The sequence below is a fragment of the Ochotona princeps genome, chromosome 7, assembly GCF_030435755.1.
Source record: "Ochotona princeps isolate mOchPri1 chromosome 7, mOchPri1.hap1, whole genome shotgun sequence".
Lineage (NCBI taxonomy): Eukaryota > Metazoa > Chordata > Mammalia > Lagomorpha > Ochotonidae > Ochotona > Ochotona princeps.
In genome coordinates this window covers 72,808,084-72,914,644 of record NC_080838.1, presented here as the reverse complement: position 1 = coordinate 72,914,644, position 106,561 = coordinate 72,808,084, and the positions used below count along the sequence as shown (strand labels likewise).

The following is a 106,561-nucleotide window of genomic DNA, read 5'->3' as shown; positions in this document are numbered from 1 at the left end:
AACTTCCTTTTATCTATATAAACTGTTTTCTTTCCCTAAATATAAGTGCCAATATAAGATAGAGATTTTAAGCCATTTTGAGGGGGGTTCACATTTGTTTCCCTTTAGAAGATGCCACATATACTTTCGTTTTCTGTGGTAGAAACTAGAATGCATTATATCATGTGTTGTAACAGTTCCAGGTGCCTGGTAAACAAACTCTTTGTACCTCCATGATTGCCATCAATTGCAAGATATTATCAAGCCATTTCTTAAGGACAAAAGTGGGCACATAACAGGATGTTTGGAGACATTGTGGGCTCAATTGTACCATTGTATACTTTAGCTGTGTGTCATAGCCTTACGTCGCTAAAGATGTTTTTATCATAACATGATTGATCAATTTGAGGTGTCATACTAGTTACAGGAATCACTTCCCATTAGCGGAAAAACAACAACAACACCCTCAGGAGAATTCTATGAAACATCAGAGAGGTAATTGAGTGTCCATACAACGGGGTGAGGCAGCAATGAGGTGACCAGAGACATTCCACCGGGCCTTGCCTCGCTGCTAGAAACTCCTCGTAGCCTTGCTAACCAAGGAGCAGTGCTCATCACACACCCATGCCATCCGACCCAACTGCATGGCTCCCCACAAGAAGTGACTGCAATGGATGCTGAGCACCAACCCCCCTCATTTCCTAAAGAAGCATGAAGAGTCTAAAGTGAAGGGTAACAAAATTGGACTTAACATTTGTGCACATTGAGTTTTAAATGGTTAAAGCTGAGTTAATTTTCACTCTACTCCAAAACTTTCACTCTAGCCAAGGATGTTTCGATTAACATTAAATTCATTTCAGTTTCATTTAGAGTTACTATTTTTCTACAGGATTTCAAGCTTGGAAACCAATATTATATATACATTTGGCATCCAAAAACTATGTCAGGATAGGATGACTGTATATATTACAAAAATGGTTTGTAGGGCCTGCCATGGTAACCTAGCGGCTAGAGTCCTTGCACGCTCCAGGATCCCATATGGGAGATGGTTTTGATCCTGGCAGCCCCTCTTCCCATCCTGCTCCCTGCCTGTGGCCTTGGAAAGCAGTCAAGGATGGCCCAAAGCCTTGAGACCTCGCACCTGTGTGAGAGACACAGAAACCCTTGGCTCCTGGCTTCAGATCAGCTCAACTCTGGCCATTGCAGCCGCTTGTGGCGTGAATCACTGGATGGAAGATCTTTCTCTTTGTCTCTCCTGCTCTCTATATATCTAACTCTCCAATAAAAATAGATAAATCTTTAAAAAGTGGTTTGTACCTATAATTTAAAAAAAAAGAAGCATGATAGGAAACAGCCCAGAATAGGCCATGGAAAGTTTCCCACTGGCATACATTCGGCATGGGTGAGGAGCAGACCAGGCTGAATCAGTTCATGTCAACCACTGGCAAATCCGATCGCCAGAACAGAGTGTGGGATGGGCCGGGTTTGGTTGCGACAAAACCAGTACACATTATGGAATGCCAAGGCGTGGCTGCCTGTACTGGATGTGAATGCAGCACCCATCCAGCACACGTGAGATCCAGGAAGGAAGGGGCAGAGCTGGCGGGGGGATTAAGGGGCTGGTCCCCTCGCCGGTCAGCTACTCCCACTGGAGAGCGTGGGCTGGGATAGAGACAGACACGACCAAGCAAGGCTGTAACACCTGTGTACTGCATGTGGACTAGATCAGGGCCACAGCATCAGCTGGCAGAAGCTGGCACTGGGGACTAATTCTGTCGAGTCAAATCTCAGGACCACCTAAAGAGTGCATAAACCGGGACAGAGAGACCTGGGAGGGAAAAAGTGGGTTCCCCCTTCTTGGGTCACTATTCCCGTGGGAGGGCATGAAAACTAGGACGGGGGCTGGGATGGCTAGATAGAGAGGCACTCAACAACATCTGGGAGGGCTGGATGGTTGAGTTGGTTAGATAGAACTAAGCTTTAATACCCATTGACAAGTACCAGAGCCAAATGGGATGGGGGACAGACTGGTCTTCTGCTACACATACTGGCAAACCAGGGTAAGGGGCGGGCCTGGTGGGGGTTATTGTGGGTCGCCCCTACTAGGCTGCAGCTCCCACTGGGTGATGTAAGGGCCGAACCAGACTGGACTGCAACACCCATTGGTTCCAGTGCAACTCGGGACTGAAAACAGAACCAACCCAGCAATTGCAACCACCAGCTAATCGGGGTGATGGACTGTGCCGGGCCCTGTGCTTGCTAGAACATACAAGAAACTAGTCTGGGAATACCTCAAAGTATCTTTGGAGATCTCCCCACTTGAACTGCTGGACTCAGAACTCTAACCAAGAAAAGACAGAAGACAGAATAGGACAATCATTCATCTCAGCTATATGTTGGCAGCGAAATACTGGGCAAACGGAGACTTTATGATGGACCATATCAATTGGTGGACGACCTCATCGAGCGAAACTGGCAGCGATTCATAACTGCAGAACTATTAACACCACTTGAGCACATATCTCAGAGCATGCCCCACATCCGGGACTTAGGGTGGGCGGGAAACCGGGTGGGGCTTCTCCCTCAATATCCCCCTTTACCTCAGATACGTGATGGAAACAATATGGACATAATAGCATTACCCACTTTCCTATCCCCCTAAACCTTTTTTTTTTTCCTTCTTTTTCCTTTAACTGTAATTAACTATGTAAAGATTGTCAACAACAATACAATAAAAAGAAAAAAAATTAATAAAAAAAAAGAAAGAAAACTTGTCATAGGAGTAAATCTTTTGCAACGCTGAACATTGAGTTAGCGAAGTAAACCATACTTTTGAGAGCTACTACTACTTCATTAACATTTATTCCTCACCTTTTTTTTTCTTGGTTCCAAAACATTTTTGAGAGACATTTGCAGTAATTCTCAGCTAGAGAGGGTAGAAAACACCAGGTTGACTATCTTAGAAACGCTGAGGTTGTGGTGATACAACTTGCACTTCTTCTGCTAAAAAAAAAAAAGCTTTTGGTTGAGTATTTGATGTAGCAGTAAGAGAACCAAGTGGTGTCAGAACACATCCAACAGGCTAGCTGGGACAGCAGAGGCTGTGGACTGCTGTTAAGAAGAGGCTCCTGGAGAGAGGAGGTGGAGGAGCCCTCACCCAGAGTGCACTCTTGCCCCCAAAGAGTAGTAGTGCCCCTTACCAATGTCTCACCCCAGTGGCGCTTTCATCCTGGTGCTTGTTAGCTCTGCTGGGAGAACTCCCTGCTTACAGACATGACGCGAGTTGTATATCAAACCTGATCACTGTAACCGATGCCTGAGCTGAACTAACGCTTGAAGTGTTGCTTTGCTGAATATATATAAACTGGAACCCTGGAAGTAGACTTTGTCAGGTGCCCAAGAGAGCACCGCCCGCTTCCCCCCCCCCATTTCTTTTTGGTCTCATCTCCTCCTCAGGAACCCAAAAGGTAAAATTGAAAAGTGGGATGTGTATATCCCTTATGGCAGTTCTGGGTTTAAGTGCTAGTGCTAGTTCTATTCTGATGTCCAGCTTCTTGCTAATGTATACTGTGGGAAGCCACAGGTGTCAGGTGTCAGCTCAGGTACTCTGGGACCCCATCAGCCATGTAGGAGCACCACAATGAGACCCAGGCTCCTGGATTCTGTCTGTCTGGGCTCTGGCTACCATGGGGATCTAGGAAGTGGATCAGCAGACGAAAGCTTTGCCAGTGTGTCTGTCTCTCCTTCTTCCTGCTTTCAAATGAATAAATATTAAGGAAAAAAGAAAGTAATAATTTATTCCACCAAAAGCAATATAAAATTGACTCATAATAAAGACTAGAATATAAGTATTTTTAAAATTAAAATGTGTTCTGCATAGTGGTCAGGTTTGAAGCTGTGTTTTTCAGTTATGGGCTGCAAACATGAATGTGTTCAATTTAAGTATCTTTAAAATCTAGTGCAATGAATTTTAATACCTGTGGCAATACATCAGCAATAATAAATATTAAGTAAAACAAAGGCCGGAAATGGTCTTCCTTGCTTTTTTCTGTAGCTGTTCCTCTCTCTGTTCCATGAATGTTTATGGCTGTGAGATGTTCGTAAGACCAGCGGCTACTGTTCTCCTGTTCCAGCCAGGAACAGTGTCCAGCATCCCATACCCTGCCCCTTCCTTTTCTCATTTTTCACTTCTCATCCTCCTTTCACTTCCTGCTTGTATTTCATCAGCTACGAACCGCTGAGATGGTGGATTAGGTAATTTACCAAATCAGGGTTTTCTATGTCATCCAATTCAATTTCTTGGTACATTGAAACTGAAAAATAAATGGCGATTTTGTCTCAGTCTTGAATTGTTTGGTCAGTAGACACTGGTGATCTCCCGCCAGGGATAATGAGATGCTCCCTGTTTGCAGCTCAAGATTCAGCTTGACCCCAGGCTAGTTGGGAAAAGCATGTGGTCTCCTCTTTAGGGAAAGAGGGGCAGACTGAATATTCCTGCCTTGCTTTGGCAACTCAAAATAGTCTGTGGGCCCAGAGTTATCCTAAATCTAGAATGTTCAGAAATACTAAAATAAAACAGGCAATGGTAGGACCCCTGTAAGACAGCTCAGAATTCCTTCTCCTTTCCCTTCCTCCAGTGTTCCCTGCACTGTGAGGGTCAAATCCATTCTTCAAAGGACCATTTCACAAATGCACCGATTGAGTGAATGCTGGCTACAGGGTGGCTCTGTGATTCTTATTGACAACATGGACACCCCATCTCACCAGTGACCCACTGTGCAAGGCATAAAGTTGGAAATGTTACAGCTTATTCTGTTGGCTACTTCTGCCCAAATAATCACATGCACTTGAAATTTTTTTAAAAAGTTGATGAACAATGTTTAAAAACTCAGATTCCCATTAGTGGGTTTATATTTAGTGAACTATAAAAATGAGCGTGGGAGAAAGGAAGCATTTCTTCTTCTTTTTTCTAGAATTTAAAAAAAGCCTTTAATATGCTTAATCTAGTGCATAGTACTAGTAAGCTTTCCTTATCAAGTTCTTTTTATATCAAATGCAACTTATTCAGGTGATGTCTTCTGAAAAAAAAAAAAACAGCAGTAAATAAACAAAAAAGGGGAGAGAAAGCAAATACGCTTGATGTTTTTAAGCCTACAATCTCCATACCTGTTTCTTTCATCCTTGGATGATGCTAATCTTCTGTTTATTGTGTTATTGTAGATCTAAGTACGGGTCATTTACCCTGAGACTGTCTTCCAACAGGTGTTTTATGCCTGTTCTCTTACCTCACAAAAAGTAAAGGAGAAAAAGTGTGTGTGTGTGTGTGTGTGTGTGTGTGTGTGTCCGTCCTCTTGGTGATAGTGTTGGTGGTTAAAAAGCAAGTTGGGACTTCCTCTTTGAACAGTTGCCTTTTCCTCTTACACAAAGGAGAGTTCGTTTTGTTTGAGACTGGATACAACTAAAGCCGAATCACCTGCAAAAGACAGACTATGTTGGCTAAGAAGCCCCCAAAACCAGCCCCGCGCAAGATCTTCCAGGAAAGGTTAAAGATTACAGCTCTACCCTTGTACTTCGAGGGTTTTTTATTAGTCAAGCGTTCAGCAGACCAGGTAAGTTAAAAAATAACACGAGTACACTTGTCTTACACGAGTACAGCTTTGTCTTATGCATTTTATTTTTTATGTTGACATGATAGGACAAAACCTCCATTATTTTCAAAGGTTTTGTTTAAATGTCACAGAGAACTTTATTTAAGCAGCAAATATTTTTATGTTTTCTGCTGTAACATACTGCTATGCAGGTGTGGCATTAAGATAAAATATTGTGATCAAATTAAATCTTTGCATTATTTGAAGTGTATGATGATTAAATCATAAAATGGTAGACTTTAAAAATTGATACCTTTCAATGTAGGTGTATATATCCTAATGTTCCAATTTTAGTATATGTGCTGCCGAAGCGAGCACAATTCTAATGTTATGTATGTATCGTATTTACAGTGTTATAATGCTGTGTGGGTAAAAGGTATACTAAGCTACATAAATGTTCTCAAAAATCAATAAGAAAAAAAATTTTAAAAATTAAAAAAGAAAAAAATCAATAAGAAAAGTTTAATTTTAACAATTGTTCGAGGATCCAAAATTTCGAGGGGAAATTTTGGTGTATGAACATATCTGTAATGGAACATTTATATTTATTTCATATAAAACTAGATAATCTGCTACTTGAGAGGAAAGGTATAGTATTTGTCTTCTGTTATAAATAGTAGATGTGTATTAGTATTTTTGTCAGCTATATTGTAACTTTTTTTTTTTGCTTTTTCCTATGTGTTTAAAGTAAATACAGGTTAGCTACATTGTACTGTTTCCAGGAAAAAGAAATTTCTAATTTGGTAATTTTCATTGAATATTTCCTAAAGTATTTATAATAATTGTGTCTGATAGCAATTTCCTTTAAAGAAGGTGTGCCAAGGATGTAATTAAACAGCAACAGTACTGAATTCTCAGTAAAACTTGTCTGTACCCAATGTTTTTGCCACTAACAGCTTAGATCTCATGCAAGCTATTCAGTCTCTTTGGCATCCTCAACTTTCTAAGATGCAGAAAATATATTCTCCCTGCATCTGAGATACAATGTCTTAGATAAGTAAATGCTCGATTTATTCATTCTAGTAATGTTTCTTGATTACATAGCAGCCTGTGCTTAGTGGTTACATCAATGAGCAAAATGGGGAGTCAGAAGACAAAAATCTTCACCCAATTCTGGAATTTGGGTAATCCTTTTAAATATTTTAATGTATTTGCATGATGGACCCGCTTGCCGAACTGATTGGGTTACTCTGCCTGCCAATGGACCTGTGATAATGAGTGCATTCCCTCACGTGGCACATGATGGACATCTATGCTCGGCTTCTTATGTGCCATGATTCTAACTCTTCTGTGCAGGAACGGTTTTATTCACCTCACAGACAAGTGGACTGTGGCTCACCAAGTTCAGGCTCCCTCCTCTAAGAAGCCTGGCTTAGGTTTGATGGTAATGCACCTGACGTCACGCTGCCTCCAACTCAAGCCCTACTTCCATTTGGTAACTTCCAATGCTTAGAGATACCTGATCGTTATCTATTTCATTACACTGAGTTCAAGAGTAAGCTAAGTAGACTTTCAAAAGCATTCACTAACTGAATGAAATGTGGAGAGTGACCTTACACTCTCAACACAAAGTCATCTGGTGGTTATGAAGCTGACAATGAATACACAAGCCTGGTTTCAGTCTCCTTTCTTACATCAGTGATTTAATACACATAACTGTTTTGTTTTTATTTTTTTCAAGAACCTTTTTGTTGGGGTTGGTTTTTGGTCTAGATGTTAAGATGCTGGTTAAGACTTTCAAGTCCCATATTAGACTCTGTGAGCTGAAGTCCTGGCTCTGTCTCCTGATTCTGGTTTCCTGCTAATGTAGTCCCTGGGATACAGCAGCTGATGGTAGAAGGGGCTTAGTTCCTGGCACCCACATGGGAGACCTCAGTATCAGCACGACCCAGACAGTTACAAGCAAAGGGGGGGTAAGTCAATGCGTGGGAGCTCTCTGTTTCTCAGTTTTTCAATCACAATAAAATAAACCGAAGATATATCCTTCAAAAAGTAATTATTGCATGCGTAAGTAACTGCAGATAGACATATAGAAATAGGTGTTGCTTATTGGGTCTGTTGTATTTATAAGTGACCCAGGTTATTCCGGTATTTATGAGATCTTATCACAAAATTAATCAACATTGACTTGCAGGTTCCTGCCTGCTAAACACGAGCTTGGTCTCTCCTTAGGCTTGTGGCTCCGGCTGCAGCTCAAAGGGCCTACTGCTATTTGTAACCTTACTTTTTCTGCAAGGCTGCTCTGCTCTCAGCTCAGTGTCTTTCACCTTGCTTCTTCCCCCACTAAATAAATGTTCTTTAAGGCTTTTTGAGAATCTATAGATTTGCCACACTGTAAAACTTTCATTTTTCTCTGATAAATCTTATGCAATTCATAATCTGTGTAATTTTTTTCGGGAACAGAAACATCCTGCAAGTATACACAGAGGGAACTCAATAAATTGCCAGCAGTGACACTAGCTTAGCTCTCTGAAGAAGAGTCAGTATTAATGAACAGACACAAGCTCCAAGAATCATACGGGTTTGGGATTGGACTAGATCTCACTAACTCCACTTTAGTAAAATTACACATCCATGTTTATGTCCCTTAAAGAAGGAATCTACAATGCCATCCCCTCTTGTCCTCTCCTTCACTGAAATCCAATTCCAAAACACAGAGCAAGCATAATTTTTATTTTTTTAAAAAGGATCTATTTTTGTTTGAAAGCCAGAGTTTCACAGAGATAAGGAGAGAGAAAGAGAGAGAGAGAGAGAGAGAGAGAGAGAGAATATCTTTCATCTACTGATTCACTCCCCAAATGGCCTCCAGAACCAGAGCTGGGCCAGTTGGAAGCCAGGAACCAGGAGCTTTTTTCAGATCTTCCAAACGGGAGCAGGAGTCCAAGGACTGGAGCCATCCTCCACCGCTTTCCCAGACCATAAACAGGGGGCTGGATCGGAAGTGGAGCAGCTGGGACAAGTCTGGGATGCTGGCAGCACAGGTGGAGGATAAGCTTGCAAGGCCACAGCTCCGGCCCCAAATTATCAACCTCCACTGTAGCTTATGCTAGAGTAGGGCTCAAAAAGCTTAAAAAGTAATGATACTATAAATAAACAACAACTCTTTAAAAATTGAATTGGTTTTTTAATTTAATAACAGGTCACAATGGAATAAGTTCAATAATTTTTAAACAGGATAAAAGATGAGTCAATCTCATGCTTTTCACCGGACGTGTGACTGATTGTGGTGCTAGTTTGCACTAGCAATCTCTAGAGCAAAATTTCTCAATGCAGCTTTTACAACTATCTTTACTTAAAAATAGCATGAGGGCCTGGTGTGATGGCTCAGTGGCTACTCAACTTGCAAGTGCTGGGATCCCATATGGGTGCAAATTCATATCCAAACTGCTCTACCTCCCTTCCAGCTCCCTGCTTGTAGCCTGGGAAAACAGTCAAGGACAGCCCAAAGCCTCGGGACCCTACATCCATGTGGGAGACCCAGAAGAAGCTCCTGACTCCTATCTTCTGATTGACTCAGCTCTGGCCATTGCAACCACTTAGAAGTGAATCATCGATGGAAGATCTTTCCCTCTGTATTTCCTTCTCTCTGTAAATCTGCTGCTTCGATAAAAATAAATAAATCTTTTTAAAAAATTAGTAATATGAAAGATGATCTTATACAGGAATGACAATAGGCTTGGTCTACAAACTGTCTCTACCTTCTCATAGATAATGCCTCTAAAGAGATGTATTTTTGAGGTTTATAGATTTTACCATTACCTGATATGCATATAAAAAGCACCATTTTTAATATGTGGGGTCAGCATTATGGAGTAATGAATTAAATCACTATCTGTTATTTATTTATCTATTTATTTATTTATTTAATCATTTAAAGTATTTATGATCTATTTATTGCCCATCTCCAAGTCCAGGTTTGGTTCCCAGTGTCAATGCAGTTCCCTGTTAATGTGACTGGGAAGGTAGCAGATGATAGTCCAAGTGCCTGACCCCTTACCAGCTACATGGGACACTCGGATGGAATTCCTGGCTGCTTCTGCCTGACTCAGACTTGGCTGTTGCAGCCATTTAAGCAGTGAACCAGCAGATGGAAGGTCTCTCACCCTGTTGCCCTCTTTCCCTGCCTCTTCCTCTCTCTTGTCACTCTACCTTTTCAATAGATAGATATTTTTAGAAAATATCACATGAATAATGAAGAATGCAAAGTACCTGCCAATAATGCAATGCTCTATTTTTAACTGATCTATATTTATCACATGTTTTCTATGATCTATGTTTTATGTGCTTCACTGACACTATCAGTCCTTTACATTTTTCCAGCGATTCTGTGGCAAGAACAGGAAGCTGGCTTCCATAATTCTATTCTTGGTGCCTTAACATTAACCGCTCATGTAGCAAACAAAATTCTATTGTTCAGCGTCCTTTTAATAAATGCACAACCCTGTACCACCATCAGCACTGTCTGGATCCACTACATGTTTCATTTTCATTTTTCCAATCGGACATTCCATGAGAAGTCACCTGAACGTCTCTGTCTCCTCAAATATGGGAATCACACGATGAAGATACATTATTTTTGTAATTGATACAACACATCAAAATATGTTTAGATTTAAGGCCAGAGCTGTGCTAATATTTTATGACAGATTGAGGTAGCTGTGAACGACCTTGAGTTACTGTTTCAGGTTGACAGCTACAAGCTCACACCTCTTAAAGGTTCTTGTCACGGCAGGGCACAGAGCAGACCCATTCTCTCCTGCAGACAGAGTTGAGAGAGGACAGCAAATGGCTGGGTACATGGCCTTCCCAACTTCTGTGTAGACACCTAGCCCTGCTCCCTGTGGAGCAAGTCATTCATTCCACAGTGCTAAGCAGGACTGATTGGAGAGTGCATGAAGGATGGCAGACAGGTCAGGCAGACAGCATTGCTGAGTCTGCTTTTCTACCTTCTGAATCTGAAATAGGTCATGCAACCTGCTTTGGTTAAATGTGACGAAAGCAGAGCTTAAAATATGCATGCAAGGGGTGGGTGTTCAGCTTAGTGGTTAAGATACCAATTAAGACACCCCAGTTCCATATTGAGGTGCTTCTACCTCCTGGCGCTAGCTTTCTGCATCAGTAACAGAACAAGTAACTGGGTCTCCACAATCCACGTGGAAGACCTGGACAGAATTTCTGGCTCCCAGCTTTAGGTGGAAGTGATGTGAACATAGCAGACGGAAGACTTCTATATCCCTTTCTGTTCCCCACCTCCACCTGTCTCTGTCTCCCCCTTTTCAAATCAAGAGAGGAAGAATTTTAAAAGCAGAAATATAATGAAAAGGAAAAAAGTACACACACACATTGGGGTTTGATCCCTCTTGTTCCTGGCAGCCTTGGACCAGCACAGAAGCAGATATAGACCAACTGACTGCAGGATAAGAGATTCCGTTTTTTCCAGCCTTCTCAGTCTGCCTGAATTCTAAGCTTAGACCCCAAGGAAATGAGCAATTCCTCTTTAGATGTAAAGCTTCAGCTAAGTGTGTTCAGATGAGAAATGGCATCATCTAGTACAAAGTCATAAATTCAAACTTTTTGCTCTTTCAGTCTCCACTGAGTAGAGTGGTTTCTACAAGGAAAATGTTAATTAATGAATAAAACATTTTATTAGCTTTGAAACCGAAGTGAAAAAAAAATAATCGTTCAATCAAGACCGTGAGAAAAGATGGTGGTTGTATTTAGGCTTAAGCTTCCTGGAATACAGGGAAGTAAAAACAAGATTGAGTTACGGAGTTCTTGTTATTTGGAAGATAAGTACATGCATTCTCAAGAAGTGAAAATCGTTTCTCTGTTTGAAAGAAGAAGGGGAGCATGCGTTTGGCTGAGTGGTTAATAAGTGCACAGTCTGCCTTGGAGGTTGGTCTCCAGTTCTAGCTCATGATTCTAGATTCCTGCTAAAAGCATCATGGGTGTCACCAGTGATGCCTCCCATGACTGAGTTGCTGACACCCACTTGAGAGACGTGGAGTGACTTCATAACTCCTGATTTTGGCCTAGTCTAGACAAGGCCTGGCCATTGTGGACATTTGGGGAAGGAACTAGCTAAAGGGAGCTCTGTATATGACTCCCCGAGTGTGTGTGTGTGTGTGTGTGTACGTGTGCGTGCCTCTCAAAAATTTCTTGAAAAAGGGTAATTAATGTGTCAATAATGAAGAGACATAAAATGTCACAATACAAAGCATTTCAGGGAATGGCTCCACGATGCAGTGAGTTAAGATGCTGGCTGTGATGCTGGCATCCCATACTGGAACACTGGTTCAAATCCAGCTCTCCGCTAATGCTCCTGAGAAGCATTGTGGCTACTTAGGGAGTGAACCAGAATATGGAATCTCTCTCTCTATGTCTCTGACATTCTGCTTATGAAAATATATGTCCTTTAAAAAGAAAGTGGGGGCTGGAAGTTAATCTTCCACCTGTGGAACAGGAATCACATATGGGGCTAGTTTTGTGTCCCCTATGCTCCACTTCCAATCCAGTTCCTTGTTAAATTTTGTTCTTGGAAAGCAGCAGAGGATGGCTCAATGCCTTGGGCTTCTGTACCCATGTGGCAGACCTGGAAGAAGCTCCCTTCTCCCAGCTTCGGAGAAAAATTAAATGTTAAGGAAAGCCATCAGAGCCAGTTAATTATCTGGGATAAAATATGAATCTTACATAAAAACTAACAAAACAAACACAGAACTTTTTTTCACACAAGTAATTCAGAAAGTTACAAAGAGAAATATTGATAGGAAAACAATTGAACATATACTAACAAGGTGATCCTTTCCCACAGGAGTATAAACATTACTGGACAGAGCTGAGAGGAACTACACTTTTCTTTTATAGAGACAAAAAAAGTACAACAGTAAGTGTTACACATTTTCAGTTGATTCAATATTTTCCCAAAGTATCCTTGCTGCATAATCTATATTAATTTTGGAATTTCTGCCTTCCAATAATAAAAATGCTCTGGTAAAATCAATTCAAGTCTGACAATTAAATCTATGAGGGCTGTCAGTTATGATGACATGACTAAAGGTAAAAATTTCCTGGAGAATTCAAAAAAAAGTTATTAACTCATGTTTTTCACTTTGTATTATTTTCTTTCTCATCCTAATAATTAAGCTTGTTAAGATATAGAAGTGTTATACACTTGGGTATAAGTTGCTTCACAGAAAATGGCGATATAGGCACTGGCGCTGTGACATAACAAGGTTGTTGCTTGTGACACTGGCATAGCATAGTCAAGGCACAGGTGTGAGCCCCAGCTGCTCTGCTTCTGTTCCAGTCCCCTGCTAATGTGCCTTGGAAGCAGCCACGATGTTGCAACTACGTGTCCGCCTACCCATCTCGGAGGCCAGATGGAGTTCCTAGCTCCTGCCTGGTACAGACCTGACTCTTTGGACTGCTTAGGGAGTGAACCTGTGGAGAAGGACTCTGTGTCTTGCCTTGTCTCTCTGCTTTTGAAATACATAAATAAATATATTTAAATGACAACTGTGATTTTTTCCTGCTGTTACCCTTGTTGTAGTCTGAAGTTATAATCTCAAAGAAACAGGATGGTCTCCAGTTGTTATAACATGATGTCACATGGATGCTATATATGCAAGAGACTTATAGCCAGGAACTTGCAGAAATACAAACATTCTGGACCATGAATATAGCATCCCATGCTTCTTAGAATGTCATTACTGGATACTTAACATCTAATGAAAGGAAAAATATATCTGTGGTGAATGAGTATTCTACTCACTGATATTCAGTAATTTTATTCAGAAATCATTTTAAAACAGGCAAACAATGAATATAAAATGACCACCATTTATCACAGTTCTGGATAGAAAATTATTATACAAAATATTTTAACATATTATAATAAATGTTAAAGACCTAATTTCTGCTGTGCATTCTAATAATATCAGAGAGTATCAAAAACACTGTTCTAATTAAATAAGAGAGCTAACATTTGTTGCTTTCTTACTACCTGGCAAGAGACATTATAGATTAGTGACTGACACTAGGCTTAATATCTGCTAACAGACGTCTGTTTTTATCCTAACCCTACCATTGTGAACTATGAAAGAGTGCTAGTTAGCCTTCTTTGTGTCTCAAAGGGGAACTGGTAGGATACAGTTGACAGCTCAAAGCAGGCAATTGAAAGACAATTCAGTAAAGATTTTAAAATACTCATGGTGAAAATAGGATGTAGCAGTACCATAAATGCTATCCAGTGCCTTTTTACCATACCTAGGAGAGAGAATAGGGATCAGGAAGGTGGTTGGGAGAGTTTTGAGATGTATGAGTGAGCAACTGCACAGGATAATATTCAACCTTGATGTCCTCACTCTGCTGATGTTAGTTTTCCCGTGGTCCAATCCAACAAGAAGCAAAGGACTAGGGCATCCTTTGCTACGGTTCCTATAGATCCTCTTGGTGCAGACAGCTAAATAGTAAGGCAATAAAAGTGAGTCCAGAAGAAAACACAAAAGACCTCCAACACACTCAGACTTCCGATCTGTGAGATGACCCATCCCGTAGGGCTTTCAGAGAATTGGACGGGCTAACAGTGCAGGTAAGGACTTGGAGTAGTTAGCACATGGTAAGTATTCAAGCATTATCCATTTCAATTCTCACAACAATTCTATAATGAGCTCTATTTTAATTCCTGCTTTGTCAATGGGAATAATTCCATTTAAGGATCAAGAAACTGCACAAGATTAGAAAGCTCATAAAAGGGGCACAGTTCAGGCTTTGCTCCTGACACAAACTTCTTAACCACTGTGTCATGGAAACTGTGCAAATACTTCGTAATTTCACATGTACTGATTCTGTTGGGAGGGGATGTAGACCATTTCGAAAGTTTTTAAGGTGGTAGTCTCAAGAAAATAATTTGGGATGGACCAGGTGAAAACTGTTGCCTACTGCAGGGAAGACTTTGAAGCTGCCCTGAAATACTTACAAGGCTGTCAAAAACTCATGTGAAAGGGTCAAAGAGAAAGGAGTAAAAGAATCAGGAGAAAAGGAATTAGGACCAATGGCTCTAAAATGCCTGGTGAAAAATTGGCTTAATACAAGAACAAAGCATGCTTTCAGGCAGAGCTTACTAGAGATGTTCATTGACTGGAGGACCTCGCATAGTGATTAGCAAGGAGGAGAGATGAGCAACCAGGCCAAACGGACGACCTTTAATGTTCTTATAAGTAAAAGCAGAATCATGGGACTTCCTTTTCTGTAATCAATGGATCGGCTTACGCCACTTGTATCTAACTCTGCCACCTCTTCCTCTGTGGCTTCCTCCTTTTGTCAGAGCAAACCCACTGAACCTGGCTAGACAATCTATCAGAAAAAGACAGAAAAGCTTACATTCTCTTCCCTCACTTGCATATTTTCTTCCTCTTTGTTCATGAAAAAATAATTAGGCCAACCCAAACTTACCTTCAGCCTCATTAACATGGACATGATATTGGGAAAAAATTACTTATCTAATTTTTAAGCTCTACCTTTTTCATTAAAATTAAAAAACAGATTCACAGGAATATAATAAAATAAGCATAGGCATAATCAAGAGAAAAATAAAAGGTAAAAAATAAAACTAATTTAGTAAAATACATATCAATCATCTACTATGAATTCTCCACTGTATTTTCAAAAGATGCTTCTTGCTAGTATTAGAGGATAAGTCTGACTCATTGTATGAACACAAATTTCTTAGAAGAAATCTTTTTATTGTACTTGGCTAAGAGAGATTTCTTAATAGGATTCTCACAAATAGTAGTATATACCAAATGCTAATTAATGACTGAAAAAGTACAATTTCTTTATTATAAAGTCTATTAGAAGTATGGCATAACAAAAATTAAAAGAAAAATTTAAGAAGGAAGGCGGGGGAAAGATGACAAGCATCAAATTCTTCATATTGTATATATGAAGTACATGAAATCTGTCCCAAGCAGGTACAGGGTCCCAAAGGCTTTGGGTCGTCCTCCACTGCCTTCCCAGGCCACAAGCAGGGGGCTGGATGGGAAGCAGAGATGCCAGGACTTGAACCAGTGCCCGATAGGGGATCCTGGTGCTTGCAAGGCGAGGACTTTAGTCACTAGGCTAATGTGCCAGGCTCTTTCGTTGGTTTTTGTTGTACTCTTGCCTCAGCAGCCAATTATGATTATAATTCAATCATGATTTGACCAAGATATATTCCGATCCGCTGCATCTTTAATGAACACATTGTTATTAAATGTGATGTTTGGGGTAGGAGAAGGAGATCCCAGTCTTTGAAATTGTATCATAAAATTCAAAAATTGAAAATAAAAATTTAACAAACAAAAAAAACAAACAACAAAAAAGTATGATGTTTGATGTGAGTGTTGACTGACATTTTTCTTTCCATTAATAAATAAAGATAAAGAGATGGCTATACATGTCAGAGCTTCACATATTCATCAATGTCAGCGACATGGGCACCTGTTTAGCTGAACGAAGCAGTGATTTTTGAATTGTGGAAAAAATTTTGTTCCGTGTAGAAGGAAACAGCTTTAGACACAACAACGAACTTAAGGTTCACCTACATTAATGAACAAATATTTTATGCTTGGTTGAGTTTGGACTGCGGGCCAGCAACCTGTGGCTCTCAGCCAAATCTAGCCAGATGTACTAGAGTCTTTGAACTGGTCTGGAATTCCACGTTTTTAAGGTGTTGCAAAGGAAAAACAAAACAAAATAAAATGAGGAGAAGTGTGTAACAGAGACTGAATCGAACTCATAGTATTCGCTACTTGGCTTTTACAGAAAACAAGTGTTGCCCCTTCAACAGCTAATGAAACAATAAATCCTGATGTGTGAGAATTACCAATTTTTGTGATGTAAATAATCCCGTCATGTCTGGTTTCAAACTATTAGTGAAATCTCCCTGAGTAACATATTAGGGGGAAAAAAGGCATAGTAGTTCATCATTACATAGGATATTTTTTCAAACAGAAATTTAACATGACTTCTGCAAATTTATGTGAGGGAGGTCCAGCATGCCACTATGTAATACATTTCCAGTGCTCTCCGACGATGGGAGAACCAAGCTATTATGCAAAGCACAGATCAACTGCAAGGATGTTATTACTTATTTTTCTTCCTGATGGAACTCATCTATATTACCTGTGAAATAATGAGATTTTCTTTTATCTTTTCAGTATGTTGACAAATTAGACTTACTAGAACTCACATGTCTTAGTAACCAGAATTCAACTGAAAAGAACTGTGCAAAATTCACTCTTGTTTTGCCAAAAGAGGAAGTACAGGTAAAGGTGAGTGATGAGCAACAGTGGTCTATACAGAGTGGTAGTTGTAAAATGGTACCAGTGGCTGAAGTAAAGAGGCGATGATGAGGGGGTAAGCCTTATCGTTGCTTCATATTTCTTGTTAACAACTAGAATTTTCTGAATTTGGATTTAAAAGAGTATGTTCACTTGTTTGGTATACAAGCACAATGAAACCATATACCTTTGTCCTGAGACAAAGTCAAGGATCCCACCTGGTGTTTTTTAAAGGTTGTTCTTGAATCAGTATTCAAGGTGAGCCAACGGAAGTCAACAGATACTATAGTAATAACGTAAGTAGAGCAACCTGCAATTCAGTAAAAGGTAATTGGAACTATTCACAGATGTCTGATTGCCCTTGAAAGCATGGTCTGTAAACTTCAGTGTAATAGGAATCTCCCAAATGTAGGAAATCCAGACCCCATCTTGAACTTGGGGCCTTAGAATCTGTGCACTCCTGGTTGATTCACAGATTTGGTGGCTAAGAGAGCAGGACTGAAGTTAGATGCCTAGGTTTGATTTGGGACCATTTACTATCCAAATGGCTTCAGACCAGTTGCTTAATCTCTTTATGGCTTTATTTGTCTACCACCTACAAATTAGTCTTTGCCCATGTGTAGTTGTCTTAGCAAGACCTACCTGGACCCCTTCGTTTAAATACAGTCTTGTCCTTTGCTTTACCCGTCAGTGACACTATCTCTTAACTTGCTCTACATTGTTTTTCCATTTATTAGCTTTAGATGCTACAACTTACTTACTTACTATTATGCTTAACATTGTTTCTTGGTAAACCCTAAACTCCATGAAAACTAGGAGTTTTATTTTGTTCCCTGGTATGAGGCAGGATCCGAAAGAATGTCTAGCATTTAAAAGTGCTCAATAGATATGTCAAACAAATGAATAGTTCAGATAAAAATGGTTTAAAAATACAGTGCCTATCACTGAGTTACATGAAGGATGTGACTATAATTTAAATATCTTAATCGATTTTATTTTCATTTTTAGAATATAACAGTACTTCATTACTTGAAATAAAATGTTCTGCTGCATTGAGCAGAAGTTGGTTTTCACAGAGTAAAATAAATAAATAAATAAATAAATAAGCATGATTATAACACCAAAAAGTATTATAGTCATAGCAACATGATTCTATCATGTCAAAGTTATTTTCTTTGTCAGGCAATGTGTGTGCATGTGTGTGTGGTGGGTGGGAGGAGGAGACTCACTATGGGAAACTATCTGGTTAACACTAGCTTCTTCCTGTAAGCACTGAAACAGAAGGAATGTCGTTGTCATGCCCATTGAAATTGCCCTCTTTGGAAAATTTGACTACTACCTGTCTGCCTCAAATTACACTTTCGTTTTGGTCTGGTGATGTGTAACTTGGGCAGGCGTTACTCCATTTCGAATTTTAGTTCAATCTTTTGGATCCCAGTGAGAAGCTTAGTTTAAAGCAACAGATTTCAACAATGGCTTTGAGCAGTAGTCAACTTTATAGGTGCTCAAAAGATGCGGACGGGTACTGTTAGCTGTAGAGGCATCAATATTTAGAGCTAAGAACGGTCAGTTTCTTATTGGATATCTCAAAATTAAAGCCTTTGACCGGCTTTAAGCCAATTTACATTGCATTAATTTAAACCAAGTAAGGTAGTTAAATATGAACAGAAAAAGCAATAATTAACTAACATACTTCAGGAATAATTTTGCTAAAACTTAGATTTTTTAAATTAACTAAATTTGTACAGTTTTACTGGATTAGTAAGACACATTTCTGTTCTGTCTTAAAAGAATATGGTATTGAAATATTTTGTAAATACATCTTAATAGTTACAAGAGAAATGAATTATTCCTTTTAGCTAATTTTAAGGAGTTAAACATTATTGACTTATTTAAATAAAGTACTTTAATGGAAGAATGTACATTTTACAAATCTTGCAAGCTTTTGATGGATTACACATTTTGGGTCATACACATAAAATAATCATATGACATTCCAAAGCTTTTTGAAGTTAATCAAAGTGTCCGTGTTCAGTGACCTTGTGTTTGACATTTTGTATTTGTGTTTTATCTTCAGACAGAGAACACTGAAAGTGGGGAAGAGTGGAGAGGCTTTATTCTTACAGTAACAGAGGTAGGAAGATCCTTGAGTCTAAGTTTCTTTTCTTTTCTTTTTAAGCATTTGTTTTATAATAAGAGAGAGAGATTCACTCGTGAGATGCCATCAGGCCTGGTCAAGGCAGCTGTGACATCAGTCCAAGTCTGCCACGCAGGTGACAGGAACACAGTTATTTGAGTTGTTCTCACTGCTCTCTAGGGTCTGCAGTAAGGAGGAGGCTGGAGGCAGAAGCCAGAGGAGAGAATCCAGGAACTCTAGCATGCACGAACCTGCTCTCGGAGTTATCAATTTTGATCAAATAACTTATTCAAAAATATCTGCTGAATATCTACAGGATCCATGCAAAAGTATCTTAAGCTGTGTAAAGAGGCTTCAAAAAGTTCATGGAAATTGGTTTTGAAGCCTCTTTGTAACTGAAAAATACATATCTAAACCCTTGCACGTACTAATGGAGATTATATTTTTATCAGGTGGGTTTAAGCGGGAGAAACAAAGTAAGTGAGCAAACAATATCATTTCACGTTGTGACAATTGCTAGGAAGAAAATAAACAGAGCAACGGGATGGGGAATAACGGACAGTCAAGGAGATCAACTGTTTGATCTTAGCCTCTTAGCGGTGGTTCCTGGGGTATCCTAATTTCTGCAACTTACAGTTTCTAAAGATACTTTCCAATTCTTAACCTTTATAATTTACTACATACTGATATGGATTTTTACAAATGACAGAGACAACATGAGAAGGGACAAAAAATTAAAATTAGAATCACTTTGAAGCATTTGTTACATTTGAAACAAAAGAATGCCTGTCTAAACTCTGGCATCTTAGCAGGGGCACACTGTGAGATCTGCTGCTCAGAGATGACTTACGGCAAGATCGCTGTCACCACTTCCTAAGGCCACTGTATCCACTGTCTTGGAAGTGTGAGATAATCCAGAAGTGCACTGAATTCTTCAGTAGCTTCAGAAGATACAGGAATGCTCCATGTTTATGTCAGTCAAATACAGATTCTTTCCAAAGCCGGTTTCCAAGTAAAGACTGTGCTTGCCAAGCTGACAGATGTTAGTTCTTTATCTGAGTTCTAGCAGGTAGAAAAGTGGTGATTTAAAGAGAAGACAAGTTGTCTCAAATTCTGTGCTCTGTAACTGTTGTCTTGTGCCACAGTTCGGGTTACTGTGCATTGTTAGAACTTTTTTAAGAGGTATGAGAAGGAGAGATTGTATTTGAAAGGGCTGAACCACAGCTTTTCAATAAAATAAAACAAGCTTGAGTCTTGCTCCCACTTACTAGCTTTGTGACCTTGAGCCTTTCCCAAAAAAATCTGTCACGTGGGGAAAACAGCATCTGCAGTGTCCTTGTGAGCCTCTGCAATAACATGTACGATGCTTGAGTTATAACAGGCAATTAACAAGGAATAGATGTCTCAATGCTTTGCCCGTTATTTGCTATCTCTGGTTTGGTACATAAGGGTCTAGTTTCCTAGTTTATTTATTTAGATAGAATTGTCTCAAAAATTTTTTTTTTATTTTTTACTACTCATTTGATATGAACAAATGTACAGAACAAACAAATAATTATGGGAATAAATGAAATAGTAACAGAAAGAAAGCAGAATTCTCATCTTCTCTTTCCATACTTCAATGGACTTTCCTGTTCACTCCATGGAAAGCATGTATCCTTCTTTGAAGACAAAGATGGTAACTAGGCATGGATACCCCCAAATATGAATATAGATTGACTAGTGTCACACAGACCTGAATACTCTGCCAGACTATATATTACATGAGCACAGAGCTGGTCCTAATGAAGTTTAAATTGGGGGTGTGAACATAGTTCAGGCAAACAGTGGCCCATTCTAAATACATCTCTAGAAAAGGCAAGGACAAGAATGGTAAGATCAGCAGTAGGGAAGCATCGAAATCCTGTTATGGATGTGAAGGAAAGCCTGGAACGCACACACAGACACACCAGTGCACAGTTTTCATTGCTGTCCCTCCGTCATCTAAGGAAGATGCCCATCTCAATGCCAGGCTGCCATTTGGCTGGTGGAGCCTTTTCTAGGTTACTTGTGAGATAGTATTCTGGAGCTTTTCCTAAAATTGATGAGCTGCTAAGTGTTCTGGCAGTTTCATGATGAGCTACTAAGCTAGCAATGAAAAATGAGAGGTTTGCTGTTGCTTTAACTTATAGTAAAACGTGGTTGATAGCTTATTTGGGGACCAGTTCGAAAGGAAACTTCCTTGGAAGAAGTGTGGGCACTCTCCTGTGGTTTAAAGGCAGTTTTAAGACATTCACCCTAGACCAAGCTCATCTAGACGTGATGCTCCCTAGCCATCACTGTGAGGTACCTGCAGCTCCTTAGAACAGGCTCATTTCTGCTAGCACCAGTGAGCGGTGTGGCTGTCTTTCTTAGTTGCTTACTGTCTTAATTGGTTACAGCTATCAGTTCCTCAACATGTATCACTCCTGCCTGGGCAAGTAATTAGACTGCATGAAGTCCTGGAGAAAGAAAACAGAAGGAGGCTTGAGACAGAGCAGCTGCCGAGTATGTCTGCGCAAAAAGAGAAGGAGCTAATTGATGATTATGACGATGTACTGAACACTATGCCAGCGTAAGTGCACAATGAAATTTATTTATTCAATTAGGGCTAATTTGTAATTATAGAGGAGAGTTAGCCACTTGACTTTATTAAACTGGTAAACATTCATTGGGAATCAGCAGTGTATCTCTCTGAGTTCATACTGCATTTCCTCTTTTATGTCTAGAACAAAATGCAGATTTGAACCAACCCTCTCACCACACAGGAAATCCCCTTCCACCCACACTCTCAAGCCAAATAGAGCTTTCCAGAGCTCAGACCTAAATAAAAACTCTCGTGAAAAAGGAAGGAACACTTTTTTTTCCTTTCACCAAGCAAATCTATGAGTTGACTAATTTTCTATCTAAAATTGTTCCAAACAATTGTAAATATCTGGATATCCCAGTCAATTGATCAGAGTAGTTAGTCAACTTGTACTTCCAGGAGGGCCCTGTGTAAAGTGTATGAGGTGCTGTTGGGTTGTGAAGAGGCTGCAGAATATACTATATTCAGTAACAACTTACTTTCATTGGTGATACCATTAAAAATACTGTGAGCATCCCATTTCTCCTGGAAATTTGGTGCTGTTGTCAATGACCTTTGTCTTAGTACCATCTTTGATGTCAGGTTCTGATGCATATTCTATTTATGCTACAGTACTGTGTATCACTAAAACATGCCAACCATCACCTTTAGCTTTAATATGTTTATTACAGACACACAAAAATATTCAAATCATTTCCATTTCACTTCACATAGATATTTGCAGCTAACATGTTGCTATGTTGCACATACTTCCAGGTATTTTTAAAAAATATTTTCACTTTATTTGAAAGGCAAAGAGACAGAGAGGCGGTGACAGAGAAAGAGATATTGTCCATTCACTGGTTCGTTGCCCCAAATACCTGCTAAAGGACTGGGCCAGGCTCAAGTGACGGGTCTGGAACCTCATTCCTGTCTTCCCTGTGGGCGCTAGGGACAATCATACCTGAGCCGTCAGCCTCTGCCTCCTGGAGTGTGCATTAAAGGGACAGTAAACTTGGAAGCAGGGTGAGCACTTGAAACCGGGCACCCTGAAATGGGCTGCAGCATCCCAAGCCGGGTCATAACTGCTGCATCAATTATTCATCCATCTTTCTTGTCTTAATGACTTCTGTGTTATTTTGTTAAGAAAATACTTTGGAAGATGGAGAAAAGAGAAAACAGAGAGCGAGCGAGAGAGAAAAGATGAGAGTGCCCGTCTTCTAGTTCACTCCCAAATCCCTGCACTGGCTTGCGTCGGGATAGCCGCAGCTGGCAGCCTAGAACTCAATCCAGGTCTTTCCTATCTGCTGCGTGCTAGAGGGCACATCATTAGGAAGTTGGAATTCGGAATACAGCCAGGACTCAAAAACAGGCACTCCTACCTGGAATGTGCAGTAGCCCAACTGCTATCTTAACTGCTAGCCAAATGAATACCCTACCATGGCCATGCACTTCATTGACTGCAATAAAAAAATATAAAAATGGGAAATATTTTACAAAATGTGTGGTAGAAAGAAACATATCAAGACAAGTGAGTTTATAAAAGACCCTGCAGGAGAAGCAATTAAAAAGTTTTGTGTCCCTCAAGGAAACCACACGTATATGTTTATCCCAGATCCTACTTGTAATCTGAGACCAGGGACACATTCTTAATTCTTCAAGGTTTTAAGTGGTGGTAGTTATTGCACACTAATTAGTAAGTATTCTCTTTTCTTTAAACCTTAAAGAATAATATTACCATATTCATAGTGCCATTGATACAATAATTATAGGTATAATAATTAGTGATATAATAATTATAGGGCCTGGTGCGGTAGCTTAGTGGTATAGTTCTCGCTTTGCATGCACCAGGATCCCATACGGGTGCTGGTTTGTATCTCGGCTGCTTTACTTCCCTTCTAGCTCCCTGCTTATGGCCTGGGAAAGCAGTCGAGGATGGCCCAAAGCCTTGGGACCCTGCAGCTGTATGGGAGACCTGGAAGAGACTCCTGGTTCAGCTTCGGCCGTTGTAGCCACTTGGGGAGTAAACCAGTGGATGAAAAATCTTTCTCTCTGTCTCTCTGTAAATCTGACTTTCCAATCAACAAATCTTTCAATAATAAGTACATTTGTTTTAATAAAGCTGGAACTGTAGCTCTCAATGTAATTTTGGGAGGCACTTCATTTTCAAGTAACAGTCATCATTAATCAAAAGTAAATTCTGATTTGTTTTTAATGGCATGTCTTCAGTTGTTTTTACATGGTTTCCCGGAAAGAGGCTACCGAGATGCTGGAGAAGAATCCTTCCTGGGGCAACATGATCCTGAGGCCTGGCAGTGACAGCAGAAACTACTCCATCACCATCCGGCAGGAGCTCGAGTACGTCTCATTTCAAGTGTACTCGCCAGGGAAGCAAGTAACCCAGGTGCAGATCACTGCCGCCCACGTGCTTGGCTGGAGGTCAAAAGAGTGAACATACCAAAATTATGTAATGTCAGCCATGCATATAAACATTCCTTATCTTGTCAGCTGATAGTCATTACAATTTATTACACTTCAAGACTAATTGCCATACGTCCTGTCCCTTTTCATCTTTAGAAAGTAAGTGGGGTGTAGATTCATTAAACTTAAGTCTTCTAATACTATGGGAAAGTTTATACCTGGAAGTGGAAAATAAATTTTTTTTACTGCTATTGTGCAAATTGTTGTTCAAATCAAATACATCTGTAATGTATGTGCTCTTTAATGCATCAAAACTACCCTTTGAGAATGCCCAAATTCAATGTCTTCTTTTTAACAGGTCACTTGATTTTCAAGGATAGCAGTTGTAGAGAGGATTAGAATTTTACTTGTAACAATATAAAGCTTGAGGAATTTGGTGGACACTTACGCTATTAGCCAGCACCTGTGTTATCCATAACACCAGTTCGTTCTGTTCCGGTCTTAGGAGAAGTGTTCAGCCAGGCGAGACAGATGACTGTTTCTGGAAAAGCACGGGTTTTAAAGGGCAGGTTGGTTTACACAGCAGTAGTTGAAAGTCAGCTCATCCTGTCTGTTCTCAGGAATAAACAAACGTCACCCTTTGTGCAGTTGTCAGCTGACTCCTCACTTGGTGTAGAATATCACCTGCCTTTACCTAGTCCAGTGGAGTGTGAATTCGTAAGACACTAATGCTACTCTCAACAAATATTATGCTTTGGTTTCGTGTTCTTGAAATTGTCATGACCTTGAGCTGAGCTGATATTGTAGGCACTTGGGATAGCCATTAGGCTAAGAAAGCAGTGGGAAAAAACTCCCCCAAATTCACTCCTTTGTAAAAACTGGGGTCAGATACTAAGAACAAGTACCTAGAATCATTAAATGCCTGATGTGCACCTAGTTTCTGAGAATACTGAGATCTTTTCTCAGGTCACAATAAGGAAAAAAGTCCACAAGGAGATTGAAGGCCAAAGAACTACAATGGATTTTTTTTTTCTTTTTGGCTGTCACTTTCTGCTTCAGATTGAATCCGATTTGTCCAGCGTTCTAGGAGGCCCTGTTGGTCTTGGCCACCATTCCTTCCACAGCTTTACCTTGAATGATGATGCTAATGATCTTGATGGAGATTACTTACTTCCGTCGTCTGTCCTTCCTTACAGCGTGGCATCTGCGGCCCCAGTGCCGGATGCTGGCAAATATTTCTTTAGGTGCAGCAATGACTTTGAAAGAGGCAATATTTTCCAAAGATGGAGGTTGAGACTTCAAAAATTAGTAAATTAAGGCAAAAATTAAAAAGCAGTAAAAAAATAATTTGTTGAGTGCATAAATGTGCCAAGCACTGTACTGTACTCATGAGATGGGGCAACACTTTTCCTATCAGATAGGTGAATAAGCAGAGGCCTAGAGAGGCCACGGACAGAAAACAGAATTAGAATCATGCTTTCTATTAGTCTCCAAAAGGAACAGAAATTGGTTATTTTACAGGAAAAATGGGAATTCTGATTGAATTTGAGAGTTCTCAAAAGTAACTGTTGGATTGCAAAGCTCATTTTGTGGCATGGAAGAAAATCAAGAGCCAGTCACCTTGAATTAATATTTGTCACTTTTTTTTTTTTTTTACCAAAAATGCTTCCTCCGTCAATCTGGGGCTAATTCCTGAAGTTTCAGGGCTAAGGAATATTTTGTTTTAGCACGGGGCAGGGATGCTGGCTAACTTTAAACCCATGTTTTGTAAGTAAACCACTGTGATTATCAATTAGCTGTTTGCCTTCAAGATATCCAAGTAGGAGGAGATTTGGTACAATATTGAATGATGAGTGTCCCACAGACAGAAATATTCTGAAGTGGAAAAGGAGACAGAAGTGATTTCAAAAAAAGAAAAGGTAGAAAAGTTCTGTAGAGCATAACCTGGTGACCGAATGGCTTTGTATAGGGTCTGTGTGCAGGAGATGTGAATTGATTTGTCATTCAAGCAAGTAGCACATACTAAATGCTGTTAACTTCCAACATTAAGTGTCATCCACTTTCTAGCACTCTAAGCAAAGGAACTGCAGGGAGCAGTTCAAAACTCCGTGCTGTGCAAGGGCGCTGATTTCTGCTTTCATCATAGGTTTGCTTGGTTCCAACAGATAGCAAGAATAGCTGCACGCCAATGCTTGAAAAAAAATTCCATAAAAATTATTGCATATCTAATATTGCTATATAGAGAATGAACGGAATATGTCTTTTGTTCTTAAGTACTTATCAAATAAAATACCAGGTGTTTAGGGTGTTCCTAATTTAGAGTGTTTTTTGACTATAAAGAGAAAGCCATTAGGATTCTTCTAATGTGTTTACATCCTTACCTAGAGGCTCATACAGGACCTAGGACCCATCATTTTCCATAATTCCAAGTCAGCTTCAAAGGACACCAAGGACAGTACATGAACTAGCAGAAATTGCAATCAATGATTGCTTTCTGGTTGAGTGATGAAACATTGTAGAAAGCAATTGGCTTGCAACAATTCTTTCCACTGTTTTTTTTTAAGATATACTTATTTTTATTGCAAAATCAGATATACAGAGAGGAGAAGAGACAGAGAGAAATATTTTCTGTCCATTGATTCACTTCCCAAGTGGCTGCAATGGATAGAGCTGAGCCAATGTGAAGCCAGGAGCCTGGAGCCCCTCAGGGTCTCCCACGCCGGTACAGAGTTCCAAGGCTTCGGGCCACCCTCAACTGCTTTCCCAGGTCACAAGCATACAGAATATATGCTTGAGTTGTACATGCCCATTTAAGACTTTACAGTGGTTTACTTCCTAAGTTACTGAAATTTAGAGAAGTTTTTTTCAATATTTTTGGATTTTATTTTCTCTGTGTTATTCTTTTTCATTCACCCAATATCTGACTGAAATTTCTCATCTCCTGAGTGTATTAACTCTTGAATAGAGACACAGTAAATCAAGTGAACAGAAACACAAACAGCACCAAGACTTTTTACCTAACTATGGACGTGTTCACAGGCTTACTATGAGTGACAATTTTATTCTAGCCTGCACTGTTCTGATCATGTAATCAGATGATGATTAACCATTCGTTTCATTTCAGCATGCCAAAAATCAAGCACTATAAAGTGATGAGCTTAGGAAAAAACTACACTATTGAGCTGGAAAAACCTGTAAGTATTTCTTTATTATTGATGAAATTTCTTGTGACTCCTACTAGGCCCACCTTATAGAATCAAGGAGAGGTGGCAAAAACAAGCCAGCTTTGCCCTAGGGACCTGTTGCTTCCGGACAAAAATAGCCAAGTGAGGGAGCTAGGTAGGAAGTACAGCTCTAGGGTGAGAAAAAGGTGCAAGAAAAAGTGGGTGAGCTAGAACAGAAGGTGGTGGCTTCCTAAAATTATTTCCCCAGAAAGACTATATCAATATAATTGTCTGAGAGAGAAAAAAAATATTTTTATTAAAACCTCTTCTATATGCTTGAATAACAATGAATTCAAGTTAGCAAACCTTCGGGGATTAGGAAGCAGTTCTGTAGGAGGCAGCTGCTGTGCTTCCTGGCTCCCCTGTTCAAGGTCACATTCCAGGAGGACAGCATCTTCTGGCTGGTCCTTATGGTGCAACTGGGAGAAAACAAGGTACCGGGTTGTTGTTCACTGGACTGTGTCCCACTGGAAAAGGGGCAAATGCTTCACGAAAAATGACAGATGATCAGTCAGAAAGGAGAAATACGACAAATGGATAGGTGAAATTATGGTCTTACATTATTAAGTGAGGGATCCAGTTTGGAGCAAACTGTTCAATTTCAGTAGAGCCCAATCTTTAACTTGACCCAGCTAAGTGCACTGAATCGTCTCTCACGTTCTCTTTATGCAGGTAACACTTCCAAACCTTTTCAGTGTCATCGATTACTTTGTGAAGGAGACTCGAGGAAACTTGAGACCGTTTATATACTCAGCTGCTAAGAGCCTTGGTATGTTCTTCCCTTCACTGCTGTGCTGGAACTGCCTCCCCCTCCCCTGCCAATCTAAACAGGTCTCATAATACTATCTAGGTAGGAATAGCAATTTATCTTGTGGATAGACTATGGATCAAAAGCTGAAGCCTGCATTGGGTCTTTTAATTTCACTCCATTAGTCTAGGCATGATAAAAAAAAATTCAGAGATAAATATCATCATTGTCATGTAAATGAAACAGAATTTAAAGGGATGATCTGCCAAAGATGTCAGATGTTTCTGACAGGTAAAAGTTTAAGGATTGAGGAGAGATTATGAAAGTTGTCCATTAGGCTGCACATGCTAGTGTACTATAAGGCAGAAATCAGATTGCAAGGTACCAAGGAGTGAGCAGATAGTGAGGAACTAGATAAAGATTGTAGCTAGGGTCCCTTATTCATAAACGAAGAATCTCAGACAATGAGAGCAGACCATGGAATCAAACAAGGGATGTTGTGCGCACTTCACATGGAGCCCGTTACATGGACCATGGTGCAATCCAGTCTCTACCACAAACCTTGCTCCACATGGTCATTGGAAAACTGTAATTAGGAGCTGTAAAATGTACTTAGCTTGTGGGAATTGGCGTTATTAAAACAAATCCCTGTTCCTACAGAATTTGAAGGAAGCATATGTGAAAATCTCACTAATTGAAAGGACAGCAAGTATAAAAATCTAAGTTCTTAAGCATCACTATGCATTTTGTGGTGCTCAGTAGCAGTACCAGCACATCTTAAAAGCTTGCCAGTCCGAAGGAAGTTTTAGAAAATCGTCAGATACAGTGTCGTGCCATCTCCATACCCAATTCAGGAAATGCATCTTTCAGATGGGGTCATTCGGTTGGTTTGAAATGTTCTGCTGTTGCGGGTTCACTGATTCTTGAAGCACCACAGTTTCTTCACTTCTGAGTTATTAGAGAATTCTTGAGGCTGAAAAGCTCTTTCCTTTAACTTTTGCATATCATTGCATGTTTTTCTGGTTTTGAAATAACATGGGCTCTTCCATAGTTTTAAATATTTAGAAATGGTTCATAATGTCTCTCCTTAGGTCTCTTTTTCCATATCATCTAAATTATTGGTTCCTCACTCTCTCATCTTCGACATCCGTTCACTTTATAATTTCTGAACATAACCACAAGAAACAAACACATGACTGTGAAAGGGAGCAGCCGAGCACATTATCTAGGCTTTATGCAGGAATATACCATCTAATCAAATCTTCTGGATATGAGCTATTGCTATAAGCTCTGACCCAACCTCTTATTTATCCACAATAATTTTTTATAGTACTCTACAATAAAAATTGGAGGGGAGGAAGTGGACAACCCAACATAACTTGCCTCATCGATGGATGAGCTATCATTTATCTAATGCCCTATAACCAACCAACACCAAACATAGTGGTGATATTAACAACCATTTGATTTGCTCATAGCTGTGTGGGTCAGGAATTTGAGATTCATTTGGGTGATTCTCTTATCCTGCTTGGTGTCACTAGACTGTAAGCAACTGGTGGCTTGATTGGGTAGGATGGTCCCATTTAGCTTTGCTCATACAACGCTACCAGTTGCAGGGGAGTGAGTCTGCTCACCTGATCTCTGATCCCTGAGGAGGTTGGTACAGGCTCTTTCAGCTGGGACTTACAGCAGCACTGGGACAGGGGACAACTGCACGGCCGTGGACGAGACAGTCTTAGGGGTGGAGAGAAAACAATGCATTCTTGGAGCTTTTAATTTAGGAGGCATAAGTGAATACATAATTCCAAGCATGATACGTCTTTTATGCAAGGGCTACTTTCCCCCCTTCCTTCTATTTTTTAATGGCTTTAAAAATGTATATACAGTAAAATTAATACAGTCCAATGAATTTTGACATATAACTATCTCAATCAAGAAATTGAAGTTTCCATTATCAAAGGAATGCATTCCCGTTCTTTTGCAGTCAGCCCTCCTTCCCAGCAACAATCACTGGCAATGTAATTTTCCATATCTCAACGTCTTCTCTAGAACGTCTTACAAACGGAATCCCTGTATCAATTCTTTAAAACTGCTTATTCACTGTAATATCTTTGAGATTCATCTATGTGTCTATTGCTGACACATTCTTTTTTATTGCTGAAGAGTATTTCATTACATAAAGGCTTGTTCACTCACCATCAGAATTGTTATTATTATTATAATTTAACAATAGATTACCAAATTATATTCATGTATTAGTTTTTGTTGAACAGAAACCTACATTTGGTAAAATATTTAGGAATGAGATTACGTTTACATGCCTGACCAACTTTTTAAGCAACTGCCAAACTAATTTCAAAATAAGTCCTACATGTTTGCAGAGTCCCAGCTGGCTTATACCTCCACCAGCACTTGATGCAAATCTCTGCAGGCTTGATTTGCATTTCCCGAATGAATAATAATATCATGTTTCTCTTTATGTTCTGTTTGCCATTCATGTAATTTGGCAAATTATTTTCTTAACCCTGTTGCCTATATTTTTATTGGGTTGATTGCTTTGTTCATACTCTGGGTAAAAGTTGTTCACCCAATGATTTACAATATTTCACGCTACAGGTATTTTAAAAAATTAACTAGTTTTTCTCAGAACATTAAAATTCTGATACAAGCAACTTTTTTGTTTCTATACATAGTATTTTTGGGGTTGTATCTGACACCTTTTCATCTAATGTGATGACAAGTATTTTTTTCTTCTTTTAATTTTATATTGTACATCTAAGTTTGTCATCTATTTTGGATTTCTGTTAAAAGTAGGAGTGATGGACATCTTACTTGTATTTAGATTTGTAATTTTTCTTATATAATTATTTTGTTATTTTTCTCCAAGGCAGTTTGTACAAGTCTCCTTTCTTTGCCTTTCATTTTTATATTTTAAAAGTTTCCCCAAGTTTATGCCACAGGGAAATACTCCTGGGATTTTGAAAATATTGTCTTAAATCTGTAGATCAGTTCAGAGAGAAATAAAGTCATAATTTGGAGTCTTTCAATTGAGGAATGCAGCATATTGGCCCATTTACTTGGGTTGTCTTTTTATTTTTTAAAGATTTATTTATTTTTATTGGAAAAGCAAATCAATTTGTGGAGAGAAGCAGAGACAGAGAGCAAGATCCTCTATCCAGTAGTTCACTCTGTAACGGCCACGATGGTTGGAGCTGAGTTGATCTGAAGCCAGGAGCCAGGAGCTTTTTATAGGTCTCCTATGTGGGTGCAGGTTTCCAAGGTTTTGGGCTGTCCTCAATTGCTTTCCCAGGCCACAAGCAGGGAGCTGGATGGGAGTGGAGCAGCCAATTGATGCTCATATGGGATCCCAGTGCCTGCAAGGTGAGAATTTAGCCACTGAAACATCGTGCCGAGCACACTTGGGATGTCTGATGTCTTTCACAGCCTACAAATTCTGTACATCTTTTGTTTGTAACTTATTTTTGGTGCTATTGTAAATGATATTTTCTTCAAATTTGAATTCCAATGTATCACTTGTAATATATAAAATATAATTACTAGTATTTATTGGTTTAGCTTGTATTCCAAGACTTTGTAAAAGTCACTTAGTATTTTCTAAAACTTTTCTTTTGATAGATTCCTTAGAATTTTTAATACAAAAATTATACTTGAAAACAGCTTCAATTCATGTTTCTCTCTCTCTCTTTTTCTACCGTGTTGCTTGATTGTTCTGAGAAGTTCTGCTTAGGAGCTCTGAGAGTGGATCCCTTTCCTTGCTTCCAATTCTGCGAAGTCCTTCCATCTTCCATTAACATGCACAATGCAGCTTTAAGAAAAAAAAGATGCCCTTTCTAAGATGGGGAAGATCCTTTTAGAGCTACTACTATGCGTTGAGGCATTTTTGTTTTATTAAACCATGGATTGGTGTTGAACATTGTCAAACCTTTTCTGCGTCTTTTGAGATAATACAGTTTTTCCTTTAGGTCTGTTAATATGGTACATCACATTCACATTCCACTTTTGATCAAACATCACAGATAGCTACCTCGTTAGAACGTATTATCTGGCTTGTACATTACTAGGTTTGATTAGCTGATATTTTAAGAATTTTTCTTTTTATAAGAGATACTGATCTATAGTTTATTAGATAATTGCTTTTGTTTGTGCTTAGATGATTTTGGCTTCAAAAAAATGAGCTGAGAATATTTCTTCTTCAAGAATGGAGAGAATGTTTTTAGGATTAAGATGATTTCTTCTATCAATACTTCATGGAATTTACTCATGTACCAATGAACTTGAAACTTGTTCTGCTGGGAGGTGTTAGACATGAGTTCAACTTTCCCGTCATCATCGAATATACATGTATAAACTGCGATAACTACGATGTCACTGGAATATATCTTCGGGGACTGATGTTATTCTCACATTTGAAAATCATTGTTGATTTGAAACACTGTTATCCACTGTGTCTGTACAGTTTTTTCATCCACTGATTTGCTGACAGGCTAGTCTCATCTGTGGCTGTTGCCAATAATGCTACAGTGAAACAGGAGTGCAGATTTCTCTTTGAGATAGTGATTTGATTTGGTTTATACCTAGATGTGCAACTGCTGGATCATACAGTAGTTACATATTTAATTTTTAGGAAATACCATACTATTTTTTCTATTATGGCTGTACCAGTTTACCTTCCCAACAACAGTACATTTTCTCTACTTCAGCCAATGCTTGCTATCTTTCATGCTTTTGATAATATCTAATTTTGCAAGTGTGAGGTGATGCTTCATTCTGGCTTTGGTTTGTGTTTTACAGAGTAGTGATGCTGACCGCACGCTTTCCCATGTGCCTGTTGGCTGTTTATGCTTTCATTGTAAAAATGTCCATTCAAATTCTTTGTCCAGTTTGACACAAGATACTTTGTAGTTTTGCTATTGGGGTCTATAAGTTTATGTATTTTGAAGATTAATTTTATGGAGATTCTTAAGGTAACTTTGTTAATGGATTATAGTTAATTATGAATTCAAATCATAATTCATGTAATTTAAATTACTGCAAACCTGTCAATTTATGAATCAGAACATGGTCTTTGTAAGATGTCCGATATAAACACTGTGAAAGTATGTACTGTATTGTTGGCTGATGTGTTAAAAAGTTGGTATGTTGTTCATACTTGCTGATTTTCTTTTCCTTTTTGAATATTTTGTACAGAAGATGATGTAAATATTGAAAGAACTCAGAGGAAGTCAGGGACAGATAGATTTATCTTTTCTCTCTTGGAGACAGAGACAGGCATGCACATACCCCATGGGGTGGGGAAGAAAGAGGTCTTCATCCACTACAGTTCACTACCCAAACAACTGCAGCAGCTAGGGCTGGGCTAGGCTGAAGCCCCGGACCTGGAACTCCACTCATGTTTCCCAGTTGGGTGGAAGCGCCCACGTTCTTGGACATCTTCTGCGGCTTCTTCAGATGCGTAGGCAGGAAGCTGGCTAGGAGGTGGAAGAGTGGGAACCTTACGCAGCACTCCAATTGGAGCTGTTAGCAGCACAAGCAGCAGCTGAGCCCACTCTGCAATACTCATGTGCTTTTTAAAATTGTACATATTTATGGTGTATTATGTAATTTTGATAAATGCATAATGTCCAACTAGGGTAAATTTATTAATCTTTTAGCTGTTTGTTTACAGTGAAAACATTAAAAAAATCCTATCTGATTTTTTTCAAATAAATTACAATGAGTTAGCACTCTATCTTCATTGTGCCACCAAACCCCAGAATTTCTTTCTTCTGCCTAATCATAACCTAGCACCCGTAAACCAACCATTTCAATCCCTCCTTTTCCAGCCTTTGGTAACAAAATATTAACTTCCATGAGGTCACCCCCCTTTAAGACTCCATGTATGCCTTATTTCACTTGACATAATGATCTCCAGTTCTACCCATTTTTTGCAAATGATTCTTTGTTCCTGTTGTGCCAAAATAATATCCATTGTGTGTACTCACCACCTTTTATCTATACATCAGTTGATGGGCACTTTGGTTGTTTTCATTTCCTGGCTATAGTGAATTATCCTGAAAACACAGAAGTCCAGCTGGCTGTTTGACAGGTGGATTTCATTTCCCTTATATTTACACACAGAAATGAGAATGCTGAAAAATATGGTAGCTTTTTTTTTATACTTTTTTAGAAACCATCACAACACTCTCCACAATAATTATTATTTTTGCTCAATGTTTTCTGGAGCTCTGTTATTAGGGTAGATTTCAGTTACATAGTGGTTTAGAGCATATACTTACTATCTCGGTTTAGGAGTCGAGACCAGACATAACTGGTTCTTCTTTAAGGTTGCAATGTAAGTATTGTTGTCAGTGCTGGGCTCACATTTAAGAGATGACTGAAGGAGGATTCATTTGCAAAGTTACTCAGATTGTTGGTAGGACTTATTTCCTTGCATCTGTAGACACCAGCTGGCTTCTTCAAGATAAGGCAGCATCTCTCAGATTTGAAAACGTTGGTCTACTAAGCAAATATGCAGCAGGATTTTATATATACCATACTCATAGCTCTAACCTTTGGCACACACATTACATGATCATGGTGTTAAAATTATTGCATCATCTTTGTCTATTGTATATTGATTAAGGACAAGTTATAGGTGAGACTTATACAATGCATGAATATCAATAAATGGAAATCATGTGGGTCCCTTTAAATTCTGTCCACCATGAAGAAAGCAAGATGAAAAACTAGCAAGACATCTGAAAACTGTAGAGTAACAAGTTTGCATGTTTGCAATTAGAAACCTGAGAATTAAAAATCAAGATAAGTAAGATACAGGAAAAGCAGCAGAGGATGGCTCAAGGCCTTACCTCCCCTTTTCCCTGTGGGACACATGCAAGAAGCAGCCATTTGGGGAGTGAACCAACATATGGAAGACCTCTTTCTCCTCCCATTCTGTAATAAATGCATTCTTTTTTAAAGGAATAAAAATCCAGAGACAGACACATGAATAAACTCCAGTGCATTACAAAAAGGGGAAAAAGACTTCTCAATAAATGGTAATGAGGTACCCATCAACATACACAAAATTTATTATTCATTAATTAAACTTTAATGTGTAGGGCAAAACTAAAGTTTTCAGAACACAACAGTTGAGTATCTTCATGACGAGAACGTAGGGAATGATTTTTTAAGCACTTTGAACACTTTTAAGCATCTAACAATTAAACTCTGTTATTAGAAGATTAAAAAGAGCGAAAAGTTGTAAGATATTTTTAACTACATAGACAACAAAACATAAGATTTATAAGGATTTTTTCAACCAATGAGGAAGCAACCAACCAACGCAACCAAAATATGGGTAACAGATTTGACAAAACATTCAACTTTGCTGGTAACTAGGGAAATGCAGAGTGAAATAATTTTTATTCTTTTAAAATTTTTGATATTTACATAGTTGATCAGGGTGGGAAGTATTGAGGGTTAGGGGAAAGTGGGTGTGACCACTGCCTCCAATCTCTTTCCTCTTCCTGTTTCTGGGGAAAGTGGTGAGAAAAGGGGAGAATCAGCACCCAGCCTGCCAATCGCCTCAGTACCTGGAGAGGGGGAATGGCCACCCGCTGTTATCCCAGAGTCCCCAATGTGCAGCTTGATTTGAGGATTCTGCTTATGTAATTTCATTAGTTCTGAAATGCTCTCTCTCTCTCTGATCCAAGAATGAGGAAACCCTTCCAAGGCCCATTGGCTGACATAGTACACCGTAGTGTCGCCATTCAGTCAGATATTTGCCATCAATGCTTGGCTGGGGTAGTTAATCGTTTTGTCTTGTCCCCCTTCCTCTGCTATTGTACCAGATGCCCTCTGCAGGCCCTAATGGGCTGCCACATCTTCCATGTGCATTTGGGCATGCTATCCACTGCTCTGTCTTCTCCACAAGAGGGCCCATGTCTGACACATGCACTCTACAGTCAGTCCACTAATTCTACAATTCCCCCATGGTTTGATTTCTGAGTCTAGCAATTCAGTTGGGATCCCCATAGAGACCTCACCTGAGGTGATCCCAGACCTGACTCCTGTGTGTGCTTGCCAGTACAAGGTCTGCCTCAATCCCTTACCCACATCAGCCTATGCACACATTGGTAATTGCAACTGTTGGGTCAGCTCTGTCTCCAGCCCCATTTCTTACGCAAACCAATGGATGCCACAGCCCAAATTAACCCAGCCCACTACACACTCGGCCTTCACATACACCTGCGGGAATTGCAGCCTAGTCAGAGCAACCTCCAATACCCTACACCCAGACCCGGTTCTCCGGCTCACCATAAGATAGTAGCCCAGCAAAGGAGCCCACACTGCCCCCCTACCAGGTTTGCAACCCTCCCCATAGATTTCACCTGTGCTGGTGGGTGTTGCAGTCTAGTCTGGCAAGGCCCACCTCACCTCAGAATTTACTGGTGGTTTCTGTAACCTGGTTGGCTTAGTCTATGCCCAATTCCAGCTCATGCTGGTGGGTGCGTGCAGAGTGAAATTTCAATAAGACACACCAGATTTGGAAAAATTGTAAAAATCTATTAATACCACAAAACAGAGAAACAGACCATCTGTAATTCTTGGGAAAAATTTTCTAATTATCTAATCAAATTTAATATATAAATAGCTTGACACAAATCAATTTAACTGCTATATTATTTGCCCTAAGGGACAAATAAAATCATTTTCATTATGATTGCAATTATTCTACATTAAAATAATCTCAAATTGTGCATAGTCAATACAAAGAATAAAGAAACTGGAATGTATTAAACTGAGGTCAATCATACATCAAGGATGATGAATGAAGTACAACTATAAGCAACACAGATGGACCACACGTTGCAGCAAGCAGCAGCCACAAAACAATGTGGCCTATGCATATATAGTTGGCAACGAGATAAAAACAAGGAGCTAGCTATCATAAAAGGTAGGTCAGTTGTTATTACTCAGTGTGTGGTGGGAGGCTTGCAATGGGAAGGGACTGTGGCAGGGTTTTCTGGCCTGCTGTCAATATTCGTCTGTTACCGTGAGTGCTGGTTACTTAAGAAGCTACTTAAAAAAAATAAACCTTCAATCAGATGTTTTTATGTACTTTTGAATGTATACATTCCTCAAAATTAAAGACAGAAAGAGAAAATGACCACAAGTTATTTATAGACACTTTGATTCCCAAGAAGATCTCAACTTCCTGATTATGGTTTTTAAATTTTTGGAAAATAAAATAGTTATACTTAGTTTATACAAAGTGAATAGATGCTGGAGTCATAATGAATTCATGGTTATAATTACCATGGTTGAAAGAGTTAGGGAAAGAAGACATTTTTTCCCCTTAGAATATCAAGCTAGGGCCTGACGGCGTGGCCTAGCGGCTCAAGTCCTCACCTTGAATGCACCGGAATCCCATATGGGCGCTGGTTCTAATCCCGGCAGCTCCACTTCCCATCCAGCTCCCTGCTTGTGGCCTGGGAAAGCAGTTGAGGACGGCCCAAAGCCTTGGGACCCTGCACCCCTGTGTGGGAGACCTGGAAGAAGTTCCTGGTTCCCGGCTTCGGATCGGCACAGCACCGGCCATTGCGCTCACTTGGGGAGTGAATCATCGGATGGAAGATCTTCCTCTCTGTCTCTCCTCCTCTCTGTATATCTTTGTAATAAAATAAATAAATCTTTAAAAAAAAAAGAATATCAAGCTTGTCTTTGTTTTCACTTTACTAATTATAAAATAGGACTCCAAACACAAAACTTCTGGAAAAACGAATTAAAAAGATATGCTTATTTTTGTGCATTAAATTTTGGAAGCCATAGTTTTTTCATACTATGCAATTACCATGAACTTTCTGAAGACCCTGCATATGCATGGGATTGCAAAGTTTCTTTCTGTATGAATATAAACTTATAATTCTGATTCTTGAAGTATTTGTATATAATCATTTTTGCCCTGTCACAGCCCTAGAATGTGCTAGTTGGTAAAAATAAAAAGATTCACATACTTGCCTCCAGGTTGTACCACTGAGACAATTTATGAGGAACTCATTTAAAATACATATCTGCTTTAAACTGCAAAAGGGAATAGACTGTGAAATCACCTATTAGTAGTCTGGCACAATACTTCTGAGTACTTCTGACCTGTTTTAACAGTTTCCAGGAGCCAAAAGCATTTACAGTAATGTCCCTCTATACCCAGCGATAGGTATCCTTGACTGTAAAAAGAGGAAAATTAGAAAACACCACAGTATAACTACTCACAAAATGAAGAACAGAATCAGAACTTTTCATAATAACTATGAAACATGATTTAAAACAACAGCCTCAAAAATCCTAATTTATTTTAAGTAATGAAAAAATTACTTTGCACAAAAATCAATTTTTTTTGTATTGGTATTTCAGTGACTGCATGGAATAGAAATAAAGAACTACATTCATTAACTTCACTGTGGATTTCCTGCTAAGTAAAACTAAATGGATGAGGGAATGACAAAACGGTTGTAGAATTATTCACAAACTTTCTGATGTTGTCAGTATTTGCTAAAGCACAGATGCCTATAGATAAGAAAGCATGGTCTAAATTTACTTCAAAAACGTGTGGAGTCTTACACAAAATTAAGGTATTAGATCAGACTTGAAGACTGTTGAATGGCTACCTTGAAAATGTCAGTTTATTGTAAAACAGCACAAAACAAAGGGAAATGGAAAAATCCTACCCTCTGAAGCCTTGATATTCCTAGATTCAATTTAATGTAACTTTAATTACTAACTTCAGATATGCACAATAGTAGAGGGTAGAACATTGTGAACCAAAGCTAATGGCTGATTTCACAGGCAGCAATTTCATTCTGATTTTCCACACACCTGCTAAACATAGAACACCTTTTAATTTTTTAAATTAACCCTTCCCTTCCAAGTGTATTTTCCCTACTGGATGATAAATTAAAAACAAACAACTAAAAACAGTTTATTTAAACTATTTTTAAATGGAAAGCATACAGTATAAAAAGACACCAAACTGGACTAACAGTGATGTGAATCTATTTTTTAATCAAATAATCTAAATACAGTGTGAACAATAGAGGAGAAAGAGGGAAATGACTCCCTGAGGGTATAAAATGTAAACTACTTTAGAATGCACAACAGACTTATTAACAAAAGAATCAATTGTTGTTTTCACTGAGTTTATACTGTTATGTATTCTTTAGATCATTTTTAAACAAATGCACTTTTATGAACACGTGCAATAGCTTGTATCAGAAGACTCTCAGTGAAGACCTACAAAACAAATTGTAATCTTTGTAAACTCCCTTTCTGGGAATGGGGAATAAAATAACATGCTCCCTTTAAAATGAAAATATTAAATCAGCCTTTTCTGTCCATTAGGCTGCTGGAAAAAAAAAATCACTCTATCAGATTCTGGATGAGTTTTTAGTTGCCATTTTTCATCTCCTTCTAAGGATATTCTCTTTATAAAACTTTTTGGAATCTTATCAGGTATGACGCTCAGGCTTAGGTTTAAGGTTCCAAATAAACCAAGCTGCCACATTAGAAGGCATGTGGAACCACAAGATTAGCCATGGTCATCTACTCACAGTAATAGATTCTTCAGGAGGGCTGTTCAGTCTGTATAATACTGTTACTGCTTAGTCCAAATTAATGTGTGCCATTTGACCAATTGCAGGGTCATTACACTGCTACTCTCAACAAAAAATTTTGATTTCTTGGAGATGGTGACATTACCAACTCCCATTAAATTAGCAGAGGTAACAGGATAGAAAACCGTAAATACAATTTTAAATGTCAACTCTTCATTGACCACTATCATCCCTCCTCTTCCGACCACTATTAAGCACTCAAAGCTTAATTGGATGAGAGGCACAGGGTGCCACACTGTTAGGATAGAAAAATGGTATGAAATATGAACAAAAAAGAAATTCATAAAATGAGACTTTTTGGATGGTTGCATACATTACTTTCAACTTCTTGATCCTTATCACTTCTGGTCATAAATAAATATTTTTCCTTTTATCTGTAGAAGTTATAATACAAAGTTGCTTGCAATCATTAAAAAATGGTATTCCAGTTCAGAGTTGCTTGTGATCACAGTCATTTGTGAGGCATCAGTAAAGTGTCCATTAATGCTTCAAATGTTTAACCAGTTCTTTATAACAGCTTGCTATTGATGTTCTCCTTGAATTAAGGCTTCATGAAAAAGAAAGCCATAGCATCAGAGCTGACTGTTCTGTTGTGAGTCTCTGAATTAAGCATATTGTCTCCAAAATCAAGTAGTCCAGGAATAACTTTAAGACAACCATTAATCAGTGTCATGACCGAAGTAGTATCTAACTGGAGGTCCTGGCAAATCTTCATCTCCATCAGTGTCTGGGGCAAATGACACTGTAAGATCCACATATTTCTTCTCAGTAGAAGGTTTCACAAGTTTATGCATTCTAGAGAAAACAAGCATTGATTATTATTTTGGCAAATTCTGTAAAATGAAGATTTTCTGAGAAATGACTTTCACATGATTTTTTTTTAAAGATTTGTTTTTATTAGAAATGCAGAAATACAGAGAAAAGGAGATACAGAAGGATCTTCCATCCACTGATTCACTCCCCAAGTGGCTACAACAGCCAGACCCAAGCTGATTTGAAGTCAGAAGTCAGGAACGACTTCCGGGTCTCTCACGTGTAAGGCTTTGGGCTGTCCTCGACTGCTTTCCCAGGCCACAAGCAGGAAGCTGAATGGGAAGTGGAGTAGCCAGGACATGATCTGATTCCCATATGGGATCCTGGCACATGAAAGGTAAGGATTTAGGTACTAGGCTATTGTGCCAGGCCTTTAGATAATCTTTACTAACAGTTGCACTGTATTATCGTGCTTTCACACACTCATTTTTCTTTACTAAAAGCTCTGACTTCAAGCTATTCATTTACCTCACAGTGAATCAGTCTGAACTGACAGTAGCGATAAAGGATTAAAGATCACCACTCTGACAAAATATTTTATCAAAATATGAAATGATTAAGAAATAATTCTTTTATAATCCCTGAAATGTTCAGAGGCGTCATAAATTCTAAGCAGTTATCAGTAAAGCAAGCTAGATGAGCAAATCTTAAAAAAAATATATGCTACAAAGAGACCTGCATGATGGTTCAACTGCAAGTACTAGCACCTCCACTAGCCACTGGTTTGTATCGCAGCTGTTCCACTTCCCATCCAGCTCCCTGATTATAGCCTGGGAATGCAGTGGAGAAAGGCCTAAAGCCTGGGACCCTAACCCATGTGGGCAGTTTGGAAGAGGCTCTGGGCTCCTTGCTTCGGACTGGCTCAGCCTTGGCCATTACAGCCACATGGAAAATAAACCAGTAGATGGAAGATCTTCTCTGTTTCTCTTTCTTCTTGTAGATCTGCCTTTCCAGAAAAAATATATAGGCTATATATGTGTGTATATAAAAATAATACATTGTGACAAATTCTGTAACTCTTTACATATTACAGATATTTTATTCCATATGTATTTATTCATTCTTTATTATTCAGTCTTTACATTATCTATAAGTGATTTCTAATTTTGACTTCCCAAATAGACCACATATGCTCTTCAACTGCTTGTTAGAAATTCCTTTTGCCTTCAGTAATCCATCTTCAAAGGTAATTCAAGTGAAATCTATTCTGAAGTACACATTTGAGTTAGTATACCAAAAGCGTTCTACAAAATTTCTTGTTTTAACAATATTTATTTAATATTTTAATGATTAACATGTAAACTCTCCTTCACAGAGCATGACACTGGTGAGAGCAGTACCACTGGAAAATGAAATACTAGGTACCATCACACTGCTAGTTTGATAGTGTTATTTTCGTGCTCAACAATCATGGGAACAATCACACTATTTGTGGACAGGAAATAAATTTCACAAAGTACTCTAGACAACAATAGAAGAACGTGTGAATGGAACAAAATCAGTTCTTCCTACTACTAAATCTAGGGGCAATTCACTGCCACCTCGCTAACAAAAATGCTTAGTTACTGAATAGGTAGTCAGTAAGAATGCACTCAATTTACTAAAAAATATCATTCACAAACATATCATTCTGGAGGTTTTCAATATTGGTTACCCTCTCCAAAGAGCTTTTGATAATCATCTACACTAAATTTAAACTCTACTTATCAATATACTTTTCAACTGCACATTCCTCTTATCCAGGTAGCACACAACAAAGAGTCTAAAAACTACTAAATTTATCCAAAACATACTTAAGGATACTAATCAAACAACTTATGGAAGCCACTAAGGGGTGACAAGCAGAAAAAGATTTGAGAGGAGTAATTGGAACCATATCATTATCATTAATGTCTTGAAGAACAATGTAACCTTTTTTTTTTACTTTCTTTCTTCAAATACCACCTTACCTGGTAGGACTGTGAAGGGCAGAGGGAACACCAAGACTACCAACACAAGATAACAACTCAACAGCCTCAACTCTCACATCTTCATTTCCATTTGTTCATTTCTCTACAATATTTAATCACTATCTGCTGTACTAGCACATTGTTGTATAAACTCTTAAAGGAGGAAAGTTTGGGCCCGGTGGCTAAAGTCCTCGTCTTGAACACACCAGGATCCCATAAGGGCGCCAGTTCTAATCCCAGCAGTTCCACTTCCCATCAGCTCCCTGCTTGTGGCCTGGGAAAGCAATCGAGGACGTTCCAAAGCCTTGGGACTCTGCACCTGCGTGGAAGACCTGAAGGAAGTTCCTGGCTCCTGGCTTTGGTTGGCACAGCATCGGCTGTTGTGGCCACTTGGGGAGTAAATCAGTGGACGGAAGATCCTTCTGTCTTCCTCCTCTCTGTATATCTGACTTTGTAATAAAAGTAAATAATTCTTAAAAAAAAAAAGGAGGAAAGTTCTTTATCTTGCTTATTGTTGCATCCCTAATGCTCAGAGCAGTATTTGACACAGCAGCTGATGAGCTAGTTCTGGGCTGTAACAAAATTCATGCATGTTGAAATTCTGTGACTCTCTCGAGATTGCTTGACATATTCACTGTTTTTATTCACAATTACGCAAGAATAATTCTTTCATCTGAATTTAATAACTTCTATAATTAATTTTCCAATGTGTGTCCAGATTAAATTTCAATTTTGTGAATACTGTGCACTTAACTATTAATACTTACGTTAACTTCAATCTTTTTGCGTGACCAGGCATAACAGGAACATAAAGCATTTTGACTCCCTGAACCACCATTGTTGGTTCAATGCCATACTTCTCCTTAAATATTCAAAAGGGAAACAATCAAATCCTCACAGAATCAGAAACATGTTTTATGACCAGCAAAAAAGAGCTTACATTTGCTAAATACTATAATCCTCAAGTCATGGATTTAAAAAACGGTAACAGTCCTCTCAAAGCATCAAGATACCAAATGGAAAATTTCAGAAGTAAATAATCTATGTTTTAAATTGTGTGCTGTTGTGAATAGTGTAGTGAATTTCATGCCTAATTCCCTCTCGCCTTGGACACAAATTACCTCTGTGTTCAGCACATCTGCACTGGACTTTGTGTTCTAGTAGCAGCCATCTGCGTTACCACATTGACTGCTGTGATAGCGCAACGCTTTTGTTCAAGAAGTGGCACCAAATCTCAAGAGTTACGATTAAAAAAAAAAAAGCCATAAAGTTCATTTAAGTGAAAAGGTGAAAGGTTTAAGGTAAGAAAAAACACATGTCTATAACCTACAGTACAGTAAGGAGAGAATATATTCACTTAATTTTTGTAACTGTTATGCTTTATTATTAGTTTTTTGTTGTGCTTTTCACCACGCCTAATTTATAGATTAAGCTTCATAGGAATGTATGAATAGAAAAAATACAGTGCGTAGATGATTTGGTGGTGGTAATTTCAAGCATTTACTGTGGTTCCTGTGACATAAACCCATAGATAAAGGGGCACTAATGTAAACAGAAACCAGATTCAAACCCCCTAACAACACAAGACAATAAATATATCTCACTTTGACTGCGTTTATGAAATCCAATAGAGTAAAATCTTCTTTTCCATGCACAGTCCATCTGTCCCAAATTGTAAATGATATCCCATTTCTATAACAGAAAAATATTCACAGCACATTTAATCTTTATTCCCATTAGCAATATTTTTAATACTCACATTCTGAGATTAAATACTGTTATTTAATCTAAAATTAATGTGGGCAGAAGGGGACAATACAACTTCTAAAATATTTCATAATTTAATTCCTCAACACATAGACAACAATTTTTATTAGCACTTTATTACCTGTTCAGTGTTTTAATACAGATCAGTATGCCTTAGTGACATAGCGTGTTCTCTTTTAAATGGTTGGGTTTTACTGTATGGTTCCCCCAGTCCCCCATTACTAATAGGTATAAGTGTTACGATAAACAATGACCAAATGAACATCTCACACACACACATTATGTGAAAATTTGCAATGTAATGGTACGTTTGTCTTAAAGACAATTCTGTTTCATACTCTCATTAGTTCCATATGCAGATGCTTGCTTTCTCACATCCCTGGTGATGTTTGTAGTTACTGTAAGTCAAGCTTTGAAAGTCCAACAGAATTGAAAGAAAAAAAAAAACTGCCTTCCTTTTAGAAAAAAAAAATGCAATTTTCTGGCTGTAAGGGCATAGTGCAGTTCTCTTAGGTATTGAAGTAGTTTATAGTCAGCGTACTTTTATCTTCTGCAAAAGGTACTGCTAAGTAAACCAGGTTTTCTAAATAGCTATTTTTACAATTCCAGACTTAGAGAGTCATGGTAGGATTTTATTCAAGGCCCTGGGTATAAGCTTTTGAATGAGTGCTTTCACTTAACCACAAGCACTCAGGATAGCCGCTGCAGTGTAGTGCTGCATGCGTTCTTTCTTTAGGTTTGTTCCCTTAAGAAGTTGGATCTTCTGCCATGCTCATGATAAGTTCATGAACCACGAAGACTCTCTTCCTAACCCCTCCAAAAGTTTATGATTGTTTCAAATCTACAAAGTGGGAAGTACAGGTACACAAAATTGCTTTGCTTTTTCACAAGCTTCCAAAATTTGATTCTGAATATTGTGATTCATAGTCAACCATCTAGAGTTATCTTCTAATTCTTTTTGGTTAGTTGAACAGAGATAAACCATGAAATCATTAAGAAAGTAGAATTTAAACAGTGTGGTAAAGTGTTGTGAACATTCTATGGGTAGCTTAACTCAGAAATGCTTCATTAAGCAAAGGTTCAATTTAGCTTTAAAGTGATAGCAAGGATTTACATTTACAGAAAAAAGGAGAGGTATGCCAATGTTTTTCTCTCTTAAAATGGTAACCACCTTTTATTTCATTCTCATTATACAGGAGAAATAGACCTTCAAACATACCTGATTTCAGTTTTCCTCACTTCAGATGTCTCTGTAAACACTAGAATCGGAATGGCTAGATTTAGAAAACAATTTTTGTAAGCATCAAATGGATAGCCACCAGCCACTTTGATCATCTCCAAGGTAACCTAGATAAAGGAAGGTAATTTGAGTATATAAATAGTCTAAAAATATTAACTGGGTCTATTATGTTTTTTCAAATTCTTAATCACTTTCTATACGACTGATTATTCATTCCAATTAATGGTCCTTTTAACATTTAGCATATCTTATAATTTCAAACACAAAATGATAAGTGATGAATAAAATTATCTAAAAGCATTAATTTGATGTTATATCCTAGCACACATCAGAACTCAAAAAAAAAAGGCAGACTCTAAGTGCAGCCAAGTACATATCTGAAGAGTAACTTTGAAGTAGGGCATAACAGGATATAATAACTATGGCTATGCTAAAGCTTTTTAGTCATTAAAATGAGGTTCTGACTCTTAAAAGAATGAAGGTTATATTTCAACAAAAACAGAATTCTTACGCTCTAGTTATTTTTCAGATACCTGCAGTGGTCAGAAATAGGCTAGGCTGAAGATGGAAGCCAGCAACTCTATCCGGTCTCCCAGTGGGTGTGACAGGAACCCAGTTACATGAGCCATGACCTATGATTTGCAGGATCTGCATCAGCAGGAAGCTAGAGCTAGCATTAGAGGTGGGTACCCAACTCAGGTTCTCTGATGAGATGACCTTTTTTTAAAGGTTTATTGTATTTTTATTTGAAAGGAAGAGTTACAGAGAGAGGGAGAGAGAATTCTTTCAACTGCTGGTTTATTCCCCAGATGGCTGCAATGTTCAGAGATGAGCTGACTGAAACCAGGAGCTTCTTCTTAGTTTTCCACTTGGGTACAGGGTCCAAAGAACTTGAGCCATCCTTTGCTGCTTTCCAGGCCGTAAGCTGGAGCTGAACTGGAAACCCAGCAGCTGGGACACAAATTGGTGCCTATATGGGATGCTGGTAGTACAAGTGGAGGCTTAATTTACTACACCTTGGCACTGGCTGTGGTACTTACTATTTATGCCAAAATGTTTATGTACTTGGAAATCTCAAAGCATCTATTACTATGTTTTCAGATATATTTTGAAAATTTAAACTATAACATCCAATATTTATCCCTCCAACTCTAAGATCTTTAAGTAATTACTCGGAGTTGGTACCATTGGAGATGGGAAAATGGACAACGAAAAAGGCATACTTGTATTTCAACTATCATAAACTTACCAAGCCAGAAACCGCTGCAGTAGAAGTTGCTATGGCAGGTATAATTTTCCCAGCTATGCGCTTAGTTTTGAAACGGTCAGCTGGTTCAATGTTATACATTTTGGCACGGAGATTGGAGGCAGCTGTGATGAAATCTACGTGTCCATTACTATCATCATCCTTTTCAAATGAGAGCACTGTCATCTGAAGGTCACCTGATGACAAGAACGAGGACAAAGTTCCCTAGGATGCAGCAAAGGTTTTGCTACCTGCAAGGCTGTGTCAGTTCACTACTTTTTTTTAAAAATTTTTTTATTTCATGACATAGTTCCATAGGCTCAGGGATATCCCCTCTTATCCTTCCTATTCCCTTCCTCCTCACTGTTTTTCCCCATATTATTGTGAGTTCACTACTTAAGATTCTGTGTTACGGTTTAAATTTTTTTCAATCATTTAAATTATTCCCATTCCACCAGAGTTATATATATATTTTTGGACAAACACGCAGTAAGTGCATATATTTATCGGGTACAATGCTATTTCAAGACATTTATACAGCACCTGATCAGCATATTACTAATCAGATCATGGTGACTAGCATTTCCATTTCCAATCATTTATGTTTGAAGCCTTTGATCTCACTCATCCAGTTCCTCATATCTAATAGGTTGTTGTAAACTACAGTCATATCAGTATGCTATGGAATATGAGAATACATTTTTCCACTATTACACATTCAGATTGACATTTCTTAAAAAAAAAAAACCCTTCAAAAATTATTTATTTTTCTTTCTTTCAAAGGTATACTGGTACACTCCACTGGTACACTCCCCAGTGTAACAGTCAGGCCACCTCTAGGAGGATGGAACTAATCTGATCTCTCCTAAAGGCAGCATGGATCCAAGCACCTGAGCTAACATTTGCTGCTTCTCCGGGAACCTAACAGAAGCTGGCACTGGAAACAGCTGGAACTCCAGCCCAAGTACTTTGCTATGAGCTGTGTGTGTGTCCAAGCAGCACATTCACCCCATGCCTCCTTTTCATGTTTTTAAATGACTGAAAAATATTTTAAAAATCTGGGCATGCCGTTGAAGATATGGAAGGATACCAAAACAACAGCATCACTACTACTAAAAATTAGAGTAACTTCGATTTGAAAGAAACTCTTTAGTAGTCAGTATTGTGGTATAATGCATTAGAAGCTGCTACCTGCAAAGCCAGAACCCTAGACAGACACCAGTGTAAGCCCTGGCTGCTTCACTTCCCATCCAGCTCCCTGCTAATGAGCCTGGAAGAACCAGCAGCTAATGTCCCAGCGTCTGGGCCTCTGTGTACCCATTTGGAGATGCAGATGTAGCTCCTGGCTCCTCACCTCACTGTGAAGCATCCCCAGCTGCTGTGGGCACTGGGGAGCGAAAGAGTGGACGGATGATCTCTCTCTCTAACTGCGCATCTTAAATGATTCTTACACATACACACAACATCTCAAATAGCAAAGCCGGAAGCTTACACAATGTATATCTACTAACAAGTTGGATTATGTCAAATTCAGCACTATTCAAAATTGTTTTCCAAAAACCCTACTCCGAACCATTTTCCCTGACAACTAATAGGCTCATCAAATATGTAGCTTTCCAAAAGATTTCTGCACCAGTAGTTCCAAAAATTATTGTAGATGTTTTTACATATTCCTGAATAAAATTCATAAATCACTGGCTGAAATAACAAAAAGAAAGCTGAGTATAAAATGGTAAGTGAATGGTTCAATTTTTAAAGAACTAAAAGTTCAGCTTTTCTTTTTTTTTTTTAATTTTTTTTTTTTTTAATTTTTATTACAAAGTCAGATATACAGAGAGGAGGAGAGACAGAGAGGAAGACCTTCCGTCCGATGATTCAATCCCCAAGTGAGCCACAACGGTCGGTGCGTGCCGATCCGATGCCGGGAACCAGGAACCTCCTCCGGGTCTCCCACACGGGTGCAGGGTCCCAATGCTTTGGGCCGTCCTCAACTGCTTTCCCAGGCCACAAGCAGGGAGCTGGATGGGAAGTGGAGCTGCCGGGATTAGAACCGGCGCCCATATGGGATCCCGGGGCTTTCAAGGTGAGGACTTTAGCCGCTACGCCATGCCGCCGGGCCCCAAAGTTCAGTTTTTCTATGAAGATGATTAATCAAGGATATATAGAAGTCAGTTTGCTTTTGATGGAGATGACAACCTCAGCTCTTTTTTTTTTTAAATTTAAAAGAATTTACTTATTTCCATTTTATCTGCGAGGCAGAAACAGATCTCACAACTGGTTCACTCTAAATTTAGAACAACCAAGATCTGTGCGAGCTAAAAGTAGCAGCCAAGAGCTCCTTTGGGTTCTCTCATTTGAGTGACAGAACCTGACTACCTCAGCTGTCACATCTGTGGCCTCCCAAGGGTATGCATGTCACACAGCCCAATGGAAAGCGGGGGTAGAACTCAGCAGTTTGATATGGATGACTGTGTCTCCAGCAGCAGCTTAACCTACCCTGCCAACTCTAGGCTCTGTAGTTCTTAAACTTAACCTGATTTAACTGGTTCTGTCTAAAATTAGTCTCCGTAGGATCCCATCATACTGCATGTTTATCTTCTTAAAAGCAGCTACCGGCACATGTTTTGAGATGTGCTCATTGTCTGAAGGACTAGAACAAACAAAAGAACAGCAACAAAGCAGTTAATGTCATTTGTAGAATTACATTTCAACTTTTGCAGCTAAGGCAATGGTAGGAAAATCAAGTAATTGACCAACATGATTGCTATTTAATCCCATAGACTTTTTTGGTGTAGTGCTCAGTGAAAATGGTCGTTTATTCAGTTCAAACCTTTTTTATAAATACTTTTCTTACTTTTGGTAGCTTCATTGGATGAAATAGCCTTTTGCAGCTGAAAAACAGCATTTCTCTCATCTTCACTGCTAACAGGAACATTCTCTGGTTTCCTTGCTGATTCATCAGTCTGAACAACCTTCAAATAAACATATGTTTATATTTATTTATTTTACCACATTCTACATCCAAATCTGGTTATCACTTGCTTTAATCAGATTAAAATGGAAAAAAACATTTCCTCCACATATTTTAACCAGACTGTTAATAATCATTATGATCCAGTATATTTTATATTTTCCTTTAGCAACTAGCATATTTGTATATTTATCCACCTATAAACACCTGCATGGAAACACTATGAGAATCCCAACATATCTAGAACAATTTTTAAAAAGAAATTTAAGTTATAGAAGACTATTGAAATTACTAGGTTAACAATATACTTCCACATTGAAAATACAAAATGGAATACATAGTTTAATGCAAATATTATCAAAAAGAACTACTTTTCAAACTCTGTTAAAAATATTAAACTGCTTATAAGATCCAAGTCATTACAGATTGCTTTCATTTTTAAGATTCATTTATTTTTACTGCAAAGGCAGATTTACAGAGAGGAGAGACAGAAAGACTTTCTGTCTGCTGGTTCACTCCCAAAGTTGCCACAATGGCAGGAGCTGAGCCGATCTGAAGCAAAGAGGCAGGAGCTTCTTCTGAGACTCCCATGTGGCTGTGCAGTGCCCCAAGGTTTTGGGCCGTCCTTGACTGTTTTCCCAGGCCTAAACAGGGAGCTGGTTGGGAAGCAGGGTGGCTGGAACATGAACCAGCGCCCAAATGGGATCCCAGATGTGCAAGGTGAGGATTTAGCCACTAAGTTATTGCAAAGGGCCCCAGACAGCCTTTTAAAATCCTTTACTAAAATGGTTAATTCAGGAAAAAAATTGTGATTCTGATAAATCCAATTTATTTTTTAAATTTAAGTTTTATTTATTTGAAAAGCAGAGACAAACAGAAAATCTCTTTGGTTCACTCAGGCTGAAATCCTAGAAACCAGAAATGCAAACTCACTGTTTATCAGACTATCCTGAATAACAATTATTTCATACATCTTTAATCTAACTCCTTTCATTTCACTGTCTCCTTTTCTCTACGCTACTAAAATTATTTCGCTTGTGAAAAAAATCTTTTGTGATCTTCCCTTTCATTCTCAATTTCAATCCCGTAGCAATTTTCCCAGGGCTCTAGTAATAGATGTACACTCCAATCTCTTAGTAACACTTCCCTGCTGCCTTCTACTTCATTCTCTCCAATCACTGTCTTTCTTTCATACACTTGTGATGAAAATTCCCTGATTCCACTCTCAGGTTCTGCAGTCACTAACAACCAGTCATTCTTCTGAGTTAGATGTGGCACTCGTTTGCTTAAAACCCTTTAGTACAGTCCTATCGGAGTAAAGCACAGAGCACTTAAAACCCCCCAAACACCTTACATTTTGCTGTGCGTTCTTCTCCTTGCACATTCTTCTCCTTGTACATTCTCCCCTTGGAGCAGTTGTTTGGTCCACAGTTAAGACGCAGCTTAGGACACCCACAGCCCATTAAGCAAGGCCTGGCTTGAGTCAGGCTCCTTTAATTCTGATCCAATTTTTGCTAATGCACACTCTGGGGGGCAGATGATTTTAGGATTTGGGTCCCTTCCACTGACGCGGGAAATGGGGACTTATCTGGGAGCCTGGCTTCATTCTCCCAAGCCCTTGATTTGAGAATTTGAGTAGTATACCAGTAGATGAAAGATCTCTGCATGTCTTTCAAATAAATTAGAAAAGTCATACATCATCAAAGTCTTTCAGGCCATTCCCTGCACTAGTCCTTGTGCCTGCAGTGGTCTTTCTCTGGGGATCAGGACGGTCATCCCACACTTCTGTTCTCAGGAGAAGGGCCTTCCCCTTGCTTCCCATATCAAAGGACACCAGCTCCATCACTTTTTTTTCCCTTAGCACTTACATGTATGTCACATTGTTGTATACTGGTGTTTCATAGTCCATTTCCACAGCCAGAAAGACAAGAACTTTGCATACTGTGTTATTCTCCAAGTTTAGAATATGACTTCACAACTGGAAGATCAATACCTCTTTGCTGAATGAATGAATTTAAAAACATACCTTATTGGAAGGTTTGAACTCCTGTATCTTTACTTCTGCAAGAATATTCAGGATGGCATTTGCCGATAAATCCTGTTTTTTAAAAAGAAAATTTTATCAAAACATATTCTTGTAACTTTGAATTATAAACCTCAGACAACCTTTAAAAGGTCATTTATCATATCAAAATTTTTGGAAAATACTGACCATTTAGAGCACATTATTTATTTCTAGAGAAATTTCACTCACACAGTCTCCTGGAAGAATGCTGGCGCAATAGAAAAGCACTAATTGGACAAACAAACCTGAACTCTCAACTCTTTCTATAGTTTTTAAGAGGCAAGATTTTTAATATAAGACTGAGTGTCATGAGATTTGGGACTGTTATTTCTATTTCCTAAACTTCAATGTTTTACAAATTTCTCTGCACAATCTGATACTCAATAATAAAATGCCTAAATGGAATTTATTTCTTGAAAAGTAGAAAAGTACTCTGATGGCTGAAGATGTATTTAGATAAGTTTAAAGCTACCGGAGCCACATTCATTATAAAGATGCTGCTGAGGAAACTCTAAATTGTACCACTTTTGAGGTTAATTAACACTTATTTACACTGTAACTACCCACTCTTTTCACAGAAAAGAATGCTAAATAATACGTTGTTACTGTATATGGTCATTTTTGTTTGCATAAACTCCAAGGAGAAAAACAGACATTGTAACCTGTATCCAAAATAGTGTTATTTATGGATCTGCTTCATGCTTCTCCTTTGGCCTAACTATGTCTTAAGTTCTACCAACATACATGAAGCAAAATCCACTAACCTAGATGTATCAGGTTAGAGATCAGGGTAGAGTACCCTATTTCTGCCAAGAGCATTAGTCATCTGGATATTTATAACATTATTCCTGTGCCATGCAAAATCAATAACCTAAATTGGCCCACTACATATTTACTCAATTTTAAGTAGCTCCTGTGTTGCCTTGGTAAAGCAAGAGCAAATGACTTCATGGACTTCATGGGACTGCGGGCTGGCAGTTCATTCCTACTCCACTCTAGATATTAGTCAAAGAAGATAACGTCTAAGAGAACGAGTAAGATACTAAGGTTAAGAAATGTCAAAACAAGGGTGCGCCTTCAGATTTCTGTAAAAGCAATTCTGTAAAAGACTAATATCACAAACCCATTGTTAAAATGTATTAGCCCTGAATGTAAATGGCTTAAACTCATCAAACATCATAGATTAGTAGACTGGATTAAAAAACAAAATCCATCTATTTGTTGCCTACAGGAGACACATTTCACCAACAAAAACCAGCTGAAACTGTATCTCATGAATTTTGATAGTTTTAGTTTCATCTTTTCAAAACTCTCATTAAATTCCTCAATGACTCATACATCATACAATAGCATCATTTTCTTCAAGAAGGTACTTGATTTCTTTTTCATTTCTTCAGCGACACATGAGTCATTCAGTAGCATGTTATTTAACTTCATGGTGTTAATTTTTTATTATTTCCTCCTGTTGTTTGTTTTGTGGCTTTTCATTTAAGGGGATGTATAATACCTGTTTATTGGAGACTATCATATCTAGTAGCATGTTCAGCATGTTATTTAACTTCATGGCATTGTAAATTTCTATTTTTTCTTCCTTTTGTTGATTTTGTATTGAGGCTTTTCATTTAAGGGGATGTATTGTAACTGTGTAATGCAGACTAACATATCCAGATGTGAGGATACAATGCAATATGCATCTCTACTTCCAGACAAAGATGGACTCCCAATGAAACTGTTTACTATATCTTGTCAATAAGATGCTGGACTCTGCCATTGTCCACGCCCGCAATGATGGACATATGACTGTGCATGAAGAACTATATTATACTCAGTGAGGGAGGAGGGAATTGGGGAGGGGATAAGGGAAATCCCAGGGCCTGTGGAACTGTGTCATAAAACGATAATAATAAAAATAAGTAAAATTAAAAAATAATACTAAAATAAAGGGAAAAAAGAAATGGAAAAACCTGGACATAAACGCTACACAAGTGTATTATGTGTATACAGGCATGTTTTGCTAATTATTAGAAAAATATAAAAAGATAAAATTACATAAAAGAAAGTCAATGCAGAGATTCTCTAAGGAATATTTTGAAGTTTCTATGAAATGATTTATTCTTTTTAGAAGTAAAGCTGATTAACAGGTTTTAAGTATTTAAAAAAACAAGGTATGATTTCCAGATATTGCTGTATTATTACTTGAAATACAAAATCTTTGACTTTCTTAGTAAAACTGCAGTATTTAACTTCTTTTAAGACAAGAAAAGACAGAAGACAGAACAGGACAATCATTCATCTCAGCTATATGTTGGCAGCAAATTATGGGGCAAACGGAGACTTTATGATGGACCATATCAATTGGTGGACGACCTCATCGAGCGAAACTGGCAGCAATTCATAACTGCAGAACTATTAACACCACTCGAGCACATATCTCAGAGCATGCCCCACATCCGGGACTTAGGGTGGGCGGGAAACCGGGTGGGGCTTCTCCCTCAATATCCCCCTTTACCTCAGATACGTGATGGAAACAATATGGACATAATAGCATTACCCACTTTCCTATCCCCCTAAACCTTTTTTTTTCCTTCTTTTTTCTTTAACTGTAATTAACTATGTAAAGATTGTCAACAACAATACAATAAAAAGAAAAAAAATTATAAAAAAAAAAAAAAAGAAAATCAACTGGACATATTTCTGTGCGTTTATGGGTTCTGTATTCTGTTGCACTTCTCTGTATGCCATTCTATAAATATCACAGCTCTAGAGTAAGTCTTGAGATTAAATAAATTGATTTCATCTCTTTACTTTTATAAAAAAAAAAGAGCCATACATAAGTGATATTCAGTGATATACATTTAAATATACATGCATATTATGAAAAACAACATGGATTTCAAAAATGTTAGCATCAAAATAATCTTGTCTTATTTTGAAGTATCCTCACGTGGTGAATGGGCACCAATACAACAAAATAGAATTTGATGCAATTAGCCAATTACCCCCCCACCACTTCAAGCCCACCACTGACAGCACCTGAAGCTTATCTTACCTCTTCTGTAAATGGAATGCAATATACTGTAGCATAAAGTTTTGCAGCATTCTGAAGGAAACTGAAGTGCCTTTAAAAAAATTAAGGAAAGTCTGAATACATAGTTTTAAAAACTCATTAGAAACTACAGGCTTTAAAATAGTGTTTGAAGAAAATCATCAAAAACTCTTGTTACACAATGATTTTAACAGAGGATATCATTTCGGCTGAGATGCAAACACAGCATGAACAACAAACGGGAGACCATCAAACGTTTATCCTTAAAAACACAATATTCATATTCAGGTAGTGATCCTGACAGCTTTAGGGAAAGGAGCAGCCAGAAGTAGAAAAATTAGATTACTGAAAAAAATTTATTTTAATTCTTAAGAAAACATTTTTACATTTGACTTTAAAGAGTACATACTATACTTAAGCTGAGCAAGTAAGTTTGTTAAACAAAATGAAAAGTTAATTCTTACAGAAGGAACAGCTAAGAATAAGGTGAGCTGGAGCCGGCACTGTGGCACAGAACATTAAGGTGCTAACTGCAATGCTGGCATCCCAAATAAGTGCCAGTTCAAATCCTAGTTATCCCAATTGTAATGCGGCTCCCCGCTAACACACCTTGGAAAGCACCAGCTGGCCTGAGAACTTCGAGTTCTTGCCACCCATGGGAGAGACATAGATGGAGAACAGTCTCTTGAGTTAAGCTTGGTCCAGTGCTGGCCACGGTGGCCATCTGAGGAGTGAATTATTATTCCCTCTCTCAAATAAATAAATCAGTATTTAAAAGAGAAAACAAGAACAAAAACCGAATTGACCTGAAGCCTGCAACAAGTACTAAGTGAGAAAATTAAGTACTGATTGCTTAAAAGATTAAGTAGTAAGACAAGCTATGTGTTTAACTAGAGTGTGCACATTTATGTGTGAATGCGACTATAGAGGTATTTGGATATTCAGAGATCAACTCCTTTGAAAATTAATTTAAGGTTATCTCTGGAGAAGCTGAGTAATAATATTTCTTCAATACAACTAAAGATTCGTTGCTTCATTAAATATTAAAATTATAATTTTACTTTTATATAGACAAAGATGATTTTGGTTTCCTCTAAGCAGATATTATAAGTGAAGCTAATTACTATGCAAATAAAAGGATTCATATTTGTGTGAGAAGAAATGTTGTGACTGCCTTCACCGGTCAAGATGATTTGTTAACTCTTAGGTAAATAGAAATACAATAATTTTACATTAAAGTAACCTGTGGTTTTTAACCTTTGATGTACAGTTAAGAAATTTATACAAACTAGATAATACTTACAAAGGTTCATTTATATCAAATTTTATTGGAGAAGGTGGCCTCTTTGGTGACTGCCAAAACAAACCTAAAAAAAATATAAATATCATTTCCAATGTATGCAGGCAGTAATAAATTATATTTGAATTTCTTCTTACCACCTGGCTATACTTACTGCCATCTTTTAATCTTGTGTCTAGAGGAAAACAGTGAAGAAGCTGAAGAGCCTAAAGAAAAAATATCAACCAAAAGAAATCTATGCTTAATATGTATTATATGGGGAACACATTTTTCAGAATACAAAGTTTTTATGTATCATTAATATCTGTACATGCTTCATAAATCAAAATAATGAAGACAGTGCAGTATCCTAGTTCTCCCTTTATTCTACCTATACATTCTTTCGTCACCAACCACAGTACCTGAAAAAATTCCTACCAATTTTAAGACGATGCTACAAAAACAAAAACAAAGAAAAAAAAATTCTACCAATTTTATCAACACTTAGATCTTTTTTTTTATATTTACAGCAAACACAGTGCTTTACATCATTCCTTTGTATGGTCGTATATTTTAGACATGATTTTGTTCTTTCTGAAAAAGAGCTAATGCTTAAAAGAAACAATAAAATCACTAAAAATAATGCTCTAAAATTTGAAAAGATGCAATGTTTGAGATTTTCTTCAAAATCAACTGGGAACAACTGCAAAAGGGTAGGGATATAGATGACCTAGATTACTGAGCTGATTCCAGGTTAAAGTTATACGTATATGATGTTTACACTATTTCCTCTGTGTTTCTATGGCTGAATTTTTTCCATAATAATAATTAAAAAAAAAAGGTTCTACAAAAACTCACAGCAGAGATATAAAGTACCTTTTAAACTCTGAAACAGAGAGGTCACTGATAATTATGTTAAGAACAATGTGAATAAAATTATATTTACAGGGTAAGGAAGGAAGGTTAGACCATTTTTCCAAATGCAGAGCCATGAAAGAAGTTGGAAAGATTGGGATAAGCCTAATAATTATTTTTTTTTTCCAAATGAACTTGCTTTATATGCTGATATGTAAGAACCTAAAGAGAAGGAGAGATACATTCTAGCAACTGCTGTAATGGAGGGAACATTAACAGCCAATATTTATGATTATTTTTGTGCCATCCTTAACTGATTGTCACCATTTCCCAATGCATGAGACAGAATTTCATTATTTCCCACTCACATAAGTAGGAATATACATACAATGATCATCAGGTATGAGTGGGTGTGGTAAAATTTCTATGAAATTTCTATTTTCTCTTGCCTCTATTCTGAACAAATCTCTTGAACACTATAAAAAAATATATTCTTTATTCTCAACAGAAAAAAAGCATCTAAAGCCTAGGTTTGTATATAGAATAGGATCTGCTGAATATGTAACTAAATTTAAACATAGTAACATCCAAAAGATTTAAGTTTTGGGTTTATTACGTTTTGCTCAACTTACTACTTATTTATGAAAAGCTTGCCAAAAGACAGACATTTCAGGACAGTGAAATGAAAGTGGGCCACTATCAATGTTTTCAAAAAGTTTCATACTTACCTTATGGTTAAAATACTTTTCAAATTTTAATCTTGCTAATTCTACACACTGGGACCAATTTCTTGGTCTTCTGCTAAGTAACTTAATAGCTTGAAAACAGCCTTCTAAACTGTGTCCGTTTTGTATTTTCTAGAACGGGAGAGAAAAAAATGATACAATTTCAGTAAACACACATACACAAAATCTGAAGTGTTATGACTTCATTCTGTTTTTAGACCTTAAGCTCCTTGTCTCCACTTTTCTTCCCTTTGAACTTATTTTTTAGAAGGCAGGCATGGAAGGGAAGCAGATAGCATGTGAACTTTTAAACTATGACAGATTTACTTCCCATTTACAAAATTTTCACTAGAACTTTACCGTAATGAACTAAGCTGCCACCTGCCATATTCGGCACTGGTTCCAGTCCTGGATGAGACACTCTAATCCAGCTCCCTGCTAAGGTGCTTTGGAAAGCAGTGGAATAATAGCATTATTGGGCCACTGCATTCACGTGGGATATTAGGAAGAAGCCCTCTGCTCCTGGTTTTGGTCTACTTAGCTCTGGCTGTTGTGGCCATCTGGAGAATGAATCAGAAGATGGAAGATGTCTTTTCCTCCCTCTCTCCCACTCCATCCCCATGCTCCCCAGTGGACTTCTGCCTTTTAGATAATAAAACTTCATGTGACCCTCTTCCAAGATTCCTGACATATTTTTTTTTTTTTTTGTACAACGATAATGTCCTAATCACTCTTCATAGAGGTAAAACTAACTTATTTGTAAGCAACTTGAACATCAGATTATAGTGACAGGAAGTGTGAGTTTTATATTAAAAAAAATCATCACTGGGGTGTGCAGCATTGTGGCCCAGTAGGATAAAGCACCAGCTGACAAGCCAGCATGCCACATGAACACGGCTATCAGCTGTTCCACCTCCGATCCAGCTTATTGCAAATATGCCTGGGAAAGTAATGGAAGATGGCCCAAACACTTCGGCCCTTGTTAAAGGAGACCAGGATGATGTTCCATGCTCCTAGCTTCGATCTAGCTCAGCTGCCAGTGAGGACTGAAACAGTCAGTAGATGAAAAATCTCTCTCTTTATCTCTCTGTAACTTTGCCTTTCCATAAATAAAAATAAATATTAAAAAAACACTCTTATCACTACTCCATCTCTTCCTGTTGCCCTCTAATGCTACCTTTTGTAAAAATGGGATCAATTTTTACCTGTAAGACTTCTTCTGCAGATGAATAGGTTTGCCAAAATTTGTTAAACAATGATGGCTTATGGGAAAAGGAACTCTCAAACTATAACAAAGAATAGGAACAAAGTTAAAAAGACTAGTCCATCTAAAAGTTGCAAATTATCTTCTTTCCTACTTCAAAGAAAACAAGTTCTGTGAAGAGAAACACTTACCTTATCTCTTGCCCACTGTATAGTATGTTCAATAGCGGCTGGAAAGGATTTCAGAGTACAAAATGGTATTTCCTCCTCTGGGGGATCCCGCTAACGTAAGATAATAGTTCAGAAAAGCAATGATAAATTTTTGATTCCATTTAATTTTGAGTTGTATGATTGTTAAAAGATCCACAAATACACAAAATGCAATGATACATTTTTGTCTCCTCAGGCAGGACAAAAAAAAAAAGCTAGTCAATTTTTTTCACAATTTATTTGTTAACAGCAATGCAATGACAAGTATGAATTCCATTACCATTTATTTTGTAAGCACTCATTTGGCGTATCATGACTCAAGACAAATAACCATATATAATTCATGTTTCAAAAAGTCAAGATGATACTTACAACTTACACTACTGTCTACTGTAAAAATTACTCAAAGGTTCATAACCTAGTGTTCAGCAGATTGAGTTTCTTCTGCGATCACTGTATCAGCTTAAAATACAGTTTCTTGCAGAAAGTCAGCATTAAATAGGTGGAAAATGTCTAACCTCTATCATCTGAAGAAAATGACCTTCACATAGGATGTTCATTGGTGGACTGTTGATCTCATCTAAAATGGCTCATTTTGTTTTTATTATAGAGATTTGTATTATAATTTGTCGACTGATGAAATACTGCTAAATATTTTAGAAGACACAAAAGGATGCCAGAGGAGTTTTAAGTTCTGACTTTTATTACTTTGAAGACATGCTAGAAAGCTTACACAATTTTCCCTATTCAACATCTTTCAATTTAAATTTGTCAGTCTGTTAAAATGCTTCTCACACACACACACATCTGATTCCATGAGACTACAATGTAAAACAATGAAATATCACTTCCATTTTCAAACCTGAATTACTGTTCTTTAATTATTAAGGCTACAAATATTCCTTAAGAGCTGTAGTTTCAATTTTTACCAGTCATCCAAAAATCACTTCTAAGAGTTTAAAGTCTTATCTTTATCATCCACTTAAAATATATTCATACAGATGATGGCTTCGCCCCAGCCATGGAAATGTGCATTACGACTTTGGGGGGTCACCAAGCCTGGATTTTATCAACATTTCTGATGAAGCATACTATGGGTGTGAATTCCTAATGAAAATAAACAATGTAAGAGTAGGTACTGAATGACTAGATCTACCTTATTTGTTCTCTATATATCTGCTAATCTAACATCATAAAATCTCACAAGACCAGTGAATGAATAAGTTTATCCTTTGTTGTAGTTCTACTCTCAATCTAAAAGCTTAACGGTCTTTATCAAGAAATCATCAACTCATGCTAGAATGTTAATCAAGCAGCTCGGAGACATACATAGCAAACACAGAAACTAATATTTTCAGAAGACCAAATATGAAATTATGATGACTAAAAACAAAGTAAGTTCAATGTTATTTTAAACAATGTACAAGCACATGTGTATGATCATCATTGGTTGAACAAAGAAAAGGACTGGGAAAACTAATTCAAAAATTTTAAGCGATGAATACATAAAAGCTATCACATGAAGACAATAGACATTTACTTCAAAATATCATTTCACTTACATGACTATTGTAGGACTCAGTCAAATGAGGTACAATAACTTCTGTGTGTCCCTTTGTGCCCATTGTTCCAGAATCTAAGAGAGGCCGTAGATTTGCTAAGCAACGGCTATTTGAAAACATAAGTAAAAAACTTAAAAGTGAATAATAACAATGTAAGCAAAGACACCTACTACTTCTTACAGATCATTTCACATACCTCCCTGATTGTAATATTTCAGGAAGTAGCTACATTACCACAAAATAACCCACTGGTCGTTCCCATCCCACTCCCGTACACACCGATCGTTTTTGTCCCTCCCTTCTATCACCATTAACTAAATCTCTGGATCCAATTTTGATGACCTGGTTACTTCAGTATCACCCTTTTTCCTCTTACTGTGTCTTTTTTGGTTCTGAACTGCAAATCTGACCTCACAATACCTTTTTTCAATGTTTCCTTTAACCCAAACAGCAATAATATTTCTCAATGCCTAAAACTCTTATCTTTTAAATAAATTGCTTAATTTCTTCTTTTTCTCAAGATCATCAACTTTTCACTGCATTTCTCAATGGTAAATTCTATCCAGGAGTCTTATAAAGATGTAAGAAAATAAACAGTCACAATCATTCACCTAACTCTTATATTGGAAGTATTTACTGAATAACATCATGAGTTAAGCACTGAGGACACAGTAAAGATAAATAGGATAAATGACTTAGTGAGACAACACACATTAAATATACATATGAAAAGTAAGTGCCACAAAGCAAATAAGACCTAATTTAGATTTCAGGGGTTAAAGAAAATCTGTTTAAACGAGATCATTTCAGCTGATACTGAAAGGATGATGGAAAAACCTTAGTATGTGTACGGTTCTAAGATTAAACAGACACCTGAGGTGTAATCAGCCATTGACTGCCAACGCCCTCTCACGAGGCAACAACTAAACAGAGGAAGCCTGAAAGGACCAGAAAAATGATAAGCCAGAGAGGTACACAGGTGGCAGGTGCTGCATGAAAAACATTGAACCTATCGTGATGGGCAATCACCAAAGGCTTCTGGGTATATGGAGCATTACAACAGCAACAAAGAATGATCAGATAATCCAGACTTCTCAATAGGTAGGTGTGGGAAACAGCAGTAAAAATTAAGGATCACTTTTTATAAACCTGAATTTTTAAAGAACATACCTGTCTACGTATCTCCTGGCTTCCACATTATCTAATGCTGTAATAATTATATCTTGGTTAGTATAGAATTCGTCATTGTAAATGGTTTCAGTGGCCGGACATACTTTGTTCAGGTGTGCATCTATTTTTAATTGAGGATTTATTTTCAGAGTAGCATTAGCAGCAGTATAACTTTTAGGTTTCTAAATGAATAACAATAGAAGGAATAATATTAAGCAAAATTTAAAGACTGAATTTACATTCTTACTTTAGAACAGTTATGTGTGTAGTGCATGTGTGTGCACACACACACGCAGAAGGTGTGAAGAAAAGTACTAAGTCAAATTTTCATTTTTGGTTTATGTAACATTATTGTAGTCATATTACATTTCATAACTTTCATTAATCCAAATAATGCACATTTTAGTAAAAGTCTGAATAATTTGTACTTTACAGCTAAATATTCTTGAGTTCTTGTAACAAAAGTTAAAAGCCAGCTATAAGTAAATTTTTGCACCCTGCTAAACATGTTTAAGAACCTGGAAAGAACTAAGAACACGTTTAGTAAAATACTAGAAAATCAGACTGCAGAAACTAATTCTTAGAGGTTTGGGACTTTAGTCTTTGCCACTGAACCTTTCAAAATTATTATTATAGGATAAATACTTGTTGAAAATTATCACGAATGGTTTAGTTTCATAAAAAGTAGCTAAAGGGCCAGCTCCACATCATATTGAGTGAGGCTGATGACTCTGATATTGGCATCCCATATTGGTGCTGGCCTGAGTTCTGGCTGCTCCTTTTCCTATTCAGCTCTTTGCAAATATGGCTGGAAAAGGAGAACATGACCCAAGTGCTTTGGCTCCTGCACCCATGTGGGAGATTCAGAAACTCTCCCGAATGCTGGATTTGGTTTGGCTCAGCCCCTGCCCTGTAGTCACTTCTAGAGTAAACCAGCAGCAGGAAAATTTCTCTTTATTCATCTTTCCGTGCAACGAAGACATTCAAATAAATAAAACAATTTAAAAATAAAAGTAGCCTAAAAAAATGCATCTTATCTGAAAGGACCATTGACGATTATTAAATCATTGCTGTTCCTTCTTCCTAGATCTCTGTCACTTCAGGTGTTATCAAAGTTCATTTGTGAGTAAATAAATATGGCACTAAGCATCTTTAGACTGTTTTTCCTGAATCCATGCATCTCTGGCTTTATGACATTTCTGCCTCTTCTCACATGATGAGGCTGATACATTTTACTCATCAATGTTTTTTAGTTTAAAGGTTATTATCTTAGTTTTATTTACTTAAAAGACAAAAAGAAAAAGGTACACTTCCTAAATGTCTGTGATAGCAGGAACTGCACAAAGGCTGAAGTCCAGAGTTAAGAACCCCACCCATGTCTCTCACAGGGTGACAGAGACCCAGCTGCCGCTGGTGTACATTAGAAGCAGGCTGGATCAGAAATGGAGGTGGGACTGGATCCCAGGCACTCGGACAGGCGAGGTGGGCATCCTAAGCAGTGCCGCATCTTGGCTGAACCATCATGCCCACGCCTTGTCAGTGTTTTAGTGCACCAACACATCAGAAACTTCGCTAGAAAATACATGCTTTTATGTAGCTCTTCCTGAAAGTAATATACACAGCTGCAGACAAAATTTTACACATTGTTTTAAAGACCCTGTTACTTGGTTCTTTATATTTAGACAGGTAGGACAAACAGATTAACTATGCTATCTGATTGGCTGTCTGGTCAATATTCCTAAGTTTAATTTACTGTCCATGAGTTACTGAGCACTTAATGGAAAAAAATCCAATTTTAAAGTGGAAGTAAATTTTCTTGGCTAAAACTACCTATATTTTTGACTAATTATGAGTATTTTGGTATCTATAAAAACCACCAGGAAGAAGTCTTCTCTATTTTAAAAAGCATATTAAATGGTTAAACAAGATCAAAAAGGTAAATTTTGTGTTAATTTTCTAACAAAGATTTTCTCCAAGGTATAAAAACTATGGTCTGCCAAAACGTCAAATTAGAAAACCCACTTCTATATACTTACCTTCTGAAATTAAAAATGTAAAAAACTTTCGGTTGTCACAAAATGGGAAAAAATTCTGCATGTTCACCAAACACCCAACTTTACATTAAAAGGTAACTTCATATTTTTCGGTTTTTGTTGTTTGGTAATCTAAGAGATTTCCATATAATAAAGAACATGATCTTCATATTCAACCACTATTTTCTATCTATAAGAAACTTTCTTTTCAAAATAACACATAATTCAACACTGAAACAAAATAGTAACATACCTGTATGTGATGAGGACGAAACAGGAATTGTCTATTTAAATTGGATTTTTCTATCAAGTCAGGGTCTGTAACTGTGATCTAAGTGCAAGAAGAGAAAATGTCTGAGATTACAAAGCAAATTTTAACTTCTCAGTATGATAAATAGGATCCTCCCTCCAATGATCCCAAGTTATTTTAGATGGTAAAGACTGTAAGATCACTACTCCAAAGTGATTACCAATTCTGCACTTTTCCAACTTAGATTTCATTGTAATTAATCCTTAGTGGAGGAGTATCTCAAACAAGCTAATTCTCATTACAATTCTATTTAAGCTCTTATTTTCCCATTTATAACAAAATAGAGAATGAAAATATTACTATTACGCCTTTGAGAATTGTGAAATGGTGTCTGTAGTGTAGCAGGCCCTTATTTCAAAATTCATTGTTGTTTATCTTAACTACCTTGGCAAAATGCTTATATGGAACTTCAGCTAAAGAAAATGTTTACACAATATGGAAATAATAGTCTTACCCACTTTCCTATAGCCCTTGAACCTTTTTACCCTAATTAACTATGTAAAGATTGTCCAAAATAAATAATAATAATAAAAAAGAAAATGTTTACAAAGTCCACAGCAGGCTGCCTGTGTTTTCAGGAAAAGTTCTACTGGAAAGCTATCACCATCTGTCTGAATACTGACTATCCTATTTTTATGCTTTAAAGCTAAGCTAGTTACTACTTACAAAGCTAAGGTCTGTAAGCCTAAAACTTTCAAGGTTGTTTAAAATAAAATTGGCAGATTTCCATTCTAAAAAATGCAAGAAGAAAGTACACAGACTTCAGATATTCTGAGGATATTCAAAGTGCCCTGTATACTTGGCTTGGAGTTTTAAAAAAGATTTGCCTAATTGCAGCATTTTTTTTATCTTTTTTTTTTTTTAAAGATTTATTCATTTTATTACAGTCAGATATACACAGAGGAGGAGAGACAGAGAGGAAGATCTTCCGTCCGATGATTCACTCCCCAAGTGAGCCGCAACGGGCCGGTGCGCGCTGATCCGATGCCGGGAACCTGGAACCTCCTCCGGGTCTCCCACGCGGGTGCAGGGTCCCAATGCATTGGGCCGTCCTCAACTGCTTTCCCAGGCCACAAGCAGGGAGCTGGATGGGAAGTGGAGCTGCTGGGATTAGAACCGGCGCCTATATGGGATCCCGGGGCTTTCAAGGTGAGGACCTTAGCCGCTAGGCCATGCCGCCAGGCCCAAATTGCAGCATTTTTCACACTGTGTTCTAGTCATTAAATGCTTTCTACCACACATAAACACACTCATTTCTATTAATTTGTATTCCCTGGTGTTTTCAACATATTTTTAGAACACTTATTTTAACAATGACAAAAAAACAGAATATGCTTTTTACCAAAAAAAAAAAACCAAGTCCATTAACAGGTGTTGATTAGCAATGTAGGGTTTCTTTTCACTTTATCTTTTTTTTTTCCACTCAAAGATTAATTTATTTGGGGCTCAGCACGGTAGCATAGTGGCTAAAATCTTCGCCTTGGAAGCACCAGGATTCCCATATGGGCACTGGTTTATGCCCCGACTGCTCTACTATCCATCCAGCTCTTTGCTTGTGGCCTGGGACAGCAGTAGAGAACAACCCAAAGTCTTGGGAGCCTGTACATATGTCAGAGACCCAGAAGAAGCCTCTGTCTCCTGACTTTGGATCAGCTCAGCTCTGGCCATTGTGGCCACTTGGGGAATGAACCAGCAGATGAAAGATCTTTCTCTGTTTCTCCTCCTCTCTATGTATCTGACTTTCCAATACAAATGAATAAATCTTCAAAAATAAAATATTAATTTATTTGAAAGGCAGAATTACAGAAAAGGAAGAAAAGAGAATATGAGATGAGAGAGATGAGAGAAACAGAGAGACTGAGAGAGAGTTGAGAGAGAGAGGTCGTCCATCCACTGGTTAACTTCCTAAACAGCTGCAATGGTTGAAATCTGAAGCCAGATGCTAGGATCTTCTTGCAGAACTTCCATGAGTGTGCAGGGGCACAAGCACTAGGAACATCCTTGTTGTTTTCCAAGGTACTCGGAAGTGAAGCCACTGGAACTCCACCCACATAGGATCCTGGTGCCAGAGGCAGTAGCTGTAGCCGCTTTGCCACAGCACCAGCCCCAGTATTTCATCTAACACTAATTTTTGTTTCCATCCTTTTCCTCCCTGCAATTTTGCCTTCGACTGAACTGACCCAAGTTACTGTTTTCCACTCTATTCCAAATCTGAAACTAGTCTGGAAGTTAGTAAGGTATTTTAACCTGTATTTTAAAATGTCAACACGCACATGTGACTTAGGATTTACAATTAAAATCATAAACAATCTCAACTATTTAAATTCCTATTTTTCAGACTATCAATGAACTAACTAGTTTTAACCCTTGCATTCTCAAAACATTTCAATGGATTTTAATTAATTAATTTATTTTTTTACCAAAATAAACTTATCATTTAATTCCATTTTCCATGAACTTGAAAGTACCCTGTATATTGGAACCTATACATGTATCATTCAGAAAAGTTATCTGCTGTCCCTTTCAGTTTCCCACAGGGCCAGTGTATGGAAGCATGGCGGTGACAGTCTTGTTAATGGATTCAGGATGCAGATCTGAGCTTAGAGGGAAGCGCTAGTGTCACTGGGGGCACGCCCTTCAAAAGAGTTCCCATGAGAGGTCTGGTTTTATAGGCTTCAGTTGGCCCAAGCCATTCTATTTCTGCTTCCTGTCTTGTCATGTGATTCTTTCTTAGTGTGCATTCCATTATCGCATGCCCTCCTCAGACATCAGACCAATGGGGCCATCTGATCTTGGGCTGTGAAGTTCCGAAACTATAGGCAGAAATAAAATTTTTCTTCCTAAAAAGCTTTTCTCATTTATTTCATAGTTGTAGTACTGGAAGGTTGACTATTACATCCATATCCTGGGTATTGACATCAATTTTTTTATATGTCAAACTCATGCCTGTGATATCTGAATTTTATCAAACATATAGAAATTTTTATTTGGCTTTTTAAAAAATTTCAGTGTTCTTCCCCTATTTCTACTCCTCTTTTATTATATTCCTATAGGTTTTGGGTATGTATGCTCAAGATTCTACATTTGTTTTAGTCAGAGGTCTGGAAATTTCAATGATCCTAAATTTGGTTTATTTGTTTCTCTGCTCAAGACTTTTATACGATACAGTTTTGAACTCCTTGTCAGGTATCAGCATGGTACATGCTCTGAATTTAATTTTACAGGTGTGACTTTCCTTTAAGATAGGAATATTTGTTAGTGATTATGACTTTGAGACCAGGATATTTTCTCTCTCGAATCTGAGACCCTGGTGATTTGCCTTTCTAGCTTGTCTACATATATAAACATTGAAAATTTTTAAAATTTTGGGTTTTGGGTTTCTTTCCTATAGTGTTTTCCTTACTTTTATCTGCTGATATGAACTGCAAATTTCCCAAGACTCAATTCAGATGCATCCTAATTTATGCAACCAAGGATTTTTATTTTAGGAATGTCTTTTTAAAAACCACCACCAGCAACAAAAACTTTTAATGCATGCAAGGAATACCTTTTAAAAGCATTAGAACTAATTGTGGCTTATGGAACACAATTTAGGAAATGCTAAGCAAGTATAGTATCAATGTATAACATCTGTCTGTAATTAACAATAATAATGAACGCTCTCTCTGAAATGGCACAATAAGCTAAGTTTAATTATAAAATCTGAACTGTTATACATATTTGGTCATTTAATTGGCTCTCAGCATGTCAAATCTAAGTAATTATCAAAGGAAGCTAGTTTACATTTAAATATCAAAACAGTAACAATAAAATAATTTTTATTTAAAATACGAATGTGGTTTTGCAATTACCATATTCATAATCTTAAGAATCCAACTACATACTAAAGTTGATATTATTCCACCAGTTTTGATACTTACCAACTGAAGTCAAGTCTGAGTTTCTCTATACTTCTCTAGGTTAGTTTCTTCTATCTTAAACAATTACTAAATAGCTTTAAGTGCAACGAATTTATTTAGTAATCACCAAATAGTAATAATCTACTAGAATGTGCTTCACAATTTGCAAAATCTTTTCACATTTTATCTTTATAATAATGCAATAAGGTAAATAGTACAGAGTTGACTTGCACAGTATTAGAGAAAGGAACTGAGGAACAAATAATTTAAGCAATATGCAACAAGGATATAAAACTGCACAGTGGTCAGAGGATTAGAAACTTAGTTTTTATTTTATGCTCTAACACATGATCAAATATAGTTCAAAAAGGTAACATAGAATATTAACTTGTTTCTTGCAAAGATTTCTATCTTACCATTCCTTTCTCTCTGCTTGTGCCAACACCAAGTAAAGCAAAATTTTTTAACATTTCACAGCCTATGGCTCCACATCCCACCTATGGAAAAGAAAAATGATATATTAGATTAAACAAAAATAAGGCATCTACTTATCTGAGAGTAATTTCACCTTAATTTTCCTTAACTGTTAAGTTATAATAATACATATTTCTAGGGGTGGCAGGGAGGTACAGCATGCTATCTGTCCTGTGGTGCCAGCACCCCTATGGACTCTAGTTTGTGTCCTGGATACTCCACTATGCTCCAGCTTTCTGCTTATGACTTGGGAAAGCAGTGGAGAATAACCTAAGTCTTTGGGATCCTCCGCTCCTGGCTTCAAATCAGCTAAGCTCTGGCCGTTGCAGCCATTTGCGCAGTGAAACAGTGGGTAGAAGATTTCTTCTTATATCTCTCCTTCTCTTGGTAAAATCTGCCTTTTATGTAAAAATAAATAAATCTTTAAAAATATTTAGTTTAAAAAAACTTAAACATTTTAAGTTTATTTTACTTCAATACGGTTATTACTTCTAAGTATCTCAAAGAAAAATGTACAAATCAATCAAGGAAAACAGTATTTACAACTGCTCTGGACAAAGATACATTTAAAAATATGAAGTAAAAGGCAAACAATGAGTTTATTTCAGAGAGAAATGCATAGCAAAAACATTAAGTACATCAGTGAAAATATTGCTTTTAGATTTCTCAATTCATTTAATGGGCAGAACTAATCCATGACTTTTCTTTCAGTTTTATGTAAAAACAAGCAATAAAAATCAGCAGCTTCTAGGGGTTTGTTAAAATTCAGCAAAAACTTCTGACTTTCAAATAATTATTTTAAAAATGATTAGTAAAAAAATCTCAGCACTGACATATTAATAAACAGAAATGTAAGAGGCAGGAAAAGGATTTTAATGCTACTAAAGACAACCTCCTTTACAATGCTTTCAGATATTATAGAAAGAATACATTATTACATCTCTCTCTAAATATATACACACACATATACATATTTTCAAAGATTTACTTATTTATTTGAAAGAGAGGAGCCAGAGAGAGTGATCTTCCATCCACTACTTCACTCTACACATGGCTGAAGCTTCCTGGGCTGAAACAGGCTGGAGCCAGCAGCTTCATCTGGTCTCACATGTACTGGCAGGAGCACAAAAGAACCATGAGCTTTTCCCAGGTCATTAACAGGGAGCTGGATCAGAAGTGGAGCAGGTGGGATATGAACTGGCACCCATATGGGACACAGGCACATCATAATGCAAATCCCCAAATTTCCAGCTTTTTATGTATTGCTGGAAAAGCTCTTAGCATTCAAAATTATTATACTCATATTTTAATTTTAACTGCACTGATTCTTTAGAAAAGGAGTGAGAAAAATTTTTCTTTAAAGGGCCAGGCAGTAAAAAGTTTCCAGTTTTACACACCATCTGGTCTGATCTCTGATATAGCTACTCAAGACTTTTCTCACTTAGGTTTACATTTTCTTTCATAAAATGGTAATACACATGGCAGTTTGAATATACTACTTATTCCCATCTTTACTGATACTTACTAAGAAGATATTCAAATTTTGTAGCTTCTGGCATAAAGTGTCACCAATGCATGCTCTTAAGGCATCATACCTATCTCCTCTGAAGAAAACAATACACATCAAGAAAATAGAAAAGCATAAAAGACATTAAATTACTACTGTCAATATTGATTGTCCCACAACCTAGCAGACAGGCCAATCCATTCAAAAGACCATGATAAAGCAATCAGTTTTCCTTTTCATCATTTGTCATACTACAAATCTAAAAGACTAAGTGAAGGTGATTTTATGCTATAGAAGTCTTCTTTACAGAACTGCCTCCTAGGGGGATGCATTCTAAGACTCCCTGTACATGCCTGAATCCACATATAATATTGAACTCTATAATTTAAAGCCTTTCTCATTTAAACTAAGAACTATTACACGCTGTTACCCTTAATTTGAGACGTGACAACAAAGCTTGTGGTAATTTTTCCATCTTCACAACCTCCTGCCGACCAGATCTGTCCTTAGCATGCACTATCACTATCACAATCTCCATGTAAGTTTTTCTTTCTGGCGGTTGAGAACCTGCACCTTTCCACTTACAGGAGGCACTTAATGGCTTCTCTTTAGCATATCTGAGTGGCCAACTTCATTTCTTGCACTTGGGGGTTATTAATAAATAAAATAAGCATTATTTTCTCATAAGTATTGCAATACCACAGCAGCTGAACTGACCAATGAGAAGGGTACTGAATATCTAGTGAGTTGTGCTGGATATGCTGTACAAAAGTATGGGTTACTTTCTGGTAGAAAGAACCAGGACGGCAAGAATTTCACTGCACTACATAACATGTGCAATTTGGAACACATCAAATAATACATTTCTGAAATTTTCCATTTAAAAATTTCAGACCACAGCTGACCACACTACCTGCAACTGGAAAAGTGAAATCACGTAATGCAGTATTACTATATTTCAAAAAAAAATTGCCTATGTGTGGAATTTTTCAGATAGGAATCAAATTTTGCAGGTTAAACATTTTTTTAACTTTAAATTTATAGAGACAGAGAGAGAATGAAGTAAGCGGGGGAGGGAGGAAGCAGTGAAGCAGGGAGATAAAGTGAGAGACAGACAGAGATATCTTCCATCTGCTGGTTAATTTCTGCAAGATGTTCATTAACAGCTGGGGCTGGGCCAGACTGAAGCCAGGAGCCTGGAACTCAAGGCAGGTTGGTCTCTCCTGTGGATGGCAGAGACTCAACTATTGGGACCATCACTTGCTGCTTCTCACAGTGTGCTTATTAGCAGTAAGCTGGTGAAGAGCAGAGCTGGGACGTATCCAGTCACCTCAACGTCAATATGGGATGTAAGTATTTCAAGAAATGTCTTAGTTGCTAAGTCAAACACCTGCTTTTAAAACAAGTTTGTGAGGAAGGTATGGTTGGACTTTGAGGTTAGTTCACTTAAAATGAAAGTAGAACTTTGGATTACCTGTATTTTAGGAAGATGAATCTCAATTTTTGATTTTCTGAGATTTATGACCCAAAAAGGTTAATGACTAATACAATTAAAGACTGCACATAACATTTTTTATTTCACATTATGATACTCTGAATGTTAATCATTCTCACAACATATAACTTAAACTTTACTACTTATAAAGTGGTAAGAGATCCCCAAGAAGTATAGAATTAAATGAGACAGCAGAAAACATTTTAATGAAATTCATGATTAGACAAAACTATTTTGATCTATTTTCTTCATGTAAATAAAGAAGAAGAGCAATAGAAACTTCCATATTACCGTGGAAGAAATTCTTCACATTCAGGTCTGCCTAGGGATTCGACAACATCTGCTGCCTCGAGGTATAACTTAAAGGAGATCAAAAATACAATGTACTGTTATGCAATTTAAATTACTGGGAAAAAAGTTCTTCCATAGTTACCTAATGATCAATAGGATCAGATTCGCTAAAAATGTCATATCAGGATCATGTGTTAAAGAATGCTAATGTTAGTAAATTCAAGCAAAATATAATTAAAAGTTGATTTTGGTGTAAAATATTTTGAAAGTCCTAAGTTTACAAAATGGTTATTATGAGAAAACTATGCATAGATTCTCTCCTTTAAAGAATGCTAAGCTCTGAAAGACATGGTATCATTCATGTTATGAAGTCATCTTAAAAAGGAACTTCCTAACTACACTATCGCTACATAAAACACTTCACAGCTATATTAAAAACTCTGTACCCTCCACTCAATTCCAGCTATAAAGAGTAACTTGTTTGATTTTAAAGAAGTATCCAGACTATGAGAACCTAGACTGTATCTATTTTCCAGCTTGAATACATTGTATGTCATCTATCATGATACGCATTGTAAAGAAAACCCACAATTTCAGCACATTTAAAATATCAACAGAATTATCTTAAATTAATGGGGAAAAAAAGGACTAAGTTTTACTTTCATTTTCATCTAAATAATTTGTGTGCTAAATTTGAGCATGGAAAAATGGCTACTTATTTAACTTAACAGCAAAGAGTCTTTATTGTATTTCCAATGATGTTAACAGTCCTATTCAAACCAAACTTATACTAATCAACTTATACTTTATGTTAAGGTAAATCAAATAATTCAAAGCATATCAGAACTATATGGGTACTTCTTAAAATATAAAACATGAATTTTATATTCAAAATATTTAATATATTTCAAAAAAGAAAGTGCTGTCCTTTGGTGCTTTCTTCTGGTAACAAATACGGTTTTATTCCACACTGTCAGGTTTTTGAGATTATTATTTTTTTCTCAAACCTATACCATACCTATGCTCTCCACCTTCAGATGTTTATATGCAGGAAGGGACCCAAATGATTCATGATAAGATTTCATGTAACAAGCTCATGGGCCCTGAGAGCCTAAGAATGCTAAGTTAGCAATTAGTTACGAATGGTCATGATAGATAATCCATTCTCTTTAACTCTCAAAAATGAGGGAAATGACTCAAAAAGGCACTTTTAGTTAATATTCCAACAATTTTAACATATGATCTTATTTTGTTCAATTACAGTATCGAATACTGCAAGCAAACAACTCATATCTTTCCAATGCATAAGATATTTTGAGATGATTTTTCTAATACAATAATAATAATACTAGTACATCATAATACCTACAGACATTTTGCTGTTGGTTAATACAGACAAATAGTAAAACAGAACTAACCCACTGGCACAAAGGAGAAAACTTCCCTGTCACAGCTTTTAAAACTTCTTGGCTGGCAACACCTCCCACAGCTGCAGCAAGCGGGGACAAGAAACCTCGAGCCGTCCAAGAGAGCCAATGAACAATGTCAGTATCTATGTCCGGCTGAAACACAAGCCATGAAAGACAGGAATATTAACAGCATTCCTACAGTACCTGTACACAGTGCACAGAGTTACCAGGCATTAATTAAAAAAAAATTACTCAATGTCCTTGTTGTAAAAGGTCTTTAAGTCCTAAAAAGTCCCAATTTTATATTGAAAGAGCCACTGCACGCTGCTTTAATTAGTGCTTCCTTGACCACTACTTGCTTACTTTGCTTCCCGAATCTGAATCCCCTTTTTGCATCACTGAGCTGTATATGAATATCCACCATTATATAAAGACTAGTGCTGTGTGCTGCCAGTGCTTCCTATTTACAAATAAACAGATACTTATAAAAAGTACATTAAGGAAAACTATGGAAAAACTTTTAATTTAAATAAATGAAAATAAAATTACACTAGTGTTTTAAAAAAAAATTAGAGAACTGGGCTGGGATTCCACTGGTGAGTGCAGGGCTGCGTTCCAGTCTGGACATGGCTGCAGTCTCAATTGGCCCAAGTGTGGACTGGGACTGGATGCATCAGGCCAGGCTATACACCAGCACCATCAGGTGCCCTGGAAGACCAGGGTAGATGTGGGATGGACTAGGCTAGGTTTCTGCCCCTCCTGAGTCACACGTGAGCCGTGTCTGGGTATGGACGAGCCTTGGCTGGGCCGAAATATCCAACAGTAAGAACCAGAATGGGCTGAAGACCAGTCAGGAAAGGCCACTGCTAGGACAGGAGGTGGACTGAGTAGGGCTGGCTCATGGACCCACCGGTATGCGTGAGATCTGGCAGTGGGAGAAGTCCTGATGGAGGAGCCTGGGCAACTCCTCTAGCAGGACACAGTCCCTGCAGGTGAGTGCAAAAACCACGACAGGGAGCAGCCCAGATCAGGCCAGGCCAGGGAAAGGCACCCACTGGCATACATTTGGTATAAGTCAGAGGCAGTCCAGGCTGAACCAGTTCACATCACCCACTGATGAATCCGAGCACCAGAACAGAGTGTGGGTCGGGCCAAGCCTGGTTGCAACACATACCAGTGCACATTACGGCTGGGATTGGATGCCTGCTGGGCTGGGCTAGGCTATAACCCTCACCAGTGTCTGCTGGAATTGGGGGTGGGCCAGGCCAGAAAACTCACTAGCAAATGTCAAGGTGAGGTGAGCCATACCAGACTGGGCTGCAGCGCCCAACCAGCACACATGAGAACCAAGCAGGGAGGGGGCAAAGCTGGCAGGGCGAAAGTGGAGGGTTCCCCTGCTGGACAGCCACTCCCACTGGAGAGCGTGAGCTGGGATGGGGCCAGAACAGACTAGGCAGGGCTACAACACCTGTGGACCTCATGTGAGCTAGATCAGGAAAAAGCCTGACTGGGCTGATGTTCCTACTGGTGCAAGCATAAATTAGAGTGGGTGAGGGTTGGTTGGGTTTTGCCGCATCATAAGTTGGCAGGGGCTGGCACTGGGGGCTAAATCTGTCAGGTTACACTCCAGAACCATCTGGAGAGTGCATAATCCGGGAGTGGGAGTGGCCTAGGAGGGAAACAGTCGGCGCCTTCCTCTTGGGTGACCACTCCCACTGCAGAGCAAGATAACCAGGATTGGGACAGGGGTGGCCAGACAGAACAGCACCCCCCCAGTATGTGTGTGGACTGGATAGTAGGGCAGGTTGGGTTGCACTAGGCTTCAGTGCCCATTGACATGTACAAGAGCTAAATGGGATGTGGGACAGACTGAATAAGTCTGCAGTACATGCTGGCAAGCATGGGAACCAGGGTAGGGGGCAGGACTGATGGGGGTTATGGAGAGTCACTCCAATCAGGTTGCAACTCCCACTGGTTAGCGTGAGGACCGAGTATTAAGTGGGTAGAATCAGGCTGGATCACAACATCCATCGGTTCGCGTGGAAGACAGGGCTGGAAATAGAACTGACCCAACAATTTCAACCACCAGCATATGCATAAGCTGACTGAGGTGATGGACCATGCTGGACCCTGTACTGGCAAGCACACACAAGAATCAGGACTGGGATCACCTCAGACGAAGTTTCTCTGGGGATCCCTCCAACTGAACTGCTGATCTCAGAACCTCAACAATGAAAAGACTATGTCAGCCAGTGGATTCTGCATAGATTTCATCAGGCTTGGAGAAGCGAGATTGGCAGTAATTCAGAACTGTTGAACCATCAAAACTGCATGAGCAGGACCCTCGGAGCATGCCCCACGTTGGGGACCTGGGATGGGTGGGAGGCTGGATGGGGCTTTTCCCTTTATCTCTTCCCTTACCCCAGATACAGAAAAATAAATAATATTAATGTGGAAACAACGGACTTACCCACTTTCTTACAGCCCTTGACCCTTTGTGCCCTAATCAACTATAAAGATTACCAAAATAAAACAATTTAAAAAAATTAGAAAACTGGATTTTAAAGCTATTCTTTCAGTGGTTTCCTATTTGTGACCAGGATCTTTTTATTCTTTCAATAACAGGACTATAATTTCAGTCTTAACTTCAGTAGAGCTTAATTAATTTCTTCAAAGTTAATACAAAATAATAGTATTTAGCAGGAGACTAAGTGTTTTTCTACTATATTGTCAAAAATATTTCACACAAAATTTGGTTAACATTAACTCACTATCCCACCACTCTATTTCAATTACATCTCATAACCTTCAGCTAGTTAGCACTAACTTCAACACTACCTAACTACAATTTGATTTAATTGGGTCATTTCTGGATACAGATACTGGTGGTGGTAATAAAAGCAATGATGAGAAAGATAACAGAAGCAGCCAGTATAAATAAGCAGCTACTATGCCACATTGTAGTTATTTTTTACTATATAAACAAACAATTTCAACTCTGAAGGAGGGACAGAGCTTCAACATTACTAGGAAACAGGCTATCACAAACTCTAAAATACATGCTGAATGTTCCTACATGAAATGTCTGGCATGGGCAGTGTTGTGGAGTTTTGACTCTTTGGAATCTAGAATATTTGCATCAATACAATGAGTTATCTTGGAGATGGAATCCAAGTGTAAACATAAAATCCATATATGTGTCATATACATTTTATGTACTCTGCCAGGAGGTAATTTTATGTAACATTTTGTACATTTGCTATTATAAAAATACTTGTTTATTCTCAGCTATGTGGAAGGCAGAACGACAGAGAGTGAGCAAGATAGCTTGCATATACTGGGTCATTCCCCAGTCAAAATTGTCCAGGATGGAGCCAGGGGCTGCAACTCTGCCATAGGAGTGGCAGAGGCCCAAGCACTTTAGTATCCCCTCTAGTACCCAGGCCGCAGAGCAGGAAGCTGGACTGCAAGCAGAGCAACTGGGACTTAAACTGATAAGGGATGGCTAAGTTGTGGCCTAACCAGTTGTGCAACAATGTCTGCTCCTACACTTCTATTTTGACTGTGATCTGTCACATGAACACAGGTATGAAATTTTTAATTTTGGGCATCATGTTGGTGACTCCAGGAAGTTTCGGATTTAGGATTGTTTTTAGATTTTCAGAATAGGGATGTTTCCTGCACTTGCTAGTGGAGACACCAAATGCCAAGAGTTATCTCTATACTTCACAACTCCATGAGCCTGTTCACAGAGCAGGCCACAGAAGGAGAGTGCCTGAAAACAGAATGGTCTAATGGTGATACAGAACACACAAACACATCTTCACAGAAAGTCCCACACTAAGTGGAAAAAAAAAAAACCACCGAATATAGCTATGATAATTACCATATCACAGTAGCTAGGACAGAAACAAACAAAACCCCAAACAAAACAAAATACTCTAAGTTTGGCTAAAAAAAAAAAGTTCAATACAATATTTGCATATAATTAAAACAGGAAAGGCTAACAGGCAGTAAGTTATTATGGACTTTAACAAAATCAACAAAATTCACAGGATACACCAATGCCATTTCAAAAACAAAAAAATTGTTCATTAAAAAATTCTTTTACAGAATATTAAGAGAAGTAAGTGCTATGGAAGTATAACACTAAAAAGCACTCAAGATCTTATGGTATCCAAAAACATAAATACAAGAACATGTCTGTAGCATAAAGTATATATAAGAAAAAAGAAACTTACATTCAAAATATTTTAGCTACTAAAATTCAACTCTCTTGACCTAATCACAGGACAATGGAGTCAGTCACCCACACATTCTTAACTTCTGGGAGACATAAGGGAGAATTGAAATCAAGAGCAGTCATGAGGTGTAGGGTTTAAGACATTGTTTGCTACGCCTGTATCTCGTCCTAGAGTGCCGAGGGTTCCACTGTTCTCTGACAAGCACCCTGGGAGGCAGAAAGTGATGGCTCTAGTACTTGGGGTCTCTGTCACTTATATGAGGAATCAGGATTGAGTCCTAGGATTTTTGGCTTCGGTATGGCTCTGCCCTGGCTATTGTGGGCATCTGGGGAGTGAACCAATGCATGGTAGATCTCTCTACTTTTAAAACAGAAAACAAAATGCATTTAAAAATAATTTGTAATTGCCTTATTAAAAGTAAAAAAGTGTGAAAATAGAATGAAGAGTTTTTATTTAAAAACAACAAAACAGCTTGTGTGAATTTATAATATGGAAACAAAAAATTCATTGTATCCCCCAAAATGGGGAAAAAAGTATCTATGAAAACCCCAAATTTAATAAGGAAAATATTAAGCTTTCCAATAGGTTGGAAATACTCCTTATTCATACAGAAAAGTAAATCCTATTTCATAATGCATAAAAATTTACTTAGAAAACCCATACAAATTAGCATATATACACTTAAAAACTGGCAAAGTGAACATAAAAAAATTTGTGAAACACATATTTGGAAAAAAAGGACTCATGGCCAGGATATATTAAAACATGTAAAGAACTTTTAAAAACATTAGAAAATAAAATAAAACTAAAACCAAAGATTTGGAAAAACAGTTTACCAAAAAAGAGTTGTAACTGGCAAATAAGCAAATAAAGTGATGCTCATAGTCTATTAATGAAATAAGAATAAAATCAACAATGATATATTACTATATATATTAAATCAAACAGACAACACATGGAGAGTACTGAAGAGATGCAAAGCAACAGAAATTTTCTCACTTTTCTAGTAGAAATGCAAAATGGCGCAGTTACTTGGCAAAGACAACTTGGTACTGGTTTTTCACAAAATTAAATATACATCTACCAAGAAAAGTGAAAATATACATCCATGTCAAAATCTGCATGCAAGTATGTATAGGGGCTTTATTAATTAGAAACAATCTATATGCCCATCGATTGGTACAGGGATGAATGATTCACCTCTACAATGGAATGCTACTAGGCAATAAAATCGAACAAAGAAGAAATTACATGGATGAAACTAAAATTCCTTATACTTAGTGAAAGAAATCAGATTAAAAAGGCTACCTATCGTGTGATTAAATTTACGACATTGTGTAAAACAAAAAACTACAGTGGTTGCCAGTGTTAATATACAGGCTATGGAGATGATGATGATGAAGAGGCATAGGAAGTGTTTTATGTATGGACTATGGTGGTTGATACCTGAAAACAGACTTAGAATTTACTGTGTATAAATTAATTGTGCACACAATTTTGTATATGGGAAATTCAAAAAGTTTAAGGAAATGTGTTAATAGAAAAATTTATTTTTGGCGCAAAATTTTTGAAACTCCTGTATAGTGTTTCCATAGTATCCAATTTCCATGTACTTTCTAAAGACCTTGTGTGATTAACCATCTGCCTACTAAGGGAGAAATTCAGTTTCTGCTCTCCTCCAAAACGTACAATAAATCTCCAACCATGGCTTTTACTAAATCAGACTTCAACAAGCCTTTTCTAGTTATTCACACATTCTTATTCCTTTAACCATTAAGTAGGAAATACAATTTATTTGATTTACAAGTAGTGATCAACTGTTTCTGCTACACTTGCTATTTCTTTGTTTTGATAAAGTCACATATGGAAATTAAAGCCTTGCTCTCATCTTTTACGTAACAAGAACAAAAGTGATAAAAGTTTGAACTTGCTGTGCAAACACTGCTATGATGACAACTGCTTAAAGAAATCATTGACCGGCAGACAATGGCAATAGTATGAAAAAAATAGTTTCTAAGTGCATATTAATTCAAATATGATGTGTCAAATGCAATGAAAGAATGTGAATGCGTAATGTATAAAAGAGGTGATTACATAGTCGATGACTTCTTACAGTGATTTCTGGTGGGTCAAAAAATTAAATGAAGACCAAAAAGAAATACTAATCATATAATTAAGCAACAGAAAATAGTAATTACTATAAGTCACAAGTATTCCAAGTGCTTTACAAAGTAAGTTACTCAACAAATCATTTAATGTTAATAACAACACCATAGTAATCACATTTGGTTTGTAAAATAAACCAAAGAAAGAAACATAATTTGTCTAACTCAATCAGCAGGAAAACCACATTTGAACAAAATATTAGTAATCAGAACATTTCTATGTTGTGAGTTCTGAATGTTTTATAGCAATAACTGAATATTTACCTTTTCTTCTAAGGTTTCACTTATGGATTCTGCTAATTTCAACAGCTCTTCCGAATCCTGTTGGCATCTACAATTCAAAACCAAGCACCTCAACTTGCAATTTTTTCAACGGTTATGAAAAGGTCATATTCAAAATTAAAATTTGAGAAACAAACCAAAGAAAGAAAAATTTTGTCTACAAGTAGCATAGTGCTTCACTAACTCAAGGGTAACTAACCAGGTTATCAATTTGCTATTTCAAAATCATGCTTAATTAATAATTGTTTATAAGATTGTTTTAAATATGCAAGGCTAAAATTTTTGTATTGCTGATGGAACAGACTCTCATAAGGTCAAAGTAAATCTTATCCTGGGTTAATAATACAATAATTCTTACATATTTCAAAATGAGCAAATCCACATCTAGTATCATTTCATTTCAGCAAAATCAATCTATTAACTTCTACCACAGGTATGCAGAGGAAGTTAATAATTGTTTGGTGTATATAGTGATCTTGTAAGTATATGGCAATGATTTACTTTTTGAAGAAAATCTGATTTCTGAAATAACTCAAAAAAGAAAACAGTTTTATTATTATTATTATTACAATTGACATTTACAGAGACAGATGCAACTGAGCACACCACTCCCCCATCTATTGCTCACTCCTTAAACACTCTAGCATGGATGGGCTGGAGATGGCTGTCAGGAATGAAACCTCAGTATTGTAATGCGGGACTTGGGTGTCTTAATGGGTGCCCTGACCATGAGGCTAAATGCCCACATGGAAAACTGTGGAAGACAGAAATTAAGAACGGGACTTCTCGCTAGTGTGAAACCATAACCAGCTGTAATCCTGTGAGAAAGCTCAGGAAATTCAGGGCAAAGTCCTGAAGCAGCTGATACGGGAATGCACAGGACAGGAACTCCTGAATTCTCACATGCACATAGCAGATCAGAGGTGCTTCTTCTCACCTATGCTGGTTAACCATTAGCAGCCTGCTAGAACATATTGTTCACTGACTGACCCCTTGAATGATTGCACATAAACCGCATCCTTTTTCAGACTCTCCTTCCTTGCCTATGTGACCCTCACTCTTTAAAAATCTTTCGCTGTTACTAATCTCCAGCTTTAACCATCACTCAGTATACCATGTGTATGATTATCGGCTCCAAGCAGCAAATCACCCAACTGCTGGACAGTGAACAACAAACAATTAACAAAAAACAAAAAAAAAAACCTTACCCGGTATTTGGCTTGCGACCATAGTTCTCCTGAAACTGGTCCAAGGCAAGCATGGCTGCGTGAATCTGTAAAGGTGCCTGTTACAGACATCAAAAATTAGCCACCATTTGTGAGTGCTTAGTGTGTCACGCACTATGCTAAAAGCTTTGCAAACACTACTTCATTCAATCCTCACAATCATGTTCTGCATTTAACAGATCAGAAAGTTGAAGTATAAAGAAATTTGCGACTTGGCATTAAGGCCACAAAGGCGTATTTACGCAGTAGCTCCAATCTTTATCTCCAGGTGTTAATGATTAGTTTTTAAGTTATCCAAAAAAATGGAACAATATTTGTACAAAATCATTTAACCTTTTTCCTTATTTAAGTAATTTAGAAATTGTTCCTCTTTAAGAATACAAGGAAACTTCATAAAGTTTTGGGCAAAAAAATACTAAAGGGTACATTTACTCTAATACAAGAAAAAGTTTTGAAATCCACGTACAGTTTTTCTACAATATGCATTTTCCATGAGGCTTTTGATGGCCTCTTATACATTTACTGCTACAAAATTATGGCCAGTGGTTACAAAAAAAACACACACACACAATATATATGTGTGAGACTATTTCTTTCTGTAAAAAACATGTTACACAAAACTACACCATTCACAAAAATTTTTTTTTTTAATTTTTTTTTTTTTATTATTTAACTTCATTAATTACATTGTATTATGTGACACAGTTACATAGATACTTGGGTTCTCCCACCCCTGCCCAAACCCTCCCACCATGGTGGATTCCTCCACCTTGTTGCATAACCACAGCTCAAGTTCAGTTGAGATTCCCCCATTGCAAGCATACACCAAACATAGAGTCCAGCATCTTATTGTCCAGTCAAGTTCAACGTCTTCTTAGGTATACCCTCTCTGGTCTGAAGACAGAGCCAGCAGAGTATTATCCCAGTCAATTGAAAGCTCCATCATACCATCAGCAAAAATTTACATCATTATGGAATTAATTGACATAGTAATGAGTAACCAACATGTTGAAAGTAAATACGAGTTCCCAGCCACCTTCTGTGACCACCTCACCTATACTTCAATTTAGTTTATACACAACATATAACATTCAAAACGTAACATGTTATACATAACATCATATCATCTTAAATTAAGGCAAACATGTGGTATTTAACCTTTTGTGATTGGCTCATTTCCCTTAGCATTATGGTTTCCAGTTTGGCCCATTTGGCCACAAAGAACTGCATTTTGTTTTTTTTTAATAGCTGAGTAGTATTCCATGGAGTAGATGAACCATAGCTTTCTTATCCAATCCTCTGTTGATGGGCATTTTGGTTGCTTCCATGTTTTTGCAATTACTGATTGTGCTGCTATGAGCATAGGAGTGCATGTTGGTTTCTCATAAAACAATTGTTCTGGATATATTCCTAGCAGTGCTATTGCTGGATCATACGGTATGTTGAATTTGAGTTGTTCAAATGTCCTCCATACTGATTTCCATAGAGGCTGTACCAGCCTGCAGCCCCACCAGCAGTGGAGTAGGGATCCCTTTTACCCGCAACCTCGCCAACAAGTGTTGTTGGTGCATTCACAAAAAATTTTAATAGCTTAATATAAATTATTAAAATCACCTTGTATCAAAACTAGATAACTACAAAATTCTCCCTTATTATTTCAGTATTTTTTCCGTGATACAATTTCTTATTTCTTGGGAGTACAGCTAACAACAAAGTATTTACATGGTCATTCCAAATTAACTTTATAATCACTTATCAACTTCCTACCCCTCCTCAGCTGCCTTGCTCAAACCTGTGAAGTGTTCATTTACCTCGGGTTTGCTAAAGTCCACAAGGAGGCATTTTGGACGCTTTATCTGCCTCTCCAATGGTTCCTAATAGAAACAAAAAATGAAGCAGAGCAAGTAAGTGACAGCATTTGTATATTAGTGCACTAAAGTCAACGGAGTCTGCCAAAGGTCACAAACTTATGCTTTTAATAAAAATTAAAATAGCTACCATTCACCTTTAGTACATTAAAAAAATTAAGTGCAATAAACCTACTCCATATAGTAAATGAGAACTAGTAAAACCATTTATAATGTTAATTTGTTTTTATAGAAAAAGCTAGTATATATTTCTGACAGCAAGCTTATCAAGCTTTGCTGTACTTGACGAAACTTGAAAAGATATTCAAAACAAAGAACCACCCAACATAAAATTATGAGGCACGAACTAACAAATTAAAACCTGGAATAGGCCAGAGGAGGTACGAACAAACAGAGCTAACTACCTTGATTATTTTAATTTACTGTCTTAACTTTGGCCTGAACAAAGCCTTTTTGAAAAATTAAAGACAAATTAAAACCTTGAGAATTTGGGCCCGGCGGCGTGGCCTAGCGGCTAAAGTCCTCGCCTTGAATGCCCCGGGGATCCCATATGGGCGCCGGTTCTAATCCCGGCAGCTCCACTTCCCATCCAGCTCCCTGCTTGTGGCCTGGGAAAGCAGTCGAGGACGGCCCAATGCACTGGGACCCTGCACCTGTGTGAGAGACCCAGAAGAGGTTCCTGGTTCCCAGCTTTGGATAGGCGCACACTGGCCGTTGCGGCTCACTTGGGGATTGAATCATCGGATGGATGATCTTCTCTGTCTCTCCTCTCTGTATATCTGACTTTGTAATAAAATAAATAAATCTTTAAAAAAAAAAAAACAAAACCTTGAGAATTTGCCAAACAACAACAGCAACAACATAAACCTAGTGATGTGAATGCATCTGAGAAGTGGCCAAGTCAGCATCGGATTTCATCTCCCATATCGTCCCTGTAGTCTCTCTATGCAGCTATTCTGTCCTTAGATGAACTGTTTTATGTTTCCATATTCACTCTTCCTTTTATTTTTTAGTTTTTATTTGCAAGGCAGTTTCAGAGAGAGGTGACAGAGACAGACATTCCACCCACTAGTTCACCCCAATGGCTAACTGAGCCAATATAAAGTTAGGATCCGGTAGCTTCTTCTGGGACATTTGGGTGCCAGGGCTGAAAGATTTGGGCCATCCTCTGCTGCTTTCCCCCAAGATATAAGTAGGAGCTATATTGGAATTAGAGCAGCCAAGACATCAACCATTATCCATTATGGGATGTTGGTGCTGCAGGAACAGGCTTAGCCTACTATGTCAGGGTGCTGGTCCTATCATGTTCTTTAATGTAAAACAATAAATTTTGAAGATCTAGATTAACAAGTATGACGAGAACAGAAATTTCCCTTTTATTATAAAAGTAAGTAATTGAATTGTAAAGCAAGACAACCCTTCCTAAATCTTTTAAATTTATACTAATTTCATGTCTTGTCTTGGGAAGCACATTGTAAGAGTGATCAACTCTGACGATTCAGGGAGTATACAGACCCTCTGGGCACACTCACCTACCTCACATAATGTGTACATGGTATACAGGCAACAACAACTTACAAACTGTGTCACTGATAGTTCAGTCCCTTACTAGGAAGTAGCTCCTGTTGAGGAGTACAAGTCAGGGCTAAGGCCAGGCCAAAGGGGTCCAAGTTTAAGAAACCTGATTTTTAAATAAACTAATTGCTTCAATCATTACTCTTTTCTGCTGTCATCATCCTTTTTATGTAAATAAATACTTTTAAGCTGATTAAAAAATACTTACAAAGCAAAATATTTTAGGAGTCTTAACTTGAACCGCTATGCCTCCATGTAAATATGGTTCCATCTCTGTAGTATCACAAATGCTAAAAGAAAATGGTGATACCACTAGAAGAAAACAAATGTTATTACACAAAGATATTGATATTTAAAATTGAAGACTTACTGCTGCAAAAATTTTAACTCGCCATAATTTATAAGATAAGAAAATTCTAGCATTTTCTACTCAGAGAAAGTTCGGGAGTATAGACAGCAGTATTTTACCAACTTCAAGGGTAGGACTTAAAAAAGAAAAATCAGGAGAGAAGTAATAAGATGCACTCAATGATAAAAATTAAAATATATTCTCAAAGTCTCATTTATACTAATTATATGTAATTATCAAGTATAGTATTAATATGGACTAGAGAATTCAGAAACAGACACACAATAAAAGTGGCACCTCAAATCAGTGAGGAAAAGATAAACTTCTTTAAGTCTTCAAGGGTAAAAGCGTTGAAAAGGAAACATTCTGCATTATTAACAATTTCAAATGTCAAAAACTATGCCAAAACTTTAGATAAAAGCACAGGAGAGCCTAAAGTGTAGGTAACTGTCTAGGTTGCCTTGTACCTAAGAAAGTGTTACACCGGTGTCAGAAAAGCAGCCAGTAGCTAGCAGGCATTCTGGACCTGGTTAATGTCAAATTTGAATTAACTATAACAGAATGCCAGCACTGTTGCTAGCTAACGGCATGTTTGACAGGGAAGGAATGACTTCTGGGTCTTCCACTGACTGGGCTACTGCACTTACTGGTAGGTAAAGAAGCTGAGACAGAGTGGTTTAGAAGGGGGAAACCAGAAACCAGGAAACCGGAGGGCATGTCTGGGTCAGGCCAAGGCACCTGCCCATGTGGGAGACCTGGGCTGGGCTAAAAAGCATCACTTGCCACCCACAAAAGCTGAGGCTGGGCTATGTCAGGCTGGGTAGTAGCACCCACGAGAGAACTGCATCTGGAGACAGAGCCTGTAGATTTGTGAGCTCACATCTGTGCGACTGCAGTGCCTGCTGGTACGCAAGGAGCAGGAGCCAGTCATGGGCCAAGCCAGGCTGCAGCACCCACTGGTACACGCTAGGGCCTGGATTGAACCAATACCATGCCAAGCAGGGCCACTGCCCTTGCTAGCACTTGTGAGATCTGGGGCTGGGAGTAGGCCTGGCAGGGAAACTTGAGGAATACTACTAGGCTATAGCCCCTGCTAGGGAGCACAAGAGCCAGCAGTAGGGGTTAGGGGTTGCGGGGTGGAGGGGACAAGCCAGGCAGGTCTGCAGCACTCATCAGTTTGTGTGGGTTGGTTCTGGAGACGGCCAGGCTGGGCCAAGTCTTAGCACCTGCTGGCATGCACCTGAGTCAGGACAAGGTGTGAACTGCACCTGGTTGGGCTAAGCTGCAACACCTGCCAGCAACAGCGGTGACAGCAGGTAGGTCATCCTAAGCTGGGTCTAAGTACCCGCCAGCATGTGGTAGAGCCTGGTAGGGGAACTCTGGGCACTACCTTGCTGGGCTGCAGCTCCCACTGGTTAATCCTGTAGGTGTACCTGGCTGGACATGGCTGCAGTACCTATCAGCATGTTGGGCTGGGTCTAGGAGAAGGCCAGAATGGACTAGGATCCAGCTCCCACTAGCAATCACAAGCCAGAATGGGTGTGGGTCAGGGCGGGCTAGGCCACAGCACCTGCCAATTCCCATGGGAGCTGGAGCTAGGGGTGGGCAAGTCTGGGCTAGGATACAGTACCCAAGAGTAAATACCAGGACTGGGGAGCTGGCCATATCAGTCTGGGTAGCAGCAAACACTGGCATAGATGCGAGATCAACTGCTGGTGAGGGCATAGTAGAGAAACTTGGGGAACTCTCCTGCTAGGCCACAGTTCCTCCTAGTGAGAGTGACAGTTGGGACTGAGAGCAGGCTAGGCCAGGCTGGGCTGCAGTACTTTTTGGTATACATGTGCACTGGGTTGGGGGGGGGGCAGGTAGGTAAGTCCTCAGTACACATACAGTAAGCAGAGATGTATGCCAGCCTGGGTTGGTCCACAATACCCACAGCTTCACATGAGAGCTGGGGTGGGACAGGCTGGGCTAAACTCCTGCACTTGCTGGAGAGAACTGGGATGAGAGTAGGATGGATACAGCCAGGTTGTAGCACCTGCTGGTGAAGGCCAAGACTTGTGGTGGGCCATGTCAGACTGAGATGCAGCACGTGTTGGCACATGCAAGACCCAGGGTGGGCAGCAAGACTGGTAGAGGAACTTCACGGACTACCATGCTGGGCTCCTGCTTCCACTGGGGAGTGTGACAGCTAGGACTGGGGGCCTGGCTGGTCTAGGGGTGGGTTGGCTGTGCTAGGCTGCTGCACCTGCTGATAATGCTGGGACTGGGAACATGCACTGTGAGCCTTTGGTCTTCCAGCACTCCTCTCCTCTGAACAATAATCTCATATTAGTGCACTGGACAGAAAAGTGCTAAATATCTCGCAAAAGAATCCACAACAATAGATCACATTTTGTTGTACCTAAGTTCGTGAACCACAAATGAGTTGTTTTTCCAATACTGAGTTTAGTATAGTGCCTGAACTACCATACCAGTGTGTTGAATAATGAATAAATATAAAATTAATCAAATGACATACCAGTTATTTGTTGTACAGAGCCATTTAAACCTGTCATTCCATTAATTTCTCGAAATGTTAGGAACTGTCCTGTCTCAAGTTTGTGAGGACGATTTTCAAGGCAAGTGACAACGCCAGGATTAGCCTAGAGAGAAGAGTAATTTATTAAAAATGTAAGTCTATGTATTCTTTATTTCTTTTTAAAATGTATTTATTTATTTGAAAAAGTTAGAGATCTTTTTTCCATTGGTTTACTATCCAGATGGCCACAACAGCTGGGACTGGGCCAGGCTGAGGCCAGGAGCCAGGTCCTTCATCCAGGATTCCCACATGGATGGCAGGAAACCAAGCACTTGGGCTGTCTTCTGCTGCTTGTTTCAGGCTGATGGCTGGATTGGCAGTGAAGCAGCTGAGACCAGAAACAGTGCCCATAAAGAATGTGGAGTTGCAGGCAGTGGTCTTAATTGCTACGTCACAATGCAGCCCCTACGTATTATTTAAAAATACATATTTTAAAAGATTTAGCTATTTATTTGAAAGGCAATTAGCTACGGACAGGGAGATAGACACATAGAGACTGTATACCCATTGGGATAGGGCCAGGTTGAAGCAGCTATCATGGGCTGCTTCCGCGTGTACACATAAGCAGAAGCTGGGATGGAAAGAAACACTGAGACTTCAAAATTGAGATACTCCAACATGAAGTGACTCAACTGCTATACCAAATGCTCATTTCACATCACTATGTATTTAAATGAATGTTGAAAATAAATGTCTATGTTTGATAGGACATGTTCAGAGATTCCACAGGCCAAGTGGGAAGTGAAACTGTAACAGTGCCTTTCAAATAAATAAATATTGTATCATCATTTATCATCATTTACTGAATCACTTTCAGGTTAGGAACGTGACAGAACAAAATGATTTTAAATCAAAAATGATAATATCAAAAAGCAAGTTATACAATGAATACTTTTATAGGGAATTTAGAATATTTAATATTCTAATTCCAAGTTAGTTATAACACATAATCAAGAGATTAACAAATATTTCATTATGAATTATCTTAGAACACCACAAAAAAAGGAAAATACTGTTAGAATATTCCGCTAATATACCAATTTCTAAAAAATTAGCATTAACCTTAAAAATTATTTTAAAAAGTTCAATATAATCATACTTGCGTTATGTTTGAAATGAAAATTTCTTTTGGTTCTTCTCCTGTTGTATCTGAAACTTCAAATTCATCACCAAAATCACAAAACAATCGTGACCAAATTCCGTGTATATCTGCACTGATGAACTGTGAAATGAGAAAAACAAGGATATATTTATGCGTAGAAAAAATAATTCTCAGCTATCTGAGTCCCTTGTATGACAATCTCATTTATAGTTAAGAGACTTTCCTAACCTTCTCACAGAACCCACAAGGCTCTTCTCCCAACAACACACACACTGCCATCTATACTGAGATGTTTTTCTTCATAGGACTTAAAGACTATTTGAAAATCTAACATGTATCTACTTGCTTATTTAATGTGTATCTTTCCTACCAAAGGGTAATTTTCATTAGTAAACATTTGCCCTACTTACTAATGTAGTACCTAAAGACCTAATCTGGCACACAGTAATGCTCAGTGGATATTCATTAAATCAAACCTCCTAAGAACCACAATTTGTTGAAAGTGATGATAATTCAAGGTTTATCATTCTTGCATTTCTATTCTTTCTTCAGTTTCGACAATCTACAAACTAAACTTACATAGTAGTTTTAAAACTGGCAACTGAATGTAACCACAAATTAAAGATAAAAACCTTACCAAAATTATCTTCATGTTCCTCATATAATTTTTCCTCTTAATTTTTAAAGATTTTATTTATTATTTGAAAAGCAGGGTTACAGAAAGGGAAAGAGACAGAGAAATTTTCTACCTGCTGATTCACACCACAAAAAATGCAGCAGCCAGAGCTGGGCCACACTGAAGCCAGGAACATGGAACTGTATTTGGTCTCTCATATAGGCCTAAGTACTTAAACCACCTATCTCTGCTCTCCTAGGTGTATTAGTAGTGAGCTAAATTGGAAGCAGAGCAGCTGAGACTAAAACCAGTGAAGACTTTCTTATTAAAAAAAAAAAAAAAAAAAAAAGTAGGTATTGCTATTGTGGCATAATGGGTGAAATTACGGCCTGAAATGCCAGCATCCCACACGGGTGCTGGTTTGAGCCCCAACTGTTTAATTTCCAGTCTAGCTCCCTGTTAAGGTGGATCAGAAAGTAGCAGCAGATAGCCCAAATCCTCGGGCCCCTGCATCGACATGGGAGTTGCTGGCTTTGGCGTGGCTCTGCCCTCGTCACTGTGGCCATTTAGGGAATGAAACAGCAGATAGAAGATCACTGTTTCTAGCTTCCCTCTCTCTAACTCTGCCCTTCAAACAAATAAAGCAATATTTTAAATAAAACTAATTTATTCCTTAAAAATTACTTGAAGGAAGAGACTGAGTGAGTGAATGACAGAGTAAGAAAGGGAGAGAGAGAGAGAAAAGGATCTTCCACCTGCTGAATCATTCCATCAACGTTCAGTGAAGAGCTATTATAGCTTCATCTGGGTCACACGGCCCACGTGAGTGGTACAGTCAAATATCCAGGCCATTTTTTGTGGCCTTCTCAAGTAAATCAGCAGGTAGCTGAATCAGGAGTGCAACAGCAGGTACTTGAATAGGTGCTCTAATATGGATTGCTGCCACTGAAGGAGGGAAGTTAGTCCACTATGTCACAACATAAGCTCCCAAAAAGAACTTTTTAAATAATTCACTAAAGAGCTACAAATTCTAACAGTGAAAGTGTTTGTATTTGGTTAACTGCAAGCTCTTATAAAACAATAGAATTATCATCGCTTCTCGGCCTTTTGGCTAAGATCAAGTGTAGTATCTGTTCTTATCAGTTTAAAACAATAGAATTATTACCTTAATTGGAGGGCAGTGAGAATGGCAAAAATGATTGATCTTCTTCTGCAATGGGAGTTTCACCTCAGTCAGCACTACACACTGTTGAGAACACAGAAATTAAAGACGAGAAAATACTTCTTTTTACCATATAACTTCTAAGTCAGCAATATGTCACTTCATATTATATTACAGATACATTTTTGTTCCAGTTAAAAAAAAATCACTACCCTACTATATCCATACTAAAGTATTTTCAGAAGCATGGAATAGCAAAAGTAAAAATAACACATATAAAGGAAAATTGGCTCACACATTACATTCAATTGCTATCACAGGTTTCAAAATTAGAACAAATGGTAAAATTCTATGCAGCATTTATGCCCTCTAAATGATTAATTTGTTTTATATGTCACTGTCATGGAAATGCTAGTCTAACCATCACACGATTATTTTCATGCGAGCTAAAAAAGGTTATGAAAACTTATAAAAGATACTTGAAAGGAGAAAAGACAGATAGCACGCACACACACATACGGAACACAAACTCCTCCATTTGCCAGTTCATTGCCCAAATGCCTACAACGGTTGGGGCTGGGACCAGTTGAAGCCAGGAGCTGAGATGTCAATCCAGGTCTCCTCCTATGTGGGTGGCAGGAACCAAAGCACCTGAGCCAGTACCTGCTGCCACCCTGGTGCATATGAGCATGGAGCTGAGTGAAAGCAGGACTCAAAACCCAGGTACTCTGATGTGGGGATCTCAGCTGTAGGGTTTTAACTGTAAAACCAAATGCATACTCATAGCTTCAATTTTTAAGGGCATTATTTTCATTTTAAAAAAGTTTACCTGGTCTCTTATCCCAATGCTTCAGGAAAGCAGAATGTACTTTCCGGCTCCCTGATTTCAGAATTGACAATGTGATTTGCCAATAAGGTGCTAGTGAAAGTAACAGATACTGAGCCTTGAAATACAATAGGAGGCTGGATTTTTCTTTTGTGTTTCTGCTACAGCATTCACAGTGTAGCTTCCTGTCCCACAAGACAGATATTGGAGAAATCAGATTTTGAGGTTCAGCAGTAGTTGAGTTTAGACTAGAACAGCTGTACCATTTGGAACTGAACTAGAACAGCTGATGCATGAGGGATAAAGGTTATTATAAATCACTGAATTTGGAGCAGCTTCTTATGCGTATTATCACCAGATTAGTCAAATGATGTAATCGCTTTGCTAGTAATTCTTGGGCCTCACCCCTAAAATGGCGCATTTAAGGGGTATTTTTCCAAAACAAACCTTCTATTTTTTCTTCTGCTCCTCAATACATTAGGTTAAATTAGTTGAAGCCTATTAATACTTAACAATTTGCCTTGCAATTTGTCAACAACGTTTATTACAAATGGAGTACCAACCTGGTATTTATCTAAAAATGAAAGCTCTGTGGTTTCACTGAACGGAACAGATGACGACGTGACATGCACATACGGATTTAGTTCTGCAATGTGTGGAAGTACAGCTTCTGCCCTGTGAAAAGTCAACAATTAACCTTCATGAGTACTTCATTAAACAGACCCAATCTTTTAAAGCTGGACACTGTCACAATGGAGGAACTTGACATGCTGGGAAACATCAATGGAAATTTAGCAAATGTAGAAGAAATCAACACTTATTTACCTTTTCAGGTAACTATACAACCTGAAGATGTACCATCATATCCTTTAGTAAGCCAAACAATCTAAAAGTTAAGCTTCAAGCTCCGTTAGTGTCTAATTGAGCAACACTAGAGATCTCCTAATCAAAAGTTAATTTCTAGGTGGGCAAATATAACAATTGAGCATTTATCAATACTTATTTATCTGTGGAGTGTGAACTTATGGTGATGAGTTCAAAAAATCATGACCAAAGTATTTTGTATAAACCAAAAACTATCATGATAGTATAATATGTACCTGTTTCTCATATTAATAACATCATCTTCGCAGAGAAAGAAGTTGGTTCCTAGATCCCAAGCCTTGCATTTCTCTGTATCATGAATTGTAAGTGCCTGCAAAAAAAAAAAAAAAAAAGGAAAATATTGCTTGAAGTTAGGAATAAGACAAGTGTATTCACTTCTCTAACACAATTTATACTTTTTTTAGATGTATTATCCTGTATACTTAGATTGAAACAAAACAAAACCCAGAGGCAAAAAAAGGATATGTAACTAGATCCATATACAGATGATCTTACTAAATATGAGTTATGGACACATAAAAACATTTATACAAAAGCTATTTTAAATCAACATATAAAATCCCCGCTCATGCACTGTGTTCCGAAAAAGAAAGAAAACTAACAAATTAGGAATGAGGTACTTTTTCTCACTCATCCTACTGGCATAAACTCAAGCAGACTGATGCCATACTCAAAAGGTGAATTATTCACTATCATACATTACTGTTGGGAATGTGACGGGCCCTTCTTAAAGGAAAGAAGGGTGGCAATTTCCAGCAAAATTGCCATTTAACATTTAACCTTTGACTAAGCAATTCCACTTTTAGGAAAACATCACAAAGATATATTGAGTGGAAAAAAAGAAACATGTCCAAGGATTTTAGATGCAGCACTACTTGTGACTGAGCACAATCAAGGTGTCTGCCAATGGGGACTACTTGATATAAAATACTATATGCCCACAGAATGTATTTCTACCAAACTATAAAAAATATTCACCAAGGATACTTACTCACCTTAATCCCTGCAAGAACAAGATTCTTGGCTATGAAAGAAACAAGAAAACCTTAATATTAGAATATTACGTCTTCACATAGACTGGTTACATCTCTGACAGGGTAACTTCAAAGTTTACAACTTGAATACAATCTCACAGAAAAGACAGAGAATACAGATTAGTATAATACAAAGAGCGGAAAATGCAATCTTATATAATCCTATCATCTTGAGGTGATTACCATTAAGATTTTAATGTGTTCTTTAAGACATATCTTTTGAAGATATGCGTGGTTGCTGTCATAATGAACTAATAGTGAGACTGGGCAGCAGTGGTTATTGACAGCACCAAGAGAGAAACAATGACAGTCATAATTAGTTCCTATAGAAGAATTTAACAGTAACATGAAACAGCCTTGCCAAAGGAAGAAAAACAATCTGGTCTAATTTTCTTTTATAGGAAATACAATTTACTCAATTTGTATTGCTCAAATGTGTCCAACAAAATTACGAATAAAAATATTGCTTACCAATTTCCAAACCGAGACCACCCATACCACTTAAGAAAACATGAGACTTTGCCATCTTCTGCATTGCTGTGTCTCCGAGAACATACCTCTGTCGACTGTAGGTAAAAGAAAGACAAAATGAATTATTTTGTCAAAATTATTAATCCTCTAAAGTTGTTTGCAACCTGATAGTCTACCTCTAGATCCTGCCTACATATTAATTTTGGATGACTTTTCTGGTTTAAAAATTCTCTAAATCAATTTCCAAATATGTGACACATTTTGAAAAATATACGTTTGGCACCCACAATTTCCTTCAAGCAATAGGAAATCAGTCTAGGAGTCCCTCTTTACACAAGTGCAGTAACACCTGGCTTCCTTTTATAATACTTCAGTGGTCATGACAGGCATTTGAGTTTGTCATTTCCACATTTTCTTTATTTTTACTTGAAAGGCAGATTTGATAGCGAGAGAGAGCGCCAGTGCCTTTGATCCACTAGTTCACTTCATTTGCTGCAATGGTCAGAACTGAGCTGATTTGAAGCCAGGAGCTTCTTCAGGTCTCACAAGTGGGTACAGTCCCAAAGACCTGAACCATCCTCCTCCGCTTTTGCAGCTCATAAAGAGAGATATAGATAGTGATCCAAATCAATGGAATAGCTGGGCCACGAACCAGATCCACATGGCATGCCAGCTCTGCAAGCTAGAGGATTAGGCCAATGGGCCAGCCCTTGCCATCTCCACTTTAAAACTTTGATGACAAACAGGATTTTGGAGACAAAAAGTTTGATTCTCTAAATTCAGATGACTTAACAATCCCATACATTACTTTAAATGTAAAACTAAAGTACATAAAGTACATTAGGTTATGTATCCTACAATACAAGATAGTGTCAGGATGGGAATTACGAAAACACATATTGACAATTTTAATAATTCATAAAGGTAAATGAGTCAGCAGAGTCTATCTGAAACAATGGAAAACTTGATGCTATAAAAGTTCTTGAATAATATAAATTCCAATACATTTTTAAAAATATTTATTCATTTTTATTGCAAAGTCAGACATACAGAGAAGAGAAGATACAGAAAGAAAGATCTGTTCATAGATTCATTCCCAAAGAGGTTGCAATGGCTGGAGCTGAGACGATCCGAAGCCAGGAACCCGGAGCCTCTTTCAGGCTGCCCACATGTGTGCAGGGTCCTAAGGCTTTGGGCCGTCCTCAACAACTTTCCCAGGCCACAGGCAGGAAGCTGGATGGGAAGCAGGGCTGCTGGGATTAGAACCGGCAGCCATATGGGACCCTGGCACATGCAAGGCAAGGACTTTAGCCACTAGGCCACTGTGCCAGGCCCTCCAACACATATTTGTAAGATTCACTTGATAGTGAATTTTGCTATAAACAAAAAATACTTTGGTAATCCATAGCTTACAAGTGTTTAACTATGGAATCAAAATATATACACACACTAAAATACATGTTTAAAAATATCTGATTTTCCTCCTGAAAAGTAGTTTCCTAGTCAAAATCTTACAATCTTTGCTATTTATTTCCTTGTTCCTAGAAGATATAGTAAATTTATTTATTTTTAGAAGCAGTACTAAGACATTTGTTTTAAAACTAGTCATTTTTTCATATCATTGAATACATAAGTAAAAAAGTGTCTTATATAATCTCATTATTTCTGTATCCCTAAATAACATATTTAAGTACTAATTTTAAATTTTATATTGAATCATTTTGATTATCTTCTTTTGCTTTGAATGAAACTAATTCTATTCATACTGACAGACGTAGCTCATCATTAATTTTTAATTTCTGCTGTGTTCCACTACAGTATGCTAATATAATACACTAATTTATCTGCTGTTTCGGACAGCTTCCAATAATAGAGCTAGGAGCATTCATCATTTTTTTTTTTTTTTTAACAATCTAAATAGCCCAATAACATGCACTGAGATTGAATCAACAATTAAAGCCCTCCCAACCAAGAAAAGCCCGGGACCAGATGGCTTCACTGCTGAATTCTAGCAAACGTTTAAGGAAGAACTAACCCCAATCTTACACAAGCTTTTTCAAACAATAGAAAAAGAGGCAATTCTTCCAAACTCGTTCTATGAAGCTAATATCACTTTAATACCAAAGCCAGAGAGAGAAACAACAGAAAAAGAGAACTACAGACCGATATCCTTGATGAACATAGATGCAAAGATCTTCAATAAAATATTAGCCAACAGGATCCAACAATACATCAGGCAGATTATTCACCCGGACCAGGTGGGATTCATCCCAGGTATGCAAGGATGGTTCAACATTCGCGAAACAATAAATGTGATACATCACATCAACAAGTTGACTCATAAAAACCATATGATCCTCTCAATAGATGCAGAGAAGGCATTTGATAAAATCCAACACCACTTCATGTTAAAAACCCTAAATAAGATAGGCACAGAAGGAACATTCTACAACATAATCAAAGCAATTTATGATAAACCCAATGCCAATATCATACTAAATGGGGAAAGACTAGAAGCCTTCCCGTTAAAATCTGGAACTAGACAGGGATGTTCACTCTCACCGCTACTCTTCAATATAGTTTTGGAAGTCCTTGCCAGAGCTATTAGACAAGAAAAAGCAATTAAAGGAATACAAATTGGAAATGAGGAATTAAAATTATCACTATTCGCAGATGACATGATTCTCTATATAGCAGAACCAAAAGACTCAGTCAAAAGACTATTGGAACTCATAAGAGACTTTGGCAAAGTAGCAGGATACAAAATTAATGAACACAAATCAATGGCATTCGTGTATACAAATAATTCCGCCACTGAGGAAGAAATTGTAAGTACAGTTCCCTTTAAAATAGAGGAAAGGAATCTTAAATACCTAGGAATTAAGTTAACTAAAGATGTGAAAGACTTCTACGATGAAAACTATAAATCATTTAAAAAAGAAATAGAAGAAGATCTTGAAAAATGGAGAACCTTACCATGTTCTTGGATTGGCAGGACCAACATTATCAAAATGGCCTTATTACCGAAAGCAATATATAGATTCAACGCAATCCCAATCAAAATCCCAGCAATATTCTTCTCAGAAATAGAAAAGATGATACAGAAGTTCATCTGGAACCACAAAAGACCACGAATAGCTAAAGCTGTCTTGAAAAATAGAAATCAAACTGGAGGAATCACAATTCCAGACCTCAAGACATACTATAGAGCAGTGGTTATCAAAACAGTTTGGTACTGGTACAGAAACAGAGAAAATGATCAGTGGAATAGAATAGAAACACCAGAAGGGGATCCACACATGTATAGTCAACTAATCTTTGACAAGAAAACAGAAAACAATCCAGGTAAAAAACCTGGTCTATTCAATAAAAGCTGTTGGGACAACTGGATAACAGCTTGCAGAATAAAGAAGCAGGACCCGTACCTGACGCACTATACAAAAATCAGCTCTAATTGGCTCAAGGATTTAAATCTACACCCAGAAACCATTAAATTACTAAAGGAAAACATAGGAAGCACACTCCAAGATATAGGAACAGGGAAAGACTTTCTAGAAAAGACGCTTAAAGCAACGGCAATCAAATCCAAAATGAACAAATGGGACTATATCAAACTAAAAAGTTTCTGTACAGCAAAAGAAACAATTAAAAAAGTGAAGAAACAACCAACAGAATGGGAAAAAATTTTTGCATTCTACACAAGTGACAGTGGACTAATATCTAGGATCTACAAAGAGCTTCAGAAACCCAAGGATAGTGAAAAAATAAACCCTGTAGCAAAATGGGCAAAGGAAATGAACAGATGTTTCTCAAAAGAACAGATACAAATAGCTAATAAACATATGAAAAGATGCTCAGGCTCTCTAGCCATCAGAGAGATACAAATGAAAACCACCTTGAGGTACCACCTAACTCCTGTGAGACTGGCCTACATTCAGAATTCGAAAAACAACACATGCTGGCGTGGATGTGGGGAGAAAGGTACCCTCCTTCACTGCTGGTGGGAGTGTAGGCTAGTACAATCATTGTGGAAATCCATATGGAGAGTGCTTGGAAAATTGCAAATAAACCTGCCATGTGACCCAGCAATCCCACTCTTAGGAATATACCCAACAGAAGTGAAATCTGCATACGAGAAGGGGATCTGTAATCCTATATTCACAGCAGCACAATCCACAATAGCAATGACATGGAAACAAACCAGATGTGCATCTAAGGAAGAATGGTTAAAAAAACTGTGGTACATCTATTCAATGGAATATTATTCAGCTGTCAAGAACGATATTATTCTATTCAAAACCAGGTGGTCCCAACTAGAAACTATTATGCTCAGCGAAATGAGTCAATCACAAAAGAATAAATACCATATATTCTCTCTCACATAAGGAAGCCAACATGGAAAGGTGGAGTTCATCAAGTGCCCATGGAGTTCTGATCTAAATATAGATTGCTGCAAGTAAGGTCCCACGGCAAGAGATGGTGAAAATTCTCTGTTCTAGGCATGTAGGCATTCCATGGATGAAGTAACAGCAGAGTATACTTAGCATGTTGTGAACATGAATATGGCAAATTGGCAGTTTTTGTCAGTTGCTGGCAATAGTTTAGAGTGATGACAAATATTATTTTGATTTTTTTGTGTGTTATTTAGTTATGAGGAAAGTGTATGGTAAGCAGTCCATTTGATGGTTTACTAATTTCCTCGCTGTTGAGAAGTCCGAGTTGATTATGTATTTAATATGATAACCATTTGTGTGCTGTGAATTGCATTAAGAGTTATGTAGGGCAGAGTTGATGCTTACTAAATGTACAAAATGGATTGATGAGATTAGCCAGTTAAATCTTTTCACCAGTAAGGCACTCAACAGCCCATGAGATATTTATTAAAAATGTCAAGTAAATCCTCTTATTTTTGTATCATAGTGTCAAATAGCAGTAAAATAAACATATTAAGATCGTTAATCTACTGCTATGTTTCACTGTAAAATTTACCTTTGTTAAAATTTGCTTCTGTTCAAATTTGTTGAGACCGCACGTAAAAGTATCCTAATATTATTTTGGCTGGTATTTTCTAATTACTGTATAATATTTTGGGAATGCAAATTTTATTTGAATGTCAACTACAGTTAAGCATGTGTCGTTTGTTTTTCTTACTCAGGTTTTGTAATTTGATGGAATGTTTTTAACACAGTTTAATAAATGTTTGATTTAAAAAAAAAAGATTTATTCATTTTATTACAGCCAGATATACACAGAGGAGGAGAGACAGAGAGGAAGATCTTCCATCCGATGATTCAATCCCCAAGTGAGCCACAACGGGCCTATGCATGCCAGTCCGAAGCCGGGAACCAGGAACCTCTTCTGGGTCTCCCACACGGGTGCAGGGTCCCAATGCATTGGGCCGTCCTCAACTGCTTTCCCAGGCCACAAGCAGGGAGCTGGATGGGAAGTGGAGCTGCCAGGAATAGAACCGGCGCCCATATGGGATCCCAGGGCTTTCAAGGTGAGGACTTTAGCCGCTAGGCCACGCCGCCGGGCCCGAGCATTCATTTTCTAAAGATTTAGTTTTTATTTTTTATTGGAAAGGCATGAGCATTCTTATAAATATTTCCTGGTGCATTCTTGCATATGTTTGTATAATGTATACATTGAGAGGGAAAAGAACATAAGGTGATATAGTTACATGAGTTTATTCTGTATCTCTAACTTTAAACACGTAAGAACTTACCTTAAATTCTACCTATGTAAGATGTATTTTCTGTAACTACACAGAAAAGAACCTAATGATTTTTAAAAAAGTATAGACATGTTTTTTAAAAAATTTTGTATTTGAAAATGAGAAAGATAGGGCCCGGCAGCGTGGCCTAGCGGCTAAAGTCCTCGCTTTGAACGCCCCGGGATCCCATATGGGTGCCGGTTCTAATCCCGGCAGCTCCACTTCCCATCCAGCTCCCTGCTTGTGGCCTGGGAAAGCAGCCAAGGACGGCCCAAAGCTTTGGGACCCTGCACCCACGTGGGAGATCCGGCTTCGGATCATTGCAGCACTGGCTGTTGCGGTCACTTGGGGAGTGAATCATCGGATGGAGGATCTTCCTCTCTGTCTCTCCTCCTCTCTGTATATCTGACTTTGTAATAAAAATAAATAAATCTTAAAAAAAAAAAAAGAGGGCCTGGCGGCATGGCCTAGCAGCTAAAGTCCTCGCCTTGAAAGCCCCGGGATCCCATATGGGCACCGGTTCTAATCCCGGCAGCTCCACTTCCCATCCAGCTCCCTGCTTGTGGCCTGGGAAAGCAGTTGAGGACCCTGCACCCGTGTGGGAGACCTGGAAGAGGTTCCTGGTTCCGGGCATCAGACTGGCACGCACCGGCCCGTTGCGGCTCACTTGGGGAGTGAAACATCGGATGGAAGATCTTCTCTGTCTCTCCTCCTCTCTGTATATCCGGCTTTCCAATAACAATAAATCTTTAAAAAAAAAAAGAAAAAAGAAAAGAAAAGAAAAAAGAAAATGAGAAAGATGTTCTATACACCGTTTCACTGCTTAAATGTCTCCGCACCAGCCAGCACCCTAGTCCAGAACTCAATGAGGTCTGCCATACGGGTGGCAGGGACGTAAGCACTTGGGTTTTCTTTCACCTGCTCCCTCTCGGGTGCCCATTAACAGTAGGCTAGAATGCACAGTGGAGCTAGGACTCAATCCCAGGTACTTCTATATGGGATGCAATTGTCTTAACCACTGCACTCACACCTCTTACACAAACAACTGCAAACTACTCAAAAAAAATATTATTAGGAATGAGAATAATGCATATATTTAATTTTTTTAATTACTAAGAGGTATTTAAATTTTATGAATAGAAATCCCATCAAATTCCATTCAAATCACAACCCTTCAATCATACATTTCACTACAAAATATAAGACGCGGGGCTGGTGTCATGGCACAGAAGGCTAAACTTCCATCTGTGGCATCAGCATTCCATCTGGGTGCTGGTTCATGTCCTGGCTGCCCACTTCAGATGCAGCTCCTTACTTATGGCCTGGGAAAGTAGCAAGAGCACAGCTGAAGTCTTTGAGCCACTGCACCCACGTGGGAGACCTGGAGAGGCCCCTGGATTTAGATCACCTTAGTTAAAGCCATTACAGTCACCTGGGGAGTGAATCAGCAGCTGGAAGATTCTCTTTCTCTCTGTTCTGCCTTTCAAATAAAAATAAATCTTAAAAAATACAGATAAAATTTCCTAATGAGATTAAATTTAAGAGATCCAATTGTCTAGACACCACTGGTTTTTCATGAGGCTTCTGCAATGACAGCAAAATCCTTAGTCCTACTACCTAACCCTGTTGCTGCTGAGATTTAACTTACTGAAGGTTGTAGACTACATAGAACAAAAACACAGCAGCAAAAATAAAAACCAGAAAACCCTTAAAATATTTACACATGGTGCTTTGAAATGGACTATTGAAGTTATTTGATAACAAGGACTGGAGAAGTAAGTTTCAGTTTCCATGAAGTTCTTACCTATATAACGCATCATCTATCTCCACAGGTTCGGCTGACATCATTGACGAATTCTTAATTGTACTGCAGGCAAAAAGCAAACTTGCTTAAGAGCAGGTATGACAACATGCATTTTATAATGTAACATTTGATCACAAATAGGATTAACGAATTATTGAAGGTATTTATAAGCCAATATATGTAATTACATCTTGATTTGATCTACCACTTGCTGTAGATTTTCCAAAACGCATTAAAATTGAAATGCACTGACTGCGTGGTGCTGCATGCGGCCCTGGGCCGTTTCACTCTCAGGCGCCGTCTTACGCTCATGTGTACTGATGGAGCTAACTGCAGCAGTTCTGTCCCACGGACCTTCTCCACATATGCACTCTCTCCTGATAAACTCAGTCTCCTATTTACCATATTCTGCTGATACAGAACTGATTTTTGCTCTTTTAGATGTGGTATACACTGTTTTTTTTCTTCTGACCTCCAGATGCTATATACCTACCAAAACACTGACTCTATTCTGACATCTGTTTGGCACCACCAACTTGAAAAAGCTCAAAATAATCCAACTTCCCTTTCCAGTCTCATTTTTGATACCATCACTCAGTTGGGGCTAAAATCACTACCTTCTTGCTTAACCCATTCCTTTACTTTCTCCACCTGTGGGTCCTGTTAGCTCTAACTTCCAAAGACATCCTGAATCTTATCACTTATCATTAATCAGTGCAACATTATGGCAAACCACCATCATATTTCACCTGATTTAAAGACTTCTTTAATCTTCCCTATTTCACTACTGTTTTGCGCCTTTGATTCTTCACATAAGTCTGAATGTTTTAAGATGCAGACAGACATCATTCCCCCCTAACCTTCAGATTTACTTTACTCTTAAAATTCAAAATCTGACCATGACCAATAGGGCATATTTCCCATCTCCCCAATTTCAACTCTACTTCTTGGTGTCTTCTTGTCACACTGGCTGACCTGCTGTTCCTCAAAAAGCCAAGCTTGCTTCCATCCCAAAGTTTTCACATTATTCCCTGTGCTAGGTACGTCTTTCTTTCATATCTCAGAATAACTTTTATCTTTGCTTATTTTTTTAAAAGATTTGTTTTTACTGGAAAAGTAGGTTTACAGAAGAGAGACAGAAAAATCTTCCATCCACTGGTTCACTCCCCAGTTGGCCACAACTGAGCTGAAGGTAGAAGCCAGGAGCCTTTTCCATGTGGGTACAGGGTATCAAGGCTTTGGGCCATCCTCTGCTGCTCTGCCAGCCCTCTAGCAGGGAGCTGGATGGAAAGTGGAGCAGCCAGGACAGAAACATAGGATATCGACCTGCACTTGCAGGTGATTATAAGGCAAGTGAGCCATGGAGAAGTTCAACTTATCTTTTAAACTATATTAAAATACTACCTCATAAATAACACAGATACTTGCAGATCATGACTGGCTTCTCTAAGTCACCAACTCATTAACCTTTTACATAAATTCAAATGACTTATCATTAACTGTTGTCTATGACCCACCACTTCAATAGAATGCACTGTCTGTTAAAAACTCTTTACTGTATACCAAATATCTAAAACAGTATGCAGCATTTAAAAATAATAGGTAATACAATGCCACACATTGTTTTAAATGGTTTAGATGTACAATTCAGTGAACCCTTACGATAACCTTGCAACATATGCAGTACTGTCAGCTGCAGGAAAGAAGCAGGCTGAGAGATTAACTTATAACTCACTAGGACCACAGAGTAGGTGGGTCCAAGGCACAGTAATGAATCGACCCAGGCAGTGTGTTCCTGACTACCATCTTATGCTGTCTAGTGTTTCACAGCAGGCAAACAAGAAGCACTCAAGAAGTATCTGTTAACTGAATTTTAGAAATTAACTTCCCACAAATCAAGCTAAACATACTACTGTGACAAGGTATACACGCTGGAGCAATGCATGATTTATAGCAGTGTGTTCCAAATTTTTCACAGGGCAGCATACAAAGAAAAACTAGATTTGTAGATAAGAGGCAAGAGGAAGAGGGAATTAGCTTGGGGCATTTAGGCCTAAGCCACCATGAGAGCTGAGTTCAGTAACTCGGCAAGAAAAAGTGCAATGTGTTCCAAGTTGTGGGACACTCCAGTCCTCTGTAACAGGGCTCTAAAAACAATGAGAGCATGAAATTCAAGTTTGGAATTCAACTGCATTAGCCTGGAACTGGTACAGAAGCACTATCACCAAGTTCTATCAACTTCTAGCCAATTAAATTGGTTAACTGTTACAGAAACACTAGGTTGCTGCTGAAAGCCAACTTAAAAGATAGCTGAGTACTAACAGATTTGAATACAATCTGTACACATACAGCCACACTCCCAGTCAAATATTTCCAGTTACAGAGTTCCTGCAGTCCCACCCCAGCACACTTTCACTTGCTGGCTTCCCAGCATGGGGTGGTGGTAGTGGAAAATAACAGTCTGGATAGAATTCTTACAGATAAATGAGAAGTGCCACACTATAATTTTCTATCACTAAATGATATGACTGGCATTTACTTATCATAAAGATCTACCTCACTGGACAACCCTAGAAAATCAAAAACACAAAACACCTACAAGACAATTAAAACTGCTTAAGGCTGAAGAAATGCTCATTTTAAAAGAGTTACTTATTTGAAAGGTACTGTTAGAAGGAGAGACAGAGCTAACTTTTATTAGCTGGTTCACTCCTCAGAGGGTACCCAAATGCCACAGCTGGGCCAGCCTTCCCCTCCTCCCGCCCACCCACAGGAAAAATCTCGAAGCTTCTTCAGGATCTCCACGTGGGGCCCAAGCACTTAGGGCCACCTGCTGCTACTTTCCCCTTTCGGGGGGTGCGTTGGCAGGGAGCTGGGGCAGTGCTGACCTGCCCCCACTTGTTGTGCCCGCAGGGATCTGTTACCCTAAGAACCCCCTAAGTTTTTCATAGTGCGTAATAATCTCTCAAGAAAATCTGGCAGCGTTGGTAACTGCAGATAACATCTTGGTCCCAAGAGCATTCCTTCAGTCTGAAACTGGCTCAACAGCTACAGGTTTGGGCCAGTCTCATGTCCACTGACAACGATGTAACCCATCACTTCCATCTTGGGCAGTTTGAGGCCTGCACAGGGCAGCAGCAGCCCCAGCCCTGACCAGAGGGCCACCGACTCACTCCTGCTGTCCCCTCTGGCGACAGTTTGCAGAGGACGCCGCTGCAGGCGGGTGCACACCGGCGCCCACAGGTCTCACTCCGCCCTAAGAGGCCACGGTCCGGGGCCTGGCACCAGGCAGGAAGCCCCATTTCTAACACTGTCCTCGGTCGGGGGTCGCCGAGATTCGGTGAACGCGGGGAAGGGGGCTGCCGGACGCGACCGGAACTGAGAACGCCCAGGAGGCGGCGGGAAACGGACTTGGGCCGGGGAGGGCCGGGGCGGCCGAGGCCCGAGCCCACGCCGCCACACCCACCCCTCGCGTCCCTCCAGCCTCCCCGGCTGGCTCGGCGGGGCCCCGCGGCCTTCCTCGCCCTCCCCGGGCCGTCCGAGGGCACAGAGGCAGAAAGCCCGCCCGACACGCCTGTCCTCTTCGTACTCACAACGTCCTCTCACCTGCCAGCCCCCCAGGACGAACAGGACGCCGCTTCCCCCCGAGGTACCGCGACCGGCTCCGACTCCATCGCCGCCTCAGACGCCGCGCCGCCACAGGCTTCGAGAAGACGGGAGGGGGCGGGGCTGCGGGAGGTGGTCAAGGGACGGGTGTGACGTCATCGCTGGGGCGGGCCCGGAGAGATGCGGAGTCCGCCCCGCCTTCCCGGCATCCTCTGGGGTACCACGGTTTCCGGTTTGGGTGTGGCCTTGGGGAGGCGTGAGGTTCAGGTGGCTGAAGCAGTGGCGGCGGCTGCGACGTAGAAGAGACGGACGTCAGGGGAGCCCAAACACCGAAGTTACTAGGAACCCGCGCGATTTTGAAACCGAGTTGCAGAGCCCTAGGAATCTAGTTGCAGAAAGGGAAACCAGGACCTTGGGGCAGTACAACGTACTGGTCGAGGACATGCAGCCAAACACTGTCAGGTTATGAGAACAAGTTGTTGAAGGGTCCCGCTTCTTTTTTGTTTGTTTTTTATGTTTTTTAAAGCTGTATTTATTTTTATTATAAAGTCAGAGAGGAGGAGAGACAGAGAGGAAGGTCTTCTGTCCGGTGATTCACTCCCCAAGTAACTGCAACGGCCAGTGCTGCGCTGATCTGAAGCCAGGAGCCAGGAGCCCCTCCTGGGTCTCCCACACAGGTAAAGGGTCCCAAGGCTTTGGGCCGTCCTCGACTGCTTTCCCAGGCTACAAGCAGGGAGCTGGATGGGAATCGGGGCTTCCGGGATTAGAACTGGCACCCATTCAGAATTCTGGTGTGTGCAAGGCGAGGACTTTAGCCGCTAGGCCACGCCGCCGGGCCCGGGTCCCACTTTTAAGTTTGTTAATTATAATTATAATTTCTTAATTATAAGAACAAGGAGGTAGACAGAATTACATTAGCATTTTTCTTTCATTTTAAATAATCATATGGTTATTTGAAGAAATGGATGTAGAACTTAAAAATCTGACGTTATGTTGTGACTTTAGGGATTATAATTGTAATGTTGGATAATCTTCATTAAAGTTTCTTCCCCTCCCCTGTGTGCCAGAGTCCTGGAAGAACCGTTTTATCCTTTCTGCCCCTCCATTCTTTTCTAAATGCTGCTCTCCAAATGCCAGGAAGCTCCACGTTGCTCCCCTGTGGAACAGATTTATCAGTACAGTTGTGGAACCTTTCTCCATAAAAATGCTTGGTTTATTATGTTTATCCTTTCAAGATTACGCGCTACCATGTGGTTGATCCTGTGTTTATACTGAAGTTAATATATACGAGAAGCTTCGGGTGGCTTTCCTCCTAGACTGTCAGTTGAGTGTGTGATGACTGGGTGGTGATCAGGCCAAGCCAGACAGTGCCCGTTTGAGCCATTTTTGGAATCCAGAAATAGAAAACAAATGAATAATTCCAGCAAGTGGTTAAGTATAATGGAAAAAAAATAAGAGGTAAGAAGACTTAAACACCAGGCGGAGAGGAGGCGGGTGAATTTATGTTGTGAAGAAGTATTGCTGCAAATGCGGTATTTGAGTTATAACCTAACGATGTGAGGAAACATGAAGCTAGCAAACTGCCAGAGTCCAGCTCCAGCCGAGTTCGGAGCTCGAGAAGGGTGCATGGATTAGGCGTAGAGAAAATAAGTGGACCACTACAACTCCAGGATCATAATGGACAATGCAAGAAAGCTGTCCCCTTTATTTATACAGAAACCCTCACAAGTTCTGGCACAGACTTTTGACGTCATGGTCAAGTGGGTGTATCCAAGAATAATTCTGCCATTTGTTTCACC

The 106,561-nt window shown here is 38.4% G+C and overlaps 2 protein-coding genes and 1 pseudogene across 2 annotated transcripts; 2 read left to right on the top strand and 1 right to left on the bottom strand.

The window, feature by feature from the left end:
• The first annotated feature begins 5,377 nt into the window (after positions 1 to 5,377).
• Positions 5,378 to 28,154, top strand: STAP1 (signal transducing adaptor family member 1). Its single transcript, XM_004590897.3, has 8 exons — positions 5,378 to 5,588; positions 12,439 to 12,510; positions 16,826 to 16,939; positions 19,026 to 19,082; positions 21,506 to 21,678; positions 23,899 to 24,027; positions 27,215 to 27,284; positions 27,987 to 28,154. Exons 1-8 carry the CDS (start codon positions 5,469 to 5,471, stop codon positions 28,152 to 28,154), a joined length of 903 nt encoding a protein of 300 aa, XP_004590954.2. The 5' UTR covers positions 5,378 to 5,468.
• Positions 28,155 to 38,792: 10,638 nt separating this feature from the next.
• Positions 38,793 to 104,940, bottom strand: UBA6 (ubiquitin like modifier activating enzyme 6). Its single transcript, XM_004590856.3, has 33 exons — positions 104,763 to 104,940; positions 101,157 to 101,219; positions 93,640 to 93,734; positions 93,130 to 93,158; positions 92,350 to 92,444; positions 91,813 to 91,924; positions 90,427 to 90,507; positions 88,643 to 88,765; positions 87,484 to 87,607; positions 84,822 to 84,925; positions 82,982 to 83,044; positions 81,153 to 81,229; positions 79,927 to 79,993; positions 73,263 to 73,406; positions 71,845 to 71,912; positions 70,077 to 70,155; positions 68,494 to 68,574; positions 64,122 to 64,199; positions 61,836 to 62,017; positions 60,666 to 60,771; positions 59,086 to 59,175; positions 58,896 to 58,976; positions 57,694 to 57,822; positions 56,286 to 56,337; positions 56,135 to 56,198; positions 54,835 to 54,904; positions 51,747 to 51,818; positions 49,604 to 49,721; positions 46,753 to 46,946; positions 45,483 to 45,610; positions 44,101 to 44,188; positions 43,264 to 43,358; positions 38,793 to 40,529 (listed from the first exon to the last, which is right to left on the bottom strand). The coding sequence occupies exons 1-33, from the start codon at positions 104,828 to 104,830 to the stop codon at positions 40,394 to 40,396; spliced, it is 3,156 nt and encodes a 1,051-aa protein (XP_004590913.2). The 5' UTR covers positions 104,831 to 104,940; the 3' UTR covers positions 38,793 to 40,393.
• Positions 90,353 to 90,470, top strand: LOC118759081 (U2 spliceosomal RNA; annotated as a pseudogene).
• Positions 104,941 to 106,561: the final 1,621 nt, after the last annotated feature.

What these genes read in the sequence shown, in the direction of transcription:
- STAP1 (XM_004590897.3), top strand. Translation starts at nt 5,469, where the DNA reads ATGTTGGCTAAGAAGCCCCCAAAACCAGCCCCGCGCAAGATCTTCCAG. An exon ending in TTATTCTTACAGTAACAGAG is followed by an intron (nt 19,083 to 21,505) that starts GTAGGAAGATCC and finishes AATTGGTTACAG; the next exon opens with CTATCAGTTCCTCAACATGT. An exon ending in ACCATCCGGCAGGAGCTCGA is followed by an intron (nt 24,028 to 27,214) that starts GTACGTCTCATT and finishes GTTTCATTTCAG; the next exon opens with CATGCCAAAAATCAAGCACT.
- UBA6 (XM_004590856.3), bottom strand. Translation starts at nt 104,830, where the DNA reads ATGGAGTCGGAGCCGGTCGCGGTACCTCGGGGGGAAGCGGCGTCCTGT. An exon ending in GTGAAACCTTAGAAGAAAAG is followed by an intron (nt 73,407 to 79,926) that starts GTAAATATTCAG and finishes CTTGTGTTTCAG; the next exon opens with CCGGACATAGATACTGACAT. An exon ending in TGTGAAGAATTTCTTCCACG is followed by an intron (nt 70,156 to 71,844) that starts GTAATATGGAAG and finishes TGTTTTCTTCAG; the next exon opens with AGGAGATAGGTATGATGCCT.